Source organism: Pipistrellus hanaki, assembly GCF_964339955.1.
Source record: "Pipistrellus hanaki genome assembly, chromosome: 11".
NCBI classification, from domain to species: Eukaryota; Metazoa; Chordata; class Mammalia; order Chiroptera; family Vespertilionidae; genus Pipistrellus; species Pipistrellus hanaki.
In genome coordinates, this window is record NC_140513.1 from 69,118,249 (window position 1) to 69,255,847 (window position 137,599).

Below are 137,599 nucleotides of genomic sequence, written 5' to 3' on the forward strand. Positions count from 1 at the left end.
CCGGCAGGGTCTTCTCCTCCGATAAGGCCTGTGTCCTGCTCTCTGGTCCCCTGCCTCATCTTTCAGACATGTCCTCACTCTGTCCTGCGGGTTCCTGGGCGGAGTCCCACTGAGACCTGGGCTGGGGGTGGTGGGCTCTCACTGACCTGCACGGAGGGGAGCGTGCGCTCACAGTGCCCTGTCTGCGGAGGGGAGCGGGCCGTATCCCCCAGCACACAGCCTCAAATGTCAGGAGGAACTGAGGGAGGGAGCCGGCTGGCCCAGCTGCTGTGAGCCTCACTCAGGGTGTGGGGGGACAGGGGCCCAGGGAGTTGGCAGCAAGTGAAGGAACCTGGGGGGCCCTTAGACCAGCTGTCACTCAGTTCCCTGTGTTGGGCGCTGTCCCCGGGGGACCTCACGTGACCTGTGTGACAGTGAGGAAGCCAATGCCCAGGAAATGACTGTTTTGTAAAAAGCTGATAAGGCTGGATGAAGAAACACCATTAAACTGGTCGGAGTGGAGTCTGTGAGCTCAGCCTCGCAGGACCGTGTCCTTATGTACTCATCCACCTTCTCCGGAAGGTCAGGGCGCTCTCCCGGTGGGGGCAGGCGGGGAGTCTGGCTGGAGGGCTGGTGTCAGCCCTGGAAATAACCCATTTTCAGGGGCCTCTCCTTTCCCCACCCCTCTGTGCCCCTCCCACTGCTCCTGCCCAAGAGGGCTCCAGGCCCGAGTGCCCGCGGCCTTGCTAGGAAACGCCTCGGAGGGGGCGGTGGGCCTCCGGCCTGCACCTCTGGGCCGCCCGGGTGTGACGGTGCGGAAATGCACCCCTGTCCCTGTGACGCACCGGAAGCACAGAGGAAGTGCGCTCCGCCCACCCGAGGCCAGAGAAGCCGCCGGGCAGGTGAGTGGTGGGGCTTGGGGCCTGAGGGTGCTTCCGGGGGCACTGGGATCAGGAGGGGGACACGCCTCGAGGCAGCGAGGCCCCTGATGAGCTGTGTCCACAGTGGAAGCTGTGTCTGGCCAGGCTTGGGGGCTGACCTCCACCTCATGGTCACTCTGCTGCTCTGGGAATGTCCCGTCTCAGCCACCCACCAACTCCCAGCTCCACCAGCACTGGGCCCGCCCGGGAGGCACCGGTGTCTGGTTGTGTCGTCTCCCCGGGGCCTCTGCGCTTGTTGACAGTCGGTTGCCGTGCAGAGCAAGTGTGCGGGTCCCTGGAGAGGAGAGCAGGGGCAGCGCTGGGTGGTCGGTGTCTCCGTCCCCAGGAAAGATGACCCTGAGCGCAGGAGTGGCCGGGCCTGGCGGCCGACTGGTGGAGGGGGACCCCACTCCAGCCAGCTACTGGACTCTTCCAGGCCGAGCCGGGAGGGGCGGGTGGGCCCAGACACAGTTGGGGACTGGCCCTCCAACACCCTCGGCCTGGAGCCTGCAGCTCTGATCGCCTGCGCCAGCCCCTGTCTAGATGGTGCCTTGGGAAGAGGGCGAGCCCAGGCCTCCGGGGACCACGGCGAGCAGACATGGAGACGTGGAGCGGGCAGCAGGCCAGCGAGCAGCCAGCTCCGGGAGGGGCCGGGGGCCAGCCTGCGGTGAGCCAGGGCCAGGCCGGCGCTCAGACGCGGTTCTTGCAGGAGAGAACGGGCACACGCAGCACCGGCTGCCTGCACCTGACCCCCACTCCAAGCCTCCGGAGCCTGACAGCGGGGGGCTGGGTGGGGCGGGCGCAGAGGAAGTGGTTTGTCCCCAGCCGGGGAGTTGCAGAGGCCCAGGTCCCTGGTTCCGCTCCTGGAGGAGGCGGGGGCGGGGAAGGGGCAGAGGCAGGGCTGACCACAACCTGCCCCCCCTGACGCAGCGGCTCCTCAAGCTGCCAGGCTGCGCCGGCGCCCGGGCCTGGGTCTCCGGTCCTTCCCGGTCAGAGCGGAGGCAGAGCTCCGTGCGTCCCAGGGCCAGGCGGGCCTGGCTGCCTGCCCGCTGTGAGCCAGCCCCGCTGCCCACGGGCAGAAGTGGCCCCCGCCGGGCGCAGCCGCCTCGCTGCAGCTCCCCGCCTCCCGGTGGGCTCTGGCGGCCACTGTGTGGCATTGGAAGGGCAGAGGCTCTGACATAAGGAGGATGAGCTTGGGGCAGCCCTGACCACAGGCAGGGACCAGACCTGCCTCTGCGTCTGAGTGAAATGTCACTCAGCTCCCGTCCTGTCTGCCTGGGACCCGTTGCCTCTCCTGGGACAAGGTCCCTTGGGCGGTGTATGTGCACACACGCGTGCTGTGGAGGGGTGTGCATGTGGGAGTCCACATGTGAGTGCCCTTCCCAAGGCCCACTGCCCCGGAGCTGTGGGGGAGGCCGGGGTGGCCTGCCCTGCCGGTGCTCCCTTTGACCTGGGGAAGCCGGGAAGTCAGCCCTTAGAGAGCGAGGCCGTGGCTGCCTCCCTCAGCTCCCCATTGATCAGCTGGTCGCGCCGATCCGCACCAGGACCACCAGGACCTCGCTCTGTCCCGCCCCAGCCGGCCGCCAGGCTCCCGCTCCCCCCTGCGCTCTGCCCAGAGGGTGTGTGCCCCTCCCGGCTGCGGGGGAGGTCTGCGCCCGAGGTGCCCCCCCTGTGAGGGGTGGTCAGAGGGGCAGAGAGGGCCCGCACCCTGGGTGAGCTCTGCACTCTCCCGGAACACGGCCCCCGGCAGGCGCCCCCGGGGGCCAGGGGCCGGCTCAGCTCTGGCCTGAGTGTCCCGCTGGCCGGGGCTGCCCCCGCGGGGGACGCTGCTGGGGCTCCTGCCCCTCCCTGCGGGCCTCGGGACCTGCCCCCGCCCCCGCCCCCGCCCGGCTCCTCCCGGGGCCCTGGCCTTGGTCTGTCTTGGCTTCATTGAGCGGCAGGTGCTCTCCTGCGGGGTTTCTCCCGCACCCCCCCCCCCCTCCCCGCCCCTCGCCTCCTTCCTCCGGCTCCGCAGAGACTTTGCGGTCTGCCATCGCCCAGCGCCCGAGGCCGCCCGGAGGCACCCGGCCCTGCTGGCACTGACCACCCTGTCTCCTCCAGGTGCCGCCGCCAGCCCCTCACCGAGCCCGGCCCGAGGATGGAGCTCGCAGGAGGGGTCCCCGCAGCGCCCGCCCTCCGCGCCGGCCCGGCCCCGAGGAGCCCCTCCGGGGAGCCTGCCGCCAAGCCGGACCGGGACAGCGGCATCGACAGCCCGCCCCTTGGCGCGCCCGCCGGGCCCTTCTCCTGCCCGGGCGGCCCCGCGCTCCCGGCCCCGCACCCCGAGGTGGCCCCCGGCGGCCAGGAGCCCGCCCCGGAGCGCGGCCCCCAGGGGGCCCGAGCGGACCGGGCCGAGGTGGGTGCCCTCCTGCCCGGTCTGGGGGGCGGCCTCGCTCCTCTGGGTGCCGAGAGGTGGGTGCCGGGAGGTGGGTGCCCGGAGGTGGGGGCCTGCTCAGCCTCCACATGGCAGAGGCCCCTGGACGGGCGGGAGCACCCAGCCGCCCTGCCCCGAGCCGAGCCGGCGGCCTGCTCAGCGGCCAGGACCCCCGCCCGCCCGGGCTTCTGCCCTCGCAGCGCCTGCGGGAGGCGCGCACACATTCACACACACACACACACACACACACACACACGCGCGCGCGCGCTCTCACACACACTCACACACACACTCACGCACACACACGCACACACTCACAAACATGCACACTCACACACATGCACACACTCACACACACATAAGCACATGCACACACACTCACGTGCACATACACACACACAATTCACACGCACATATACACACTCACACGCACACACACTCACGCGCACACACACTCACACACGCATACACACACGTGCGCACACACGGGCCACCAGGATGGGAGGGGGTGCACAGAGCAGCGGCCTGGGAGCCGCTGTGTCCGGCAGGGAGCCGGGCTCCTCCCAGAAAGCGGTGCTGCTGGTGCGGCCGCCGGAGGACAGACACCCTGCGAGCCAGGCCGCGCTGGGAGGGGGCCAGCCACCCCCCTAGAGAAGGGGTGTCTGAGGGCAGGGCCGGCCTGGCTGTGTGCGGGTGCTCCCGGGCAGGGCTTTGTGTCTGTGACATGAAGATGGCATGTGACTTTGCCACGGCGTGGAACGGGTCTATGTTCTTCATCACGGGATTTTGATTTGTGTCTCGTCGGCCCAACCCTCAGGCCAGGGCTCTGGACCAGGGGGACGAGGGGGGGCTGGCCTGGGGAGGCCGCCCAGGTGTGCATACGTGTCAAATTGGTCTGTGTTGTGTGCAATTAGGTTTCTTCTTCTAGTCCTAATTTGTTAATTGATCTTGTCACAAAAGGATGTTGCATCTTGTCAAATGGTTTTTCTGTGCCAATTTCCCTTCCTTCTGTATTACACTGACTGACTTTCACCTAGTGAACCGTTCTTGTATTCCAGAAATAAATTCCACTTGCTCATGGCATATGATCCTTTCACTTTTCATTTTTTTTTTTTTTTTTTTTTTTTTTACTGATTTCAGAGAGGAAGAGAGAGAAAAAGAGATATAGAAACATCAACAATGAGAGAATCATCAATCGGCTGCCTCCTGCAGGCCCCACACTGGTGATCCAGCCCACAACCTGAGCATGTTCCCTGACTGGGACTCGAACCATGACCTCCTGTTCATGGGTTGATGGTCAACCATTGAGCCACATTGGCCAGGCTGATCCTTTTAATATGATACTGAGTTCAATTTGCTAATATTTTGTTGAGGATTTTTGCATCAATGTTCATTAGGGATATTGATGGATACGGTAGTTTTCTTGTAACATTTGTGTCTGGCTTTGGTATAAGGTATTGTCTCACAGAATAAACTTAGAAATGTCTCCTCAACTTTTTGGAAGTATCTGAGATAGATGATTCTCCAGTGTTATTAATTCTCTAGTGAAGCCATTGGTGTTTTTTTGTTGTTGTTGGAAAGTCTTTAATTGCTTATCCAATCTCTTTTCTCATTACTGGTCTGTTCAGATTCTCAGTTTCTTTGTGATTCAGTCTTGGTAGGTTTTGTGTTCCAAAGAATTTTTCCATTTCTTCTATGGTATCCAATTATTCATAGTATTCTCTATAGTCTTTTTTATTTCGGTGGTATCAATGGTCATGTTTTCTCTTTCAATTTCTGATATTAGTTATTTGAGTCTTCTCTTTTCTTCTTAATTAATTTAACTAAGGGTTTGTCAATTTAATTGATTCTTAAAAAAATTCTTACTTTTGTTGATTTGTTTCAGTTTTTCTATTCTGTTTTCCTCATATTCTAGTCTCTGCTGTTTTCTTCTTTGGACTGCTTTGGCTTAGTTCTCGCTCTTCCAGCTTCTGGAGGTGTGGGATGGGCTGCTGGCTGATCCCTCTCCTTCTGCACGTGTGCACTTGCAGTTCTGCACTGCCCTCTTGGTTGCTCAGCGGCCGTCCACACAAGTGGGATGCTGTGCTCTTACTCTCACTTTCCTCAGGGGTTTTCTAGTTTCCTTAGTGACTTTTTGTTTGTTTGTTAATCCTCACTTGAGGATAATTTTACAGAGAGTGAAAAGAAGGAAGAGAGCAAGATAGACAGAAAGAGAAAGAGAGAGAGAGAGAGAGAGAGAGAGAGATTAATGTGAGAGAGCCACATTGATTGGTTGCCTCTCATATGTGCCCCGAGTGGAACTGGGGATCGAACTACAACACAGAAATGTGCCCTTGACTGAGACTCAAACCTGTGCCCCTGTGGTGAGCCAACACTCTAACCACTGATCCACACCAGCCAGGGCTACTGATTTCATTTTATTCTATTATGATTAACAAAGATATTTTAGTTTTAAAATTAATTATTATATTTTTTCAATTATAGTTGACAGACAATATTATATTAGTTTTATGTTTATTCCCCAGTGATTAGACATAAATTTATTTTTAATTTTTTATTTTTTAATTTAATAAATCTTTATTGCTCAGATTATTACAATTGTTTCTCCCTTTTCCCCCCATAGCTCCCTTCCACCCAGTTCCCGCCCCACCCTCTGCCCTTACCTCCCCGCCCCATTGTCCCCATCCATAAATGTACGATTTTAGTCCAGTCTCTTCCTGCATCCCCACACCCCTTTCCCCCTGATAATTATCAATCTACTCCTTTTCTTTGCCCCTGATTCTATTATATTCAACAGTTTATTCTGGTCCTCAGAATTTTAATTATCTTGATTTTTAGATTCACTTGTTGATAGATATGTATTTGTTGATCATAATTTTTATCTTTACTTTTTTCTTCTTCAAGAATACCTTTCAACATTTCATATAATACTGGTTTGGTGGTGATGAACTCCTTTAGCTTTCTCTGATCTGTGAAGCTCTTTATCTGCCCTTCTATTCTGAATGATAACTTTGCTGGGTAGAGTAATCTTGGTTGTAGGTTCTTGCTATTCATCACTTTGAATATTTCTTGCCAATCCCTTCTGGCCTGCACAGTTCCTGTTGAGAAATCAGCTGACAATCATATGGGTGCTCCCTTATAGGTAACTAACTGTTTTTCTCTTGCTGCATGTAAGATTCTTTCTTTGTCTTTTACCCTTGGCATTTTAATTATGATGTGTCTTGGTGTGGTCCTCTTTGGATTACTTTTGTTTGGGGTTCTGTGTGCTTCCTGGATTTATAAGTTTATTTCTTTCCCCAGGTGGGGGAAGTTTTCTGACATTATTCCTTCAAATAGGTTTTCAGTATCTTGCTCTCTCTCTTCTTCTGGCACCCCCATAATTCTGATGTTGGTACGCTTGAAGTTGTCCCAGAGATTTCTTACTCTATCTTCAACTTTCTGAATTCTCTTTTCTTGCTTCTCAGGAGGAGTGTTCTTTGTCTCTTTGTATTTCAAATCTTTGACTTGATTCTTGCGTTTCTCTAGTCTGCTGTTGGGTCTCTGTATAATATTTTTTATTTCAGTCAGTGTATGTTTAATTTCTACTTGGTCCTTTTTCATCAATGACTGTCTCATTAAATTTATCAGCCTTTTCTAGGAAATTCTTGAAAAACCTTATAACAGTGGTTTTGAACTCTATATCCAGTCATTTGTTCTCCTCCACCTCTTTTGTTTGAGATCTATTTCCTTGTCTCGGCATTTTGCTGCATCCCAGAGTTGCTAGGATAGCTTTGTGTGCTTGGTGTCCTATATGGCCCGGTGGGTCAGCCTCCCCAGTTACCTGAGGTAGACACTCTTGGTGCTCCCCTTTGTGGACTGTGTGTACAGCCTTGTTGTAGTTAAGTCTTGATTGTTGTTGGTATCACTGGGAGGAATTTGCCTCCAGGCCAATTGGAGTATCAGCTGTGTCTATGCTGGGATACCTTCTGTATTGGAGACAGTCTTATAGGATCAGATTTGCAAAATTGCAAAAGCCTCTGTGCTCAGCTTGGATGGGCTGGAGTCTCAGAGCTGAGCTGCCAGTCTTGGCTTCCCATCAGTCCAGCCCTTGTGCATATGCCTCAGACCTCTTCCTTCCGCACTCCCTTGAGTTTCCGCTTTAAAGTCCAGATTCCCTGTGCAAGAACATGAGTGCTCCAGGGCTTGCCTGGAACTGGGTTTCAGTGCTCAGTGCAGTTGGAATTGGAGTTCAGTGCAGTTAGGAGCTTCTGATTCCTTCTGCTAGGGAAAGCCTGCACACAACCTCTGTATGCACACTCACTCGCAAGTGACTCTAGACCCTGCCCACTACAGCTCCTGGCTCCCCCAAGTTTCCCAGTCTCTGAATCTCCATGTGCCTTTCTCTACAGTCCATATTCCATCCATATGAGCCTGGGCCCATGGGGTTTTGGCCGGGGCTGGGGTTCAGTGCAGTTGAAACTGGGGTTCAGTGCAGTCAGGGGCTTCCTTTCCCCTCCCACCAGCTAGGCACTCAGTCACCCTTCCTCTCTGCTTGCGTGCATGTTTCCCTACCTGAGGAGTTACAGTTGCTCTGATCCGTGAGCCTCTCTCCTTCTTTCTAGTTGTAGATTTCCCACTCCGCCAGCTTTCCTGTGATTTTGTATGATGTCTGTTCTGTCTTTTAGTTGTTTTGAGATTGTTGTGCGAGGTGGCAGTGTAGGCGCTTACCTAGGCCGCCATCTTGGTTCCCCCCCATAAATTTAAAAAGAAATTATATTATATATATATATACTACTGATTTCAGAGAGGAAGGGAGAGGGAGAGATAAAAACAACAATGATGTGAGAGAATCATTGATTGGCTGCCTCTTGCACACCCCCTACTGGGATTCGAGCTCGCTAACCAGGCATGTGCTGGAATCGAATTGGGACCTTTCGGTCCCCAGGCTGATGCTCTCTCCATTGAGTCAACTTGGCTAGGGCTAGACATAAACTTTATTAAATGATCATTCCTATAAATATCATACCCTTCTAACACCATCCACAGTGATTTGGAACTAGAGGCCCAGTGCACAAATTCATGCACAGGTGGGATCCAGCTGGCCTGTCTTAGGGCTGATTAGGCTGGGTGGTCTGAGGGGGAGGGGCCACAGGTGGTTGGCAAACCAGTCGAGGGGACCGTTTGCATATTAGCCTTTTATTATATAGGATTGCCATTTTATTGTTTACATATACATACATATGTTTAAATCTTTATTGTTGAAAGTATTACATGTCTCCTCTTTTCCACCATTGACCCCCTCCAGCCCACTCCCACCCCTCCCCAGGCCGTCAGCACCCCACTGTCTCTCCATGGGCCATGCATAGATGCACAAAGCTCTTCGGTGGATTATCTCCCACCCAGACACCCTCCCCCTCTGAGATTCTGCACTCTTGCTTCCATGTCTCTGGATCCACTCTGTTCACTTTATTTTGTTCATTAGATTCCACATATGAGGGAGATTATGGGATACATGTCTTTCTCTGACAGACCCATTTCTCTTAGCATGATACTCTCCAGGTCCCTCCAAGCTGTCTCAAAGGGTAAGAGATTCTTCTTTTTACTGCTGCATAGTGTTCCCTGGTGTAAATGTACCACAGCTTTCTATCCACTCGTCTGCTGATGGGCACTTGGGCTGTTTCCAGATCTTAGCTATTGTAAACTGCTATGAACATAGGGATCATACATTCTTTATAATTGGTGCTTCAGGTTTCTTGGGATATATTCCTAGAAGTGGGGTCAATGGGTCAAATGGCAATTCCATATTTAATTTTTTGAGAAATCTCCATACTGTTTCCTACAGTCGTTGCACCAATTTGCATTTCCACCAGCAGTACATGAGGGTTCCCTTTTCTCCCCATCCTCATCAGCACTTGTCATTTGTTGATTTGTTGATGGTAGCCATTCTGACAGGTATGAGGTGATACCTTATTGTCATTTTAATTTGCATCCATCTGATGATCAGTGATTTTGAGCATGTTTTTTATCTGTCTCTTCGGCCATCTGCATGTCCACTTTGGACAAGTGTCTATTTAGGTCCTTTGCCCATTTTAAATTGGATTGTTAAGTTGTATAAGCTCCCTAATATTTTGGATATTAACCCTTGTGTATCATTGCCAAATATGTTCTCCCATACAGTGGGCTTCCTTTTCATTTTGTTTCATTCTGCTGTGCAGAACCTTTTGTTTTGATGTAGTCCCATTTGTTTATTTTCTCCTTAGTTTCCTTTACCCTAGGACAGCGGTTAGCAACTGGTGGTCCGTGGACCACAGGTGGTCTGTGAAGTCTGAAAGATTGGCGACTACTGCCTGAGGAGATGTAGCTGTAAACATATTGCTACAAAAGATGTTTGAGAGATTTTGCTGCTTATGGTTTCTTCTAGGATTTTTATGGTTTCATGACTTACATTTAGGTCCTTTATCCATTTTGAGTTTATTTTTGTATATGGTATAAGTTGGTGGTCTAGTTTCACTTTTTTTTCTTTCTTTTTATTTTTAATTTTTAATTAATATTTTGATTTTTTAAAAATAAATCTTTACTGTTCAGATTATTACCAATGTTCCTCTTTCCCTCCCCCCCCCCAATTGCTCCCCTCCACCAGGTTCCCACCCCACCCTCTGCCCTTTCCCTACCCCCCATTGTCCTCATCCATAGGTGCACAGTTTTTGTTCAGGCTCTTCCCACACCCCCCCACTCCCCTTTTCCCCGAGAATCATCAGTCCACTCCCCTTCCATACCTCTGATTCTATTACATTCACCAGTTAATATTGTTCATCAGGTTTTTTATTCCCTTGGCTTTTAGTTTCACTTGTTGATAGTTACGTATTTGTTGATCATAATTTTTATCTTTATCTTCTTCCTCTTCTTTCAACAATTCATCTAATTCTGGTTTGGTGGTGATGAATTCCTTTAGCTTTTTTTTAAATTTTTAATTTGTGAAGCTCTTTATCTGGCCTTGGATTCTGAGTGATAGCTTTGCTGAGTAGAGTATTTTTGGCTGTAGGTTCTTGCTATTCATCACCTTGAATATTTCTTGCCATTCCCGTCTGGCCTGCATGGTTTCTGTTGAGAAATCAGCTGACAATCATATGGGTGCTCCTTTATAGGTAACTATCTGCTTTTCTCTTGTTGCTTTTAATATTCTTTCTTTGTCTTTTGCTCTTGGAATTTTAATTATGATGTGTCTTGGTGTGGTCCTCTTTGGATTCTTTTTGTTTGGGGTTCTGTGTGCTTCCTGGACTTGTAAGTCTATTTCTTTCCCCAGGTGGGGGAAATTTTCTGTCACTATTTCTTCCAGTATTCTTTTGGTATCTTGCTCTCTCTCTTCTTCTGGCACCCCCATAATTCTGATGTTGGTTTGCTTGAAGTTGTCTCAGAGGTTTCTTACACTATCTTCAACTTTCTGGATTCTCTTATCTTCTTGCTTCTGTGGAGGAGTGTCCTCTGGCTTTTTGTGTTCCAAATCTTTGACTTGATTCTTGCGATCTTCCATTCTGTTTTTAGGACTCAGTATAATATTTTTTTATTTCAGACAATGTATTCTTTATTTCTAGTTGGTCTCTTTTCATATCCTCATAGGTCTTGTTTATTTTATCGGGCTTTTCTAGTAAATTCTTGAAAAACCTTATAAGCGTGGTTTTGAACTCTATATCCAGTCGCTTCTTGTACTCCATTTCTTTTGTTTGTGATCTGTTTCCTTGTCTCATCTCGGCATTTTCACAGCTTCCCTGAGTTGGTAGGGTGGTGTCCTATATGGTTCAGTGGGTCAGCCTCTCAGATACCTGAGGTGGACAGTCTTGGTGTAGCCCTTTGTGGGCTGTGTGTGAAGTCTTGTTGTTAAGCCTTGCTTGTTGTTGGTATCACTGGGAAGCGTTGATCTCCAAGCCAATTGGCTATGAGGATCAGAAGTGTCTCAGCTAGAAGGGTTTCTGTATTCTTCTTGGATGGGGCGGAGTCTCGAGGTGGCACAGACAAGCCTTGGTGAATCCCACAAGATTGGTTGCAGGTGCTTGCACCTCTCTGGTATAGGCGCAGACAAGCTTTGGATTCCTGTCTGTTTCTCCCTAGGAAAGTCCTATTCGCAGCGAACGAGAAAGCTAGCCACTGAAAGGTCTTCTGTGCTCCGCTTGGATGGGGCGGAGTCTTGGGGTGGTGCAGACAAGCTTTGGTCAGCCCCTCCCTACAAGGGTCTGGTTTCTGAGTCCCGCAATAATGGCCTCTGGCTTCACACACCTCCGAGAGATCTCTGCCCACTGCCTGAAAGTCTGGCCTCTCCCTGTCTGGGGCTGTCTATCAGAGCAATAGGGTGGTTCTATTTTCCTCCCGAACAAGAAAGCTAGCCGCGCGTTAGCTGTCTGCCCTCTCCGCGCTCCACAAGCAAGCCAGCAGTGAAGTTGGGTGGTCACCTTTTCGCGCACGCAATTCACCGCACCTTCACAGTTCCTGAGGTTCAGCGTGCCTTCTCTCTCCTTCCCAGATGGCAGAGCCTCCTCTCAGCCAGCCGTCTGGTGCTTCAGGGTGATGTTTCCCCTGTTTTTCAGTTCTAAATTCAAGTTTGTTGTGGTAGGCTGTATTCAGGAGTCTACCCTATGCCGCCATCTTGGTTTCTCCCTAGTTTCTTTTCTTTCTTTCTTTCTTTTTTTTTCTTTTTGCATGTATCTGTCCAATTATTCCAACACTATATATTAAAGAGACTTTCCCCATCAGCTCTGGCTCCTCTCTCCGCAGCGCTCCAGGGCCCAGGAGCTGCTCCACATCGCCCAGGAGCTCCTGCACACCGAGGAGACCTACGTGAGGCGGCTGCACCTGCTCGACCAGGTAGCCTCTGACGGGGGCACGTCTTGTCTACGTTCAGAGTGTCGTGGGCAGTTTCACAGGCAAACTCCCCATCTTCACAGTGTCTGGGCCTTATCTTTGGAATACAAATGACTATACTAAAACTCAGACAAGTTTAAGGACCCTCCAGAAACTTATACTTCTCACTTTTAGAGCTTGTGGCCGAGGGGCAAAGGTCCTGCCTGGCCCCTTTGCGGGATTTTACTCCTTATTCCCGGCAGTCTCATCACATGAGCATGTGCACGGCCCCTGGACATCTTTCTGAATAAACAGTGGGACTGTGGGTGGCGCTTTCTCTGTCCATGTGACAACATGGGATTGATGAGCCAGGCAGTAACTTCAAAGGAAGCCAGGGTGTAACAGGTGTTGCTTCTGTCTGTGGCTCACAGTGGAGAGGGAAGCTGGGACCTGCCATTTCCCTCGGAGGTGGTTGGAGGAAGGGCGGCCTGTCCCCAACCGCCTCATCCCCATCCTTAGGGCTATTGTGTAAGACCCAGGTCATTGGAGCGCGTGCGGGATGGAGGTTTACTAAGGAAAGAAGAGGCGTCAGCCTCCCCTGGGCACCCACCCGCAGAAGCGGCGTGGCGGCACCACGGTGACCTCTCAGTGACCTCTGTGTGCCCAGGTCTTCTGCGCCCAGCTGACGGCAGCAGGGGTCCCCCCGGAGGTCACCACCGGCGTCTTCTCCAACATCTCCTCCATCTACCGCTTCCACGGGCAGTTCCTCCTGCCCGCACTGCGGACGAGGATCACGGAGGAGTGGTGAGTTCCTCACGGCGCCTGGGGACGGGCCAGCCTCTCCGGGAGCTGGCTCTACCCGGCTGGCAGCTGACGGTCCTGGTGATGGCGTCTCAGTGCTGCTGTTTCTTAACTCTCTTTGCCAAGCGGCTTCTAAGTCTGGGCGTTTTATGTCTTAAAAAGCCAGGGCACTTGGGCCTGCTTCCCAGCCCTGACCTCGGCGACCCACGCCGTGAGGCCTCCCAGCCTTCCCTTCTTCACTGGAAAGCAAGGGGACCTGCCTAGGCTCCGGGACTAAGTGGGGTCAGAGGGCTGCAAGCACCAAACAGCCAGCGCACCGAGCCTTTTCCTCTGGGCGACTCCTCCTCCGGGGCGTGTTCCTTCTGCTCACGCGCTGCGGTCACACTCACGGGCCCTCCCGCCCGCCCGCCCACCCGCCGGCCTGCTCTGGGCCAGGCCCTCAGCTTCGGGCTGTGGTGTCCGCCGCTCCCCTTCGCTGCCCGCAGAGCCTCCGTGTCGGGCCCCTCCCCACCAGCACTGGCTGGACACCGGGTCTGTGTGTCCATCTTCAGAGGGACAGGCCCCTACGGAGCAGGCGCCCAGGCCTTTGGGTCCAAGCTCAGGGCTGGGCTGGGTTCTGGCTTACAGTCCTCTGGGCAGGAGGTTTTCTCCTCCAGGCGGGAGGGCCGTCCTGCGCCGCGGCTGCTGGGCGGGAGCAGTGCAGGGGCAGTGCCTGCCGCCCCGGCTGGGCCTTGCTGGAGCCCCGGGCACATTTCCGGCGAGGCCACGGTGGCTGGCTTTGTCTGTGTGCCTTTTTCCTTCTTTACTATGAGTTATTTAGTGCCAATCCCCCACAGCTCTAAGATCAAAGAATATTAATTTACATTGGTGCGTCTTGTGGCTTATTTCTCGCCCCTGACCCAGACAGCGTCGGGATGCGCAGTTCCGCCCCCACCCGTGCTCACCGCTGCTCAGTGGGAGGGTGCCGTGGGTGCTCGCTTCTCTCTGATGCCCCGCTCCCCACGCGGCCTGGTGTGGCCCGGCTCTGTGCCTGCCTTTGCCATCCGGCATCTGCTATTTGCTTCTTTCTCCCTGTGAGTTGGGGAAGCAGATACCGCCTCCTCCTCACCCCGTACAGCCCCTCTCACCTGCCCCCTCACCGGTGGCCTCTCTGACGATCTCGATCTCGCTCCCCACACAGGGACGGGAACCCGCGGTTCGGGGACATCCTGCAGAAGCTGGCCCCGTTCCTCAAGATGTACGGCGAGTACGTCAAGAACTTCGACCGGGCAGTGGAGCTGGTGAACGCCTGGAGCCAGCGCTCACCCCTCTTCCGGGACGTGGTGCAGGGCATCCAGGTAGGCCTGGCATCCAGGTAGGGCCTGGCATTCAGGTAGGCCTGGCATCCAGGTAGGCCTGGCATCCATGTAGGGCCTGAGAGGCGACGAGGGGCTGGGCTCCACGTGGGACTGGGGCCAGGCAGGCCGTGGCCAGACGTGCTGTGGACGCTTTGAGTCACAAACTAACTCCCAGGGACAAACCATCCTTCCGGTGTCACCGGTGGGGAAACCGTGGCTCTGAGCCGCGCGATCTGTGTCCCAGGCTGAGGGCCGGCGCAGGCGCCTGGGACGATGCCACTGAGTGCTTCCCGTTTCTGCAGTCATGGCTGCTGCTGTCTCCGCTGTGTCGCCCTTTTCTGTGTTGATTCCTGAGGTTTTTATGTTAAGAATGTTAACTGCCATCTGTCACGTGTGTTACTAATGATTTTTCGATGTTTTCTATACAAAATTTTTGGTTTTTAATTAGCCATATTTGCCAAAGCAATGCTTTAAAAAGTCTTTAAAGTAACACTTATAAATGCACGTCCACAGGGGAACCGCTCAGCCAGAAGCCGGCTCGTGGCTGGCAGCCCAGGGCGGTGGTGGGAGCCTCTCCTGCCTCCGCGGCAGCGCTAAGGATGTCCGACCGAGGGCTTAGGCCGGGCCCTGGGCCCCGGACTGAGAGAGGGCACAGCCGGTCCCTGGGGCCCCGGACTGAGAGAGGGCACAGCCGGTCCCTGGGGCTCTGGACTGAGAGAGGGCACAGGCCGGGCCCTGGGGCTCCGGACTGAGAGAGGGCACAGCCGGTCCCTGGGGCTCCGGACTGAGAGAGGGCACAGCCGGTCCCTGGGGCTCCGGACTGAGAGAGGGCACAGCCGGTCCCTGGGGCCCTGGACTGAGAGAGGGCACAGGCCGGGCCCTGGGGCTCCGGACTGAGAGAGGGCACAGCCGGTCCCTGGGACTCCGGACTGAGAGAGGGCACAGCCGGTCCCTGGGGCTCCGGACTGAGAGAGGGCACAGCCGGTCCCTGGGGCCCCGGACTGAGAGAGGGCACAGCCGGTCCCTGGGGCTCCGGACTGAGAGAGGGCACAGGCCGGGCTCTGGGGCTCCGGACTGAGAGAGGGCACAGCCGGTCCCTGGGGCCCTGGACTGAGAGAGGGCACAGGCCGGGCCCTGGGGCTCCGGACTAAGAGATGGCACAGGCCGGGCCCTGGGGCTCCGGACTGAGAGAGGGCACAGCCGGTCCCTGGGGCTCCGGACTGAGAGAGGGCACAGCCGGTCCCTGGGGCTCCGGACTGAGAGAGGGCACAGCCGGTCCCTGGGGCCCCGGACTGAGAGAGGGCACAGCCGGTCCCTGGGGCCCTGGACTGAGAGAGGGCACAGGCCGGGCCCTGGGGCTCCGGACTGAGAGAGGGCACAGGCCGGGCTCTGGGGCTCCGGACTGAGAGAGGGCACAGCCGGTCCCTGGGGCCCTGGACTGAGAGAGGGCACAGGCCGGGCCCTGGGGGCTCCGGACTGAGAGAGGGCACAGGCCGGGCCCTGCCTGCGGGCTCCTGACTGAGAGAGGGCACAGGCCGGGCCCTGGGGGCTCCGGACTGAGAGAGGGCATAGGCCGGGCCCTGGGGGCTCCGGACTGAGAGAGGGCACAGGCCGGGCCCTGGGGCTCCGGACTGAGAGAGGGCACAGGCCGGGCCCTGGGGCTCCGGACTGAGAGATGGCACAGGCCGGGCCCTGGGGCTCCGGACTAAGAGATGGCACAGGCCGGGCCCTGGGGCTCCGGACTGAGAGAGGGCACAGGCCGGTCCCTGCCTGCGGGCTCCTGACTGAGAGAGGGCACAGGCCGGGCCCTGGGGGCTCCGGACTGAGAGAGGGCACAGGCCGGCTGACGGGCCCCCCCACCCCCGCCACCGCCCAGTGCACACACTTTTTGTGCATCGGGCCTCTAGTAATAGTAATACAGCTGTAGCGGAGGAAGTTGGACTCTGACTAACGTTCACTGGGCCGTGGTGTCTGACGCTGTCCTGAGGAAGAAGAGAGAAAAGGCAGCACGGGCTCCCTCTGGGCTGTGGGCCAGGCCCGGGCGGTACCGAGGGCGCCTCCTGGTGGGGGCAGCTGTCTTCGCTGCACACGGGGGTGGGTGACCAATGTGTTGTCACAGGCAGACATGGTCCGGGTCCAGCCGGGCTGGACACAGCTTCCCACACCCCGGACAGACTGGGCCGTGGGTGGTGCGTGGTGGGGGCTCCGTCCCGGGGCAGCACGGTCTGCGGCCGTCAGAGGCCGCCCACCCCAGGCCCTGCGGCGTGGCACCTTCGTGGGTGAGGCTGGGGTGTTGTGGGTGCCTGGGCACAGGGACCCCCGCCCCCCACTAGCTGAGGTCCCCGTGTAGACAAGCCAGGGATGATGTGGCCTTTGGAGGGCCCCAAGGTTCCATCCGAAGCATGGCCTGAACTTTTATTTTGAAATAATTTCACATCTTAAATGGGGAACTGTTCACATTCTGTTTACAGTCTTTCCAACCACACACACGGGTCATTAGTTTTGAACCTTTAGATGAAGTAACAGCTGTGCAGCCACTGCGAGTCCTGCTCCCCTGCCACCTGGCACCAAGCTGTCCCCTGCCCTGCAGACGCACCTGCTGTCCAGTGTGCTTCATCCTCTGGTCCACATGCCAGCCAGGACCCCGTCCCATCCCCGTCCCGTCCCCGTCCCGTCCCCGTCCCGTCCCCGTCCCCGTCCCATCCCCGTCCCGTCCCCATCCCCGTCCCGTCCCCGTCCCCGTCCCCGTCCCGTCCCCGTCCCCGTCCCGTCCCGTCCCCGTCCCCGTCCCCGTCCCATCCCCGTCCCCGTCCCGTCCCGTCCCCGTCCCCGTCCCCGTCCCATCCCCGTCCCCGTCCCCGTCCCCGTCCCCGTCCCCGTCCCCGTCCCGTCCCCGTCCCCGTCCCCGTCCCATCCCCGTCCCGTCCCCATCCCCGTCCCCGTCCCCGTCCCCGTCCCCGTCCCCGTTCCGTCCCCGTCCCCGTCCCCGTCCCATCCCCGTCCCATCCCCGTCCCCGTCCCATCCCCGTCCCGTCCCCATCCCCGTCCCCGTCCCGTCCCATCCCGTCCCCGTCCCGTCCCCGTCCCCGTCCCCGTCCCATCCCCGTCCCGTCCCCATCCCCGTCCCCGTCCCCGTCCCCGTCCCCGTCCCCGTCCCCGTCCCGTCCCCGTCCCCGTCCCCCGTCCCCGTCCCCGTCCCCGTCCCCGTCCCCGTCCCATCCCCGTCCCCGTCCCCGTCCCCGTCCCCGTCCCCGTCCCCGTCCCCGTCCCCGTCCCCGTCCCATCCCCGTCCCCGTCCCATCCCCGTCCCCGTCCCGTCCCCGTCCCATCCCCGTCCCCGTCCCCGTCCCCGTCCCCGTCCCCGTCCCCGTCCCCGTCCCGTCCCCGTCCCCGTCCCCGTCCCCGTCCCCGTCCCATCCCCGTCCCGTCCCCATCCCCGTCCCCGTCCCCGTCCCCGTCCCCGTCCCCGTCCCCGTCCCCGTCCCCGTCCCATCCCCGTCCCCGTCCCGTCCCCGTCCCATCCCCGTCCCCGTCCCCGTCCCCGTCCCGTCCCCGTCCCCGTCCCCGTCCCCGTTCCGTCCCCGTCCCCGTCCCCGTCCCATCCCCGTCCCCGTCCCCGTCCCCGTCCCGTCCCCGTCCCGTCCCCGTCCCCGTCCCCGTCCCGTCCCCGTCCCCGTCCCATCCCCGTCCCCGTCCCGTCCCCGTCCCATCCCCGTCCCCGTCCCGTCCCCGTCCCCGTCCCGTCCCCGTCCCGTCCCGTCCCCGTCCCCGTCCCCGTCCCCGTCCCGTCCCCGTCCCCGTCCCCGTCCCCGTTCCGTCCCCGTCCCCGTCCCCGTCCCATCCCCGTCCCCGTCCCCGTCCCCGTCCCCGTTCCGTCCCCGTCCCATCCCCATCCCCGTCCCGTCCCCGTCCCCGTCCCATCCCCGTCCCCGTCCCCGTCCCGTCCCCGTCCCGTCCCCGTCCCGTCCCCGTCCCCGTCCCCGTCCCATCCCCGTCCCATCCCCGTCCCCGTCCCCGTCCCATCCCCGTTCCGTCCCGTCCCCGTCCCCGTCCCCGTCCCATCCCCGTCCCGTCCCGTCCCGTCCCCGTTCCGTCCCGTCCCCGTCCCCGTCCCGTCCCCGTCCCCGTCCCGTCCCCGTCCCCGTCCCGTCCCCGTCCCCGTCCCCGTCTTTATCTCCATCTGTGTCTCCGTCTCCGTCTCGGCCTTGCCCCTGTCACTCCTGCAGGAGACAGCAGGCACCATCTGGGTTTGTCCGTGTCCTCTCTGGGGGACAATCTCCGATAGCCCGCTGCTGGGGTGCTCCTGCGATTCAGGGTGCTGCCAGCCCCCAGGGAGCCGGCCTCCGAGCTCCTTTCCACGTGTGAGGGTGTGGGTGAGGGGGGCGGCCGGACAGCCAGGGGGCAGCTCGGCACCCGTGGTTGGTCCGGGCCGGTGCTGGGGCCAGGAGGCTGTGCTGAGGGAAGAGAGTGGGAGCCTGGGTGCCTCGCCCACCCACACGCTGTCCGTGGGGAGGAGGCAGGCGGGCCAGGGCTTCCTTGGGGGGAAGCTCCTGACCTCCTGGGGGCAGGGCTGTCAGGAATGTGGCAGGGACAGCACCCCTGAGGGAGGGCGGGGTCTCTGTCCAGGCGCCTGTGCGAGAGCCAGCAGCGCCGGGCTGTCCTGGCGCCTCGGGCTCCGGAGGGCGGCGGGGCCCAGGCCACGGCCTGTGTCTGTCCCGCAGAAGCAGGAGGCGTGCGGGAGCCTGACGCTGCAGCACCACATGCTGGAGCCCGTGCAGAGGGTGCCCCGCTACGAGCTGCTGCTCAAGGACTACCTGAAGCGGCTGCCGGCAGACGCCCCGGACCGGCAGGACGCCGAGAGTGAGAAGCCGAGGCCGCGGCTCCTGGGCGGCGGGAGACGGCCTCAGGGACACGGACGCCTGGGAGGGAGAGGCAGACAGGGAGGGAGGGAGCTCCAAGGGCCAGAAATTTTGGGAGGCGACTGAGGGTCTGTGAGAGGGAGGAGGCCTGCGGTGCAGTGAGGGGAGACCCAGCCCTGGGAGGCCCTCAGTGCCTGGGCTCAGGGAGGGCCTCCTGGGGGCCGGGGTCACTCCTGGCCCAGCACAGCTGCCGGCACACACACAGGGCAGGGCATGCCCCTGGAATGAGGTGCGAGCCCCAGGGCCCGCAAGCCAGTATGTCTGCAGCCACACCCCTGCCCCCCAGCCAGCCAGGCCTGGAGCAGCCCCCGGGACCGGCAGGCGGGGCACGTCCGGGGGTGGAGGCGCGGGCGCCCTGAGCCACGCTTCCCCCTGCAGAGTCCTTGGAACTCATCTCCACGGCCGCCAGCCACTCCAACGCCGCCATCCGCAAAACGGTGAGTGGGCAGCGACCGGAGGGGGTGAGGGCCCCTCAGTGCGGGGCAGGGAGAAGTGGGGGGCAGGTGCCTTCAGCGGGCTCACACACATCTGTCCCGGTGGGCTCTATCAGTGCACACACACACTCACACACACACATACACTCTCTCTCTCTCTCTCACACACACTCACACACACACACTCTCTCTCTCTCACACACACACACACACCTTTCCCCAGGTGGGCTCCATCAGTGAGCTACATCAGGTGGACTCCATCATCCCTCCCAACCTACCCTCAACCTTGGCTACCAGACCTCCCAACACTGCCCAAGCCACCAGCCGGCCCCTGGCCTCTGACCCGCCCTTCTCCACTCAGATTTCCCAGGGGCACCTATGCTGTCATTCTGTGTTCAGAACCCTCCTGCCTGCAACTGCCTTCCCAGTAAGCCAGCTCTCCACACACCAGGTGTCTCTGCCTAGCCCATCGGTACACCCAGTGCACACCCAGCCCCCAGTACACCCAGTGCACACCCAGCCCCCAGTACACTCTGTGCACACCCAGCCCCCAGTACGCCCAGTGCACACCCAGCCCCAGTACACCCAGTGCACACCCAGCCCCAGTACACCCAGTGCACACCCAGCCCCAGTACACCCTGTGCACACCCAACCCCCAGTACACCCAGTGCACACCTATCCCCCAGTACACACCCATCGCCCAGTACACCCTGTGCACACCCAGCCCCCAGTACACCCAGTGCACACCTATCCCCCAGTACACACCCATCGCCCAGTACACCCTGTGCACACCCAGCCCCAGTACACCCAGTGCACAACTATCCCCCAGTACACCCAGTGCACACCCAGCCCCAGTACACGCAGTGCACACCCAGCCCCCAGTACACCCAGTGCACACCCAGCCCCCAGTACACCAGTGCACACCCAGCCCCAGTATACCCAGTGCACACCCATCCCCCAGTACACCTAGTGCACACCCAGCCCCCAGTACACCCAGTGCACACCCAGCCCCCAGTACACCCAGTGCATACCCAGCCCCAGTACACCCAGTGCACACCCAGCCCCAGTACGCCCAGTGCACACCCAGCCCCAGTACACCAGTGCACACCCAGCCCCAGTATACCCAGTGCACACCCATCCCCCAGTACACCCAGTGCACACCCAGCCCCCAGTACACCCAGTGCACACCCAGCCCCCAGTACACCCAGTGCATACCCAGCCCCAGTACACCCAGTGCACACCCAGCCCCAGTACACTCAGTGCACACCAGCCCCAGTGCGCCCAGTGCACACCCAGCCCCAGTACACCAGTGCACACCCAGGGCTCGGGTCCATACAAAGCCCTTCAGCCCTCCCCTCCCGGTCCTCCTCGCTCTCAATGCCAGTTCCCTTCTTGTCCCCCACCCACATGGACCATCTGTTTCTGGAGCAAAAGCACAAGGGCTGGCCAGCCAGTCTGCTCCTGTAGTCTCCCGGCTGCGATGACTCAGGCCCACGGGCAGAGGCTGCTGCAGCGTGTGGGCCAGGGTCCCAAGGTCGCCGCTGCCTCCACTGCGCTGCCCCTCCCGCCTGGCGCAGGCCCTTCACCCCTGGCGCAGGCCCCTCACCCCGGGCGCAGGCCCCGTGGGAGTGACAGGCCAGGCCCCGGCCTCTTGGCTCAGAGCTGGGCCACAGTTGCGGACTCTCCCATCGCTCCCCTGGGCACCGGCTGGTCAGGCAGCCACCAGCCCGCCCTGAGGCCAGAGGGAGGAGAGCGGCAGGCGACGGCGGTCTGGGCTCTCCATGGGCTGGGGGAGCGGGAACAAGGCCCGAGGTCCCGCAGCCTCGCCGGCCGCACAGCCCGGGCCTCTGTCCTGCAGGAGAAAATGCACCAGCTCCTGGAAGTGTACGAGCAGCTGGGCGGGGAGGAGGCCGTGGTGAACCCGGCCACCGAGCTGGTCAAGGAGGGCCCCATCCAGAAGCTGTCCGCCAAGACGGGCGCCGCCCAGGATCGCCACCTCTTCCTGGTGAGCCTTTACCCCCCTCTCCTGCCCCCCCCCACCCGCCCCCTCTCCGAGGGCCTGGCAGCAGCCCGCCCTCACGCTGTCCCTCTGGAAGTTCAACAGCTCGGTCCTCTACTGCGTGCCCAGACCGCGGCTCCTGGGCCCGAAGTTCAGTGTCCGGGAGAAGATGGACATTTCCGACCTCCAGGTGGGTGAGCCCGCCCCCTCCCGGGAGGCACAGCAGGCTGGGGCCCGCTGGCCCCGCTGTGAGCCTCTGGCCGTCAGCCACCCAGGCACACGGGGCTGCCCGAGGCGGCCGGGCTGCGTGCTGTGGGCTTGGCCCCTCTGCCAGGCAGGTGCTGTGGGCTCACGCTCCCAGGTGAAGGGTGGCCCAGGACCTTGGCCAGCCCCGGCCCCTGTGCGGTCAGTGCTCAGGGCCCCTGACACCTGCAGGTGAATCGAGGGGTGTCTGGCCGTCCATGCTCGCCTCCTGCCCGCCTCTGGCCGCGGGCTCCGGGCCTGGCCTGAGCTGGCGGCAGTGCGGGGCTGTGGACCAACAGGAGCGCAAACATAACGACCAAATCGAAGTATCAGGTCCGTTCTGGAAAGAGAAGTTTTGCCCTAGTGATACAAAAAAATTCCTACTCTGAACTTCTCTGAATCCAGGTTTAAGAAATACCGTTAAAAGTAACGACTGACTAACAACCACAGTTAGAAGAAACCAGTTTTCTGGTGTTTCCCTGTAAAAAAAAGAAAGAGAAATCAGTGTGTGATCGCTGGGTGTAAGAGCAGCGGTCCCCCTGCTGGACTGCCCTGAGGCCCCGAGCAGCCCACCCTGCCCCCGGGCGCTGCTCTGTCTGCGGTCAGGCCCAGGCCGCCTGCTGCCCGGAGCCAGGCACTCCCACTCCCCGTCCAGCAGGCGTCCTGCTGTGGCTGCTTGGTGGGGACGCTCAGCGGGTCCGGGGCGGGGCGGGCAGGCAGGCAGGCTGGTGGGGAGAGGTCCTGGCCTCCCTCCGCAGACCTGCCAGCGGCCCTCCTGGGCCCTGAGCCGGCTCTCCCAGGGCACAGAAGGCCTCCGTGGGGAGCGCAGGACTGCAGTGCAGGCCGCTCGGGAACTGTTCCCTTCTGTCCTCGGCCGCGTGCCCGTAGGTGCAGGACTCCAGCCAGCCGCCGGCCGCCCCCACGTTCACGCTCTCGGGAAGGAGCCGGGCCCTGGAGCTGCGTGCCCGGTAGGCTCAGCGGTGCAGCCTTCGCTCCGTCTCTGGCCGGGAATCTCAGCCCGCGACTTCTTTCCAAACCAGACGACCTTCTGTGTGTTTCTATGTGTTCCCTTGTTTGTGGTTAAACTGTAACGGAATGAGGGGAGTCCATGAGGGCTAAGCCCCCTCCCCGCCCCTTACATGCCTGCAGGGTCTCTGTGCTCACACGTGTGCATCTGCTTTTAAAGTCACTGATGGCTGCTTACTGCACAGCCTGTTCTGCATCTTGCCTTTTTCACTTAATTTACCAGAAATCATCTTAATCAGAGCACCTTTCCTAAAGCAGTGTAGTTCTTCACGAGGGTCACGGACTGGCTCTCTGGCAGCCCAGGCCGCGGGGTCTGGCCACAGCACCCGCCCCGGGTGTGGTGCAGGGGCACTGGGTCTGCAGGCGGGCTCCGTGCCAGGCCCGTGCTCGGACTGGTGACAGCGCGTGGGAGACCCTCCCTCCTACCCAGGAGGCATTACCTTACCTCCCCTGCAGAGGCCTCTGCATACCACACCCACCACACCAAGCCACAGCTGACCCCACTGACCCCTGTGACCACACCTGCCACACCAGGCCACAGCTGACCCCACTGACCCCTGTGACCACACCTGACCCCTCTGGCCACACCTGGCCCCACTGACCCCTGTGACCACACCTGGCCCCTCTGGCCACACCTGGCCCCCGGGCCAGTGTCCTGGAGCCCTGCGGGCCGTCTTCTGGGCCTGAAACTGCCCGTGCAGACAGCCAGGGTGCGGCTCCGGCAGGGAGGCGTCGGGCGGTTACTCAGGATCCGAGGCTGACATCATAAAACCTGTCTCTGTTTCTCCGAGGACGGAAGAGGAGAAGAAAGAATGGATTCAGGTGAAGCCCTTAAAGCTTTAGTGCAGTGTTTCCCAAACTTTTGACATATGTGTCCCCCTTCTATAATTTTCATAACGCTGAGCACCCCTCGTACTCATGAGAACATAGAATTAGGCGCAGCTAAGCACGGTGCAGTGCATACCCCCACCAAACTCCGGTGCAACGCGCACCCCCACCAAACTCTTCCCGTCCCCCTGGGGGTACGCGTACCACACTTTGGGAAACTGCTTTAGAGGAACCAAATCGCCTAATTCTGAGCAGGGCGGCCATTCCCTGTGGGAACACAGGCTTGAGTGGCCCCAGGCAGGGCCTGCCTCCTGCCTGGACATGGTGGAGTGGCCAAGTTCATAAGTGCCTTAGTCCCCAGGAGCCTTTCAACCTGCTTGCTTGGCCCCACCCACCTTCCCGGTAAATAAAGAGACAAAAGAGCTGGCCAGCATGGCTCAGGGGTTGAACATTGACCTAGGAGCCAGGAAGTCGACCTCTGCTGCCTGCTGGCTCAGGGGGGCCACACTGCCCCTCCACGGCCGGCAGGCAGAGCAGGACGAGGGGTGGGGCTCACAGGATGGAGCCTGTGCTTCCGGGTGCCGGGCGGGGAGGCGGGCAGCACGCGGGCAGCACAGGGAGGCTGGAGGGCCAGGCCAGCCACACACTAACTGTTAGAGACTGGCTTCCAAACGCTTAGGCAGGTCTCTGGGTGGGAGAGAAAGGAATTCGGAGATCAGGTGGAAATGTGATCCAGCAGGAAAGGGAGGCAGGCCTCACACCCACCGAGAGCACCCATGGCCTGGAGCACCCCGGGACGGCGAAGGCCTGGCTGCTGTGGGTCAGGCCCCAGGCCTCACCTCCTCCTGCCGGGGCGCTTCCGTGGGCAGGGTGGGGGTGTGGGCGGCTCTCCGTGGCGCCGCTGAGGCCTGTGCTGCCTGCCCAGGTCATCGAGGCCACCATCTCGAAGCACAGACAGAACAGCCAGACCTTCAGGGCCTTCAGCAGCGCCTTCAGCCCGGACGGGGACCGCCCCCGGACTCCAGAGGCCCCTGTGAGTGCCGGAGCCGGGCTGTGTGGGAGGGGCCTGGGTGGGCACGTGGCTGCTGGATGCTGGGCCTGGCAGCAGCCCGAGACCCAGACACCGGGTGGCACTCTTTTCTGCGGCCAAACTTCGCCTGCAGGCCGCCTCGCCTGGCTGTCTTCCCACCATCTGCGCAGATCGGCCTCTGTCTGCCCTCGGGTTGCCTGGAGAGAAAGGGGCAGGGGCAGAGTTCTCTGCAGGACCACTGCGGGAGGAGGGAGCTGGGGGCAGGCCGCTCTCTGGGGCGGCGATGGTCAGGGGCACGTCTGGGCTGATCCAACGCTGCCCGGCTGTGGCGTGTGGCCGGAGTCTCCTCATGCCAACCGTGTCCGTCCTTTCAGACAACGAGCGCCAGCTCCCAGGAGCCTGCGGTGGCCACCGACGGCACAGGGGGTGCCGCAGGGGTGAGTGACCCCCAGCAGAGGCAGGAGGTGAGCAGGTGCCCAGTGATGACCCTGGTCTGCTGGTGGAGGGTGGGGGCCCCTGGGACCTGCAGTGCGCCCTCCGTGCGTGGAGGCCCAGCTGCGTCTGGAGACCTGGCTGGCCGCCTCGGTCTACGTGCGGAGTGAGTGTGAGCCGAGGCAGCCGGCCCTGCAGGGCTCCGCCGTGCAGAGGAAAGGCCGTCCGTGGCTGGGAGTTCTGGCAGCAGGGCCCTGTCAGGAGGGCCTGTGGGTGTATCAGGGAAGGCTGCTTGGAGGTGACATCGGGCCAGTCTGTGGGCCCAGGAGGATGGGCCGAGGGAGGCGCGTGCCCAAGACGCCTATCCCTGCCTGCTCGCCGCCCTCAGCCCGGGCGGGGCGGGCGGAGGCGCCGCCAGGCTCCTTTCTGGAACGGCTGCTCACACACCCACGCGTCAGGCACGCAGCGGCCGAACAAACCACAGAGGGGCCCGCACCTCAGGGCAGCCTTCCCTACTCGCTCCTGTCCTTGCCAGGGCACGTCCCCGTCCCCGACAGCCTCCACGACCCCCTGGCAGGGGCGCTGGCACGCCCTCCCCACCGGCCCTCCAGGGCCAAGAGACCGTCCTCTGCGGTGCAGACTTCCAGGGCGGGTCCGCCGCGCTGCACAGGGCTGATCCCCGGACGCGGAGCTGGGCAGCCCGTGGGCTGCGTGTCAGCGGGACCCGACTGGAGGCAGGGAGAGAGGAGCAAGAGGTGGACGGGTGTGGGCCCCCCAGAGAACGTTCTAGGTGGGAGGGACCCCTGCTGCTGAGTGAGCCCCTCCCCTCCATCCCAAACAGCCTGGCTGCCTCCACCCCTGCGGGCGGAGCGTGGGCGCCCGGAGGCCCCGAGGACCCTGAGGGACCGTCCTCAGGCGGTGCCCGGGCTGCCCGTGGGGACCTGGTGCTTCCGGGACCTTCCTCCCGCTCCCTGCTGCTGAAGAGGGAGGCTGGCGAAATGCCTGGCTTCGCCCTCGGCCTCCGGCCTCCGCAGGGACCTCTCCAGCCCACACTGGCGTCCTCCAGGAGCCTGCAGCGCCTGAGGGGAGGGGAGGAGGTGGGGGAGAGGGGCTGGGACCCAGGAGCTGGTGCCCCTGCACTTCACTGAGAAGACTTGCCAGGCCTGGCCCTGTCGGACACCCGAACAGAAAACACGCGTGGCTCCTTGGCCAGCTGCTCAGAGAGCCTGGTCCACACAGCGTAGCTGACCAGTGAGGCCGTGCGGAGACTCGGGGGGCTCCTGCCCACAGCCACGTGGTCCCCAGCCTGCCACCAATCCTGCCTGACCTCGTGCGAGGAGCTGCCCGCAGGAAGTGCCTCCAGGTCTGCAGCGGTGGGCAGGTGCTGGGCAGCACACAGCCGGCTCAGGTCGGACCGGCCCAGCGCGTGGCTGGCTCTGTTGCCGTCCATTGGCCCGTGGCAAAGGACAGCAGGGCCTCCTCCCCGCCCTGCCAGCACTCTGCGCCCGGAGCTGCCCCTACTTCCAGCCAGGACGGGTCTCTGCTGGCCACCAGGGGCCATGCTGCTGGCTGCACACCCGCCCACCACCGCTTCTCCTCCCTCGGGGGGCTGGCCCTACACCCCGTCCATCCCCTTGGCGACACCCTGCTGGCCGGTGGCCTCTCCATTCTCAGCAGCCGTGCGTGCTGCCCACCAGGCCAAGCGCTGTGGTTGTGCCTTTGGACCACGTCTGGGCTCACTTCCCGCCCTTCGTGCTCTCACCTGGAAAACAGGGGCTTTAGCCACTGCAGAGCCCCTGGGCGGCTCTGCTCCCCTTCCTTCTCTGGGCTCACCCCGCCCTCCTCACCGCAGGCCCCAGCATCCTGAGAAAGGTCTCCAGGGAAGAAGCCCCATGGGGGAGGGCTTAGGGTGGCTGGCAGCCAAGGCCAGATGTGGCCTCGGGGAGGACACCTGGCTGTGGGAAGCTTAGTTGTTTTTGCTATTGTTGTTTTATTTTTATTTTTTTAAAATCTTTATTGTTGAGAGTATTACAGATGTCCCTCTTTTTTCTCCTATTGCCCCCCTCTACCTGGTTCCCACCCCAGGCCTTCACCACCCTATTGTTTGTGTCTGTAGGTAATGTACATATGCATATAAAATCTTTGTTTAGCCAAAACCGGTTTGGCTCAGTGGTAGAGTGTTGGTCTGCGGACTGAAAGGTCCCAGGTTCGATTCTGGTCAAGGGCATGTACATTGGTTGTGGGCACATCCCCAGTAGGCGGTGTGCAAGAGGCAGCTGGTCGATGTTTCTCTCTCATCAACGTTTCTAGCTCTCTATCTCTCTCTCCCTTCCTCTCTGTAAAAAAATCAAAAAAATATATATGTTAAAATCTTTGTTTAATCTCTTCCTGCCCCACCCCACCCTCTACCCTTTGAGAAGCATCAGTCTGTTCTATTTCCATGCCTCTGATTCTATTTTATTCACCAGTTTATTCTGTTCATTAGATTTCTTATTTATTTTGATTTTTAGATTCAATTATTGATAGATAAGTATCAATATTGCCTTTTTATTGTTCATATTTTTTTTTATCTTTTTCTTCTCCTTCTTCCTTTTCTTAAAGAATACCCATCTACATTTCATGTAATAGTGGTTGGTGGTGATGAACTGCTTTAGCTTTTTCTTGTCTGTGAAGCTCTTTATCTGACCCTCAATTCTAAATAGGAGCTTTGCTGGGTATAGCAATCTTGGTTGTAGGTCCTTGCCATTCATCACTTTGAATATTTCTTGCCACTCCCGGCATAGTTTCTGTTGAGAAATTAGCTGACAGTCATATGGGTACTCCCTTGTAGGTACCTAACTGCTTTTCTCTTGCTGCTTGTAAGATTCTTTATCTTTAGCCCTTGGGATTTTAATTATGATGTGTCTTGGTGTGGTCCTTTTTGGATTCCTCTTGTTTGGGACTCTATGCTTTCGCCAGGTAGGGGACAGTTCCTGTCATTATTTCTTCAAGTGAGTTTTCAATATCTTGCTCTCTCTCTTCTCCTTCTGGTACCTCCATAATGTGAATGTTGGTACACTTGAAGTTTTCCCAGAAGCTCCTCACATTTTCTTCAGATTTTTTAATTCTTTTTTCTTTTTGTTCTTCTGATTATATGTTTTTTGCTTTCTCATATTTCAAATGGTTGATTTCATTCTCAGAATCCTCTACTCTACTGTTGAATCCATGTACATTATTCTTTATTTCAGTCAGTGTATGCTTAATTTCTGACGGTCCTTTTTCTTTAATTTTTTGGCATTCTCACTAAGATCCTTGAAAGTCTCACTAAGTCCCTTGAAACTCTCATTAAGATCCTTGAAACCTTATAACTATAGCTTTTGAATTCTCTAGTAGTTTGCTTTCTTGCATTTCTTTTGTGACATGTTTCTTAGTCTCCACATTTTGGCTACTTCCCTGTGTTTGTTTCTATGTGTTAGGTAGAGTTGCTATGTCTCCTGGAGTTGGTAGAGTGGCCTTGTGTGGTAGGTGTCCTATAGGGCCCAGTGGCCCTGCCTCCCCAGTCACCTGAGCTGGAAACTCTAAGTGCACCCTAGTGTTGGCTGTGTGCACAATCTTGTTGTAGTTGAGCCTTGATTGCTGTTGGTGTCACTGGGGGGAATTGACCTTCAGGCCCACTGGCTGTGAGGACCAGCTGGGAATACAGTGGAAGAGCTGCTGTGCATGAGACACCTCTTTGGAGCAGGACTTGCTTCAGTGGGGCTTTGGTGCTCACTGAGTCTGCCCCTTGAGTGTGTCACTTATGGATGTGTAAAATTGTAATCTGGTGTGGCCTGAAGCTGCCCACTGGGTGCACTGGCTCTTGAATCTCCAGGGAGGTGCAAAGTCAGCCACTGCCTGGGGCCACCTGGCAGGAGCTACTCAGGGATCTGAAGATGGCTGCTATTTGCTATTTGTATTAGGCTTGGAGGTGCCCAGGTGAGGCCTGGCTGTGAACCAAAGCAGGCTGGTGCTAATGCCAGGTCTTGGACCTTTTATTGATACGTCTGGGGCATGCTGTCACCAGCTGCAGCTTGTTTGAGAGATTTTAGCAAAGTCTGAAGCATGAGCAAGGACAGATGATTAATATCAAAAAGCCACTGCAAACACTGCAAACAGCTTGGATGGGGCTGCTAATTGGATGGGGCAGGGTCTCAGGGAATCCCCAGGACAGAGTGAACTGTGTGTTCCAGGCTGGTGGAGACTCAGATATGGCTGCCAGTCGCTCTGTGACACAGGAGGTCCCAGCACAGGAACAATGACCCTGTGAGCACCCTTGTCTGGGAGAAAGCCACCCCCAAGTTCCTGCCCTGATGCCACCTCATATGTATCTGGGTCCCCCAGAGCTTTGCCCTGGTGTTGGAGCTCAGAGGAAGAGATATCTTGTCAGTTCAGTTCATGCACTATCCCTTTAAGAGGAACACCTGGGTCTTCAGCAGCCTCTGTGTCACTGAACCTCGATCCCCATTGGTTTTTACAGTCTGAAGTTATGGGGCTTCTCTTCTCAGCTCTGGAACCTGGGGCTGGGGTCTGGGACCCCTGGCTCCTCATGGGGGCGGGGAGCTCCGCAGATATGATCTCCCTCTCTATTAAAAAAGTGGCACACGTGGGTGCTGGCCAGCTTGTTCCACACTCCACCCTCCTACCAGCCTCAGGTGCTTTCTTCTTTGCTTCTCTATTGTAGGACTTCCATTCAGCCCGCTTTCAGGAGGTTCTGGATGACGGTTTTCTGTATTTTAGTTGTAATTTGATGTGGTTGTGGGAGGTGGTGAGCAACCTACACTGCCATCTTGGTTATTCTGAGAAGTGTTGGTTTTGCTTACAGTGTTTGTGATGCCCATTCTCCCCTTAGCAGGGCCTCTGTGGGATGGAGTGAGAGGGGCCCAGGGCTGTCTGCACCCAGTGTCTGTGGGATAGGGCATCATGACGTGGAGGGGAGCTGAGCCTCGGAGGAGGCTGTGCAGGCATCACAGGGTGGGGCCCACAGGGGCTGGGAGGATGATGAGTGGGGACCACACAGCTGGGAAGTACAGTCAAAATTTGCACCCAGGTCTTAGTATCAGTCAGCTTGAACTTCTATAACAAAATACCACAGACAGTGACCTGGAGAGGCATTCATTCTCTCAGCTCTGGAGGCTGGAAGTCCGCTTGCCAGTCCCAGGGGCCGCACCACCATGCATGTGCCATGAGGAGCGTGTGCCAAGCTCAGGGCCCCGAGAAGGACAGAGCGGGTGTGAGGGCGCGTAGCCGATGCTCAGGACAGACACCCGGTCCTTGACTCGGACCTCTGCAGACAGCACCGTCTCCGGGGGCTGAGTCCCTGGCCCCAGGCAGGGCCAGCATCCCAGCATGGAGTCTGACCCCTGAGAGCCTCACTGTGTGATGGGGAGAGGGGAGCAGCCATGGCCACACTCCTGCTGCCTTCCCTTGTCTACTTCGGGGTTTCCCCTGCGGGTGCTGCCCAGGCTTCACACAGCCGCCCCCACGGTGCCGGGCTGACTGCCACCCTGTGTCTCCCACAGCTCGAGCCCAGGAGGGGGTCCTCCAAGACCAGGCGGGACAAGGAGAAGCAGAGCTGCAGGGGCTGTGGCGAGACCTTCAACTCAATCACCAAGAGGAGGCACCACTGCAAGCTGTGTGGGGTGGTGAGCTGGGCAGTGGGGCTAGCCAGCCATTCTCACGCCTCCTCCCAGCCCTCCTCCCAGCCCTCCTCCCAGCCCTCCTCCCAGCCCTCCTTCCAGCCCTCCTCCCAGCCCTCCTCCCAGCCCTCTTCCCAGCCCTCCTCCCAGCCCTTCTCCCAGCGCTCCTCCCAGCCCTCCTCCCAGCCCTCCTCCCAGCCCTCCTCTGTGATGCAGACGCCCGGGGCCCCAGCCTTGATCTCTGCCCTCCCCTGGCTTCTGGCCCCAGGCTCACAGAGCACCCCCCCCCCTCACCCACCGTGTCTGTCTCTGGCTGTGGCACTTCCTGCCTCTCCCAGGGCAAGCTCTGTCTATGGGAGGGGGGGTCACGGTCCTCTGTCTGGCAGGTCATCTGTGGGAAGTGCTCCGAGTTCAAGGCAGAGAGCGGCCGGCAGAGCCGGGTCTGTGGAGAGTGTTTCCTGACGCCCCCAGTTGCCCCCATGAGCTCCAGCCCGGGGGGGCCTGCTGAGCCCCAGGAGAGCGTGGAGGTGGGTCCCTGAGTGCGAGCTGCCGCCCGCAGCCTGGCAGCCAGCTTCCCGGGACCAGGGCCGAGGGCTCCGGGGCTGCGGTGGCTGAGCAGCGGCTCTGGGAGGCGGCGTCCTGCCTGTGTGCCACTGGGAGCCTGGGGCCCACACCGGCTGTGAGCCAGCGGCTGGGCAGACCTCAGGCAGAGGCCTCGGCTGGAAGCCCAAGGCCAGGTGTGGGCGGGTCTCCTGCGGCCTCCCCGGCTGGCTCGCAGACACCTCTTCTCTGTCCTCATCTCCGCGTGAGAACCAGTCACATCGAGGGGCAGTTACCTCCCTCAAGACCCATTTCCAAGTACAGTCACACTGAGGGGTTGGGGTGCAGCACCTGCATTTGGGGGCTCACAATTAGCGGAAGCAGATGGGAGCCGGCGGCACCTTCGTTCACGATCACCGTGATTGGAAACCTGGAGGGGAGATTTGCTGTGGCCCCAAAGCCATTGAGGGCCCACCCTCCTCCCCAGCCGTTCTGAGGTGCCACGCCCCTGCGGCTCCCTTCAAGGACAGGCCTGAGTACGGAGTGAGGGAAGACAGAGAGAAATGGGCACTTTCCCGCTCTCTGCACTGAACGGTCTGTGGCTCTAAAGCCAGGTTCCTCTGGGGAAGCTGCTTAAGAGGCTGGGGTCCCTCCCTTGATATGCAGGCACAGCCGATGGGCCCGCTGTGTCTATCACAGACGTCTAACGGGATGGATATCAGAACCATGTGTAGAAGGCGTGAGCGAATATATGTGTGCCTGAGTGTGTATGCATGCGCACATGTGTCAGTGTGTGTATGTGCATATCTGTTAATGTGCATGTGAGTATGTATGTAAGTGTGTGCACATGTGTATGTGAGTGGGTATGTGTGTGAGCATGTGTTTGTAAGTGTATGCAGGTATGTGTGTATGTGTGTGACTATGTATGTGTATGTGTATATATCAGTGTGTGTGTGTGTGTGTGTGCGTTGTGTGAGGAGGTATGTGTGTGTGCATCTGTGTGTAGGAGTGTGTATGGGTGAGTTTGTATGTGCATACTATGTGTGCATGTATGTCGGGTGCACTTGAGTGTGTGTGTGTGTGGTCAACCAATGGTCATTGTAACCAATTCAATGCCAACAGGAGTCCCCAGTTGGGGCTCACTGAAGAAGCAAACGTGAGTGCAAACAGCCCAGTGTGGCACCGCAGGACTGTAACACAGTGTGAGCGTGTAACCGCTCCGGATGCAGAAGAGCTCAGCTCAGGGGCTCTGTCTCGGTGGGAAGGCCAAGTGCGCTCCCAGAACCCCGGAGCTGCTTACACAGACCTGGTCCCTGATTGGTCTGTCCTCAGGCAAAGGAGAGCACCAAATCCTTGCAGCCTGATTGGTCCAAAAGCCACTGTCCTCATTGGTCAGAGGAGAGCCACTGGTGGGCCAGAGCTGCAGCTCTGACTGGATGGGGAGAGCCTCAATCCTACTGGTTGAAATAGGATTCTAGGCCCTCCTTTATAAGGGCCAGCTCAGGGGGCAGAAACACAGCGGGAAGAGTGGAGTGGGGTTCCGAGCAGCTTCTCCCCGTGCAGAATGGCTGCTGGGCTCTGTGCTGGCTTTGTTTTCTAATGGGAGCCCAGGGAGCCACCAGGAGCCCTTCTTAGGCGTCTTCTTTCTCAGCACCCACAGTGTGAGAGTGTGTGAGAGTGTGTGTGAGAGTGTGTGTATGTGAGAGTGTGTGTGTGTGTGAGAGTGTGTGTGAGAGTGTGTGTGTGTGTGAGTGTATGTGAGTGTGTCAGCGTGTGTCAGCGTGTGAGTTGGTGTGTGTGTGTGTATCAGTGTGTGTCAGTGTGTGTTTGGTGTGTGTGGGTGTGTATTGGTGTGTGTGAGTGACTGTGTGTATGTGCATGTGAGTGTGTGCCTGTGTCAGAGTGTGTTGTGTGTATGAGTGTATGAGTGTGTGACTGTATCAGTGTGTGTGTTTGTGTGAGTGTGTATGTGTGAGTTGCTGTGTGTGTTGGTGTGTGTAAGAGTGTGTGTGTGTGTGAGTTGGTGTGTGTGTGAGTTGGTGTGTGTGCAAGTGTGAATGTGTGTGTGAATTGCTGTGTGTGTTTATGTGTAAGTTGGTGTGTGTGAGTGTGTGTGAGAATTGCTGTGTGTGTGAGTTTATGTGTTGGTGTGTGTGTGCGCGAGTTGTGTATGAGTATGGGTGTACGAGTGTGTGTATGACTGTATGAGTGTGTGTGTGTGTGTGTGTGTGTGAGTGTGAGTGTTTGTAGGTGCATGTGGGTGAGCGTGTGGTGTGTGTGTGTGAGTGTGTGTGTTGTGTGTATGTGTTGTGTGTATGTGCGAGTGTGTGTGCATGGGTGTATAAGTGTGTGTGTGTATGAGTGTGAGTGTGTGTGATTGTGAGTGTGTGTGTGAGTGTGTGTGCATGTGTATTAGTGTGTGTGTTTGTGTGTGAGTGTGTGTGTGATTGTGAGTGTGTGTGTGTGAGTGTGTGTGTGTGCATGTATATGAGTGTGTGTGTTTGTGTGTGAATGTGTGTGTGAGTGTGTGTGTGAGTGTGTGTGATTGTGAGTGTGTGTGAGTGTGTGTGTGTGAGATGAGAGAACAGCTGACTCACTCCCAGCCCTTCCTTGCTGAGCTCTTCTGTTTCACTTTTCCTGTGTTATATCTGCCCTGACCACACGGTGGCGTCATTCCCGAGGGGGTATGCTCCATCCAATAGGAGTGTCAGCGGGCCCAGCCTTGCCTTGGTCCCCTAGCCCTTAGGCCCCCAGGCAGCCCCGGCCTCCCCATGAGCACAGCACCGCAGGCAGGGCAGCCCTCGGCCCAGCCTCTGTGGCCCCCGCTGCCTGCCATGCGGCCCTCTGTGGATACAGATGGAGCCATGGCCTGGAGCAAGGTACCGGCTGCTACTCCCACATCCACCCTCTCAAACCTGCCCAGCCAGGAGTCTGCCACATGGCAGCCCCAGCCTCAGACCCTGCCGCCTGGGGCCAACCCCTCACGGCCCAGAGTCACTCTGCTCCCTGCTGGGGCGATGGCAGGTGGTGCTGCCTGACTCTGGAGGCGGTGCTGACTCTCCCCTCTCCTCCCCTTCCCTTCCCTCTTGTCCTCTCCCCTCTCCTCCCCACCCCTCCTCTCCTTTCTCCTCCTCTATCCTCCCTTCCTTCCCCTCCCTCTGCTGCAGGACAGTGGGCCACCGCCCACCAGGCCCCCGCTGGCTGCACAGTGAGTGCCGGACCTGTGGAGACGCTGCCGCCTGGCACCGGACTGTGAGGCAGGCCCCGCAGGCCTGTGCCTGAGCGTCCCAGCCTCTGAGCTGCAGCCGAGGTGGTGAGAGCCCTGAGTGTGGTCACCATGGGGACCTGGCCCGGCCAGCCCGGGCCCGAAGCCCAGCCTGGGGACCGGGAGCTGAGTCTTGGCCGTGGCCCCTGCTCTGAAGCCGTCACAGCAGGGCCTGTGCTGGCCTGAAGGTGCCCGGAGATGAAGTGTGCCCGCTGCCGAGGGGCTGGCCGGCCGCGGAGGGTGGCCGCTGTCCAGAGCCACCCGGCCTCCTCCCGCAGGCAGCGGCGAGGCCCCGGGAGGGCCACGGGCAGCTGTGAGCGAGGCTCCCGAGGAGGACGGTCTGGGCCGCCTGGGACACTGGTGGATGCGCAGTTGTGCATCCTCCAGCCACTGCCTGCCATCTGCACCGTCTGCACCGCCTGCACCGACTGTACCGCCTGCACCGACTGTACCGCCTGCACCGTCTGCACCGTCTGCACCGCCTGCACCGTCTGCACGTGGAGCTGAGCTGCCCCAGTCCCGCCTCCCCCGCCACCGCTGGCACCGGCTCCTGGTGCCCTCCCAGCCAGGAGGGTGTGCTCCCTGTGCCACACAGGGCCTGGGAGTGCTCCCTGGAGGGTGGGCGGGCTTGTCTGCGGGAATAAATGCGGCCGCCAGCAGGTGAGCAGTCTTGGTTCAGTCCCCTGGGTGGGCCTCTGGTGGTTGGGCGGGCGAGGATGGTGACAGAAGGCGCAGTGACCCAGGCTGTGGGCCATAAGCTCTCTGGCCCTGCCAAGCAGGAGAGGCGGACAGGTCCGTGTCGGGGGGGGGGGGGGGGGCCTATCTGAGAAGGGCGTCTGATCACTCATCCTGCACCCTCGGTGGGTGAGGTGGGGCAGGGCATAGGTGAGGGCACACAGCTGGAGTGGGAGTGGGTCCAGGGCAGGTGGGTGGGCCCAGATGCAGGGCACAGGGTGCGAGTGAGGTTGGCACAGACACCACCAGGGGGCACACAGGAGGTGGGTGAAGGCTCCTGCTCGGTGGGACACGGCGAAGCAGGGCCCAGCGCGGCTGGCCGGGCACAGGTGAGCGTGGGCATGAGCCGGTGCCCCCATGCGGGCCACCCAGCTGTCTGGATGCTGTGCCTCGGTCCCGAGTCCCTGGGAGGTGAGGCCGCCTCCCCCAGCCCTGGCCAGGCCCCTGCAAACGCAGGAGACAGAAGCCCCCCAGCCCCCGGCCAGTCTCACCACAACCCCAGGGTGCTCCCCCGTGACAGCTGGGGAAACTGAGTCAGAGTCCTACAGCTTCAGACCGAGTGGGAAGCCCGCAGCACAATGAGGGGTCTTCCAGGGAAGACTGGGCACCCCACCGAGCCCACATCCGGGCTCCCGGGCTCCGGACCATGGGGGCCCTGGCCTCTCCTGTCTGCCCAGCCCCCCCCCGCCCCCCGCACACGCGCACTGCTCGCAGGGCCCCTGCCCGCCGGCCTGGGGTGGGGGACGGGAGGCCGGGCTGTGGGCGGCGGGAGGAGGAGACACCCTCCTGCTGGTTCGGACAGTCTGGCCGGGCTGCCCTTCTTCGAGGGGACAGACCTGGCTGAGCGGCCTCAGGACAGTGCCTCGGCCGGGGGGACAGGAACGGGGTGGGTGGGCGTGCAAGGACAGGTCTCTGGGACCCCCCCCCCCCAGGAGGCCAGCCAGGGGCACCAGGCCCCGAAGGGCAGTGGGGCCGCTGCTTTGGCGTTGGGTGGGGAGCAGGGTGGCATGAAGCACCGGCCCCCCCAGGCCCCCATCACTGGGCGGCCTGGGCTGCAGTGAGTGGAGAGGGGACAGGCCGCATCCTCAGCAGGCGGACACAGACCCTCAACAGGCACCCAGAGGCGGCTATCAAGTCTTCCCTTCCCCGCAACCTCCCTCCCCTCCCCTCCACCTGTGTGCTGGAGCTTCAGAGACAGAGAGACTGGCCAGAGCTGCTCAGTGCTTAGAGCAGGGGTCCTCAAACTTTTTAAAGTGGGGGCTAGATCATGGTCCCTCAGAGAGCTGGAGGGCCGGACTATATGAACTACTAATTCCTACTGTAACACCTCGGCTGCGCTCACTGCCCAAAAAACCTGGCGGGCCGGATCAGACTCCTCTGCGGGCCGCATGTGGCCCGCGGGCCGTAGTTTGAAGACCCCTGGCTTAGAGTGTCGGCCTGTGCACCGAAGGGTCTCGGGTTGGATTCCGGTCAAGAGCCCATCCCTCGGTTGCAGGCTGGATCTCTGGCTCCGGTCTGGGCATTTGTGGGAGGCAATCAACTGATGTGTCTCTTTCACATCGATGTTTCTCTCTCTGTCTTTCCCCCTCCCGTTCACTGTCTCTCTCTCAAAAAAAAGAAGTCAATGGGAAAAATATCCTTACTTGAGGATTAACAGAGAGGGGGCCGGGGGGGGGGGGGGAGAAACTCAGTTGTTCTTACGAAATATCCTGAAGATATCAGCGACTATTGCAGAGTCTGGGCCCAGAGTCCCTGCCCACGGACAGCACAGGGGTGAGCTCTCCGCGCCCGCAGGTGGCTGCAGGGCGCCCACTTGACGCCGCCTCCTTCCTCTCCCAGGGCTGTGGAGGGCACAGCCAGCGCCCGCTCTGGGCCTAGAGGGATGTGTGCCCTGCAGGGTGGTCAGCAGCCCCTGGAGCCCATGACGGGAGGCTGGGCTCCGACCCCAACAGGGACTTGGCCGCCTCGCTTTCTCCGTCCTCTGTCTCTACCTCGCTCCACCCTCTGCTCCTGGCCTGAGAAGACCCCTGCCTCATGCCCCGACTCCTGGGGGCGGGGTGAGTGAGAGCCGTGGGGGTGGGCGGGTGCAGCTGGGCAGGACGGGGCGGGAGGGGCAGAGGCCTCGGGCGAGAGGTCCCTGGGGCTCGGGAAGGCGGCAGCACGGGCTCTGGTGGCCGCCCTGAGGCCTCAGCCGCTGCCTCCACTCCTGGGAAAGTGGGGACAACAGTCTGCGGCCCAATGAGCTCCCATCTGGGCTCAGCACTGGAGGCACCCAGCACTGGAGGCACCCAGCGCTGGAGGCACCCAGCGTGTGATCTGAGGCCGGAGAGGGGGACACACTCGCCTGAGCTCACACAGCGACGTGGGGGCAGCAGGTCACTTGTCCGTCCGTCCGTCCGTCCGTCCGTCCCCGGCAGCACTGCGGCACACCTCCACGTGCTCGGCGCTGGGACGGGCTCAGGTGACGCCGGGGGCCTCCGGCCCTGCCGCCTTCCTCGCGCGTGTTCTGCTGCTCGCTCCCCAGGCCCCCGGTCGGGCCACAGCTCCTCGCACGGGGCCCTCGGTGTGCTGTTCTTTGGCTCTTCCTGTAGGTCTTTGCGAGACTGCTTGGTGCCACCTCCACAGAGAGCCCTCTGCCCTCGGCGGTGCGGGCTGTGCCCTCTTGTTTGCCCTCCCCCGAGGGCGGCAGCAGCACCTGCACAGGCCTGCCAGCGGAGGAGCTGTTCCCTACCATGAGACCCAGGGAGCCACCCCGAGCAGGAGCGGAGGCGCAGGGACCAGGCAGGCTTGATGTGCAGCTGTGCCCGCCCACCACCCTCCCAGGGCACAGCAGGCCACCCCTGTGCCCAGGGGCTGCGTCAGCCCTAAAGCCCCAGCACCCAGGCCTGGGGGACTTGAGCTCTCGTCGGAGGGTGCCTGCAGGCGTGCTTCCCCTGTGACCCCTGGGCCGCTGCAGCTGAGTCCCCAGGGCTCCGGTGCTTCCCCAGGGCCGTGGTCAGCAAACTCTAGTCCGCAGAGCCAAACATCAACAGCACAACGCCTGAAATTTCTTTTGAGAGCCACATTTTTTAAACTTAAACTTCTTCTAACGCCACTTCTTCAAAATAGTCTTGCCCAGGCCGTGGTATTTTGTGGAAGAGCCACACTCAAGGGGCCAAAGAGCCTCATGTAGCTCGCCAGCCACAGTTTGCCGGCCATGGCCAGGGGCTCCGGGTGGACCCGAGGGGCTCCGGGTGGTACCGGGGGTTCCGGGTGGTACCGGGGGTCCCGGGTGGTGGCTGTGTGATCCCCAGGGCCTCCGGGTGGTACCGGGGGTTCCGGGTGGTACCGGGGGTTCCGGGTGGTGGCTGTGTGATCGCCAGGGCCTCCGGGTGGTACCGGGGGTTCTGGGTGGTGGCTGTGTGATCCCCAGGGCCTCCGGGTGCCCCTGTGACCAAGGCGGCCCGGCCACGGGGAGGAGCTGCGCGCTGTGCCTTGGAGCCGAGCGAGCTTCTCTGGGGTCAGATTCCTGGTCCCCGCGGTCCTGCCACCCCCACTCCCCACAATCAGCCTGCACCCCCAAACGCCCCGCCTGGATCCAGGCTGGCAGTGCCTCTGAGAGAACAACACCCGCCCTTCTGCTGTCAGGGCCAGGCTGGCCTGGGCGCCCAATCTTCAGGGCTCCCCAAAACCTCCGAGGAAGGGGCCACCGTCCTCCCTGTCATAGGGGGGCTGCTGGGGGCCGACCCAAACACCTTAGAGGGGGGGTGCCTGAGGGGGGTCCCCAGGAGCTAAGGGTGGGCAGCTTTTATCAGTGTGTCCCCGGTGTTCAAAAAGGGCCTGCGCCTCAGCCAGGTCCCCACAGTGCGGGCGAGCGCGTCACAGCCTCAGCTCCCACGGGCCACGTAGACAAGGTGTGAGTGTATGTGGCCGCAAGAAACAAAAGCTTCCGTTTTCATAGAAACGTAGGTTTATTCCGATAGAGACGTGCTGATTACAAAGGGCTGAAATAAAGGAGTCATCCTTAACATAACTGAACATTTTAATAACAATTAAAATTTTTCTTGAACATTCACTTACCAGACACTGAACAACTGCACAAATTATAAGTGTAACACAAATAAACCTATTTTTCTTGCTCTCCAAAGCAAAATGTATCCTGTTTCGCACACCAAACAAGTCAGTCCCAGACTAATGACGTGGCCATCGGCTGCTAAAATATCCGCTGCTGGTGTTAGTGGAGGAAATGGTGCGCCTGCGTGTAAGGGAAATGAGTGTGACAGGATTTGAGTAATCACTCATTAGCGAACGTTGTACAGTAGTTCGTTATTAGTAACTAGAGGCCCGATGCACAAATTCGTGCATGGGTGGGGTCTGGCCGCCCCGCCCCAATCTGATGATCAGGGGCAGGGCTGGTGGGGGGTGGAGGGAAGGGCCACAGGTCAAACTCCCAGTGGAACTCCTGGTTGAGGGGCCAATTCCAATATTAGCCTTTTATTATATAGGATTATGTATAACGGGATATTGTAAAAATTAAGTTATGAAATTTTTATTAAAATGTTTCTTACATACCGTTATATTGGCTGGGCCACAAAAATATTCATTCTGGGCCTTGAGCTTGACATGCGTGGTGTAGAGGGAAGGACTCATGTCTTAATTAGGGCTCAGGTAGCTCAGAACATGTGGGTCCCAGGGCTCAGAGCAGGGGTGCACTCAGGGGCCCCCAGGAGCTCGGCGTAGATGGCCCACGTGGAGGTGGTTCCCAAAGCTCAGGAGGGTGGTGTCTGAGGGCGGTCCCAGACGCAGAGAGGCGGGAGTGTTTGGGTGTTTCCCCAGTACCCAGAGCGGGAGGTCTGTGTCTGAGGTGGTCCCAGCAGCTCCGAGGGCCGGCCCTGTGTCGGGGGGGAGCAGCTGCGTGCAGGGGTCTGTGCTCAAGGGCTCTCCTGGCTGCGGGGCTCAGCGGGCGGCTGCGTTCAGGTGTGGAAGGGGAGGCGGTGACCAGTGACAGAGGGGAGAGCGAGCCAGAGGAGGGCAGAACGCCAGTGCCGGCGTCCTGGGTTGAATGGTGTCACCCCAGGCTCATGTCCACCCCGAACCTTAGTACGTCAGGTTATTGGGAAGTCAGGTCTTTGCTGAGGAGAGTGCGGGTCCTAAAGCTGCTGGCCAGGGGAGGATGCATGGGGAAGGCCGGGCGATGGCGGAGGCGGAGACTGGCACCCAGGGTCATGGAGCGTGCAGGCCGGAGTGAAGGGAGGCGTGCTCCCCGGGGCTCACAGAGGGAGCACTCCTGCTGAACCCTGGCCTCTGGCTGCAGCCCGGAACCAGGAGAGAGGAAGCCCGCTGTGTGTGCAGCCATGGAGCTGTGGCCGTCATTGAGCAGCCGCAGCAAGCAGCGCAGCCCTGGTACAAGCGGGAGGTCCCCGAAGCTGGCAGTGCCATGGCTGGGCGTGCAGACACTGAGGGGCCGAGGCTTCAATGAAAAAACCTAGATTCCACTGGAGCGGGGAATGGTGAGGAGAGGACACACAGAGGAGGTGGAGGAGCAGGGCCTGGTGAGGAGAGGACGCACAGAGGAAGTGGAGGAGCAGGGCCTGGTGAGGAGAGGACACACAGAGGAGGTGGAGGAGGGGGGCCTGGTGAGGAGAGGACACACAGAGAAGGTGGAGGAGCAGTGGGGCCTGGTGAGGAGAGGACACACAGAGAAGGTGGAGGAGCAGGGCCTGGTGAGGAGAGGACACACAGAGAAGGTGGAGGAGCAGGGCCTGGTGAGGAGAGGACGCACAGAGGAGGTGGAGGAGCAGGGCCTGGTGAGGAGAGGACGCACAGAGGAGGTGGAGGAGCAGGGCCTGGTGAGGAGAGGACGCACAGAGAAGGTGGAGCAGCAGGGGGGAGGCTGCAGCTGGCAAGGAAGAGCAGCCACTCAGATTCCCAGGCCTAGGAGGCTCTGGTCTAGCTCGTCTGTCATCACCTGCCCTGTGCCCACAGGTGATGGTGCTGGTGACCTTGTCTGATCTGGGATGGTTCTCTTTAACAAGAGCCCCACGGCCCAGCACCCGCCCTGCAGAGCCCTCTGTCCCAGGAGAGGGAGCGGCCGCAGCCACAGGGGCTCCAGGCTCTGGTCTGGGGGGCCCGCTGTGGGGTCTCAGGTGCCAGGAGGAGGGTGGGTGGAGAACAGAGACACAGAAGTGAGCACGGGCACAGCCTGGAGCTGTGGCAGCTTCCCCTCCGCCTTCTGTCTCTTGGATGTTTGTTCCCAGAAGCCAGCGGCTGTGGTAAGGAGGCCCAAACTCCTTCCCCATAGGAGAGGGCGGCTGTCCAGCCGGGAGAGCCTCCCCAGGCTCCTGGGGACCAGGAGGCTGAGCAGGCTGCGGCCTTGCCTGGGGCTCTCTGTCGCCACTCCTGGAGGGCTCAGAGGCGCGTGGCCCTGGCCTCCTGCTCGGGGACCGGGGACCATGGGCACGGGCCTCCCTCAGAACTGAAGCTGCCAGCGGCCATCATCCCCACCAGAGGCGGCCCCTGGGAGGCAGGCCTGAGCCACCTCCAGTGTGGGAGGACACTCCCTGGGCTCCCGGTCATCAGGAAAGTGTAGCTGCGGTGCAGGACGGAGGGGCCAGCGGCAGGGGTCTGTGCTGAGCAGGGGGAGGCCAGCAGGGAGCACGGAGGGAGAGGAGTTGGAGAGCACACTTGGGAGTGGTGTCAAGTGCCCTCCTCCCCTGGGCATGCTCTGGGCGGGCTCACTAAGCCTCCGGATGCCTGACCAGCAGGCACTGCTTCCTGCTGCTTCCCCAGCAGCGGGGCTGTGGGCACACGCCCTGCCCCCGGCAGCCCGGGCCCTCTCATTACAAGGGAGCCCTCAGCCCAGCCGGTGCCAGGCTCCCAGCACGCACGTGCCTCTGCCAGGACAGTCCGCTCTCTGCCTCGGGCTCCCACTCTGAGGGAGGCGTCCACCACGTGTGTCCTGGGGATGGCATTCAGAACTGTCCTGTCCTGTCCGTGTGGACACCGCACCGCCTTAGCCGGTGTTACTTCCTGCTTTCTGCTCAGACGCAGGCCCAGCCCACAGAGAAGAAGTCAGGGTGCAGCACGGCATCACCCCGGTCTGGGGTGGAGACCAGGGGCATGTCCCAGCTCGGAGGCTCACGCACAGGCCGCATGCCCACATGCACCTATGGCCAGGGGCTCGCTGGCATCTGAAGGCCAGGGTTCAGATCAGGGGTGAGTGGGCTCCAGGCAAGGGCAGCGGCTCTTGCTGTGGGATGCCGGGGCCTGTGAGTGGAGGGTGACAAGCAGCCTGGCAGAAAACGTCGCAGGGGGGAGGGGGCGTTCTATTTTTAATTTTTATTTTTAACTGACTTCAGAGAGGAAGGGAGAGGGGGACAGAGACATCAATGATGAGAGAGAATCATTGATCGGCTGCCTCCTGCACACCCTCTCCTGGGGACTGAGCCTGAACCTTGACTGGAATCAAACCTGGGACCCCTCAGTCCGCAGGCTGATTCTCTGGGGGAAATTCTTTTCTCCCAAAATACCTAGCTCTTTGCAGCTACAAGCTCGGATTACTTTTATTTTTAAAATGCTTTTAATTTTAAAAGCTTAAAAGAAGAGGCAAAGCCCAGGAGGCCACCTGCTATGTGACTCTTAACTTGCAATGGAACTCCTTGGACTTGGAGTTGAAGTAAAAATGAAGAATATTTATTTAGAGAAAAACAGAGGCATTTTACAATTCTAGGTATTATTGAATTTGAGGGAAACACACCAATAACCACCTCCCCTACCAGGCTGCTGCCCGGCTCCCTCAGGCCACCAGTGCTGTGGGTGATGTGCCAGGGCTGCGGGCTGAGGCAGCAGCCTCAGCTAAACTGGTGGGAAGAAAAGACCACCAGACTAGACCCTAACACCCCCCCGCCCCAATATCTCTGGCAGCATGTGGAAGCCCATTTTACAGAGCACAACACTGAGGCCCGGGCTTTCAGACTCCTCCCCCTGCACCAGCCTCCTTGGTTCCTTACCCCAGACTGTGTGCTCCCAGCTGCAAACCTGGACAGGGAGTAAGTAATGGGGTGGAGCAGAGAGGCCAAGGCTATTGTCAGTTCCTGAGCATCAGTGCTGGGCTCCCCTTGCCTTCTGGCCAGCTGCCCGCCCGTTGTCTCCACCAAGGAAGCCCGGTGTTCTCTCCGACTCGCAGACATGGCACAGGCTTTAAGGTCAGAGAAGGCCTGTGCTAGGCAGGCATCCGGGAAGGCTCCCTGAGGAGGTGGCTGAGCCTGAGGGCTGGAGACCCCCACCAGATCCGCCCAGGCCCTGCCCCACTCTGCCCCGCCCTGCCCCGCCCCGCCCAGGCCACCCCGCCCAGGCTGCCCGGGTCTGGGCTGGGAAGCAGAGAGTCTGGGAGCTGGCAGAGCCAGGAGCAGCGGCAGGTGCCCAAGCGCTAGCGCCATGTAGGAGCGGGTCACCGCTCCCTGGCCTCAGGAGGTGACAGCCTCCTCTCCCGCAGACGAGGCCCGCCAGGTGGGGAGTGTGGCTGGCTCTGTGCCTGGCTAGCGCCTGGCCTCAGGCACCAGAAGGCCCGGGAAAGGTGCCCGGGGCAGCCAGTGCCTCCGAGCGGGGCCCGGTGTGGCACCATACGTGGTTTCCTTGGCACAGCAGGGGGCCTCGGGCCACCCAGCCCCAGCTGGCACAGACGGAAGCTGGCCACACGCTTGAACAGCAGAACGTGTATCGGAGCCACGGAGGGCCCAGAAGACGTGTCTGTGTGGACTGAACCCCCTCCCCCGGGCACGCCCCTTCCGGAGGCAGGTGCAGTCTGTCAGGGCGAGTGACTGGGCCGGATCGACAGCGCTGTGCCCGCGGGGGGCGTTCGGACAGACTCCGTGGGCCGCCAGCCCTGTGGGGCCACCGGGGGCTGAAGGGCCTGGGACCGACCCTTCCGGGTACAGCCCGGTGGGCGCGGCTGCCGGCACCCTTAGCTCAGACTTCCGGCCTCCAGCCCCCAGCAGTGCATCCTGGTGCCCAGGCCCGGGAGCAGTCCCTCCAGGCCAGGCTGGGTCGGCAGTGGGCTCCTGGGGGCCTGGGTCAGCGAGGCGCTGCGGCAGCCCTCACAGCTCCAGCCTGCACTTCGGGGTCACCGGCCCCCAGCCTGGCCGGCCTAAGGCAGCGCCCGCCGCGCAGCCCTGTGCCGGTCCGGCCACTCAGCAGGGAATTCTGGGTTCCAGGCCCCCGGGTGTGGTCTGGGCGGGGGCGGGGTGGGATTTGAGGTCGCTGCAGCCCCAGACGCCCTGGCTTCCCGAGGTGGCAGAGGAGCTGGGTGCACAGAGGGACTGCAGAGGTCTGAAGTGGGAACCACCGGCTGAGCCAGCCTCTCCCTGTCCTCCGGCCTCAGCGCCTTGACTCAGCGAGCAGGTGCCCCCGCACCGCTGTGCCCGGGAGCCCCCTGTGCCCGCCGCCGCCCGGGCGCCTCCCGCACCGCTGTGCCCGGGAGCCCTCTGTTCCCGCCGCTGTCCGGGTGCCTCCCGCACCTCCTGTGCCAGGGAGCCCCCTGTGCCCGCCGCCGCCCGGGCGCCTCCCGCACCGCCTGTGCCCGCCGCCCAGCACCTCCCACACCTCTTGTGCCCGCCGCCCGGCGCCTCCCACACCTCCTGTGCCCGCCGCCCGGCGCCTCCCGCACCGCCTGTGCCTCCGGCTGCCAGCGCCCTCACACGTCGGGCCTTGTTAGGCGCCAGGATCGCCCGGTCACTCGGCCCGCAGGTCTCCCGCGCCCTCCGCGGTGCCCTGGGCGGGCCGGGCGGGCCGGGCGGGCAGCGGGTGCGCACCTGGCGCGCTGGCCAGACCCCAAGGCCTGGTCCTGCCCACGCCCGGTGCCGAGCGAGGCCGCACCCACCGCCTCGAGGGCGGCCAGACACGGCGGGTCCGCGGGCACTGGGCCCACGGGGGAGGCGGGCAGAGGCCAGCCTGCCGCCGAGGAGACCGTTGCTTTGGACACCGCCGCGCTGGGCTCCGGGGCGGTCCGGTCCCCGCGGGGAGGAGGGGCTGGGGGGGCGGTCTCCGGGGGGAGGAGGGGCTCCGGGAGGGGGCAGTGCCCGCGGGGAGGAGGGGCTGGGGAAGTGGTTCCCGGGGGGAGGGGGGCCTGGGGGGCGGTGCCCGCGGGGAGGAGGGGCTGGGGGGAGTGGTCCCCGCGGGAGGAGGGGCAGGGGGAGTGGTTCCCGGGGGGAGGAGGGGCTGGGGGAAGGAGGGGCTGGGGGGAGTGGTCCTCGCGGGGAGGAGGGGCTGGGGGAGTGGTTCCCGGGGGGAGGAGGGGCTGTCCCGGGGGGGGGGGGGAGGGAGGAGGGGCTGGGGAGCCGGTTCCCGCGAGGAGGAGGGGCTCCGGGTGGGCGGTCCCCGCGGGGAGGAGGGGCTCCGGGTGGGCGGTGCCCGCGGGGAGGAGGGCCTGGGGGGCGGTGCCCAAGGAGGAGGAGGGGCTTGGGGGAGTGGTCCCCGCGGGGAGGAGTGGCTCCGGGGGGGCGGTGCCCGCGGGGAGGAGGGGCTGGGGGAGTGGTTCCCGGGGGGAGGAGGGGCTGGGGGGGCGGTCCCCGAGGGGAGGAGGGGCTGGGGGGGTGGTCCCTGCGGGGAGGGGGGCCTGGGGGGCGGTGCCCAAGGAGGAGGAGGGGCTGGGGGGAGTGGTTCCCGGGGGGAGGAGGGGCTGGGGGGGCGGTGCCCGCTGGAGGAGGGGCTGGGGGGCGGTCCCCGGGGGGAGGAGGGGCGGGAGGGCGGTGCCCGCGGGGAGGAGGGGCTCCGGGTGGGCGGTGCCCGCGGGGAGGAGGGGCGGGAGGGCGGTCCCCGCGGGGAGGAGGGGCTGGGGGCGGTGCCCGCGGGGAGGAGGGGCTCCGGGTGGGCGGTGCCCGCGGGAGGAGGGGCTGGGGGGCGGTGCCCGCGGGAGGAGGCGGGCGCCGGGGCGGGGCCGGTGCTCGGGGTCGGTGCTGGAGGCTGGTGCGGGCCGTCGGGCGGGCGGACCGGCCGGAGCGCGCAGGGATGTGTCCGCTGTCCGCCACCCTCCGTGGCCGGGCGAGGCCGGGGGGCCATTCGGGGGACGCCACCACCGCCCCCGGGAACCGGACAGGTGAGGCCAGGGCCGGGCGCCGTCGCTCTCCGCGCCCTCTCCCCAGACGGGCCCCTCCGGACACCGGGAGGCGGGTGGCTCTGCTGCCGGGGAGACTCGGCACCGCTGGGGGCGCTGCCGAGGGGGGCTCTGCCGAGGGGGCGCTGCCGAGGGGGGCGCTGCCGAGGGGGCGCTGCCGAGGGGGGCGCTGCTTAGAGGGGGTGGGCACAGCGAGGGAGACTAGCTGAGAGCGCACCTCCCCAGCCCTCTCCATCCATCCGGCGGGCGTCCGGGACGAGGGCTGGCGGCGGGCTGCGTGAAACCCGGTGAGGCCAGCCTCCTCGGTGCCCAGGTGGGCGCCGCCTCGGAGCCGGGGAGTCAGCAATGTGAGGAGATGGGACCGGCCTCGCTCGCCTTGCGGGGAGGCGCCTGGTTCCTGTCCAGCCCCAGGCCCCTTCCCTGGGACCGGAGCCTGGGAGGCCCCACGGCCGCGGCCGGGCTGCTCGGGTCCCTGACGGACCGAGGTGGCCTTTGGCGTGTGTTTGGTTTGGAGAATGCCCTGAAGAGGGTCCACCTCCATGCCCGGGCCTGGGGAGGAACGCCCCTGAGGCCCCGAGGCCGGCTTTGGCCATGAGCGCACCTCAGACCGGACCCTTAGGATCAGGTCAGGCCCGGGCCTGCGCCTCGCTGCCAGGCTCACAGTGGACGGAGGGCGGCACCGTGCGGGCAGGCCCGGGCCAGGTGGAGGCTGGCCCCACCGAGACAATGGCACCTGCCGCCAGGAGGCGGGCGGGTTCCTCTCAGATGGGGAAACGGAGGCCCAGGGTGTTAGGTCACCAACGGGAACTCAGACCTGCCCTGCCTGGTGGGGTATTTTGTTTGTCTGACCCCAGGGCGGTGATGCCCAGACCTGCCCCGGGGAGCACGGTGCGTGCTGAGGCGGGAGGGGTGTGGACAAGGGCAGCAGCACAGGGCGGCCTGCGGGGGTTGCGCCCAGAAGGCTGTTTGCAGAGGATGCTCCTGGGGCAGAGACACCGGCGTCCTGCCCGCTGGCCGCCAGCCCGGCCTACCCTGCCCTGGCCGCTGCCGTGCAGCCTCCTGCCCAAGGAAGTCCGGGTCCCGCCCCATGACCCTCCCCTGAGATTGGCGGTGGAGCCCCCCTTTATCTTGGGGTGCCTCAGTTCCCGGGTGCTAAGTGGTGGGCACTGTCCCCCGCCGCCCGGTGCCCGGTCCCCTGCGCTGTGAAACGGGCACCTTCCCCGCGGGCTGCGGAGGAGGGTCTTTGGAGCTCGTGGCACGCTAACACAGCAACCGGCGCGTGTTTCCCGCCATCTGCAAGCTCCTCCTGGACGTGCAGCCGGACGGTCCGCTGTCCTGGGTCTGGGTCCGCCCTCGCGGGCGGGAGCGCAGAGCAGGGCTGTCAGTGTGCGGCCTGGCTGACTGGTGCCAGCCTGGTACAGACCACCCTCCACTGCCCGCAGGCCCGGGCACTCCCTGCGGGCCACGCTGTCCCGAGTGGGCCCGGGAGGAGGAGCACAGGGTTCCAGCAGCAGGGAGGTCCCCTCACCGGCTCCTGGAGGGCCTGGGGGGTGGGGGGTGCGTCGGGAGAGGCTGAGGGGGCGGGGAGGGCCGTCCGGGAAGGGCCGTCGGGGGAGGGCCGTGCAGGGAGGGCCTTCGGGGAAGGGCGGTGGGGAGGGAGGGCCCTGGGGGCGAGCCCGGAAAGGAGGCAGCTGCAGGTGAGGGAGGTGAGGGAGCTCTGGGCTCCCCTTGGCTTCTCTCCGGCAGCCCTGCCCTCAGACCCCGCTCAGGGGGAGCATTGGGAGTCCAGAGCAAGGGCGCTCTCCCCGGAGGTGGGGCGCTCTCCCCGGAGGTGGGGTCCCTCTCCCCGGAGGTGGGGGCGCTCTCCCTGGAGGTGGGGTCCCTGTCCCCGGAGGTGGGGGCGCTGTCCCCGGAGGTGGGGCGCTCTCCCCGGAGGTGGGGCGCTCTCCCCGGAGGTGGGGGCGCTCTCCCCGGAGGTGGGGTCCCTCTCCCCAGAGGTGGGGTGCTCTCCCCGGAGGTGGGGTCCCTGTCCCCGGAGGTGGGGTGCTCTCCCCGGAGGTGGGGGCGCTCTCCCCGGAGGTGGGGTCCCTCTCCCCGGAGGTGGGGTGCTCTCCCCGGAGGTGGGGTCCCTGTCCCCGGAGGTGGGGGCGCTCTCCCCGGAGGTGGGGCGCTCTCCCCGGAGGTGGGGGTCCCTCTCCCCGGAGGTGGGGGCGCTCTCCCCGGAGGTGGGGGCGCTCTCCCCGGAGGTGGGGGCGCTCTCCCCGGAGGTGGGGCGCTCTCCCCGGAGGTGGGGTGCTCTCCCCGGAGGTGGGGGTCCCTGTCCCCGGAGGTGGGGTGCTCTCCCCGGAGGTGAGGAGCTGGCTGGGGGGCGGTCTCTGGGCACGGTTGGGCCTGGCGCCCGCTCTCTGCAGAGCCCGGTGTGCCTGGCTCGCTCTCCCCCGGAGCCCCTCTGAGGGCTCCTCTCCCGGGAGCACTCAGACACTCGGGAGGACGGGCTCTCCTGGCAGCACGAGGCGCCCGGCCCGGGGCGGCCAGGCCTCCCTCCCGCGGGGCCGGCGGGAAAGGTGGCTCCTGAGTGACGGTGCCCAGCGGCGAGGGCAGGTCTGGGACTGTGGGCTCCAGGGGCGCAGGAGGTCCCAGGGGCCTGGCCCCGGGTTCCAGGTAAGAGACTAACAGGCCGGCTTGGTGCTGACCCCATGGCCAGGCGGGCGGGGAGGCTGGCTGGGTGCAGGGGGGTCCTGGTGGCGGGCGCCCTGACGGGCATGTCTCCTCTCTCCACCGCTCAGTGGCCCACCGGGCTGCTCTGGTTTGTCTCTTGTTTGTGTCAAATTCACTCCGTCTCCTCGCGTGCGTCTATTATGGCACAGAACCAAAGGGGTCACAAAGGGCCCGGGACAAACACAGCGAGGCCGAGGGGGCGCTGCTCCAGCGGGGGGGGGGGGGGGGGCTGCTGCCTGGGGTGGGGTGGATGGCCTGGCGCCCGCAGGAGGGGCCGGGCAGGGGACCAGGGGCGTCCCGGACAGTGGCTCTGGGAGGGTCTCAGCAGGGAAGGGGGAGATGGCCTTTGCTTCTTAGGTGCCAAGTGTGGGAGGAGCTGTTGGGGTCAGTGAGGGTGTGTAGGGGTCCAGGGTCCCCAGGCTGAGGAGGCGGTGCAGTGAGGGGTCGGGGTTCAGCAGGTGATGGGCTGGGGTCCTTGGGCTGGGGAACCAGCAAGGGGCTCAGGACTGCAGGCGGGAGGGGGCAGTGAGGGTGTCCCCAGGTCTCCGGGAAGCCCCCGAGGTGCCGGGCACAGGCCCCCTCGCCGCCCTGGTGGCCCGTGAGTCCTGCGGAGCGGTGGGGGTGCTGTCAGGGCACAGTCTGGGTGTCTGAAGCTCTTATTTGGAAAACGGACTCAGCCCAGAGGAGTGCCGCTGAGCTTCCCGGCCCCGGGAGGGGGTGCAGGAGACCCCAGGGGCCGGGGTGGGGGGAGCGGGGTAGGGAGGTCTGGGTGCCGTGGACTGGGGACTGTGGTGTGGCCTGAAGCGCCCTCCTAGGGAGCATTTCTGTGCTCCTGACTCTGCTGTAAGTTCTCCAGGGGGTGGTCCCATTCGTCCCATGACCCCCATTTTGCAGATGGGAAAATCAAGTCTGAGCAAGGTGAGGGCTGGGTCCCGGACTTCCGGCCAGGAGGCGGTCGAACCGGGGTCAGACTGAGGGGGTTTTCTGAGCAGACCCACCCCCACACAGTCAGCCGGCCTCCCAGGAGGGGAGGTGCCAGGAGGTGCCCCATGGGTGGCCCTGGTTGAGGCTCCCCGCCCTCCCCCTCCTCGCAGGTCCTGTCCTTTTCCTGGGAAGACTGGTTCCCACAGCTCACTCTCAGGAGCAGGTGCCGCCTCTGTGGAGCGCAGAGAGGGGGGCCACCCTGCAGTGCCCTCCCCCCACACCTCTGAGAGGCCCCGCCCCAGCTCCCGAGGGGCAAGGGGAGGGACTCGGTGGGTGGGCACCGCCTGCAGCCACCCCGCGCCGGCCCTCTCCCCACGCCTCACACTCCCGCCCTTTCTAAGGTCCTCGCTGGGCCGGCTCAGCTCCCATCCAGCTGCTGGGCTCCTGCCTCTGCTGCCATTTGTGACTTAGGTGCCATGGACTGGGGGTTCAGGGCGGGCGGTCAGCTGGCACCGGCTCAGCAGAGGTTGGAGGAGTCCGGGGGAGGGGCAGGACAGCCATCACCTGGGACAGGGGAGCGTGGCACAGTAGGTGATCAGGGAGGGGCTTTCGCCAACGTTTAGTAACCCCCCCACTCCCCACCCCCGTGTCTCCAGGCCTGTTCACCACACCTCCTGCCGCTCTGTGTTCCTCCCTCAAGCTTCTTACTTTTCTGACCAAGTGCCAGTTGTGCAGGATCCATCCCTGCCTCCTGTCCTCACCAGGGCTGGTGTGGGCCTGGCTGACGGCCACACTCCCGGGCTCTCACTTGCTGACCTCCCTCCCCCGGCCGCCCCAAGGGCCACGTGGGGCTGGGAAGAAGGAAGAAGGTGCTTGCAGCTAAAAACCTTCAACCAAACAGAAAGGCAACCATTGAATGGGAAAATACATTTGCAAACGATACATTTGATGAGGGGATAATATCCAAAATATACAAGAAACTTGTACTACTCAGTAACAATAATCAATCTGACAAATGGGCAAAGGACCTGAATAGACACCTCTCTAAAGAGGACATGCGGACGGCAGCAGCCATGGTAATCGGAGATGCAAATCAAAAGCACAATGAGACATGCCAGGGTGGCTCCATCAACAAATCAAACAAGAGCCGGCGAGGATGTGAGGAAAGGGAACTTGTGTGTTGTTGGTGGGATGGTAAATTGGTGAAGCCACTATGGAAAACAGGATATTCCTCAAAAACTAAAAATGGATATACCATACAACCCACCCAGCAATTCTTCTGAGTATTTATCTAAAGAAAATGAAAACACTAATTCAAAAGGCTCTCTGCACCTCTGTGCTCACCGCAGCATCATTTATGACGGCCAAGTTGTAGAAGCAACCTAGGTTGTCATCGATAGGTGAATGGATGAAGAGGAGGTGGAATGTACATACAATGGAATATTTTATAGCAATAAAAAAGATTGAAATCTTGCCATTGGCAACAACATGGATGGATCTAGAGGGCAATATGCTAAATGGAATAAGTCAGAAAGACAAACACCATGTGAAAACTTATATGTGGGATCTAAAAACCAAGCAGAAACAGAAAGAAGGGGGGAAGGAAGGGGGAGGGGACTATGGTCAATCATACTGTGATAAGATGGCACAGTGACGTGATCAGTGGAATTAGTGGGTGATCGATTGTATCAAAATGCTAAATCACATACCATCCATCTGGAACTAATGTAACCAACATAAGGGGGTACCAACTGTACTTAAATGTTTTTAAATGTACACCAAAGGGGACTAGGTACTTAGTTACGGAAAAATAGAAGTCACAGCTCTGGATGGAGGACTGGGAAGAGGTGCCTGCCGGCGGTCCTGGGATAGGGCCACGTGCCTGCCTGTGGCCGCCCTGCCCACCTGGCCGGAAGGACACGCATGTCCCAGCCCACGGATCGTGGGAAAGAAGGAGGGTGTGCTGGTGAGGTCGCTCACCCGCTTTGGCCCTTGTGGAGACACTGTGGTCATCTCAGAGCCCAGACACTGGGCTGCCATGGCCACTGCACCTCTCAGCGCGGGGCATAGCCGGCGAGGGTCCGGGGGTCCTGGACATGTCTAGAGGGGGCCCCTGCCCTCCGCCCAGGGGTACCCCTCCCCCTCATCCAGCACCAATCTGGGGAGCTGTTTGTCTTTTTAATCTTGACCAAGCTAAGAGGCCAAAACTGTATTTTTGGTTTCAAATGTGCATTTCTTTGACATCTATATTCACCTTGAGTGTTTGTAATAACTTACGAAGGTATAAATTACCATGTGATTCACCCATTTAAACGGTACATTTAATGTGTACAGCTCAGTGGCTTTAGAATATTCACAATTTCAGGACATTGTCATCACCCCGGAAAACAGACCCATATCCCTTAGCACAGTCAGTTCCCACACACACACCCCTGCCCTGCAACTGCTAATCTACTTCCTGTCTGTGGATTTGCCTTTTCTGGACATTTCCCAGAAACGGCCGTACAGTTTGGTGACTGGCTTCATGCTGATCATAATGTTTTGAAGGTTCCTCCACTTTGTAGCATGTCAGTGCTTCATTCCTTTTTAGTGTAAATAATACTCCATTGTATGATGGTTGTACTTTAGTCGGGTTATTTCTCCTCTTGGCTACTGGGAACAGTGCTGCTGAGAGCCTGTGCACAGGTGTGTGTGGGCGTGTGTTTCTTCTGCTCAAGTTTCTAGGAGGGCGTCACTGTGACCTGTGGTGTGCTCCGTGTAACCGCTGGAGAAATTGTCCCTGCAGCCCCCAGCCCCGCCCCTGCAGCCCGCCCCTGCAGCCCACTCCTGCAGCCCGCCCCTGCAACCCCGCCCCTGCAGCCCCGCCCCTGCAACCCCGCCCCTGCAGCCCGCCCCTGCAGCCCCGCCCCTGCAACCCCGCCCCTGCAGCCCGCCCCTGCAACCCCGCCCCTGCAGCCCCGCCCCTGCAACCCCGCCCCTGCAGCCCCGCCCCTGCAACCTCGCCCCTGCAGCCCGCCCCTGCAACCCCGCCCCTGCAGCCCGCCCCTGCAACCCCGCCCCTGCAGCCCGCCCCTGCAGCCCCGCCCTTGCAGCCCCGCCCTTGCAGCCCCGCCCCTGCAAACCCGCCCCTGCAACCTCGCCCCTGCAGCCCGCCCCTGCAGCCCGCCCCTGCAACCCCGCCCCTGCAGCCCGCCCCTGCAACCCCGCCCCTGCAGCCCGCCCCTGCAGCCCCGCCCCTGCAGCCCCGCCCCTGCAGTCCCGCCCCTGCAGCCCGCCCCTGCAGCCCACTCCTGCAGCCCGCCCCTGCAGCCCCGCCCCTGCAACCCGCCCCTGCACCCCCGCCCCTGCACCTCCGCCCCTGCAGCCCCGCCCCTGCAGCCCTGCCCCATGCAGCCCCGCCCCTGCAGCCTGCCCCTGCAACCCCGCCCCTGCAGCCCTGCCCCTGCAGCCTGCCCCTGCAGCCCGCCCCTGCAACCCCGCCCCTGCAGCCCGCCCCTGCAGCCCCGCCCCTGCAGCGCTCCCGCTCTGGGCCCGCATGTCCCTGGTACACCTGTCTTCCGTGGGCAGCCGCTGGCGGGGCTCCCTGCGGCTTTGTCTGCCTGTCTCTGAAGCTAACAATGCTGGCTTCTTTTTATGGGTATTGGCGGTCCTCAGTAAACCTGTAGAGAAATGTCTATTCAGAGCTTTGGCCATTTTACAATTGGGTGATTTGTGTTTTTATAATTTGGTTGTAATGATTTATACATTCCAGAGACAAGTCCTTTGTCAGCTACATGATTTGCAAATATTTTGTGCCACTCTGTAAACCTTTTCATTTTCTTGGTTATGTCCTTTGAAGTACAAATATTTTTAACTTTGCTGAAGTCCAGTTTATTTTTTCTTTTGTTGTTTGGCTATTGTCATCATACCTGAGAAACCATCGCCGAATCCAAGGTCAGGAGGACTTATCCCTATGCTTTCGTCTAAGAGTTTTAAGCTTTTGGCTTTTATATTTATGTCTTTGATTCATTTTCAGTTAATTTCTGTGAGGACAGGCCCAACTTTATTCTTTTGCATGTGGGTGTCGTCCCACACGATTGTTGGGGACCGACCCTGCCCATCGCATCGTCTTGGCACCCTGTCCGAGGCCGAGGGCCTGGAGGTGGCGTCTGTCCCACCCGCCATGTGCCTGTCTGCAGGACCTGTTTCCAGCCCCATAGCTCTGTGTGAGTTCTGAAACAGGGAAGTGTGAGTCTTGCAGCTTTGTTCTTTTCCGGTCTGGTTTTGTGCGGCTATTCTGAGACTTTGCGTTCATTTCCTTGTGAATTTTAGGAGCAGCTTGTCAGTTTCTGCAGAGGCAGCCGTGGGGCCTCTGCTCCCGTGTGGACTCAGCAGAGCCAGCTCTGCCCTCTTCACAGCCAAGGCTTCTGACCCCAAACACGTGGCAGTTCCATTTATTCCTTATCAATGTTTTGTAGTTTTAAGAGTTTACGTCTTGTGCTGCTTTTCTTAAGTTTATTTCTACAAATATAAGAAATACCAGAGGCCCATTGGATGAAAAGATTCATGCAATAGGCCTTCCTTCCCTTGACTTTCAACACCGGGTTTCCTCTGGCACCCAGGACCCAGGCCTTCGCTCCGGCTGGAGGCTGCAGTCTTGTCTTCGCTGCGGCCGAGTGCCGCTGCTATAGATCTCTCTGCCCCCCTCCCCCCGCCCTCCCTCTCATAGGAGGGATCTCATCCTGCCCCCAGCCAGTCCACGCCTGGAGCAGCTATTCAGCTGCCATCTTTGTCCTCCTAATTTGCATATTTCTTCCTACTTGGCTAGTGGACGTAGCAGAGTGATGGTCAATTTGCATGTTTCTCTTTTATTAGTGTAGATATTTTTCTTGATGCTCTTGTAAATGGGATTGTTTTTTAAATTTTGTTTTCAGTGAGTTCCTGGCCACTGCACTAAAAATGCCTTGGGTTTCATATATTGATCTTGTATCTTGATACCTTGCTGGGCTCATTTATTAGTTCCCATAGATTTTTAGCAGATTCCTGGGGATTTTTCTGGACACAAGACCATGTTATGTAATAGAGAAGTTTTGCTTCTTTCTTTCTGATTTGGAGGCTATTCATTTAATTTTCTTAACCTGTTAACCGAGCGGAACCTATAAATACATCAAACATAAGCACTATGAGGAACAGGTAGGACATATGAATACATCCTTGAAATATATGTTGCGCCCTGAGAGGGATGGTATATATTTTTTGTAATCTTTATAATTGTTTGTAAAATTTATAATTTTTTAAAAAAATATATTTTATTGATTTTTTACAGAGAGGAAGGGAGAGAGATAGAGAGCCAGAAACGTCGATGAGAGAGAAACATCGACCAGCCACCTCCTGCGACACCCCCTACTGGGGATGTGCCCGCAGCCAACGTACATGCCCTTGACCGGAATCGAACCCGGGACCTTTCAGTCCGCAGACCGACGTTCTATCCACTGAGCCAAACCGGTTTCGGCAAATTTATAATTTTTTAATTCAATGTTTCCATTTTTTTGTTGGTATTCTTTTCTATTTGTTTGTAATTTTGAATTTTCCTTTGTGCTTTATATATAAACAAAAATATATATATATTATTTATTTTAATTAAGTATAAATAAAAAATAATAATATAAAATTACGTCCACTGGCGTGATGTACTGACACGTCCTAGTGAAAGAGCATGTGCCCGTTGTACGCTGCGTAATTAAAAAGGGAGCTCCCCGTTTAACAGGCTAATTATCCTACACCCCTGTTTGGGGCTCTTTGTCTTTTCTTTTTCTAACTTGACCTTTTTTGTTGCTGTGATTGTTTTTTATCCTCACCTGAGATGTGCTTATTGTTTTAGAGCACATGTGTCAAACACACGGCCCGCGGGCCAAATCCAGCCCTCCAGGCCTTGCAATGTGGCCCGCACTGCGCTGTCATCACTGCACTCCGCTGTCAGTTTATGACATTGTCAGTTTATGACTGTTCAGTAAACCATTCGGCCCGCGATTTAGGCTGGATTTTAGATTTTGGCCCCTTCTCTGATTGAGTTCGACACCCCTATTTTAGAGTGAGAGGGCTGTGAGAGAGGGAGAACACCGATGTGAGAGAGGAACATCAATCAGGTGCCTCCTGTGAGCGTCAGGCTGGGGTCGAGCCTGCGGCCGAGGCCTTGCCCCGAAGGGACAACCGCAGCCTGTGCACAGGGTGAGCCCAGCCCACGGAGCGCTGGCCACTGTTGTCACTGTCCTCACGTCTTAGGAAGTGAAGTGCTGGTCTTGTCGCAAGTGCCGCCCTCCGTGGCAGGCGGCATGCCCGAGTCTGCCCTTGCTCTGCTGTGGGAACCGTGGATGCTGCACTGCCCGGCGCTGCTCCCCTGCCTCGGCACCGGCGTGCCAGCCCCTCTGTGCCGGGCCTCCCGCATTAAAGCGGGGAGTGCCGCTGCCCGGCCTCGTGGGCGAGCCCCGCGGGCCGGGTGCCCTGCGGCGGCTGCCGATGGGTCAGCACGCAGAGGAGGCTGCTGCCCGCACCTGCCGCTGGCGCCTCCGCCTTCATCCAGCCTTGCCGTGGCTCAGTTTCCCCGTCCTAAGGTGGAGATGGCACCTTCCTCATAGGCTGCAACCCATCAAACTCCCATCAGGTTCCTAGTGCTGTTTGTGGGCTCCAGAAGCCAGCCCCGCTGACACAGCCCGGCTCCTGGGCAGGGCGGGGGGGGGCTCAGGCTGCTGGCCGAGCCCGGCCTCCTTGTCACCGGGGGCGTGGGCAGCACGGCCCCCTGAGCCCGGGCCTGCGGGAGAGCTGGCCGCGGTGTGGCCCCACACCCGTGCGGAAGGGGCCTGTGCCACAGTGGAGCCGCCCTGGCTGCTGCCAGGTGGCCGGATTGGGGCCCTCCACCCCTCCAGATGGCCGGTGTGCACTCTGTCGGGAAAGCAAGTGCGCTGATAGGCTGGTGGTAGATTGAGAAAGAGTGCAGTTCAATTCTAAGATTTGGGGCCAAAGCCAGTAGAGAATAGAGGGTTTGTGGACATGGGGGCGGCCACAGGCAAGCTGGCAGGGAGCACGAGAGCGGGGCGGGGTGTGTCGGGCCGGGCGGCAGCAGGAGCTGTGCCTGTGTGTGTGCAGGGCGGCCCAGCGAGCATCACCGGGACAGGCCGCCTCGGCCGGGGGGGAGGGGGACTGGCCTCTGTCCCGCCCCTGCTCCGGCCTGGCCACGGGCCCGCAGACGCCTCCCGCTCAGTGTCCACGGCAGCCTCCGATCTCCGAGACGAACCACTCTACCTTTCTGCCCAAGACGGGAGTCAGTGCTCGAAATCGGAACATTCTGGAAAAGCAGAGGAAGAGCCTCTTGCACGCGGGCTGGGAGGCCTGTGGGGCGCCCACAGCAGCTTCTCTCCGCGCGGGACACAGCCCTCGCCCTCCGCCGGGAGCAGGGCAGGCGGCACACGGGCTGCCCCAGTGTTTTTCTTTATAAAAAAGGCTGAGACGCCACTCCATCGATCTCTGTCCTGTAAGGATGGCTTTGCTGCCATTGTCAGACGCACCTCTCCGCGGCACGGTCCCCACGGCCCCGCACTGGGAGACGCACCGGTGCAGAGGCCGGGCGGCGGGTTGGCGGCGTGTCCTCGGGCGGCGTCCTCGGCTGCACACACAGCATAAGGCCCTTCACCGTCCGCCACAACTCTGTCCAGGGCCGGGGTCTGTCCCTTCAGCGAGGCCCAGAGGAGTGGCCTTCTCCTGGAACTGCTGCCGAGCTGAGAAACGATCGGCACCCATTACGTTAGTTCTTTGGTTCCTGCAGGCAAGCTTTCTGTTATGGGGTCGAACCCTGGGTTCAAAATAAGACCACCGGAGGCTGATGATTTATTTTAAAAAAGCAGGCAATGATTAATTGAAATATCTGGCCAGGGAAGCCGCAAGAGTACCGCACTGTGCCGTTTTAGGGGCAGGCAGTTATTTTTAAAGGTTCTGAGAAGGAAAACCCCCATTCTGCAACAAACTGTTGTTTGGAATTTCCTGCTGTTCTTCCTAGATAAAATGTTGCTTTCTAGTTTGCTTTAGCCTGTTTGAAGAATGATGAAGATAAACTCAGCTGTCTGACCTTGCAGGCCAGAGACCAGACATGCCCACAATCTCAATACCATGCCAGGTGCACCTTCTCAATTGGATAGAACAGCACTGTTTTTCAAGGCCAGCATCGAGATAACCACCAAGTGTACATAGGGCTGGCTCTTTAATAAAAAAAGGAAGTTCTGCCTGTAACCTTGCTTAGAATTTGAGTTCATCCTATTTCACTTTCTACAGCGCATCGGCCGGCTCTCTCTGAGAAGTGCAAGCCCACACAGCAAGCACTTTTTATTTGGATGCTTCACATTCATCGATGTGTGAGATCTCTATGAATAAGGGTGCTGAACCTTTGTCCTGTATTCTCCAAATACCTTTTCCTAATTTTTATTTTTAAAAAATATTTTATTGATTTTTTTACAGAGAGGAAGGGAGAGGGATAGAGAGTTAGAAACATCGATGAGAGAGAAACATCAATCAGCTGCCTCCTGCAAGTCCCCTACTGGGGATGTGCCCGCAACCAAGGTACATGCCCTTGACCGGAATAGAACCTGGGACCCTTGAGTCCACAGGCCGATGCTCTGCCCACTGAGCCAGACTGGCTAGGGTTTTTCCTAATTTTTAAATCTGAGTTTATGTTTGTTTTTCAGTTTTTAGGGAGTAACCAAAGATTGTATTGTTTCTGTTGCTCTTCATGCTGCCCCTCCTCCCCGCCCAGCCTGCCTCTGGAGCTGTGCTCGTGCTGAGACCCCTGGGTGGGTCAGCTGTCTGTTTGTCAAGGTCGTTACTCTCAGCGTGGGGGAGCTGGTCCACTCCCAAAGCCGTTTGCAGGGGAGAGGCTGAGTCGCCACTGCTAGCATACACTGTTCGCTAATGACTCTTCCTTCGCAGTTGGCTACACTTTTCTCGTTGGGCTCCTGCCAAGGTCACCCTGTTTACAGCTGGCCTGCAGATACTGTGCTACATTCTAACGTGTAGCGAGAACAGCATTCAGTGAGGACGCCCACACCCTGGGAGCCTTGGCCCGTAGCACGTGGATAATCCTTGTGTCATTGCTTTCACTGTCCTCTGATGCGTGTTCTTTCTTTTCTTTTCTCTGTGTGCCAAGCTTTGCACATGCGTTTTATTTTTTAATTTTTCCCTATAACTATAAAATCTACCCTTTTTTTAATCCGCAGCTGTGTATTACATCTCTCTTTTTAAAGAAGCCCCCTGCTCAGAATTTTTTTTAATCATCGGGTTGTCTCCTTTAAAAAAAAAAAAAAAATGTTTTACCCATCCCCCATCTCCATGACCACCACCAGCCTGTATGTAAAGGTCTGTTTCTGGTTTTTGTTTTATTTTTTAAAAATATATTTTATTCGTTTATTTATTTATTTATTTATTTATTTATTTATTTTTGTTTGTTTGTTTTACAGAGAGGAAGGGAGAGGGATAGAGAGTTAGAAACATCGATGAGAGAGAAACATTGATCAGCTGCCTTCTGCACACCCCCCACTGGGGATGTGCTCACAACCCAGGTCCATGCCCTTGACCAGAATCAAACCTGGGACCCTTCAGTCTGCAGGCCGATGCTCTATCCACTGAGCCAACCTGGCTAGGGCAGTTGGTTTTATTTTTTAAATTTCACATATAAGTGAAATCACATAGTATTTGTCTTCTTCTATCTGCCATATCACTTAGCATAATCCTCTCTAGACCCATCGGTGTTGTTGCAAGTGGCAAGATTGTATTGTTTCTGTTGCTGAGCGAGGTCCCAGCATGCGTCTTCCCCAGCCCTGGGCCTCAGAACGCGGAGCGTGTGCCTCAGGTGGGCCAGCTCCGCGTCGGCTCCCGGCCCCGCTCTGCCTGCACTCCTGTCCGGGCTGGGTGACCAGGGCTTCCCGTGCCGCCGGGCAGCCACGCCCGGCCCAGCCGCGGCTCCTGCAGAGCCCGCCTCCGGAGCGGGGCTCATGCTGTCCCTCTCTCCCCAGGCGCGTGTCCCCGCCTGCAGCCGCCCCCGAGGGGCGCCCTCCAGGTGCTCCGCGGCGACGGGGCCTCCGTGGGGACTGTCGTGGTGTTCCACTGCCCCTCAGGACACCAGATGGCGGGCTCCGGCCTCCTCACCTGCGCCTGGAAGGGGAGCGTCGCCGAGTGGTCTCCAGGGACCCCTGTGTGCACAGGTGAGGCCCCTCCCTCGGCGGCCCGGACCCTGCGCCCCGGAGGGCCTGGTGCTGTCATGTGGACGGCGTGGTGCCCGCAGAGAAGGTGCCGTGATGCCACGTCCCGGCTGGGCCTCTGCGTGGGCTCCTGGTGCTGGTGACCCTGGTGGCTTCATGTCCACGGAGTGGATTCAGGTCCCAGGAGCTGCTCCAGGGCCTAGGCCTGCATGTCGAGGGCACCTTGCCGTCTGAGCGAGCACGTACTGTCCTGCATTTGTTCGCGGATTTGGGCTCTGAGCATGCACGTGGCAAGCCCTAATGGAAGACTCCGCGTGCCAAGAATCCTAGAACGGACTCGAGGGCAGGATGCCTCTGGCCCTGGAGCCCGGGGGGGCGGGGGGGCTGTATTTGTAGTGAGGGTGATGCCTGCACAGCAGTCTTCAAGGAGGCCACGTGTGTGTGTGTGATACAAAGGGCTCAGTAGTCAGGACAGTTTGGAAAGGGCCGAGGGACTCCTCAGAGCCTTTAAAATGCTCTGTGTTGGGTGAATTTCGAGAAGGAGGGTTTCTGTTAGGATTAGAGTTACAAACCCAAGGAAACGGAGCCTTCTCCTGCCATGGCCCTCAGAGAGGCAGTCCCAGGCTCACCTGTGCCCTCAGTGGGGCCCCTCTGAGCTGTGGCTCTGCTGGGGTTGGCCTTGAGCCCAGGCTGCAGTGGGTGAGAACCAGAGGGCCTCCTGGCACCCATGTGCCCCCACGAACTCCTACACACGCTCCAAAGCCCTGCTCCACCCTCCCCTACTTGGGAGCCATCTTCCCTGACAGCCTCACTCCTGTAGGGTTTGCACAGACCTCCCCTTGGCAGCAGCTGCCCTGCCCGCCTGTGGCACGGGCTCCTGAGGGCAGGCGCCTGCTGGCCTCCGGGGCCTGCCGGAGCTGGTCGTGTCTCTTCCAGCTGTGACTGCCCCCGAGACCTTCGGCTTCCGGGTGGCCGTGATCGCCTCCATCGTCAGCTGCGCCGTCATCCTGCTCACGTCCATGGCCTTCCTCACCTGCTGCCTCCTGAAGTGCGTGAAGAGGACCGAGCAGAGGCGCTGCCACAGGCACGGTGGCCAGCACCCCGGGGAGGGAGGCTGGGGCCCTGACCACCCCGGAGCCAGGAGCCGGCCGGCACCGCGCCAGGGGTGCAGCACCCACGGCCATCGGGGCCTCCTGAGGGTGCCCGGGCCTGAGGAGCGGGCCACCGACCGCGGCTGCCCTCACGGTGGGTCAGGTCTGTGCTGGGCTGGCGCGGGGCACCGCGGTTGTGAGCGCCTGGGCTGGCGGCGTGGGGCCGGCGGTGAGCTGTGAGTGCTCCGGGGTGGGGGTGGGGGGGGGGCTGAGGCCTGCGGTGTCTGATCCTCCTGGCGGCCGTCCCCGTGCAGCTCCCCGGTGACCGTCCTGTGGGCGAACGGGCCCTCGGCTCCCGGAGGGCTGCTCGGGAGCGATGCTTGTAAACGAATGGTTTTCCGGTAGAATAGTGTCCAGTGAATTTTTCTGCTCCAGACCCCCTCCCATTCCTCTCAGCCTCCTCAGTTGCCTGTGGGCACTGCTTCTTCCACACCCTTTGCCACAGCAGCTCTTCTGGGGCCGCTTTATGTTTTAAAATTGTGCTAGTCATTGATTTCGCCACGACATACTCAGTAGCCAGATCAGACGTGCAAACACTTCTACCCTACTCTGCAATTATTTCTCTTTTAAGCTCTAATGTTTTTATAGAAACTTTCCTTTTCACTTTGTCACTAACCTTAGGACCTGTGGTGACTTACTGTCATATTAATAATAATAAGTAGCAACAAAAGCAGAAAAACACGGAGCTATTCACAGCACAATTTCCTGAGATGTTAATAATGCGAGGGTTAGCAGTAAACTGATTCATACTGGAGTCTTTTCTTTGTTTGTCATGTGAGAGTCACATGACTGGCCATGCAGGTATCAGCATGGAAGGGTTGTGGCATCGAGAATGAAGTATTATTTAACAACAGAGATGTTTTAAAATATATTTTTATTGATTTCAGACAGGAAAGGAGAGGGAGAGGAAGAGAAACATCAATGATGAGAGAGAATCACTGATCAGCTGCCTCCTGCATGCCCCCTTCTGGGGATCGAGCCCTCAACCCAGATATATGCCTTGACTGGAATCGAACCCAGGACTCTTCAATCCTCAGGCTGGCCCTCCATCCACTGACCAAACCAGCTAGGAAGACAGCTGAGATAATTTTCGTGAACAGCGGGCAGAGGTCTGAGTTGTTTGCGGAGGGAGATGTGTGAGAACTGAGTTTGCCTGTAGTTCTCAGCATGGAGGTGAAGTGTGTGTAGCATAAGAGCTGCCACTGCACCTCTTTGCGGGAGAGTTCAGGCGCTGGTCCGTTCACTGCACTGAGCCAGGTCCCTGACGCCTGTCCCAGCCCGTCCTGGCCTCCTGGCAGGCTGTGGTCTGGGTGTCCCGATGGCCCGAGCCCGCGCCTCACCCGCCCCCACAGAGCTGAGGGGTCACAGGCCTCGGGGCCCCGCGGGGGGCGGGCACTGGCAGAGGCAGAGGCTGGGGTGGGGTGGCGGGCACTGGCAGAGGCAGAGGCTGGGGTGGGGGCCGGGCACTGGCAGAGGCTGGGGCGGGGGGCGGGCACTGGCAGAGGCTGGGGCGGGGGGCGGGCACTGGCAGAGGCTGGGGCGGGGGCCGGGCACTGGCAGAGGCTGGGGCGGGGGGCGGGCACTGGCAGAGGCTGGGGTGGGGGGCTGGGCACTGGCAGAGGCTGGGGCGGGGGGCGGGCACTGGCAGAGGCAGAGGCTGGGGTGGGGGCTGGGCACTGGCAGAGGCTGGGGTGGGGGGGCTGGGCACTGGCAGAGGCTGGGGCGGGGGGCGGGCACTGGCAGAGGCTGGGGCGGGGGCCGGGCACTGGCAGAGGCAGAGGCTGGGGTGGGGGCTGGGCACTGGCAGAGGCTGGGGTGGGGGGGCTGGGCACTGGCAGAGGCTGGGGCGGGGGGCGGGCACTGGCAGAGGCTGGGGCGGGGGCCGGGCACTGGCAGAGGCAGAGGCTGGGGTGGGGGCTGGGCACTGGCAGAGGCTGGGGTGGGGGGGCTGGGCACTGGCAGAGGCTGGGGCGGGGGGTGGGCACTGGCAGAGGCTGGGGTGGGGGGCCGGGCACTGGCAGAGGCTGGGGTGGGGGGCGGGCACTGGCAGAGGCTGGGGCGGGGGGCGGGCACTGGCAGAGGCAGAGGCTGGGGCGGGGGGCGGGCACTGGCAGAGGCTAGGGCGGGGCTGGGCACTGGCGGAGGCTGGGGCGGGGGGCGGGCACTGGCGGAGGCTGGGGCGGGGGGCGGGCACTGGCGGAGGCTGGGGCGGGGGGCGGGCACTGGCGGAGGCTGGGGCGGGGCCAAGCACTGGCAGAGGCTGGGGCGGGGGCTGGGCACTGGCAGAGGCTGGGGCGGGGGCCGGGCACTGGCAGAGGAGGCTGGGGCGGAGCCAGGCACTGACCGCCTCCGTCTGCTCCACAGGGCGGCCCCGCTGTGGCTGCGCGGCGAGGACTTGGAGACGCTGCAGGCCGCCTACCTGGGCCTCCCGGGCGGGAAGAGCAGTGCGGGGCCCGGAGGCCAGCCTGGCCAGGAGCGGGAGCACCGCAGCCTCACCACGTGGGCACCGGCCGGGCAGTGGGCAGGGCAGGGCGGGCAGGTTGGTCGGTCAGGGCTGGCGAGCGGGACCGCGGCGCGGGCTGCCCCTCCCGCTGTGCGGCTCCGGCCTCACGGCGGCGGAGACAGGCTGCTGCGGCTCCCCGGGCTGTACCTGCAGAGCCCGCGCTTACCGAGAGGGCGCTCCCGAGCCCGTCCATTCGCCAGCCCCGCAGGCCGGCCGTGCCCTGTGGGCTCGCTCTGTCCTCCCTTCCCTGTCTCCCTTCCAGTGCGCACATGCACGCACACACACATGCACACTCGCGCACATACACACGCGCGCGCACATACACACGTGCGTATACACACGCACACACACATGCGTACAGGCGCGCACACAGGCACACATGCGCGCACATGCACGCACACACAGGGCTCAGGGTTCTCTCACGCCCTCTGTGACTCGGGGAGTCGGCCTGGTGAATGTGGGCACGCTCTGCCACCCTCAGGCCCACGTGGCCCGGCGGCAGGCTCCCGGCTTCGTCTTGGAGCCGCGGTCCCTGAAGAGCCCGAGCACACACACACGCACATGCACACGCACACGCACACGCACACGCACACGCACACGCAGACGGGCTCCGTGGGCCGCTGGTGAGAAAGGGCTCTGCAAGGGGCCAGGTCTGGCCGGGCCGCTTCCCCCCTCAGCTCCCCCGCGGCCTTATGAAGCGTGATTAGTCCCGTGTTGTTCTGTCTTTCTATTCCTGCGAGGAATGAGGATGGGTCTGTTTTTCCTTCTCGTTTTATCTTGTGTCCCCACGACCTCGAGGCTCTCCTCTCTAAAGCTTTATTTTGGGGAAATGTCACAAAGGCAGGCGGAGACAAGGCGTGGGTCTCCTGTCCAGGCTGCTGTCCTCAGCAGTCCCGTCCCCACCCGCAGGGCTGGCTCCGCCCCTTCCCTGGGAGTCCGCCCGCTGCGCCCTGCGGGGAGTCCCCCGCCCCCGGGCGCCCGAGGCGTCTCCCGTAGTGCGGCCCTGCGGGCGCTGCTCTGTCCCACCGCACAGATGAGGAAGCAGGCGGGTGGGCCGGCTGGCTGCCCTGGGTTGCGAGGACCCTGGGCCTGCCCCACGGAGGGTCCCAGACCTGGGCCACCGGGCTGGTGGCCAGGCCACCGGGCTGCCTCTGCGGCTGTGGTTGTGCGGCCGGTGGGCCCCGAGTTCCACTCCGATGGTCAGTGTTCGCGAGACCCCCTCACCGCTCAGGTTTGGGTCAATGTTGCTGCTTAGAGCTGTTTCTCTTTTTTGAGATGACATTTTGGGGTGATCCTAGAAATAGGCTGTTTAGGCCAAAGAATCTCAATAGTCTTATCACCAAACTAGAGGCCCGGTGCATGAAATTCATGTGTGTGGGGGAGTGTCCCTCAGCCCAGCCTGCACCCTCTCCAATCTGGGACCCCTCCCGGGATGTCCTAAGCCGGCAGTCAGACATCCTCCTCACAATATGGGACTGCTGGCTCCTAACCACTCATCTGCCTGCCTGCCTGATTGATACCTAACTGCTCCCCTGCTGGCATGATAATCCCCAACTGCCTCCCCCTGGCAGCCCTAAAGCCCCAACTGCCTCCCCTGCGGGGTTGAGGGGGCTGGGGACTCTAGCTGGATGAAGCTTGGGGCACTTGCTACCCCCCAGTGGGACTGAGGGGAAGGGGGGGACTGAGGCTGGATGAGGCCGGGCTGAAGGGACTGGGTGCCTTCATCTTATGGCTGTGGGCACTGCCATCTTGTGAGGGTGTGGCAGTCATTTAGCATATTCCCTCTTTGTTGGCTGTGGTGCCGCCATCTTGTGAGGACAGGATGGTCAATTACATACTCCCTCTTTACTAGCTATGGGTACTGCCATCTTGTGAGGTCACAATGGTCAATTAGCATATCCCCTCTGTGTTAGTTGTGGGTGCCGCCATCTTGTGAGGGCATGGTGGAAAATTAGCATATCCACTATTTATTACATAGGATTCTTCAGGGATCCAGCACAGGTGGGTGGAGACATTTTCCCTGGTGGACTGGCAGGGACCCTCGAAGGATCCCCTCCCAACAGTCAAATTTCCTCATTGACCACGAGAAAGGGCAATCCTCTGGCCCTTGCTTGCCAGCTGCATCCCTGGTGCGGTCATCTTCTTTTGCTTTGCTGACAGGCCTGCTGGTGTTTTCCTGTGTGTGTGTGCTGGGAGCACTGTGCATGTGTGTGCTGGGAGCACTATGCATGTGTGTGCTGGGAGCACTGTGCATGTGTGTGCTGGGAGCACTATGCATGTGTGTGCTGGGAGCACTGCGTGTGTGTATGTGTGCTGGGAGCACTGTGTGTGTGTGCTGGGAGCTCTGTGTGTGTGCTGGGAGCACTGTGTGTGTGCTGGGAGCTCTGTGTGTGTGTGCTGGGAGCACTGTGTGTGTGTGCTGGGAGCTCTGTGTGTGTGTGCTGGGAGCACTGTGTGTGTGTGCTGGGAGCACTGTGTGTGTGTTGCTGGGAGCTCTGTGTGTGTGCTGGGAGCACTGTGTGTGTGTGTGCTGGGAGCACTGTGTGTGTACTGGGAGCTCTGTGTGTGTGTGCTGGGAGCTCTGTGTGTGTGCTGGGAGCACTGTGTGTGTGTGCTGGGAGCTCTGTGTGTGTGTGCTGGGAGCACTATGTGTGTGTGCTGGGAGCACTGTGTGTGTGTGTGCTGGGAGCACTGTGTGTGTGTGCTGAGAGCACTGTGTGTGCTGGGAGCACTGTGTGTGTGAGTGTGCTGAGAGCACTGTGTGTGCTGGGAGCACTGTGTGTGTGTGCTGAGAGCACTGTGTGTGCTGGGAACACAGTGTGTGTGTGCTGGGAGCACTGTGTGTGCTGGGAGCGCTGTGTGTCTGTTTGCTGGGAGCACTGTGTGTGTGTGTGTGCTGGGAGCACAGTGTGTGTGTGTGCTGGGAGCACAGTGTGTGTGTGTGCTGGGAGCACAGTGTGGGTGTGTGCTGGGAGCACAGTGTGTGTGTGCTGGGAGCACAGTGTGTGTGTGCTGGGAGCACTGTGTGTGCTGGGAGCGCTGTGTGTGTGTGTGTGTGTGTGCTGGGAGCACTGTGTGTGTGTGCTGAGAGCACTGTGTGTGCTGGGAGCACTGTGTGTGTGAGTGTGCTGAGAGCACTGTGTGTGCTGGGAGCACTGTGTGTGTGTGCTGAGAGCACTGTGTGTGCTGGGAACACAGTGTGTGTGTGCTGGGAGCACTGTGTGTGCTGGGAGCGCTGTGTGTCTGTTTGCTGGGAGCACTGTGTGTGTGTGTGTGCTGGGAGCACAGTGTGTGTGTGTGCTGGGAGCACAGTGTGGGTGTGTGCTGGGAGCACAGTGTGTGTGTGCTGGGAGCACAAGATGTGTGTGTGCTGGGAGCACTGTGTGTGCTGGGAGCACTGTGTGTGCTTGGAGCACAAGATGTGTGTGTGCTGGGAGCACTGTGTGTGCTGAAAGTACTGTGTGTGTGTGTGTGCTGGGAGCACTGTGTGTGCTGGGAGCACAAGATGTGTGTGTGCTGGGAGCACTGTGTGTGCTGGGAGCACTGTGTGTGCTTGGAGCACAGATGTGTGTGTGCTGGGAGCACTGTGTGTGCTGGGAGCACTGTGTGTGCTGGGAGCACAGTGTGTGTGTGTGCTGGGAGCACAGTGTGGGTGAGTTCCGGGAGCGCTGTGTGTGTGCTGGGAGCGCTGTGTGTGTGAGTGCCAGGAGCACTGTGTGTGTGCTGGGAGCACTGTGTGTGTGCGCGTGTGCTGGGAGCACTGTGTGTGCTGGGACCTCTGTGTGTTTGTGCTGGGAGCACTGTGTGTGTGTGCTGAGAGCACTGTGTTTGTGTGCTGGGAGCACAGTGTGTGCTGGGAGCGCTGTGTGTGTGTGCTGGGAGCATTGTGTGTGTGTGTGTGTGTGTGTGTGTGCTGGGAGCACTGTGTGTGCTGGGAGCACTGTGTGTGTGTGTGTGCTGGGAGCACTGTGTGTGTGTGCTGGGAGCACTGTGTGTGTGTGTGCTGGGAGCACTGTGTGTGCTGGGAGCACTGTGTGTGTGTGGTGGGAGCACTGTGTGTGTGTGTGTGCTGGGAGCACTGTGTGTGTGTGTGTGCTGGGAGCACTGTGTGTGTTTGCTGGGAGCACTGTGTGTGTGTGTGCTGGGAGCACTGTGTGTGCTGGGAGCACTGTGTGTGTGTGGTGGGAGCACTGTGTGTGTGTGCTGGGATCATTGTGTGTGCTGGGAGCACAGTGTGTGCTGGGAATACTGTGTGTGTGTGTGTGCTGGGAGCACTTTGTTTGTGAGTGTGCTGAGAGCACTGTGTGTGCTGGGAGCACTGTGTGTGTGAGTGTGCTGAGAGCACTGTGTGTGCTGAGAGCACTGTGTGTGCTGGGAGCACTGTGTGTGCTGGGAGCACTGTGTGTGTGTGCTGGGAGCACTGTGTGTGTGTTGCTGGGAGCTCTGTGTGTGTGCTGGGAGCACTGTGTGTGTGTGTGTGCTGGGAGCACTGTGTGTGTGTGTGCTGGGAGCACAGTGTGTGCTGGGAGCACTGTGTGTGTGTGTGCTGGGAGCTCTGTGTGTGTGCTGGGAGCACTGTGTGTGTGTGCTGGGAGCTCTGTGTGTTTGTGCTGGGAGCACTGTGTGTGTGTTGCTGGGAGCACTGTGTGTGCTGGGAGCACTGTGTGTGTGAGTGTGCTGAGAGCACTGTGTGTGCTGGGAGCACTGTGTGTGTGAGTGTGCTGAGAGCACTGTGTGTGCTGGGAGCACTGTGTGTGTGTGCTGAGAGCACTGTGTGTGCTGGGAGCACAGTGTGTGTGTGCTGGGAGCACTGTGTGTGCTGGGAGCGCTGTGTGTCTGTTTGCTGGGAGCACTCTGTGTGTGTGTGTGCTGGGAGCACAGTGTGTGTGTGCTAGGAGCACAGTGTGGGTGTGTGCTGGGAGCACAGTGTGTGTGTGTGCTTGGAGCACAGTGTGGGTGTGTGCTGGGAGCACAGTGTGTGTGTGTGCTGGGAGCACAGTGTGGGTGTGTGCTGGGAGCACAGTGTGTGTGTGCTGGGAGCACAGTGTGTGTGTGCTGGGAGCACTGTGTGTGCTGGGAGCGCTGTGTGTGTGTGTGTGTGTGTGTGTGCTGGGAGCGCTGTGTGTGTGTGCTGGGAGCACTGTGTGTGCTGGGAGCGCTGTGTGTCTGTGTGCTGGGAGCACTGTGTGTGTGTGTGTGTGCTGGGAGCACTGTGTGTGCTGGGAGCACTATGTGTGTGTGTGTGCTGGGAGCACTGTGTGTGCTGGGAGCACTGTGTGTGTGAGTGTGCTGAGAGCACTGTGTGTGCTGGGAGCACTGTGTGTGTGAGTGTGCTGAGAGCACTGTGTGTGCTGGGAGCGCTGTGTGTGTGCTGGGAGCACTGTGTGTTTGTGTGCTGGGAGCACTGTGTGTGTGTGTCCTGGGAGCACTGTGTGTGTGTCCTGGGAGCACTGTGTGTGTGTGCTGGGAGCACTGTGTGGGCTGGGAGCTGTGCGTGTGTGTGTGCTGGGAGCTCTCTGTGTGTGTGTGTGCTGGGAGCACTGTGTGTGTGTGCTGAAAGTACTGTGTGTGTGTGTGTGCTGGGAGCACTGTGTGTGCTGGGACCTCTGTGTGTGTGTGTGCTGGGAGCGCTGTGTGTGTGTGTGCTAGGAGCGCTGTGTGTGTGTGCTGGGAGCGATGTGTGTGTGTGCGCTGGGAGCACTGTGTGTGCTGGGAGCACTGTGTGTGCTGGGAGCACAAGATGTGTGTGTGCTGGGAGCACTGTGTGTGCTGGGAGCACTGTGTGTGCTGGGAGCACAAGATGTGTGTGTGCTGGGAGCACTGTGTGTGCTGGGAGCACAAGATGTGTGTGTGCTGGGAGCACTGTGTGTGCTGGGAGCACTGTGTGTGCTGGGAGCACAGTGTGTGTGTGTGCTGGGAGCACAGTGTGGGTGAGTTCCGGGAGCGCTGTGTGTGTGCTGGGAGCGCTGTGTGTGTGAGTGCCAGGAGCACTGTGTGTGTGCTGGGAGCACTGTGTGTGTGCGCGTGTGCTGGGAGCACTGTGTGTGCTGGGACCTCTGTGTGTGTGTGCTGGGAGCACTGTGTGTGTGTGTGTGTGCTGGGAGCACTGTGTGTGCTGGGAGCACTGTGTGTGTGTGCTGAGAGCACTGTGTTTGTGTGCTGGGAGCACAGTGTGTGCTGGGAGCGCTGTGTGTGTGTGCTGGGAGCATTGTGTGTGTGTGTGTGTGTGCTGGGAGCACTGTGTGTGCTGGGAGCACTGTGTGTGTGTGTGTGCTGGGAGCACTGTGTGTGCTGGGACCTCTGTGTGTGTGTGCTGGGAGCACAGTGTGTGTGTGTGTGCTGGGAGCACTGTGTGTGCTGGGAGCACTGTGTGTGTGTGTGTGCTGGGAGTGCTGTGTGTGTGAGTGCTGGGAGCACTGTGTGTGCTGGGAGCGCTGTGTGTGTGAGTGCTGGGAGCGCTGTGTGTGTGCTGGGAGCACTGTGTGTGTGTGTGTGCTGGGAGCACTGTGTGTGTGTGCTGGGAGCACTGTGTGTGTGTGCTGGGAGTGCTGTGTGTCTGTGCTGGGAGAACTGTGTGTCTGTGTTTGCTGGGAGCATTGTGTGTGTGTGCTGGGAGCATTGTGTGTGCTGGGAGCACTTTGTGTTTGTGCTGGGAGCACTGTGTGTGTGTGTGTGTGCTGGGAGCACTGTGTGTGTGTGCTGGGAGCACTGTGTGTGTGTGCTGGGAGCACAGTGTGTGCTGGGAGCGCTGTGTGTGTGTGCTGGGAGCACTGGGTGTGTGTGCTGGGAGTGCTGTGTGTCTGTGCTGGGAGAACTGTGTGTCTGTGTTTGCTGGGAGCACTGTGTGTGTGTGCTGGGAGCACTGTATGTGCTGGGAGCACTATGTGTGCTGGGAGCACTTTGTGTTTGTGCTGGGAGCACTCTGTGTGTGTGCTGGGAGCTCTGTGTGTGTGTGCTGGGAGCACTGTGTGTGTGTGGTGGGAGCATTGTGTGTGCTGGGAGCACTTTGTGTTTGTGCTGTGTGTGTGTGTGTGTGTGTGCTGGGAGCTCTCTGTGTGTGTGTGTGTGTGTATGTGTGCTGGGAACTCTGTGTGTGCTGGGAGCACTGTGTGTGCTGGGAGCACTGTCTGCTGGGAGCTCTGTGTGTGTCTGCTGAGAGCACTGTGTGTGTGTGCTGGGAGCACTGTGTGTGTGTGCTGAGAGCACTGTGTGTGTGTGCTGGGAGCACTGTGTGTGTGTGCTGGGAGCACTGTGTGTGTGTGCTGGGAGCACTGTGTGTGCTGGGAGCACTGTGTGCTGAGAGCTCTGTGTGTGTGTGCTGAGAGCACTGTGTGTGCTGGGAGCACTGTGTGTGTGTGCTGAGAGCACTGTGTGTGCTGGGAGCACTGTGTGTGCTGGGAGCGCTGTGTGTGTGTGCTGGGAGCACTGGGTGTGTGTGCTGGGAGTGCTGTGTGTCTGTGCTGGGAGAACTGTGTGTCTGTGTTTGCTGGGAGCACTGTGTGTGTGTGCTGGGAGCACTGTATGTGCTGGGAGCACTATGTGTGCTGGGAGCACTTTGTGTTTGTGCTGGGAGCACTGTGTGTGTGTGCTGGGAGCTCTGTGTGTGTGTGCTGGGAGCACTGTGTGTGTGTGGTGGGAGCATTGTGTGTGCTGGGAGCACTATGTGTGCTGGGAGCACTTTGTGTTTGTGCTGTGTGTGTGTGTGTGTGTGCTGGGAGCTCTCTGTGTGTGTGTGTGTGTGTGTGTGTGCTGGGAACTCTGTGTGTGCTGGGAGCACTGTGTGTGCTGGGAGCACTGTCTGCTGGGAGCTCTGTGTGTGTCTGCTGAGAGCACTGTGTGTGTGTGCTGGGAGCACTGTGTGTGTGTGCTGAGAGCACTGTGTGTGTGTGCTGGGAGCACTGTGTGTGTGTGCTGGGAGCACTGTGTGTGTGTGCTGGGAGCACTGTGTGTGCTGGGAGCACTGTGTGCTGAGAGCTCTGTGTGTGTGTGCTGAGAGCACTGTGTGTGCTGGGAGCACTGTGTGTGTGTGCTGGGAGCACTGTTTGTGCTAGGAGCACTGTGTGTGCTGGGAGCACTGCGTGTGTGTGCTCGGAGCGCTCTGTGTGTGTGCTGGGAGCACTGTGTGTGCTAGGAGCACTGTGTGTGCTGGGAGCACTGCGTGTGTGTGTGCTGGGAGCACTGTGTGTGCTAGGAGCACTGTGTGTGCTGGGAGCATTGAGTGTGAGTGCTCGGAGCGCTCTGTGTGTGTGTCTGGGAGCACTGTGTTTGTGTGTGCTGAGAGCACTGTGTGTGCTAGGAGCACTGTGGGTGCTGGGAGCATTGAGTGTGAGTGCTGGGAGCTCTGAGTGCTGGGTGGAGGTGGAAGTGAGTCTGACTGGAGCTGGCGCAGTCTTTCCTTTGGTGCCGGCTATAGGGTGGTCCTGCTCATGCCTTTCCTCTCTGTGAGTCAGATTCCCTTCAGGCCCCGCTGCGGCCCCTCGGGGTTCACCGGACTCCTGGTCCTGGCTCAGCTGGGAAGGCTAGCAGAGTGCTGTTGTTCCCTCTCGGGCCCCAGGTGGCAGGCCTCGGGCTGCTGGGTCTCCCTGGGTGGGCGTGCGGGCCGGGGCCTGCCCAGACGCCTGTCCTCAGACCTGGGCCTTGTTCTCGCTCCCTGATGCTGGCTCAGAGCCATGCGGGGACTGTGTGACCACCTCCCCCGAGGGCGACGTGGGGCCACTCAGAATCAGGGCAGCTCAGGCAGGCAGTGAGAAGCGAGGCTGGGGGCGCACTGGGTCAGAGCCCCTCCCCGAGCTCTCCCTGGTCCCCCAGGGCCCGCTCTGAGCCCAGCTCAACGGGACCAGGAAGGCAGCGCCTGCCAGGATGGCACAGACTGATGGAGGACAAGGCCCCGGCCTCTGCTCCCGGCAGGGACCCTGACAGCAGCCCAGGGTCAGGGCCGTCCTAGCCAAGGCCCAGTGCCCTCTCGGCTCTCGCACTAACAGTGGAGCTTGTCATCAGCGAGGCGAGACTTGCCCTGGAGCTGCTTTTACTTCATGAATACGGCCGGGCAGGGGGGAGGGGCGGTGTGGGGACGGCCGCACGGTCTCAGCTCCTCAGCTCCCGGTCCGAACCGCAGGGTACGCACCGCTCTCATCCCATTTCAAGGAACTTGTCCAGAATCACGCACAGCTACTAAGCGTGAAGCTGTTTTAATTCAGCCGTTCTGGCTCCAAAGTCCTCGGATTTGCCCCCAAGCTGTCTTTCCTCTCCACTAATTCATTAATTGATTCATTCATGTATCCACAAAGCCAACAGAGAGTTTTGTAATTCCTACTGCTTCCAAGCGCTTTTCTGAGAATTAGCTGTGGGAGGGAACAGAGAGCCAGGAAGGCTTCTCAGAGGAGGCGGCACATGAAGCGAGCAGGTGGGGAGAGCCTGGGTTTCGGGGAAGGAGGGAGACAGCCCTGGGGGAGGGAGCAGCCTGCAGAGGCCGGTGTTGGGAGAAAGCGGAGCCAGGTGACATCTCGGGCCTGGCTCAGGCCTGGTCAGCCTGGGGACCGGGTGGTTGTGGGTTGGGGAGGAGGGGCCACAGGGAGCAGAAGCTGGAGAAGGAGGTGGCCTGGCCCCAGACCCCGGCCGGGGAGGCAGCCTGACCCTGTGGTCTCACACACTGATAGGTGCCTTCCTGACCCAGCCTTGGGACCCCCGCCCCACACCGCGGAAAAGCCCGGAGGCAAGGTCCCTGAGGCCTGGTCTCTCCTTGCGTCAGTCACTACAGCCGAGGGGCCCGAGGCTCAAGGCAGGACACTAGTGCCAGGGCCTCTCCAGGAGGAGAAATGGGGCTCCCAACCTTGGGGTGATGGTGGGTTCCAGGCCCACTAAAGGCCGGGGCCGGGGACCTGGGAGCCCAGCAGGGGGCAGTGCTGGGCCCACGGAGTCCTGGCTCTCTCTGCAGCTCACTCCTCCTCTCTCTGCAGAGACCTCGGTGAGCGCACCAGGGCGTTGGCTGCCGTGGCCCGCTGCGCGGACAAGGACACCTGGGCCCCCCGCAGTGCCGCCTGCTCACCCCGGGCCCCGGGGACAGGGCACAGCGGGCCCCGGGCAGGCCCCCCGCGGCAGTGCCCGGACAGCCCCGGCCCCCGCCGCCCTCCAGTCCCGGGCCGCCCGGGCCCCCCATCCGCTGGCCACCTGTGTTCCCACGTGTGTCCCGCTCAAGGCGGGCCAGTGAAGGGGGGTCTGGTTTCGGGGTCCCCAGGCCTGGGCTGAGCTGGGAGTGCCTGTGCCTGCAGCTCAGCCGGGCTCCTGGGCGTCGCCTGAGGCAGCAGAGAGCTGGGCCCCAGCCAGGCTGGACGGGAGGCTGGACGGGAGGACAGGGCTCCGCGCGGCCCGGGAGCGCAGTCCCAGCGCAGCTGCCCGCGGGCGCTCCTCCGGGGATGTCAGGGGCGGGAGCGTGTGTAGTAAATGTTCTCCCTCTGAAACCGTCCAAGCTGCTCAGTTCCTCCGCAAACCTACACGCAGCCTTCGTCCCGCCCGCAGCGCCCAGCAGGCCGGCTCGGGCCTCTCCTGGGAGCCCTCTGCCCCCGCCCCGCGGGGCCGTCCGCGGAGGGAGGCGCGGGCGTGTCCGGTGTGCGGGTGTTGGCAGGTCCGGGGCGGTGGCACTTCCAGTGCCGGCTCCTCACACGGGCAGTGGGCCTCTCGGGGAGAGGCGGCCAAGGCCAGGAGGCCTGCTGGTCACTGCTGTCAACACAGGCAGAGCCCACCGCCCGGCAGAACCCTCAGTCCCTGACCCATCCTGTGGAAGCGACTGGATACAGAGATGCACGTCTCTTGCCCCCGGCCCTGCTCCCAAAGGGGGTGGCTGGAGGGATGACCCCCCTCAACCAGAGCACACAGGCCTGTTCTAGGGTCCCTGCGGCTCCGCTCCGGCGTGTCCTGAGTGGCCAGCAAGGCCCCTCAGCCGCGGGCGCCGGTCCGGGCGGACAGCGGCGGGCGGCCCCTTCTCGGCCCACCGGGGGACCTGAGCGGGGTCCCGGCTCCTCACAGCTCAGCAGCAGCCAAGGTCGCACCGCAAGAAAGGCTCCCAGGTGCCTCGTCCTCAGAGCTGAACGGGAGCAAGCCCAGCAGCCCCCGCCTCCCTGCCTGCCCCCTCCCCCCCCACCTCGGCCTGCCCAGCCCTCGTGGGAGGACCTGGGGCAGGAGGCTGGGGAGGGCTCGGGGAGGCAGGTGTGGGGAGGCGGGTGTTTGGCCCCCGGGTGCCTGAGCCTGGGCAGCTGGGCAGAGGCCAGGAGGAGTGGGGTGAAGTGGCAAAAGAGGGAGGCCGATTCCCTCAAGCTCCCGGAGCTGAGAGGCTCCGGACGCCCACAGGGCTGCAGGGGCAGAGGTGGGGGGTGGGGGGGCGCAGATCAGCCGCAGGGTGCCGCCTGGATGCAGCCACTGCCGGAGGCCTGGGCAGGCAGCGCAGCGGTGCGGTGCTGGGCCCTGTGGTCTTGGGCCTCACTGGGTTGGGAGGGGCCCCACCAGGAGCAGGGGGCTGCTTCCTACAAACACTCCCGAGCACAGCAGCCTCACCAGCCATGGGGGCGACGTGGGGCGGGGTGCAGCTGAGGACACACACTGGATAGCTATTAGAACTGCTGGGGGCGGGGCTCACCCAGGCCCTCTGGGACCTGTGAGCATGCGGGGCTGGGGGGGGGGGGGGGGGGGGGCGGGGCTCACCCAGGTCCTCTGGGACGTGTGAGCATGTGGGGCTGGGGGTGTGGGCTCACCCAGGCCCTCTGGGACGTGTGAGCATGCGGGGCTGGGGGGGGAGGGGCTCACCCAGGCCCTCTGGGACGTGTGAGCATGCGGGGCTGGGGGTGTGGGCTCACCAAGGCCCTCTGGGACGTGTGAGCATGTGGGGCTGGGGGGCGGGGGGGGCTCACCCAGGCCCTCTGGGACGTGTGAGCATGCGAGGCTGCGGGGGGAGGGGGGGCTCACCCAGGCCCTCTAGGACGTGTGAGCATGCGAGGCTGCGGGGGGGGGGGAGGGGAGGGGCTCACCCAGGCCCTCTGGGATGTGTGAGCATGCGGGGCTTTTGGGGGGGCCTCACCCAGGCCCTCTGGGACGTGTGAGCATGCGGGGCTGGGGCGGGGGGGGGGCCTCACCCAGGCCCTCTGGGACCTGTGAGCATGCGGGGCTTTTGGGGGGGCCTCACCCAGGCCCTCTGGGACGTGTGAGCATGCGAGGCTGGGGGTGGGGGGCTCACCCAGGCCCTCTGGGACGTGTGAGCATGCAGGGCTGGGGGGAGGGGGGGCTCACCCAGGCCCTCTGGGACGTGTGAGCATGCAGGGCTGAGGGGAGGGGGGGCTCACCCAGGCCCTCTGGCTTGTGTGAGCATGCAGGGCTCGGGGGGGGGGGGGGCTCACCCAGGCCCTCTGGGACGTGTGAGCATGTGGGGCTGGGGGGGGGGGGGCCTCACCCGGGCCCTCTGGGACGTGTGAGCATGCGGGGCTGGGGGTGTGGGCTCACCAAGGCCCTCTGGGACCTGTGAGCATGCGGGGCTGGGGGTGTGGGCTCACCAAGGCCCTCTGGGACGTGTGAACATGCGGGGCTGGGGGTGGGGCTCACCCAGGCCCTCTGGGACGTGTGAACATGCGGGGCTGGGGGTGGGGCTCACCCAGGCCCTCTGGGACCTGTGAGCATGTGGGGCTGGGGGGGGGGGGTCACCCAGGCCTTTTATGAGAGATTCAGCAACTGGAAAGCAAACAAATGGAACGGAGCATCTCTGCCACACCATTCCACGTGGAACCCTTGATGTGCCTACAGCACTCAGCTGCAAAGCGATGATGAGCTGAGAGCGAAGTACAATGGCCCCCACTGCTTGAGTTCTATAAACGTCACCTAAGCAAAGAGGAATTTCCCATCTGTGTCCCCAGTTTACTGCAGTGAGCAGTTCTTTCTTTTTTTTAAATGAACTCTTTATTGTTGGAAGTATTAGATATGCCCCCTCTCCCCTCTGACCCCTTCTAGCCCGCCCACCCACCCCAGGCCTCGCCACCCTATTCTGTCTGTGTCCACGGCATATGCAGATATGTATCCAAGTTGTTCGGTTGATCACTTCCACCCTGCCCTGCCTTCCCATTGAACAGATTCCTCATCTTTCCCTGTTTCCATGTCTCTGGATCTATTTATTAATAGTTCATCAGTTTATTTTGTTCATTAGATTCCACAGGTGAGTGAGATCATGTGATACTGGTCTTTCTCTGACTGACTTATTTCGCTTAAATAATGCTCTCCATGTCCCTCCGCTGTCTCAAAGGGTAAGAGATCCCTCTTATTTACAGCTGCACAGTGTTCTGAGGTGTAAATGTACCACAGCTTTTTATCCACTCGTCACTGATGGGCTGTTTCCAGATCTCAGCTATTGTAAACTGTGCTGCATGAACATAGGGTCATACACTCTTTACAATTGGTGTTTTGGGTCTCTTAGGATATAGTCCTAGAAGTTGAATTGCTGTGTCAAATGGCAGTTCCATTTTTAATTTTTTGATAAAACGCCATACTGTATTTTTTTTCTCTCTCTCTCTCTCTTTCTCTCCCTTCCTTCTTTCCTTCCTTCCTTCCTTCCTTCCTTCCTTCCTTCCTTCCTTCCTTCCTTCCTTCCTTCCTTCCTTCCTTCCAGTTCAGCAGCAGGGAGACTGTTTGACCAGTACTTCTTAAAAGATATGTTTTTATTGATTTTAGAAAAGAATGGAGAGGGAGACAGAGATAGAAACATCAGTGATGAGAGAGAATCATTAATTGGCCACCTCCTGCACGCCCCCTACTGGCAATCAAGCCAGACATGTGCTATTGAGTGAAATCAAACCCAGGACTCTGGTCCCCAGGCCAACACTCTATCTACTGAGCCAAACTGGCTGCACCAGTCTGCATTCCCACCAGCAGTGCACGAGGGTTCCCCTTCCTCCACATCCTCACCAGCATTTGCCATTTGCTGATTTGTTGGTGGTAGCCATTCTGGCAGGTGTGAGGTGGTACCTCATTGTAGTTTTGATTTGCATCTCTCTGATGATCAGTGACTCTGAGCATCTTACCTAATAAAAGGGAAACATGCAAATTAACCATCACTCCGCTATGCCCACAGCCAGAGTGAGTATGCAAATTAACCTAACAAAGATGGAGGTTAATTTGCATATGCAGGTGAGGAGCGGCCAGAGGGTCGTGATGCCTGCTATGAAGGGAGGAGGGCGGCAGATGGAGCTATAGGAGTGGTGCTCTGGCCAGAAGCAAGGACTTGCCAGCTCCTAGGCGGCCAGGGAGTGGGGATGTGCTGGCTCCTGGGTGGCTGGGGAGAGGGGACTTGCCAGCACCTGGGTGGCTGGGAGTGAAGCCAGGGGAAGGAAGGCCTATTCTTGCACGAATATCATGCAACAGGCCTCTAGTTTATATATAAAAGGCTAATGTGCAAAGTGTCCCCTTGGGAGTTTGACCAGGAGACCAGGATTTTGATTGGTAAGCTATGATATGCACTGACCACTAGGGGGCGGTGTGGAACAAAGAAAGGCCAGGGCTGGCAGCTGGAAGGAAGGCCCCAGTCAGCCCTGATTGCCTGCCAGGCCTAGGGACCCTACCTGTGCATCGGGCCTCTAGTTTTTTCATATGCCTCTTGGCCATTGTATGTCCAATTTGGAGAAATGTCCATTAGATCATTTGCTCATTTGTTAATAGGATTATTTGTCTTCCTTTTGTTAAATTGTATAAGTTCTTTATATATTTTGGATATTAACCCTTTATCAGAGGTATGTATCATTGCCAAATATGTTCTCCCATACAGTGGGCTCCCTTGTCATTTTGTTGAGTGTTTATTTTGCTGTGCAGAAGCTTTTTATTTGGATGTAGTCCCATTTGTTTATTTTCTCCTTAGTTTCCTTTGCCCTAGGATCCATAACTATACTGTATCCATAACCATACTGCTATGAGAGCTGTCTGAGATTTTGCTGCCTGTGGTTTCTTCTAGGATTTTTATGGTGTCACGACTTATGTTTAAGTTTTTTATCCATTTTGAGTTTATTCTTGTGTATGGTATAAGTTGGTGGTCTAGTTTCATTTGTTTTTTTGTTTTTTTTGCATGTATCTGTCCAGTTATTCCCAACACCATTTGTTGAAGAGACTGTCTTGACTCCATTGTATGCTCTTGCCTCCTCTGTCAGATAGTAACTGAGTGTAATGGCTTGGGTTGGTTTCTGGGGCCTCTGTTCTGGTCCATTGGTCTCTCTGTTCTTGTTCCAGAACCAGGCTGTTTTGAGTACAGTGGCTTTGTAGGATAACTTGATATCTGGTATTGCGATCCTCCAACTTTGCTCTCCTTTCTCAAGATCGCTTCAGCTTTTCGGGAATTTCTTAGTTCCCTATAAATTTTTGGAGTATTTGTTGTAGATCTGTGAAATATCCATTGGTAGTTTAATAGGGATTGCATTGAATCTATAGGTTACTTTGGGTAGTAAAGACATTAATGAGGTTAATTCTACCAATCCATGAACATGGTATATTTTGCCACTTGTTTCTTCCTCTATCTCTTTTTCAAATGCCCTGTAGTTTTCTGAGTACAAGTCTTTTACCCCCTTGGTTAAGTTTATTCCTAGGTGTCTTGATTTTGTTGTTGTTGTTGCAATGGTAAATGGTCTTGTTCCTATTCTTAAGGGAAACATTTTTAATTTTTGGACATTGAGTATGATGTTGGCTATAGGTTTGTCACATATGACCTTTATTATGTTGAGGTATGATCCCTTTATTCCCACTTTTCTGAGAGTTTAATAAAAAAAAATGGTTGATGAATTTTATCAAATGCTATTTCTGCATCTATTGCTATGATCATGTGATTTTTTTTATTTTGTTTATGTGATGTATCACATTTATTGATTTGTAAATATTGCACTAGCCTTGCATCCCTGGAATAAATCCTGCATGGTCATCATATGTGACCTTTTTAATATATCCGTGGGAGCCTGGCCAGCCCTTTTGCTTCTCTGCCCTTCCTCCCAGTCTCTGTGTGGCCTCCACTTTCCTTGTTTATCAGGGTTCTCTCCAGCTAGTCTTCAGTTGACTATTCAGGATGGGGTTTTGTTTTTGGTTTTTGTATTTTAATTTTAATTTCAGTTTGTTCCTGGGAGTGCTTCTGTGTAGCATCCACTTACTCCCCTGCCATTTTTAATCTGTGCAAGCAGTACTTTCCAAAACGTACCATCGCAGAGTCCACTGTATTCCAGACTGACAAGCAAACCCGGATAAGCGGCTGCGAGTAGCAATATCATCAATACCAGCTAACATCACAAGCCTCACCAGAGAGAAGCAGTTCTAGCCATCACATCAGGGGGGATTTCATTCAATGTTTGACCAAATATAGCAAGCTAATTTTTAAGTTGATAATTTTTATGGCCCATGATGATGCTGTAAATATCCAGTGACTCTGAGCAGAAAAAGGATTGCCCAACCCTGTTCTCGAGGGTGAAATGAACTAAATGGTAAATGCTAGGAGCCATGACACAGGGTGACAGACATGGGTAACCGAGTTCGGGCTGGGTCCTACTGTGCGCCAGAGGACCGCCCCCAAGGTCCCTGCCAGGACTGTGCAGGGCTTTCCGAGGAGAGCAGGCTCAGGCTGGGCCTTTGGTGGAAGCCGGGCCGGGGCACCCTCAGTATTTGGAGGCCAAGCGTTTGGGGTGTCCAGCAGATAACTGCACCCCATTCTCTGGATACCCCAACTGCACAAACCTACTCCTGCTTTACAGAGGGCAGCTGAGGCATAGACATGGAGGGGGACATGTGGGTGTGGGAACCTGAGCATCTGTGCTGTCCAAGAAGTAAATACTGAGCTTGAGCCCCCTCCAAGTCCAGTCCCAGCATCCCAAATGAGAGCACGCTAATGGGGGACAGCCAGCACGGGCAGAGAAGGAACCAGGTATAAAACCAAATGGCTGTGGGAGGCCCTGCTTTCCTTTCCCCACAGCTCTCCATTCTGTGGAGGGAGCCCTGTGCGTTCGCAGTCTGTCGGCCTGGGGGCTTCCTGGGGCGGGCACAGAGCTGGAAAGGCCAGGTCTGTCACAGAAAGGGAGTGGACTCTGGGGAAGGAGATACTTGTCCAAGGACACCCATTTTACAGACTGGAAAACTGAGGTTCAGGCAACTTAAATGACCTCCCAGTCAGGGTCACACTGATAGACTGGTGGCCCCCTTTTGCAGATGGGGGCCCACTCAAGTCCACCTTCAGCCTCGGATGCAGGCACTGCCCTCTTTGGCTGATCCCTTTAGGGCGCTAGACATTCACTGACCTTTTGCTTCCAGTTGGTACCCCCATGACCTGACCTTCTACATGACCTTAAGTTAAGGTGACTGGATTTTAACATTGGTAAAGCAGGACACCATTGATGGGGGTGGGGGGTTCTTGATTAAAAATTTGGTCTATATGGAGAAACAAAAATTTTCATAGAATGCAAAAATAGTATTGTAATATATTTATTTAAATTTCAACATAAGTACAATTTACAAATATAATAAAAAATTATGTATAGTATTATTTTATTCTTTGGCACATCTCATTTGAGTGAAATTTTTTTAGTAGATTGCTGTCGTTTAAAAGGTCATGACATTTTTCACAAGAATTTGTTAAATTATATTTCACACATAAAATGGCTTTCAAAGTCTTAACACTTAATTTAACATAAGTAGTGTCACTTTCAAGGCCAGCACTAGACTTTTTTCCGCCAATATAAAATATAAATAATACGAGTACTGTCTGCTAAATTCAAAAAAATTATGTATTTATGAAATAAATAAATAACTTACCTAATTATCTGAATAGCTGATTTGTATGACATCACTTGTTTAACTAGCTTACTAGCATGTAGTACGCAGTACGATGTGTATCACGTGTATCGTCTGAGATACAGTTACAAAATGTTTTCATCGTTGCGAACTTTGATAAGCAGTTCTCAATAATCAGTTCTCAACAATTATTTGTTATTATTAATGTTTAGCATTATGCTGAAACCGGTTTGGCTCAGTGGCTCATGGGTCCCGGGTTCGATTCCAGTCAAGGGCATGTACCTTGGTTGCGGGCACATCCCTAGTGGGGGGTGTGCAGGAGGCAGCTGATGGATGTTTCTCACATTGATGTTTCTAACTCTCTGTCTCTCTCTCTCTCCCTTCCTCTCTGTAAAACATCAATAAAATATATTTAAAAATAAATAAAAATATTTAAAAAAAATAAAGTTTAACATGATAAAAATAACAAAAATAATATAAAACTCATATCCTGGCTAAATAGCCACATAGCCGCCGAAAACCGTATATTCCCTTCCCTTTCTCCTGCCATTCCCTAGCCCAGTGTTTCCCAACCTTCTCTCATGATGAGAATCACCTGGTGGAGTTGTTAAAACACAGATTCCTGAATCCCAACTAAGAAGTGCTAAACTAGAATTTTTGGGAACATATAGGTAAAATTGCATACCTAACTTAGTGCTCTGTATATAACATCTGTCTTAGAGCACTAGTTAAGTATACAATTTTACCTATATGTTCCCAAAAATTCTAGTTTAGCACTTCTTAGTTGGGATTCAGGAATCTGTGTTTTAACAACTCCACCAGGTGATTCTCATCATGAGAGAAGGTTGGGAAACACTGCCCTAGCCTATCATGCATTCTTTCCAAAAATCGAGACTTTTTAAAACACCATGGGACAAATTGTTAAAAATCCGGGGTCCCTCCAAAAGCGGGACGTCTGGTCACCTTACCTTAAGTCACTTCCTCTCTTAAAGCCTCAGTTTAAAAAAAAAAAAATATATATATATATATATATATATATATATATATATATATATATATATATATATATATATATAGGTTTAAATTGACTTTTAGAGAGAGGGAGAGAGGAGGAGGAAAACACTGAGGTGAGAGTAACATCCATCAGGCCTCCTGAACGGCCCTGCAGCCCAGGAGCCCAGGCTGCCAGGAGGGACCAGTGCGGAGGGAGCCCTGGAGGGTGCGGCAGGCCGGGAGGGAGCCCGGGAGGGTGCGCGGGCTGGGGAGGGTGCGCGGGCCTGGGAGCGGCGCCCGCGCGCCCAGAGGCGGCCTCGGGCTGGGGGCGTGGCTAAAGCAAGGGGCGGGGCCTAGGGCTGGAGAATCCGTGCCTGCGGGCGGGGCCCGTGAGGACAGTTCAGGGCGTGGGCGGGACGTCGCCGTGGGGGCGGGGCTTGGAGGGGAGGGCGGGGCTTGGAGCTTTGGGCGGGACGCGGCCTAGAATGCCCTGTCAGCTGGGGGCGGGGCTAAGGCTCCGGCGGCCTCTTAGCTGGCGCTAAGGCGGGTGAGGGGCGGGGTTAGGGGCCAGGGGCGGGCCTAAGGGGAATGCCGGGCCTCATGAGGGCGGGGTTAGGGTTGTGCGAGCGACGTCGCGACGCTGGGGCGGGGCTGTCTGGAGGGCAGGCCTCCGGGGGCGGTGGGCGGAGGTCAGCGGGGGTGAGGGCGGCCGCGGCGCGGAAGAACGGGGCTGCGGGGGACAGGTCGGTGCCGCCGGGCACCGGTGCGGCCAGCATGACAGGTGAGCGTGGGCTGCGGTCGTGCCTGCAGCCCGGGACGGGCACGCGACGCCGGTGGTCTCCCTGGCCCGCTGCCCCCGGTCGCCCTGGGGGCCGCTCCACGCCTCGCCCCCGTGACCTTGTCCGTGACGTGACCGCGAGCCTGTGACCACCTTCCCGCTCGGCGGCGCTACGGGGGCCGAGGGCGTGGTCAGGCCTGGAGGGCTCGGCCGGCCAGGGCTCTCCTGGGGCGAGGCGGCGCTGGTGAGGATGCCCCCACCGGAGGGAGGTGAGCTCTGGGTCCTGCTGTGCTTCCAGGGGCGTGGCGGGCTCCCCGGCCTGCCACCTGGGCCGCGCGGCGCGGCGCTCCGGCTGTGGGACCAGAGACTGGCACCCCCTGCGCTGTCCTCCTAGCAGCGCAGGGACAGGGTGAGCAATTGGGGCTAAGCCTCTAGCAACTACCCCCTCCTCCCGTACCTCTGAACTGGAGCTCTCAACTCACTCCGGACCTAGCAAGCAGGGCCACACTGCTCTGTGGACCCTCCCAGGTGGAGAAGCCCCAAGGGGCCATGCAGTCCCATGCAGAGAGGTCAGGGAATGTGGGGCTCCCAGGAGTGACACCTCATCCCTGAGGGTCCATCTTCTGCCTCATGGGACAGCAGTCACCTGGGGGTGCGCCAGGGGGTCAGGCAGGCCCAGAAGTCCCCTTCCTTTCCCCCCAGAACTCCCTGGAGTCTCAGAATGGATCCTGCATACACAGGACTTCCTGGGCTGGAACCTGGTGACTTCCGGGATGCCATGCCCCATTCTAGGCCGGAAGGGACCAGCTGTCACCTGCTCCTCCCCATCATTCCTCTGAACCCTGTTACTTGTGGGCTGCCGTTTCTGAGCACCCAACATGCTCTTGGCCCTGCAGTGGGCCCTCGCCATCGGCAGCACTGTGGGGACATGTGGGCTGTGTCTGTGTGGGTTCAGATTAGGCAGAGACCAAGTGCCCGCGGCAGAACTGGGACTAGAGCCGGGCCCTCCCCTCACCCCTCTCCCTCCATCTCTGTGTGCTGGACTTGGCCCTCTCCACCCCGCCCTTCTGTCTGGGGTGGGGAACTGCGAGCGCAGCCTGGAGCATCCGATGGGCAGCCCCGCCTGGCTGTGGCCTGTCCTCCGTGGCCCACGCCCTGTGCGCTGACCGGCCTGCCTGCTGGTCCCGGCCTCCGGGAGGGCTGTGGAGTGAGTGTGGGACTGCGGTGTGCCTTGGCTGGTGCCGGTGCCGTCCGGTGGCTGTGGGGTCAGCCCTGCCCTGTGGTGTGCTAGAGAGTGAGCAATCTCAGCTCAGCTCTTTGGTGCCCAAGGCCAGGTGGGACCCTGAGACAGGAGGGAAATCTGGAAGATTCCATTCGGGAGGGGAGGCTGAAGCCCCAGCATCTGCAGTGTGTGGGGCAAGGCCTGGGGGCGGGGGCGGGGGCAGGGTTCCGGGCCGTGTGTGCGGTGTGTGCAGCGGGGGCTGCCATGCGGGGAGGCGCGGGGGAAGGGGCCAGGTGAGAGCAGGGGGCGGGCTCCCGCCAGGCCACTGGTACAGGCGGTGTAACGGGTCTGTAGTTCTGGTGCCCGCGGGGCACGGAGGTGGGGCTTGGCAGAGGGTGCTGGCAAAACCTGGTGGGTTTTGTACCAGAGCATTTTCCTCCTTTATCCTGTAAACCACCTGGCGGTGTGTCAGGACCCAACCACAGTGGTTTCCTGTTCCGAGGCCGCCTGGTGTGGTGTGCGTGCAGTGTACAGCGGCCACAGGGAGCAGCAGAGCCTGCGGCCCCTCCCACGCCGGGCCCTGTGCGGCCCCTCCCACGCCGGCCCTGTGCGGCCCCTCCCACGCCGGCCCTGTGCGGCCCCTCCCACGCCGGCCCTGTGCCGGTGGTCCCCGGGCAGCGGCCCACCTGGCTGTTGGCCCGGGGCTAGAGGAGCTACTGCTGGTCCGGCCTTGGTGACCCACCCGCGTCCGTTCACCGGGTTCTGGTGGGTGGCTGCCGGGCGGCGCGCACAGGTGCACAGGCTGGGCAGGAGGCTGGGCCTGCCCTGTGGGCCGCTGAGCAGCAGACAAGACACAGCTGAGGGCACGGCTCGTTTGCAGTCACTTAATGGGCAGAGACTCTGGATGTGGAGAGGTGGTGGGTCCACCTGATCCATCACTCCCTCGCTGGCTGAGTTGTCCTTGCTGTGCCTCGGTTTCCCTGGCTGACATCAGGGGAGGGTGTGCTCGCACTGCCCCAAGGACCAGACGGCCTGTCCGTAGAACGCGCACTCGGAGCCGCGGGCCTGGCGATGGAGCCCCGCAGCCTGTGCCGCTGGCTCACTGCGATGGGGCTGCTGGCGTCTGTGTTCAGGCAGATTTCGGGGCTGGGAGAATTTAGAAGCTAGGACTTGTTTTCTAGGGTAAAAAGACCCAGTGAAAGCGGGCACTGGGAGAGCAAGATGAGGAAGACAAATGGTCTGCTTGTCAGCCCCAGAGGGAAATGGGGAGGAGACCCACTTGTTCCAACGTGGTGACCCCGTTTTTATTTTTATTTTTTATTTTTTAAATATATTTTGTTGATTTTTTACAGAGAGGAAAGGAGAGAGATAGAAAGTTAGAAACATTGATGAGAGAGTGACATCGATCAGCTGCCTCCTGCACACCTCCTACTGGGGATGTGTCTGCAACCAAGGTACGTGCCCTTGGCCGGAATCGAACCTGGGACCCTTCAGTCCGCAGGCCGACGCTCTATCCACTGAGCCAAACCGGTTTTGGCGTGACCCCGTTTTAAAAACCTCCTTTACTGGGTATAAATTTCTTATAAGGAAATGATCGTTTTTAGTGAATAATTGACACGTTTGGACAAGTGTGTGCACATGGGACGACCGTGCGGCCCGTCACACCTCCCTCATCTCCGTCACACCGCCGGTGTGCGTGCTCCGTCCGCATCCCCCGCCGGGCACCTGCCTGCTTTAAATTCAGCATTTCCCACTGGGGTTTCTCTTAATTACTAGCTTTGTTTCGGAGCAGTTTTAGTTCATAGAAAACTGAGCAGATAGTACAGAGGCTCCGCCCCACCCCTTCAGCTCCCAGGATTGTTGACATCCTGCACCAGTCTGTGCATTTCTGGCGCTTGGTAAACCAATTTCATAGATCAGTGCTAACTGTAGTCTACGTGAGGGTTCACTTCTGTGCCTCACATACTACGAGTTTTGAACAATGTCAGATGTCCTATGTTCACCATTATTGTCACACCGAGCAGCCCCCCTGCCCTGAAACCCTTGGCTCATCCCGTCCGCCACTCCCTTCCCCTGACCTCTGGCAGCCGCCAAATTTCCCTGTCTCCATGGCTTTGCATTTTCTGTTGGAATCGTGCAGCATGCAGTCTTTTCAATTAGCGTCTTTCACTTTTAGAAATATGCATTTGTTCCTCCTCATCTTTTCATGACTCCATAGGTATTTTATCACCAAGTTATAACCACAGTTTAAATAACCATTCACTTTTTTTTGTTATACCACTTTAACAGCATTTCAGTGGCATTATATATTCACACTGTTATGAAACCATCACCGCTGTCCATTTCTAGAACTTTTTTATCAAGCAGAAACTCTCTCCCCAATAAACAGTAACACCCCTTTCTTCCATGCCCGGCTCCTGAGGTTACATTCTCATTCTAGAGTTTGCCTGTTCCGGATATGTCACATACATGAAGTCACACATGTTTGCCCTTCGGTGTCTGACTTATTTAGACTTAGCATAATGTTCTAGTGTCCACCCACAGCAGGCACCAGCGTCTCCTTCCTTCTGAGGCCACATTCTGTTTACCCATTCCTCCATTAGCTGTTGCACCTTTTGGCTATTGTGAATAATGCTACTCTGAACATGGATGTTTATTCAAGTAGCTGTTTGAGTTTTCTGCTTTTAATTATCTTTTTCCTTTTTATTCATTTGTTGATTTTAGAGAGAGAAAGGGAGAGGGAAAGAGAGAGAGAGACATCAATTGGTAGTTCTACTTTTTTATGTAATCATTGGTTGACTCTTGTGTGTGCCTGATTTGGTGTATCGCGATGGCACTCTACCCAACTGAGCTGCCTGGCCAGGGCTAATTCTTTTAGTATATACCTAGAAGTGGAATTGCTCAATTATATGAAAATTCTGTGTTTAGCTTTTTGAGGAACTATCATACTCTTTTCCCACAGTGGCTGCCCCATTTTACATGCCCACCAGCAATGCATGAGAATTCCAATTTTTATATCTTCATTCTCCACGTGTATATATCACACTGAATTCAGCAGCACATTAAAGGAGAATGCAAGGATAGTCACCCTAATAATAGGAACTTATATCTCATTGTGGTTTGATTTGCATTTCTCTAATGACTAATGATAGAGCAACTTTTCATGTGATAAGTACCCACTTGTAGATATATCTTTGGAGAAATTCCTATTCAAATACTATGCCTATTTTTTAATTGTATTGTTTATGTTTTGGTTGTCGTTGGGTTTTAGAAGTTCTTTATATGTTCTGAATATCATTCCCTTATTAGATATATGCTTTACAGATATTTTCCTCCGATTCTGTGGGTTATTTTTTTCACTCTCTGCTTTTTTCCACTCAAAATACTATTTATTTCTGGACTCTTTATTCTAGTCTATTGGTCTATATGTCTGTCTTTATGCCACCAACACGCTGTTTTGACTCTTGTAGCTTTTAAGTAAGTTTTGAAATTAGGAAGTGTGAGTCCTTCTACTTTGTTATTTTCGGTATTGTTTTTGATATGAAGGTTTCTTGATATATGAATTCTAGGATGCTTTTTCCATTTCCGCAAAAATCATCATTGGGATTTAGATTGGGATTATATTGAATTTGCAGATCACTTTGGGTAGTGTCGTCATCTTCACAATATTAAGTCTTCTAATCTATGAACATGGAATATATTTTCATTTATTTATGTCTTATTTCACTTCATTCAGCAATTCTTTTTGTAATTTTCAGTGTACCAGTCTTTCACCTCATTGGTTAAACTTATTCCTTAGTATTTTATTCTTTTTTATACTACTATAAATTGAATTGTGTTATTTTTTATTTTTCACTATTAGTGTATAAAAAAGCTCAACTGGTTTTGTGTGTGTTGATTTTATATCTTGCACCTTTGCTGTGAATATATTAGTTCTAAGAGGTGTCTTTTTAAAAAAAACATTGGGGTTTTCTATATATAAGATCATGTCATCTGCAAACAGAGATAATTTTACTTCTTCCTTTCCAAATGAATGCTTCCCCCCCCCCCTTTCTTGCCTAATTTCTCTGATGAGGACTTCTAGTACTATGTTGAATAAAAAATAGTGAGAGTGGGTATCCTTTCTTATCCTAGAGGAAAAGCTTTAGTCTTTCATGATGCTCTAGACTTTTCCTATATGACCTTTATTATGTTGAGAAACTTCTATTTCTAATGTATTGATTTTTTTTTAAATCAAGAAAGTGTATTAAATTTTGTCAAATTGTTTTTTGCATCACTTGAGATGATCTTTGGTTTTTCTTCTATTAATGTGATCTATTATAGTAATGGTTTTCATATGTTGAACCATCCTTGCATTCTTGGAATAAAATTTTTTTTCAAATACATATATTTTTATTGATTTCAGAGAGGACAGGAGAGGGAGAGAGAGATAGGAACATCAATGATGAGAGAGAATCATTGATTGGCTGCCCCCTGCACACCACCTCCTGGGGATCGACCTTCTGGTTCATAGGTTGACGCTCAACCACCGAGCCGCCATGCCACTGCGCCTGGAATAAATTCCTTTAACATGCTGCTGAATTAAATTGGCTGGTATTTTGCGGAGGCTTTTACATCAGCATTCATAAGCAATCTTAGTCTGTAGCTTCCTTGTAGTGTCTTTGTCTGGCTTTGGTATCAGAGTAAGGCTGGACTTTGCTACCAAAGCCAGAGTGGAGAGTTCCTTCCGCTCCAGTTGTTTGGGAGTTTGAGAGGGATTGGTGCTAGTTCTTTAAATGTTGGTGGAATTCATCAGTGAAGCCGTCTGCTCCTGGGCTTTTACTTGCTGGAACAATTTTGATTACTGATTTAGTCTCCTTACCTGTTACACATCTATTCAGACTTTCTGTTTTTTCATGAGTTAGCTTTGGTAGATTGTGTGTTTTTAGGAATTTGTTCATTTCATCTAGGTTGTCCAATTTGTTGTCATTCAGATGTTTATAGCGCTCTGTTATAAGCTGTCCCCCCGCCCCACCTCCTGTAAAATTGGTAGTAAATTCTGCTGTTAGTAATTTGAATCTTTTTTTTGTTGTTGTTGTTAGTTTGGCTAAAGGTCTATCAATTTTGTTGATTTTTTTTTTTTTACTATTTTTTTCTCTATTTAATTTACCCTAACTAATATTTTTTAAATATTTTTTTTTATTGATTTCAGAGAGAGGAAGGGAGAGGGAGAGAGAGAAAGAAACATCACAAGAGAAAATCATTTATCAGCTGCCTCCTGCACCATTTGGGGATTGAGTCCAAAACCAGGCATGCACCTTGACTGGAATCGAACTGTGATCTCCTGGCTCATAGGTCGTTGCTCAAACAACTGAGCCGCACTGGCTGGCTGCACCCTAATCTTCATTATTTCCTTCCTCCTGCCTCTCTGGGTTTAGTTTGCTTTTTTTTTTTTTTTTTTTTTTAGTTTCCTGAAGCTTTAGGTTAGGGAGTTAAGATATTTCTTCTATAAACTCCCCTCTCAGCACTGCTTTCACTGCATCCCTAAAGTTTTGATAAGCTGTGGGGGGTTTTCATTTGTTTCAAGGTATTTTCTAGTTTCCCTTGAGACTTCTTTGATTTGTTGGTTATTTTATTTTCACATACTTGTGAATTTTTCAGTGTTCCTTCTGTTATTGATTTCTAGCTTTATTCCCTGTGATCAGAAAGATCCTTTGTATAATTTCAATATTTTTAAATCAATTAAGACTTGTTTTGTGGCCAAACTTGTTTTGATGTCTACCTTGGAGAATGTGCATGTGCACTCGAAGAGAACATATATTCCGTTGTTGTGTGTTGGAGTGCTGTTTGTATGTGTAAGGACTTTCTGCCTGGACGGTTTTGCTCAGTAGTCAGAGCAGAAGGGTCGTGGGTTCGGTCAGGGCACATACTTCGGTTGCAGGTTCTCCAGCCCCGGAGACAACCAATCCATGTGTCTCTCTCATGTCTATGCCATCCCCCCCCCCCCCCCACCTCCCCTCGCCTTTCACTCTCTAGAAATCAATGGAAAAAAATATCCTTGGGTGATGATTAAAGAAAAAGAAAAATTTCAGGGTTTCAGGAACTGTGTGCCAGGAAGCGGGACAAAGACCAAATATATATTTCTTTTTTTTTTTTTTAATATATTTTATTGATTTTTGTACAGAGAGGAAGGGAGAGAGATAGAATGTTAGAAATATCAATGAGAGAGAGTCATAAATCAGCTGCCTCTTGCACACCCCCTACTTGGGATATGCCCGCAACCAAGGTACATGCCCTTGACCAGAATCGAACCCGGGGCCCTTCAGTCCCCAAGCTCTATCCATTGAGCCAAACTGGTCCCGGCCAAATATATATTTCTTATAAATCATAACATTACAATCCACTTTGCCAGTCTCTGCTTTGATTGGACAATTTAATATTTAGATGTAAAGCAATTACTGATGTAAATAACTGCTTCTGCCTCTGCTATTTCTTTTCTGTGTGTCTTGTAGCTCTTTTGTCCTTCAACGGCTGCCATCTTTGTGTCTAGTTGGCTTTTGTAGTGACAATACAGTGTGGCTGTTTTCTTTGTGGTTACCATGAGATCATACATACCCTCCTAAACTTACAACAGTCTGATTTGAATTGGTACCAACTTCACTCCAATCACATACAAAAACTCTCCTGTCCAGCTCTGTCCGCCCCCAGCCCGTGCCCACCGGGGAGCGGGACCAGCTGGCACAGGCCGGTAAGTGAGGTGGTGCGTCTGTCCAGGCAGCTGGCGCTCAGGGACTCAGCATCCTTCCTGGGAGACCCTGTGCCCCCCGCCAGCCTGTGCCCCACCTTCGTCTTTAAAGGCTGTCATTGAGAAGAATGTCTCTCTTTTTTTTTTAATTATTATCTGTGTACATATTTTACATTGCCCCCCCCCCCCCCCCCCGAGAAGAATGTTCTTATGGAGAGAAGGTGCAGCACTGATGTTTGCATGGTGATTCTGGAAGAAGAGACAAAAGCAGCAGCCTTCCCTGGCACCGGGGCAGCACGCGGCCCCTGCGGCAGGCTGGGGCGATGCCGGCTTCCTGTGACTCGGGGTCCTGCGGCCCTGCCACAGCCCCGAGCCTGCGCTCTGCCCGGCACATGGAACTGTGAGCTGTGGGTCGGGCCTCGCCCAGGCTGCCCGAGGCCTTCCCAGGCCTGGCTGTCTCCGGCGGGCTTGGTGGGGGCTCTTAGCCCTGAGTTTGTTTTCCGAAGAAGAGAGGGCAGAGGCTCCGTCCCACACTCCGGACAGCCCTCACTGCCCATGGCGAGCAGGACAGGGAGGGCTGGCTGTCTGAGGCCACGCAGCCGGGAGTCAGGCCGGGAGTCAGCGTGGTCCCGGTGCTTCCAGCGGCGTGCCTCCCTGGCCGGGGCCGGCTGGGGTTCGCGCCGAGGCTGCACTCGGTGGTGGGCCCGCTGGCTGAGGCCCTGCCTGCTCTCTGCCTGCTTCAGAGCAGACCTACTGTGACCGGCTGGTGCAGGACACGCCTTTCCTGCTGGGCCCCGGGCGCCTGAGCGAGCAGCAGGTGGACAGGATCATCCTGCAGCTGAACCGCTACTGCCCCCAGATCCTCAGCAACAAGGACGCGGAAAAGGTGAGGGCGGGCCGGCCTCTTTGGGGTGACCTTGGACCCGGGGCTGGAAGTGTCCATAGGAGACATGTGACAACACGCCACAACGTGACATCCCTGGGAGCGGGGTCGTACGGGAAGCATGTTAGATGTCCCCTGGCCCAGCTGTTTGTGGACACTGGTGAGAGTGGGTGATCTTGCCCGCTATCCCTGCTTCTCTGCTCCCGCGTGGGGCTGGGGTGTGTCAGGGACCAGCCAGGGCGTTGGGGTGCAGAGCCGCCGCCCGCTGGGTGACGGGGCTGAGCCTCGGCACAGGCACACGGGCCTCTCCTGGCAGGGACTGGCCTGGCTGCTTCCTCCAGTCGGGGACGTAGCACAGGACATGAAAACGGAGGAGCCCACCTCTGCATTGTGCTGCCGAAATGAAAACTCTGATGCACATTCACTGTAAAACCGTCTGAACAGTTTCCCATGTCTGTTCAGGAAAAGGGACACTCAGGCCTGCACTTACCTCCCCATCGTGTCCATGTAGAAAGGTATTTCGCCACTAGGTGGCAGCACCAGGCCACCGCCTCCCGCTCCTGGAGGTCACTGCCACGTTCCTGTCCACTGCCTTCAGACACACACATTTCTCCATCAGACACATCAGAGGAGCCGATTCTTTTCTCCTTACGCCTTTTTAAAGGCTCGCATCGGGTTCCTGTAGACAACGAACCGCTGAAGTTGTGCTGTCACCACAGCCCTGCAGGGGGCTCCGCACTCCTGTCCCTGCCGCCTTCCGTGGGGGCTGGCCTCCCGGTCCGGGAGTGCGGGGACCAGCGTGCTGATGGGGGGCCGTGGTTCCCTCACTGTCTCCGCCGGGTGTTCGGAGGCACCTCCCAGGAGAGAGGGGAGCCAGTGGGGAGGGCGGGCACAGCCCCGTGACCACCCTCTGTGCCCTCTGCCAGTTCCGGAACCCCAAGGCGTCCCTGCGCGTCCGGCTCTGTGACCTGCTGGGCCACCTGCAGCGGAGCAGCGAGCTGGACTGCCAGGAGTTCTACCGCGCCCTCTACATCCACGCGCAGCCCCTGCACCGCAGCCTGCCCAGCCGGCACAGCGGGCGTGAGTGCACCGCGGCCTCGCCAGGCCCTCCTGCCCATCTCCTCCCTGGTCCCAGCCCTCCCACCATCTCTTCCCTGGTCCCAGCCCTCCCACCATCTCCTCCCTGGTCCCAGCCCTCCCACCATCTCCTCCCTGGTCCCAGCCCTCCCGCCCACCTCCTCCCTGGTCCCAGCCCTCCTGCCCACCTCCTCCCTGGTCCCAGCCCTCCTGCCCATCTCCTCCCTGGTCCCAGCCCTCCCACCATCTCCTCCCTGGTCCCAGCCCTTCTGCCCATCTCCTCCCTGGTCCCAGCCCTCCCACCATCTCTTCCCTGGTCCCAGCCCTCCCGCCCACCTCCTCCCTGCTCCCAGCCCTCCCACCATCTCCTCCCTGGTCCCAGCCCTCCCACCATCTCCTCCCTGGTCCCAGCCCTCCCGCCCACCTCCTCCCTGGTCCCAGCCCTCCCGCCCATCTCCTCCCTGGTCCCAGCCCTCCCGCCCATCTCCTCCCTGGTCCCAGGCCCTCCTGCCCAACTTCTCCCTGGTCCCAGCCCTCCCGCCCACCTCCTCCCTGGTCCCAGGCCCTCCCTCCCACCTCCTCCCTGGTCCCAGGCCCTCCCTCCCACCTCCTCCCTGGTCCCAGCCCTCCCACCATCTCCTCCCTGGTCCCAGCCCTCCAACCCATCTCCTCCCTGGTCCCAGCCCTCCCGCCCACCTCCTCCCTGGTCCCAGGCCCTCCCTCCCACCTCCTCCCTGGTCCCAGGCCCTCCTGCCAATCTCCTCCCTGGTCCCAGCCCTCCCGCCCATCTCCTCCCTGGTCCCAGGCCCTCCCTCCCACCTCCTCCCTGGTCCCAGGCCCTCCCGCCCATCTCCTCCCTGGTCCCAGCCCTCCCGCCCATCTCCTCCCTGGTCCCAGGCCCTCCCGCCCATCTCCTCCCTGGTCCCAGGCGGAGGGAGGGTGAAAGCCACACAGATGTCTGTCTTCCTGTTTCTGCCTCTGTCTCTTTCTTTTGTGCCAGTTTTTACACAAAAGGCAGCACCTGCCTCCTCCACCTGTAACCCTGTGGGCACCCTCCCCTTTCTGCGGGAGCTGGCCAGTGCCGTGCTGGGTCCCTGTGGCCGCCGGGCACAGGCGGGGAGCACAGGCGGACCCCGCCCAGGCCTGAGTCCTCCGCACCAGGCCCAGGAGGGGGGGCCACTGTCCTTGCTTAGGAGTCAGAGGCCCGGGGATGGGGTGGCATCTACCCACGGCGGACCCGCAGCACCCACAGTGCCGCCCGCCAGCCGTGGCACCCCCGGCCCCGCGGCCCGGCTCACGGGTGCCCTCAGGGTGTCTGGCAGGTGGCCACCTGGGGCGGCCCGGGAGAGAGCACCTGCTGGCGTGGGCCTCGTCAGACCTTTGACAGGCACCTCAAGGTCACGGGGAACGGTGACCCCCTCCTGACCCCCAGGACCCCAGGAATGGACAGAGGAGACCCCCAACTATGCAGGGTCCCTTCCCCGGCGCCACTCCACCAAGCGGGCCGAGGTCCAGCAGCAGCACACCTGGTCCGGCTCCGCGGGCCGGGCCCGGGGGCGAGGGACCTCGGCAGCCCCTTAGCCTCCTGCGGCTGGTGAGCCCTTTCCTCTCTGCCCCACCAACCGCGCCCTCTGCTTCCGTTTCCAGAGAACTCCGACCTGGACTTGGACACCGCCAGCCACGCACTCAGCGACAGGGGTAACCGCCCCCTCCCCAGGGCTCCCCCCACCGGGTCCCCCCCCCCCCCGAGGCTCCCCCCACCAGGGCTCTCTCCCCCAGGGCTCCCCCCACCGGGCTCCCCCCCCCGAGGCTCCCTCCCCCGAGGCTCCCCCAAAGGGCTCCCCCCCCCGAGCTCCCCCACCGGGCTCCCCCCACCGGGCTCCCCCCCCGGGCTCCCCCACCGGGCTCCCCCCACCGGGCTCCCCCCCCCCCGGGCTCCCTCCACCGGGCTCCCCCCCCGCGGGCTCCCTCCACCGGGCTCCCCCCCCCGGGCTCCCCCACCGGGCTCCCCCCCCCCGGGCTCCCCCACCGGGCTCCCCCCCCCCCGGGCTCCCTCTATCGGGCTCCCCCCACAAGGCTCCCCCCCGAGGCTCCCTCCACCGGGCTCCCCCACTGGGCTCCCCTCCGCGGTGGGCTCTGGCCAAGTTGAGATTGATCCCCGTGGGCAGGTCCCCCAGGATGTCCCCTGCGTGTCCGCACCAGCTGACCAGGTGTGGGTACTAGCTTGTCCCTCGGGCCAAGAACTGCGCCCGCCTTAGAGGTGCGAGAGCCGCTCCCCTTGCTCCCCCAGGACCCATGGCCTTCCTGGCCTGCCTCGGGCTGGCCGCCGGGCTGGCCCTCCTCGTCTACTGCTGCCCTCCAGGTGGGTGCCCTCCAGGTGGGTGCCCGCTCAGCCTGCAGGAGGGCCGGCTGGCCCTCCGTGCCTCTGTTCCCCCGCAGCGGGACAGTGGCCGGCTGAGGGGGACGGGTGGGGGCCCCAGTCCCTACACTTGGCCCTCAGTGACCCCTCCAGGGTCAGAGAATGAGGCCCCTTTGGGAGGAGGGGTGCCTGAAGCAGGGTCAGGGGTCAGAAAGCCCTGTCTGCGGGGGCCCGGGGGCCCCTCCAGTGTCATGGCCGTGACGGTGGGCAGAGGCCCCCGCGGCGTCCCTGCCGCTGCCTGTGGCATTGGAGACTGCCGGCCTCTCGGCGCTGCGACCAGCATCCGGGTGCGGCCGGCAGTGCCGAGAGGCCCTGAGAGCCCGTGTGCTCCAGACCCCAAGGTGCCGCCCGCGGCCCGGCGCGTCCTGGGCTTCTCGCCGCTCATCATGGACAGACACGTCAGCCGCTTCCTGCTGGCCTTCCTGGCGGCCGAGCAGGGCGGCCTCTGAGGACCAGCCTCCGCCGCCTCCGCCGCCGACCTCCCTCCCCTGAAGACCGCACCGCTCTCCGGTCCCTGCGAAGGCACCTGCTCTGGCCAGGGCCTGGTGATTAAACGTGGGAGTCCCCTCCCTTCTCAGGAGTGCTTCCGGGTGATCCTGACTGAGGCCCGCTTCCTCGCCCGCCCAGACACCCACTGCCCAGCCACGTGCCCTGCGCAGCCCCCACCCACCCTCCTCCCGCTGCTCCCCTAGCTCCACGCCCACGCCCACGCCTCTCACCGCCGCCTGCACCGCCCAGCCCGGGCTAGGAGCACTCCCCGCGGCCCGTGCCCCAGCCTGGGCGGTGGGCCCTGCGGCCTGTGCCACGGTGCGGAGCGAGGCCGAGGTGGAGGCTGGTCAGCCACGAAAGGACCCGACACGTGGCGTGCAGGCTGAGCCACATTTCTGCGCCCCTCCTCCCGCCCCTGCCTGTCCCCAGGAGACCCGCTGCCTCCGGGGCCTGCTGCCCCACAGGCACCGAGGGACAGCGCCCTTCATCCCCACCACACGGGAGGGGACGGAGGTAGCAGTGGCTCGGAGCCTGGAAACAAACACCACGTCTTGTCCGGATCCCAGGAGAAAGAGAATCCAGACTGCAAACAGCCCAAGGAACATTCTAGAAGTTTTAGAGATGAAAACCACCATTGTGCTTCCCCAGGTCCTGAGCTCTGGCTCCTTAAGCCCTGGATCAGCTGCTGCGGTTTGGCACTGCTGTTCCTCTTGCTCCTCAGTGCGTGGCCCCTGCCCAGGTGCTGCCGCACCCCCCTCCTCCCCCCCCCGCCCCCCGCCCCGCCACCCCCTCCCCGCCTCCTCTGGCTCACGCTGTGGGAGCAGCGCATGCTGAGGGTGAGCAGCACGTGGGGCCCAGCGCTGCTCCCGGCACTCACTGCTGCCGGCGCGCTGGCTCCCCGCGGGCCTGATGGGCGCCCCTTCTGACAAGTGGGGGTCGGAGCCAAGCACCACACCGAAGCCAGAATGGGGCTCCAGGGCCCTCCCGGGCGTGCAGGGCACAGACACAGGCAGTCACACATGCAGGCCACCCGCAAACACATGCACAGCTCTTCTGTACACGTGCACACACATGGAGAGCAGGCCTTGGCCTTGGCCTTGGCCTGACCTGATGGGTCCTCCTGTGATTGTCTCCCCCTTGCCTCCCCCCCCCCCCCCTTCCCCACCCAACTGGGGAAACAGAAGCATATTTGTCAACTCAGGAATCATGGGTTTGTGTTTTCCACGGACGTTTCCGGAGGCACGAGGCACAGAGGAACCAGCTCCAGGACACGGGGTCTGCCCTCAGGAAGTGGGTGCAGGAGCCCTCCCCGTGCCGGGCGGCAGGACAGCGGCTGGCCACTCGCTCCACCGCTCGGGGCTGCAGAACGGGACACCTGGACGTGGGCACCTCGGCACACTGGGTCGCACTGCCCGGCCAAGCTGTCCCTGCGCGTCCCCTCCCGTGGCGCCTCGCTGGGCACGTGGCCCAGGCAGGTTTCTGTGGCAGCGAGAGCAGTTATTGCCCCCAGTGGGCAGGTGGGCGAGGGGACGCCTCGGCCTGGCTCAGGGTCAGGGTGAAGGCCGCAGTGAGCCTGCCGCCCCTCCCCAATGGGAAGGTGTGTGGCGCTCCAGGCCCCGTGAGCCGTCTCCCATGGCCCCAGAGGCCCAGAGCGAGACGGGACTAGTGCCTGTGCCACTTCCGGGTGAGCTGGGCGGGGGCTGCGCAGGTCCTCAGGCCAGCAGACCCCTGCGCTCAGCCTGGCACAGCCTGTCCACCTGCAGCTTCTCCCACCATGGCCCAAAAGGTCCTGGTTCCTGGGTGAAGGTCTGCGGGCAGAAGGGGGGTGATGGACAGACAGCTGGGGAAGGTGACAGACAGCTGGGGAAGGTGACGGGCAGACAGCTGGGGAAGGTGACAGGCAGACAGTTGGGGAAGGAGACGGGCAGACAGCTGGGGAAGGTGACGGGCGGACAGCTGGGGAAGGTGACAGAAAGCTAGGGAAGGTGACGGGCAGACAGCTGGGGAAGGTGATGGGCGGACGGCTGGGAAAGGTGACGGACAGCTGGAGAAGGTGACAGACAGCTAGGGAAGGTGACGGGCAGACAGCTGGGGAAGGTGACAGACAAACAGCTAGGGAAGGTGACGGGCAGACAGTTGGGGAAGGAGACGGGCAGACAGCTGGGGAAGGTGATGGGCAAACAGCTGGGGAAGGTGACAGACAGCTGGGGAAGGTGACAGACAGCTAGGGAAGGTGACGGGCAGACAGCTGGGGAAGGTGATGGACAGACAGCTGGGGAAGGTGACGGGCAGACAGCTGGGGAAGGTGATGGACAGACAGCTGGGGAAGGTGACGGACAGACAGCTGGGGAAGGTGACGGACAGACAGCTGGGGAAGGTGACGGGCAGACAGCTGGGGAAGGTGACGGGCAGACAGCTGGGGAAGGTGACTGGCAGACAGCTGGGGAAGGAGACGGGCAGACAGCTGGGGAAGGAGACGGGCAGACAGCTGGGGAAGGTGACAGAAAGCTAGGGAAGGTGACGGGCAGACAGCTGGGGAAGGTGACAGACAGCTGGGGAAGGTGACGGGCGGACGGCTGGGGAAGGTGACGGACAGCTGGAGAAGGTGACAGACAGCTAGGGAAGGTGACGGGCAGACAGTTGGGGAAGGAGACGGGCAGACAGCTGGGGAAGGTGATGGGCAAACAGCTGGGGAAGGTGACAGACAGCTGGGGAAGGTGACAGACAGCTGGGGAAGGTGACGGGCAGACAGCTGGGGAAGGTGACGGACAGACAGCTGGGGAAGGTGACGGGCAGACAGCTGGGGAAGGTGACGGACAGACAGCTGGGGAAGGTGACGGGCAGACAGCTGGGGAAGGTGACGGACAGACAGCTGGGGAAGGTGACGGACAGACAGCTGGGGAAGGTGACGGACAGACAGCTGGGGAAGGTGACGGACAGACAGCTGGGGAAGGTGACGGACAGACAGCTGGGGAAGGTGACGGACAGACAGCTGGGGAAGGTGACGGACAGACAGCTGGGGAAGGTGACGGACAGACAGCTGGGGAAGGTGACGGACAGACAGCTGGGGAAGGTGACGGACAGACAGCTGGGGAAGGTGACGGGCAGACAGCTGGGGAAGGTGACGGGCAGACAGCTGGGGAAGGTGACGGGCAGACAGCTGGGGAAGGTGATGGGCAGACAGCTGGGGAAGGTGATGGACAGACAGCTGGGGAAGGTGATGGGCAGACAGCTGGGGAAGGTGACTGGCAGACAGCTGGGGAAGGTGACAGACAGCTGGGGAAGGTGATGGGCAGACAGCTGGGGAAGGTGATGGGCAGACAGCTGGGGAAGGTGACGGACAGACAGCTGGGGAAGGTGATGGGCAGACAGCTGGGGAAGGTGATGGACAGACAGCTGGGGAAGGTGACAGACAGCTGGGGAAGGTGACAGACAGCTGGGGAAGGTGACGGACAGCTGGGGAAGGTGACGGGCAGACAGCTGGGGAAGGTGATGGGCAGACAGCTGGGGAAGGTGACAGACAGCTGGGGAAGGTGACGGGCAGAGAGCTGGGGAAGGTGATGGGCAGACAGCTGGGGAAGGTGACAGACAGCTGGGGAAGGTGACGGGCAGAGAGCTGGGGAAGGTGACAGTGATGCGATGTCCATGTGAAGGTGACTGACAGAGATGGCAAGGGGAAGGGGCAGAGGCCCCAGGGGGCAGGGGCAGAGGGCAGAGGCTGCAGGGGGCAGGGGGCCGAGCCCCCAGGTGTCAAAGGGGAGAGGGCAGGGGGCAGAGGCTGCAGGGGGCATGGGGCAGACACCTGTCTGCAGGCTGCAGACTGAGAAATGAGAACCTAGGTCTAAGCTGCCCAGGCTGTGGACTCCATCACAGCAGCCTGGACGGACAGAGGCAGGTCTGACAGACAAGGGGCTCAGCTGCCCCTCACCTCAGGCCCACGAGGCCCACGGGTTCCTTCCTGTGTGAGGCGTGCTCAGTGCTGTCCCAGGGCTGGACTGCCTGGGAGCTGTGAGGCCAGGTGCTTGTCTCTGGCTGGGCTGGACCACTTCCTATGACTCCTGACTTTTCCTTTTATCCAGGGCCCCAGCCCTGCCCTCGAGGCCCCAGCCCACCCTGGAGCCCAGGCGCCTTGGAGCTTCCTCAGTTCTCGGCCCGACGGCCCTTCCCCAGCGGGCCTGCCCGCTGCCCGGAGCTGATGGAACAACGGCCAGGCCCCCGGGCTGGGGCCCAGGGAGGGAGAGGGGCAGCCGTGCCAGGCCCCCTGCCCGCCCTCCTGTCACTCAGCGCTCGTGACCGGGGTGAGTGAGGCCGTCCGGCTCGGAGACCGCAGGCCAGCCCTTCCTGTTGACACTCCCGCACGACCTCACTATGTCCCCACTTCCCAGCCACACGCTGGTGACGGACAGGCTCGTGACCGCACCTCTGCGCCTGTGGACGAGCTGCCGCCTTGCCTGGAGCACTCCCTACTGTTCCCCAGCCCCCCTACTCCCACTCCGGCCCCGGCAAAGTGCCTCCTCCTCCAGGAAGCCCTGCCCACTGTCCATGTGCCGCACGGCGTTCACTGCACAGACCACACGTGCAACGGCCATCGATCTGACCGGAGCCTCAAGTTCCTCTCGCCTGGAGCGTCGCAGGTGGGCATCACTCACGGGCCGGCTGCGGGTCACAGAACACGTGCAGCACATGCAGCTGTGCACAGGATGTAGTCTCTGATAATAATGTAACTGTTACTGCGTGTATGTTCACTATTCATACATCTTCTCAGAGGCCTGGCGCACGAAATTCTGTGTGGGTGACCATCCCTAGGCCCGGCCTGCTGTCAGCCCATCTCCCCCCACTGCCTACAGCCGCCCCGCCCCCCACTGCCACCCACCCCTGGCTCCCCCTTCGCCATCAGCGATCAGAGCCTGCCGGCCAGGGGAGAGGGACTGAGAGGTGGTCAGTGCACCTCCTAGTGACTGGCCAAATGGTCGTTCTGCCATTCGGGTCAATTTGCATATTACCTTTTATTATATAGGGTTGTAGCGGACCTCTGCCCTGTTCCTACTCATAAAAGAAAAAGGTTGCTGTAAACAATAAGCCAAGCTAAGCCGGCCACAGCCTCGTGCATCTCGTTTACCGCGTCTCGAGCGCATCATTTTCTCTGGAGCTCGATTTATTCTCATGTTTTGTTCATTGTGGCCGCTCAGCAAGCAGGTCCGCCGCCGAAGCAGTGAGGGACACTGAGTGACACCTGGGAGGAAGGTTAAGATGACGAGCAAGGATGCAAAGGTCGAGAGCCAGGCCACTGCTCGCCAGGTGGCGGCGCCTCAGCCTGGATCTGGAACGCGAGCAGAGACAGAGCTTCCAAGCATCTGCTCCCTGATGTGGCGGGCCCACGGGACCCACTCGGGAGTCGGCACTCACTCCCCAGGAGCGGGAGTGAGAGCGAGGGGTGCGCTGCGAGGCGCTGGCGTCGGGGAGCTGGTGAAGAGAAGGGAGCTGCAGAGAAGCTGATGGTGAAGGAAGGACCAGAGCACTGCCCTGTGGACGGAGCCGCCCCCCTGGAGGCGCCGGGAGCACTGGACGCGGGAGGCCGCAGCGCCAGGCCCGGCTTCTGGGAGCAGAGAACAGTCTGCTGGGGCCACGGCGGGGCCCCAAAGGAGACCGTGTGTCTGGCACCGTGAGACCCGCCTTCACGCGTGTCAGCGACACGCACGCCCGTGCCCCGCAGAGCAGTGAGCCTCCTGTGGCCGGCTCCCCCCAGAGGCCCCTCACATCCAGGCGGCGCCGTGGGGGGCTGGTGGGGACACCCCGTCAGGATGTGCTCACTGTGGTCGGTGCCCTCCATCCGGACATCCACGGGTGGGCACCCATACTATATAAGGAGAGTGAGGGAAGAAGTGAGAAAGAAAAGGAAGGACAAGCAACACAAAAGAAAGACTGGAAGGAGCCTGTAAACCCGTTGTCACAAATAGGGAATACAGTCAATGTGTTGTAATGATGGTATGATGCCAGGTGGGTCCTGGAAATATCGGGGAACACTGTAAAGTATACGATTGTCTAACCACTATTCTGTAAGTAATATAAACCTGAAACAAATCCAAAGTGATATTGAATGTAAAGCAATGAAAATTGGAGTGAAATTTTTATAAATTTCAAAGTTTAAATAAAGGCTGTAAAGGAAGGAAGGGGGAGAATAAAATATAGTGTTTTTCATTTTATCACTTATTTCAGTACATGAAAAAGACAGCTGTCTTTATATGGTGCTTTTATACTTTTCTAAGTCATTTTCATTTTAACTTCAGGGCAACTTAAAGACAAGATAATTATTCCCTCCACTATTCAAAGAAAGGAAATCTTGGTGTCTGGTCCCAATGATTCAATCCTCAAGTCCTTATTGTAAAGCAGGGTTAGTAAAATTTTCTGTGCAGGGTCATATCTATACTAATAAAAGCCTTGGGGGTGACCAGGCTGGCAGAGGAGCAGTTAGGGGGCAATCAGGCAGGCAGCCAAGCGGTTAGGAGTCAGCGGTCCTGGATTGTGAGTGGGATGTCCGACAGGATTGGGCCTAAACCTTCAGTCTGACATCCCCTGAGGGGTCCCAGATTGGGAGGGTGCAGGCTAGGCTGATTTTATGCCCCGGGCCTCTAGTAATAATAATAATAATAATAATAATAATAATAATAAAACAAACTGTGCAAACCGCCACTGACACAGTTCTGAACTGAGGGGCAGAGTTGGGTCCCAGTGGCTCTGGCCCAAGCTAGTACAAGCTGTATGACAAGCCCTTGTTTCAGAGCCCGAAATGCAGCTGCGTCTTGCACAACACGGGGTTCCCCTTGGTGAGGGGGCCGGAGGCTGCGGGCACCGGCCTCGCAGGGCGCTGACGCTGCTGGAATGGCTTGTTTACGCTCCCACTGACTCAGCTCAGAGGCAGTGCTCCAAGGGAGCCCGCCATGCTTCCTTGTACCCCCCAAACTTCTGCATGAACCCCAGGCCATACTAGGCCCTGGGTCAGGACCCTGCCAGATGGGCCCTGGACCCACAGTCTCACAGACAGAGCCTGGCTTGCAGGGCTCAGGATGAAGGGCTGGTGGGCCTGTTCTGCCCTAGGCCTGCCCCCAGAGCCTGGGTTGGCTCCCCTGAATTGCAGGGGCAAGAAGGGGACCCCTCTAGGGACTGGGGCCCTCCGTCAGCACTGGCCAGGGGGCAGCTGGGCCCCTCATCTCCTGCTGAGAGGGCCCCAAGGGCAGGCTGCTGGGCCAGGGAGGCCCCTTCTCGGTCCCCTAGCCCCACCCTGTCTGCTGTCACCTCCCGGGGGCGAGAGGGCCTGCCCTGGCCTCCCTCTCCGTCTCTCCTTCATGTGGGCTGGCGTCTTGAGTGCGGAAGGTGAGGGTGAAGAGCCCAGAGAGGGAGGCCTGCAGCGGGAGCCAGGCCTAGACACCATGGGTCAGCCGGGCGTGAGTGGATACCGTGCGCTGGGGTGGCCCCACCCCGCCCTGAGCGAGGAGATGCCTGCAGGGCGCCCTGGCACAGAGGCCCGCCCAGCTCTCTCCGAAAGGACGGAGCTGCTCCGCCACCCCACATCTGTCCGTCTTCTCCGGTCTGGCATTTATGTCTGTTGATCTTTCACCTATCACCTATCACTCATGTATCCACTTCTCTTTTCTCGGTTGATCAAGTATTCAATTATCTTCTGTATCTATCCACCTATCACCTACCAATCAGTTCACCTGTCATCTCTTGTCCACCGCCATCTTTTGCAGAAAGGTTAAGCATACAGGCCCCTGCCCTGTCCCACTCAGAGTCCTCCACACGCAGTTTCCCTCCCCAAACCGCTCCAGGCTCCCCAAGGCCAGTGCAGCCGCAGGCAGGGCTCGTCCCTCTACAAGGGTCCCCTAGGAGGACCGGGCAGAGCTTCAGGGAGAGGTGGGTAGGAGTGGGGTGTGAGGTCCAGGAGCCCAGAGTTGGCTCTGTTCTGCCCCTGCTCTGGGCCGCAGCACCCATGGATGAGTGAGAATGCCGTAGACACCTACTGAGGACCTACTGTGTGCCAGACACAGTCCATGGGTGGTGGCACCCGTGGGGAGACCCAGACCGACCAAGGTCCCTAAATAGCACAGGCGTGAATGGGGCCACTTCACCCTCTGCAGAACTCCACGTGGGGACGGTGGGCAAGATGGGTTGCAGCCTGGTCTTAGACCGGCATGGCGAGGGTGGGCCCCTGCAGCTGCCTGCCACTCTTCCCAGCCCGAGGCTCCAGGCGAGGCTTCTGACCCCAAATGCCCCCAAAGTTGATGTGGGACCAGCCATGCATCCCCAGGCCGTTGCCTTACAAATGCACCACGGGCCCTGGCCCTGAGAAGTGCTGGTGGCCTGAGCAGGAGGGCGGGGTCAGGCGGGGCGGGTGTGTGTGTGTGTGTGTGCGTGTGTGCAGGGCAGGGGGTGGCTCGGCCGGGACAGCAGCCAGTGCACCTGAAGTTCCTTTAGTTTTCCAGTCTCACCAGAGGATGCGTGCTTATGGGTTTCAGAGAGGAAGACAGAGGGAGAACATCAGTTGCCTCCCGTACTCGTCCAACTGGGGATTGAATCTGCAACCGGGGCAGTGCCCTGGCCAGTCCAGCCGCAGCTCGGCCTATGGGACGCGCTCTCCACCCGAGCGCCGGTGGCTGCAGTGGGCGGTGGGCCAGCTTCTCACAGCCGCCCGCTGGCCACACCTGCGGGGCCCCATAGAGTGGACGGTGGCCGCAGCGACCTGGCCACAGCCTTGGGCCTGGCTGCGGGCTCCTCGCCGTTCTGTGAAAATGACACGGCACTGGGGACCGGGCTCTGGCCTCCGCCTGGAAACCGCCTGGATGCCAGGCCCGGGTGTGAGCCAGCAGGCTGCGGGGCAGAGGGGAGGCGGACACAGGCCACTGGGCAGGAGGGAGAGGGCTGGGAGCCTCAGGGGAGGAGCAATCGTTTATTGGTCATTTGTGCTTAGAAAAGCAGGGCTGGGGTGGGCCCGGGGAAGCTGCTGGTCGGGGTGCCAGGCAGGAAGGGCGGGGCCAGGACCCGGGTGGTGTGCTGGCCGGCAGCCATCTCCTTGTCCTTTTGGAAATGTCCCAAGACTCGGGCCGGCCCTGGCCTGGCCGCCCTCCTCAGCCTGCCGCGTGTCTGTGGCCACGGCCCTCCTTGGGGTCGTTCCGCCTCTGGCCTTGCTGTCCCTGCTTCAGGGGGAGGAGCCGCGGGTGGAACAGGATTCACTGGCGAGTGTCCTCCAGTCCGGTCCTGGCTCTGGCGTTCTCAGGGTGCAGCGCCCAGCGGGGCCTACGGCAGAGGCCGCTCCTGGGGTCCGCGTGGCTGGGCGGCGGCGGCCGGGCACCTGTAAAGGGCAGAGTGGTGAGGCTGCCAGGCGGGGCCCGGCCATCCTGGGACCCTGCTTAGTGGTGTCCAGTGTCGGGGCCACTCCGAATCCAGAAAGGCCCCATTCTGACCTGGGCAAGCCTCAGTTTCCCCTCTGGAGCCCCTGAGGGCTGGAGGGCCTGGCCTCGCACACACTGACGGGGCCCGGAGAATAGGGCCGGAGGGCGCCAGCCTTGGGACTGAGGCTCGGGGAGAGTCGGGGTCATGTTTGAGGTCACACTGGCCATTGGTCCCTGGCCCGGCCATCGTGCCGTGAACAGGGAGCACGCTGGCGGCCAGTGCTCTGTGGGTCCCCACGTGGCCATGGGCGTCCCTGCTGGACAGACAGCTGCCCGTCAGCCGTCCACCCTTCCTCTGGCAGCAGGCCCCCCGCCCTGTGGTGTGCAGCCCGGCGGGGTCCCGGGTGCAGGACCCCTGCGCCCTGCGTGTGGGTGGGAACGCTCAGCTGCAGGCGCCACCCGAGAGGCCGGGGTCCCAGCTCCGGTGAGGGCCGGAGGGCCGGAGGCCCAGCTTTGGTGAGGGCCGGAGGGCCTGGGGGCCGAGCCGGGGAGGGCCAGAGGGCCGGGGGCCGAGCCGGGGAGGGCCGGGGGGCCGGGGGCCGAGCCGAGGAGGGCCGTGTCCTCACTCACCGGCCTACTGCCGCGGTGCCAGGTCCGCCGCGGGCCTCTGCACGCCGAAGGCCGTGATGAAGATGTTGACCACCACGATGATGAAGACCAGGCCGGTGGCCAGGTTGTTGAGGAAGTCCAGCTTGGCGTGCTTGGCTGGGTTGTTGAGGTCGTACCTGACTGTGGGGAGAGGGTGTGAACACTGCCCAGGCCGCCCGCCGGGCCCGCACGGCCACCTCCGTCCATCAGACGCCTGCTTCATGCACGACTGACCGGGGCCTGGCCGGCCGGAAGCCCAAAGGGGCCTGCACCCTCCTGAGTGTCCTGTGAGGGGTCCTCCCTCGAGCCTCACCTTCACGTGACAGGCAAGGCAACTGAGGCAGGAGGTCCCACAGCAGCCAGAAGGCGGGAGGCACCCCGGAGCCTGCTGCCCAGGCCTGACTGCCCGGGGGGCGGGGCCCTCCCGTGCGTGGGCAGAGGGATAGAGCCACGAGGGCTCTCTGGGGCACACCTTGCACTGCAGGCCAGGGGAGCCCCACCCCAGGGCAGCCCCACCCACAGGGCCTGGGGGCTCCCCGCTCACACTCACAGGGCCCGGGGCTCCCCGCTCACACTCACAGGGCCCGAGGGCTCCCCGCTCACACTCACAGGGCCCGGGGGCTCCCCGCTCACACTCACAGGGCCCGGGGGCTCCCCGCTCACACTCACAGGGCCCGGGGGCTCCCCGCTCACACTCACAGGGCCCGGGGGCTCCCCGCTCACACTCACAGGGCCCGGGGGCTTCCCGCTCACACTCACAGGGCCCGGGGGCTCCCCGCTCACACTCACAGGGCCCGGGGCTCCCCGCTCACACTCACAGGGCCCGGGGCTCCCCGCTCACACTCACAGGGCCCGGGGGCTCCCCGCTCACACTCACAGGGCCCGGGGGCTCCCCGCTCACACTCACAGGGCCCAGGGGCTCACAGGGCCCGGGGGCTCCCTGCCGGGCAGGCACCGGGGGCTCGTACCCAGGAAGATGAGCAGCACGCCCACGCTGATCTGCAGCACCAGGGAGATGGAGATGAGGGCCACGAGGGGCGCGAAGAAGCCGAAGCTGGGGCCCTGGTCGATGACGGCCTTGAGCTGCGAGGCGTTGGCCATGAGCAGGGCGATGTCCAGCATGCTCTCGGCTGCGCTCTTCTTGTTGGCGTAGTGGTTCACGTTGATGGGCCCGCTGCGGCCCCAGCGCGAGGGCTGCGGGGGGAGGGGGGGTGTCAGAGGGCGCCCTGGGGGCTCTTCCCGGGACTGGCAGGGAAGGGGGGCCCCCGGGGAGGTTTGAGAAGGAAGCCTCACAGAACAAGAGGCTGGAGAGGGCCAGGAGCCCCGCCAGACCCCCTCAGAACCCGTCCCGGAGGAGAAAGGAGCGGCGCCTCCGCACCCCGGGGACTGCCTGCGCACCCCGCTTCCTGGCCTGCCCCGCCCGGCACCCCTCCTCCCCTCCTCCGGGTCTGGGGGGGGGGGTCCAGGGCAGAGGTGGCTTTGGGGTGGGAGCCAGATCCCTTCACAGAGCACCCCCACCCCCACCCCCACCCCGGCCGAGCAGGGGAGCAGCAGACTCCAGAGCAGCCTGGCGTTCTCTGCTGCACAGAACCTTCCTCAACTTCATTTAAAAAGTGTTAGCCACATAACTGCACCATGGCGGACAGGCCAAAAGCTGCACGTTTCACGCCGACGGTGCAGGCAGAGGCGAGTGCCCGCCCAGCCTCCACACCGGCCGCCGTGTGCACAGGTGTGTGAGCGCTCGCCGAGGCCATGCAGGCAGCACCGTGACCGCTGCACAGAAGCCTGCCCCTCCCCTCCAGGCAGACCCCCGGCCTCTGCTGAGAACGGCCCCGCCACTCCCCATGTCTCCCCCTCCAGGTGACCCCGAACTGCCCCACTTCCCCCCTCCCCCCGCCCTGGCCCTTTGTCCCCAGGCAGCTGCTGCCAAGCTGGACGGGCCTCCTGGGGCCACAGGAGATCCTGTTTCTGGACTCAGGAGAGGGGGGATGGGCGGCGGGGCGGGAGGGCCGGGCTCAGCCCCCTCCACCTGGCGCCTCGGAGGGCGGCTCCCGTCCAGAGCACCTTCACGTTCACATTGAGTCCAGAACGACCTGCCGGAGGCTCTGCTGCCGCCCCACTTCCCTCCGTGGTGGCTCTGAAGCAGTGAATCCACTCGGTTTAAATTCCACCCGCAGGCGTGGCCCCGCCCGCCTGCTGGACGCTCGCTCGGCCGGCCTGGGCCCCCCTGCCCCCACGCCAGGTCTCCGGCCGCGCTCACGGCGGTGGCCGGCCTCACGCCCAGCCTCGGGCTGCTCCCTGGCCAGGGTCTGGGGCTGTGCCCCCTCGGCATGAGGCCACCCCTCGCCCCATACCCAGCACTGGTGCCTCTGCGCTTCCTAAAGCAAGAGGGCCAGGCTGGTCTCACTGGGAGCACCAATGCTCACCCAGGCTCCACCCGAGGAAAGCCGGCTGCACACACAAAGGGCTCCACCTCCCGTGGGCCAAGTATGTACACACGAGCTTATGCACACACACCCACTCATTCATACACACAAACACAACATGCACACACACACAAAACCAAGCCAACACATAAACATAACACGCACACACGCAGACACACATGTATTGACATGCACATACCAACATGCACACATATATTGTACATACACAATACAGGTGTGTGTGCACATGCATAGATACTCACACATATGTACACGCCCACAGGAACCGCTGCCTGCCTCCCCAGCTGCCAGGAGCCTCCCTGGAACCTCCTACCAAGACCTGGGCAGTGCAGGGGACAAACGCCCTGTCAGTGTGCTCCTGGCCCCAGGACCCCAGCCCCACCGGGCCCAGGCTGTGGACTGCTGCCCCTGAAGGCCGGGGCCGGGGCAGGAGCTGTGCGCAGGACAGACCTCTTGCGCACAGCTCCTGCGGCAGGGCCTCGGGCACCTCTCCATAGAACACACTGCTGTGCGCCCTCCGTCCAGCAGGAGGGGGACAGGGACTTGATTCGAACCCAGGATTTGAGCCCAGGTCTGAGGCTGCCCAATTCTGGTCACAGTATGGGGGATACTCCAGCCCACTCAGGCTCCAGTGGGGAGAGACGGAGGGGGCTTCCCCAGCCTCCAGCCCCCACCCCGGCGCTCCCGGAGACCAGGCAGGAACCTGAGGGCTGGTCACTGACCTGCCCCCTGGGCCTGGCTCCACTCTGCCATGGACCCAGTCCGCCCAGAGCCCACTTCACCTCTGCTGGGCGGCAGCCCGAGGACCCAGCAATCCGAGGCTCAGCACCTGGCCTCCCCCCGCATCCCTGCCGGTGCCAGTTCTCCGTCTGTAAACGGGGTCTGAGTGGCGGCCCACAGCAGAGGGCTGTCCGGGAACGGAGCCCTAACTGGCCTGGCCATGCGGGCACTGCCTGGGGCCACACAGGCCACACCATCCCCAACTCCCATCGGCCGGCAAGAGGTCTTGACCTGCTCCAGGCAGGAAGTCTGGTGGAGGACAGAGGGGGTGTTTCCGGTGGCAGCTGGCTGTGGGCTGGGCACACCCACTTCCTGTGGGCTCAGCACTGGCCTCTGGTGACCCTGTGGCCACGTCACCTTTTAGAGGTGGCGAGGACCCTGTGAGCCTGGAATCTGCCGGGAAAGCAGAAAGGAGAGGCAAAGTCCCGCTCCTTGGGCTGGGCTGGCCCAGAGCCGGAGCCTCGCCACCCCGTCCACCCCCTGCTGTCCTCGCTGGCGCCGCCCAGGACCTGCTGCCCTGTCCCCAGACGCCAGCCAGGCCTCCAGGCAGCACGCAGGCGTAAACAGCCCAGTTACGCTTTCACAACAGCCCCACACGCACCGGCCCTCCCGCCTTGGCGGAGACGCGCCGCCTTAAGAAAACACCTCCGGCGGCCGGGCAGACGGGCCTGCGTGCCCAGCACAGCCAGGGCATCTCGGATCTCCCCTGCCCTGGCCCAGCGGCGTCTGCCCACAGGCCCCAGGTCTGACTCCTCCAGGCCTGGCCACCTGGGCTGAGCCACCCACCCCTCACGGACAGAGCGCTGAGCTGGTGGGCTCTGCCTGCCCCCGGCGCAGCACCGCCAGGCCCCCGTCTGTCCTCCGTGGCCAGGGGCACGCTGGGCACTCAGCCCCCTCGCCCCGGAGAGGCCCTGCAGCCGCCCCGTGTGCCCCTCCTCCGGCAAACCTTTCTGCCCGCCCTCAGCAGCGCCTGAGGCTGCCCTGGGCCGGGAAGGGGGGGAGCAGGAGAGAAGGGAGGCAGCGTGTCCCCAGGAGAGGGCGTGGCAGGCGGGGGCCGCGCTCCACACACAGCTCCTCCCGGTCCTCACCGTGACCCTGAGGAGTGCACTGCTGCCCCCATGTCATAGACGAGAGACAGAGGCCGGCCCTGGGGGGAGGGGAGGGGAGGCTGGGAGCTCCTGGGGGTGGAGCCTCAGGGCCCCTGCCCTCTTCACCCGACCCTGCACCGGCCTCCAGGCCAGGGGCCAGGCCTGCGGAGGAGTCAGACAAGCAGGGCGGCCGGCCGGAGGGCCTTGCTCTCCCCATGCCCTCTGCCTCGGGCCCTCTCCACATCGGGTGGGGGCACCTGCACCCATCCATCCTCCAGGCCCCGCTGCCGGCACGCCAGCCCTGGGCTTCTGTCTGCTCACTGATGCAGAGCCGCCCCCTCCAGAGCCGGGCAGTGCCCCTCCCCCTCCAGACCCAATGCAGTGCCCTCCCCCCCAAACCCAATGCAGTGTCCCCCCTCCAGACCCAGGCAGTTCCCCTCCTCCAGACCCAATGCAGTGCCCTCCCCCTCCAGACCCAATGCAGTGCCCTCCCCCTCCAGACCCAATGCAGTGCCCTCCCCCTCCAGATCCAATGCAGTGCCCTCCCCCTCCAGACCCAATGCAGTGCCCTCCCCCTCCAGACCCAATGCAGTGCCCTCCCCCTCCAGACCCAATGCAGTGCCCTCCCCCTCCAGACCCAATGCAGTGCCCTCCCCCTCCAGACCCAATGCAGTGCCCTCCCCCTCCAGACCCAATGCAGTGCCCTCCCCCTCCAGACCCAATGCAGTGCCCTACCCCCCCAACCCAACGCAGTGCCCTCCCCCCACCCAACCCAGTGCTCCCTTCCCTTCCAGACCCAATGCACTGCCCCTCCCCCCAGACCCAACCCAGTGCCCCCTCCCCTTCCAGACCCAATGCAGTGCCCTCCCCCTCCAGACCCAATGCAGTGTCCCTCCCCACAGACAGCAGGTCTGCTGGGAAGTGTGCAGCCAAGGCTGGGAGGTGAGCAGGACCCCTCCCTTCAAACCGACTTCCACCCGAGGGCCTGGGGTTACTTGCTGTACCCCCCAGCCCCAGGCCAGGGCAGAGCCCAGGGGGGAGCGGTTCCCCCCCACACACACACACAGCCCAGGCTGTAAGGTTCCTCCAGGGCAGGGCCACTGCGCTCCTCCTCACCTCTAACCAGGACAGCCCCGCCCCGGCTGCCTGGTGTGAGGGAGGTTAGCTGTGGGAGGAGGAGGGAAATGCCGGTTGTGTGGGACTCCACGCCACCTGGTGTCCTATCATCCCCCCCAGGCCTTACCCCAGGGGCAGAAGCGGAAAGAATGTCAACCAGCCCCCCAGGCGATGCCAGGGCAGCTCACACCCCTGGGCAGTGCTGACCCCAAGGGGCCCTGCCCAGCGCAGAGGGACCAGGGCAGGAGGGCGCCGGCCCGGATGGGGGCTCCCCCTGCGCCCCAGGCCGGGCAGGGCAGGCTGCAGGGCCGCGGGGTGGGTGCGGGGAGAGTGTCCCCAGAGGCTCCAAGTTCCCCGGGGACACAAGTGGCGCCAAGTTCCCGCGGTCCAGAGCCCGGTTCCCCGTGGAGGCCGAGCGGGCTGTGCGGTGCTGTGCCGCCGGTGTCGGTGCCGCCGGTGCCGGTGCCGCTGGCCCGGGGCCCGGAGGCTGCGTCCCCCCGCCCCCGCCGGGCGCACCGGGCCGATAGGCGGCTGGAGCTGAGGCTGCGGGAGGGGAGGCTCCGGCACCCCAGCCCGCGCCCCGCTCACCTGCGGGCCGGCGGACGGCGGGGGGAGAGGGGGGACCCCGCGGGGCTCACGGTGCCCGAGCCCAGGGAGGCGGCCCTTGGAGGCCGCGGGGGGCGGGGAGGGCTTACCCGGGCGTCCTGGGCGCCGGGCGAGTCCGGCCGCAGGTCACCGTTGAGCTCGTACCCCTCCAGGGCCGAGTCCATGGTGCGCCCGGCCGCCGCCGCTCCGCTGCGAGCCTGAGGCGCCCGCTCCCCGCCGCCGAGTCCCCGCCGCCGAGTCCCGCGCGCGCCGCGGGCTCCGGACCAGACCGCCAGCCCCGCCCGCCCAGGCCCCGCCCCGTCTGGGCCCGCCCCTCGCCTGGCCCCGCCTCCGTATGGCCCCGCCCTACCAGGCCCCGCCTCCAGACTGACCCCGCCCCCGCCCGGCCCGGCCCTCCGCGCCGGGGACGCTGGGGCTCCTCCCTTCCCAGGCCGGAGGTGTGGGAGGCCCGCCTCCTCTGCCCCCGGGTCCGGGCAATTTTAATCCGTAAAACCAGGCCCGGAGCCTGGCCCTCCGCCCACGCCGGGAGCCCGCTGTGCGCCCCAGGCCAGCCTCCACCCGCTGAGCCCTGCCTCCGCCGGGGCAGCGGGACGCCCGCCTCCCACGCCCCCGCCCCCCCCAGGGGACGGCGCGGCTCCCGGCGGGAGGCAGGCCCTGCCCCGGCGGCACCGGGTGGAGTGGGTCCGGCCCTGGCTCCTGCCCCCTAACTGGACCCGAACCTGCGCCTCCCAGGTGCCTAGCGGGCTCCGGGCACAGCTGCCTTCCCCCTCCGGGCGGGGACCCACTCTGCCTTTCCCCCTCTGCTGATTTCCGCTCTGAAACGCCTCTCCCCCGCCCTGAGCAGAGCCACCCCGCCCCGGTGCTCCTGCCGCCGCCTGGGGCGGGCCTCCGGCCCTGAGCCCTGCCGGCCTGTGGCCTGGGCCGGCGGCTGGGCTCTCCGCGGTCAGCTTCCTGTGGGGGGAAGGGGCCTCTTAGCCGCGGCCGGGCATGGTCCCCGCAGGCTGGCTGAGAGCCGTTAGCGGCGGAGCCGGGAGCCGGGTGGTTGAGCCCGCCTGGCTGCGGGAAGCGCAGTGGTGGGAGCGGGAGGCACAGTGGTGGGAGCCCGTGGGAGCCAGCCCCGGCCGCTGCGCTGTGCTCTGGGCGGCCCTGCTGGGCCCAGGGCGCCGCTTCTCTCCCTGGGAGCCGGTGCCCCGAAGCCGCGGAGGAAACTGAGGCACAGCTGGCTGAGCGGTGGCCTGTGGCCGGCCTGCCGGCCTGCCTGCCTGCAGAGGGGCACCTGTGGGGCTGGAACCCCAGGGGCCATGCCAGGCCCTGCTCTCCACGCCCCCCTCTGCCCCCCTGTGGCGGCTGGTGTTTGTGTGTGAAACTGAAGGCATGGAAAATGCGAGTCACCGGGGATTTCCAGGAGAGGAGTCACCCACTCGGCCCAGTTAGGCCGCCCTGTGGCTAGGGCACGTCCGTGCCACCGGCCGCCCGCCGGGCCCTGCTGCTGTAGGACTGCCCGTCCCGTCTGCTCACCCAGGCATTTGGACCCGGGACCCGGCCCCTCAGGGCTGTGCTCCTCTGGGGCCTGCGGTCAGGGGGTGTGAGCTGCGCCCTCAGCGCAGACGCCAGCTGGGGGAGGGGGACAGGGTCCTCCGTGGCAGCGGTCCCTCACTGTCCAGGCCTGAGCCCCGCCTGGCTGCGGGAGGTCCAGGCGGCCGGTGGTGGGAACCTGCTGTGTCCTGCACCACCAGTGTCTTGGGGCTCAGCGGGGAGTTTGGGTGCCTGGCCTCCCACCCTGAAGATGCTGTCCTGTGGGCTCCCGACAGCTCTGCGTGCAGGAGGCAAGCGCCAGGAAAAGGCGCGGTGGGCAGTGGGCCGCCGGGCACTCAGATCTGGGTATGTCACCCTACTCTGAAGGAGACACGTGTGCGGCTAGCACATGCATGCAGACACGCACAAACGGCTGCACACGCCGCGCTGGGCTGATGCGCTCGCCCCTCTGAGCGGTGTGACTGGCCGTGCCTCCGGTGTGTAGAGGGGGTGCCGTGAAGAGGCGCCCCCTGCACTCTGGTACTTTGAGCAGGCAGCCTTGAACCCCGGGCGGACCCAGGGGTGCAGCCTCGCTCTTCTCAGGCACCCTCACCGCCCCTCTCAGTGGCCCCTGGAGAAGCGTGGGTGTGGGGAGGAGGTGTGCTGAGACACCCTGCTTGTGAACGGGGCGGCTTCCGGTCCCTCTCCATCTCCGAGAGGCGGGAGTGGGGCGGGGATGAGAACGCTGGCGGTGGTGAGGCAGGCCTGGCACTGGGTGGAGGGAGGCAGGCCTGTGCAAGGTCCTGGCCAGAGGCTGGCTCTGCAGCTGCAGCTCTGCCCTCCGGGGCCGGGGCCCGGGCCCACCCACACATGCCCACCGCCAGGGAGCAGCGGGCCTGGGGCAGCGGGCACTCCCACGGGGCGCCCCGGGCACCGTTACCTGGCAGCGGGTGGGGCCCAGTGCTCTTCGCTGTCAGGTGCGGTGGGGAAGCACAGCCCGCCAGGCGGTGAAGGTGGGGGGCGGCCCGGGGGAGGCGCCCTGCAGTCACCCCATGGGAGGCGGGAGAGGAAGCCGTGCCACAGGCGGCCGGCCGAGCCCGGTAACGGGCCGGGGGTGCGGCGGGCACTGCAGGCGCTTCGCCCCCTCGGCCCTTGCAGGACTTGACATGCCAGGGCCACATGGAAAGGAGCAGCTGGCCCGCGAAGGCTCTGAACCCCAGAAACAAAGCGGGTGCTGAGCTCCTTGCAGCCATCAGCAGAGCAGGCGCGGCAGCGGCTGGCTCCGGCAAGGGGTCTGGATCCACAGGCCGTCTGCTCGCCTTGTGCCCATCTCCCCCCGCGTGTGCCCCCACCGTCTCGGAGCGGGTAAGAAAGAAACCTGTCTTGTTTGGAGGGCGCTGTAATTTTTTCCTGATGTCCACAGCTGACCTCAATCCTATTTTTCACGTTATATTTTCATTAATAACTCAGTTTTCTTTAAGCACAAGACACAGTTCAGAGTAAACCCTTCCCCTACCCCTCAGTCCTGTGTGAAACACACATCCACCGGCCAGCTCGAGCCCCTCCGAAGTCTGTGCTCCCCTCCCGCCGCCTGCTCTCGCCCATGGCCGCCTGCTTACCTCGGCCCTGCCTGGCCTCCCCTGGTCCCGGACTGCAGCCCCTGTCTGCCTCCGCCCGGCCCGGCCCTCACCGTGCCCGGGGAGCACCGGTCTTGTTCCTGTGGGGCTGACCGTGCCCTCCTGGGGCCGGACACGAAGCCCAGGCACTGCTGACCCGTGCGCACCTGGCCCTCTGCCCGGGGCATGCCTGGCCAGGTCTCTGCTCAGCCGCTACCTCCCTCGCGGTGGCGGGTGCGGCCTGTGCTCCGCAGACACAGCCACGCCGGGGCCAGGCTGACACCGAGAGCGGGCCAGGGGCCCGGGTGAGTGTGGACCCCAGGCGAGGGGGCTTGGTTTGGCGAGAGCGGGCGCTGGCAGGCCAGGCCTAGCCCGTGCCCCTTCCTCCTCCCGAGGCCACTGCGGGCTGTGGCTGTGCGGGCTCCTGGTCCGGGCGGGCGGAGGGCAGCCGGGCGGCCGCGCTGCTCCCTGTAAGCTGGGTCTGAAGCTTCGCCTCGGCCCCTGCTCCGCCGACGGCTGCTCCGTGAGACCGGACGGGCCGGTGCCTCCGCCTCCCCTGTGCAGGGCCGCAGCCTTTGTTCCCAGGCCCGGGTGCTGCCTCCTCCGGGGAGTCCCAGGTGCCCCTGAGGGCGACCTCTCTGTGCCCCAGTGTTTCCTGCCCCCTGGGAGGCCCGGCTCCCTGGGGCTCAGGAGCTGCCTCCTGCACCCACGGGTCCAGGTGCTCCCAGCCGGCTGGGCAATGGCTGAGGCTCCCAGTGCGACCTGACCTCACGGCTGTGGCCAAGTGGGGACACTGCCACCCAGAGGCGGGGCCTCGTGCTGCTCGCTGTGGAGTGTGCTCCTGCTGCAGGCGGGGAGCGGCTCCCAGAGCTGAGACCCAGCACAGCCCTCCTGGAATGGGTGCCGAGAGCCCCCTGGAGGCCACGGAGAGGCTGGAGGGCGCCCAGGCCAGCACTCTCCGGGGCTGCGGGGAGCGAGGCTATAGGCCTGGTGTGCATCCGAGTGGGGAGGGGACGGGGGAGGCCTCACCCAAGGGGGTGCCCTTGTCCTGATCTGGTTGGCCAGTCGCAGCACCCTCTTCCCCTCCCCCCAGCCCCCCTCTGCTTCCGTTTCTGCCAGGCCCAGGAGGGGGTTGCTCTGGGGACCTCCCTCTGTGCCCTGAGGTGGGGACTAGGGTCAAGTCATGGGTTTGACTGGGGACCCACTTCTGGGCACATGCTCCTTCCCACGCTGCCCCCTGCCCCCCGCCCCTCGCCTCGCTGTCCGCATGGCCTGCGTAGCTGCCTCAGAGGCACCGTTTGCAGTTGTTTCACTGGCACAATCCGGGGAGGGCAGAGCTCAGGTGCCCGGGCTCCTGCCCTGTCCCAGCTCACAGCTGAAGGCAAATCGGCGGCAGATGCACGCACTGCGTGCCCGGGAGGGTGGAGGCAGAAAAGCAGCCCGCACCTGGTTTGCTGACACCTGCGGGGCGGCTGCTGGCTTCTGCCTCTCCGTCTGAAATGCTGGCTTCAACCGCCTCGGCTCCCATGTTCCTTCCCCTCCCTCCCTCCCTGTCAGCTAAAGCTGATCAAACAGTCTGGGAGCTGAGCGTCCTGCAGACTAGGGAGCAGGCATGGCCGACTGCAGGGGCTCCGGGGCCGAGCCCCAGGCTCCAGCCTCAGAGTCGAGGCAGGCCCAAAGCTGGCCTCTCGGTGGGGCCAGCTGCCTCGTCGCTCCTGGGTGGTGTCTGCGTCTCTGGGCCGCTCCCTGAGCTCCACACCTCTGTCCGTGGCCCCGATGGCCCTCGGTCGGAGGCTGGTGCTCAGAGCCCAGAGCACGCAGCGGCTCTCACTCAGACATCTCCCGAGCGACAGAACCTGGCAACACAAAGGGGCTTATATCCGCTGGACGGCGGGCCCCCTCTGCACAGGAGGACAGGCAGCATTTCAGGACCGCCCCCCCTCAGGCTGGCCCTCCTGCTCGGCAGCTTTTCCAGCTCCTTCTCCAAGCCATTACTCACTCCGTCCTGGCAGGGCCTCCCTGGTCCCTTTCCTGCAGAAACCGTGAGAGAAGAAAGCGGAGGGGGGGAGAGAAATGGATGAAGAGTGGGAGGTGGTAGAGGGACAAAGAGGGAGAGAGATGGGGGCTGGGGGAGACAGAGAGGGAGAGGTAGGGGACACCCTCTATTAAGGTGAGAGCAGGCTTCTCACTCCAGGACATGGCTTCCTGTCCCTGAAAATGCCTGTCCTTCCCTCCCAGCAGGTACAGCATGGCCGTGCTGCTCCGTCTGCCATAACACCCTCCAAAACGCCCCATTAAGCAATGTTAACCCTACGAGACACCTATAGTAGCTAAACCTTTAAAGTGTTCAAACCAATGTTACTAGTCCTTTGGGAAGGTTAACAAGTAGCTTGATTGCTAGTAATACAGGCCTTCGCTTTCACATCTATACCCTTGTCCGGCCTCCCTCAGTCACTGGGCCTGTCTCTGTGCCCAGCCAATTACAGCCAGGCGGCCTGTGGGATGTCAGAGGCTGGGTCACAAAGGACATGGTGGCTTCGCCTTTCTCTCCCGTCACTCACTCTGGGGAGCCAGCCACCTTGTCGTGAGGAGACCTGGTGTAGGGAGGAGCTGAGGCCCCTGGCCGAGGGCCAGCACTGGCTGGCCATGAGGGAGTGAATCACAGGAAGTGGATCCCCAGCCCCAGTCAAGCCTTCAGATAAGACCTCAGCTTCACAGAGACACCCACTTAGAGTCACTCTGCAGAGTCACTGCTAAACTGGCCCCTAGAAACTGACAGAGACAGTAAATTGCTCCTTTTTAAAGCCACTACGTCTTAGGGTAAGTTGTTTCACAGCCATAGGTAACGAAAACAGTGAATATTTTGGTCAAGAGGCCAAATTCTGCTGTGGTGTCAGATAACCCCGACATGTTATCTGAGGGGCATTTCTCACTCATGCACGTCTGCTGTGCACCCAGGTGGCATCCAGGCACCAGTACATTTCACTCTAGTAGCAAACACTTCCTGTCACTCTCAGAGGGTGAGCTGGGCCATATGATAATAGCAGATGTGTGGAACCAAGAAAGTCATTGAGCAAACTCTGGGCCTTGTTTCTGCCATAGCAATCAAAATCACTATAAATGGCTACTACCTATTTTAAAAATGACCTCAGATCTAAAGACATTCACTTTGAAATTATGAGTCACACTTTTCACTTCCTGTGGAACAAACAAAACCTTTTTCATTTTATTTTTTTAAATATTTTTTAATTGATTTTTTACAGAGAGGAAGAGAGAGGGATAGAGAGCTAGAAACATCGATGAGAGAGAGACATCGATCAGCTGCCTCCTGCACACCTCTCACTGGGTGTGTACATGCCCTTGACTGGAATCTAACCTGGGACCTTTCAGTCCCCAGACCGATGGCCTATCCACTGAGCCAAACCTAAAACCTTTTTAATTTTAAACCTGAGAGTATCCAAACTTCCACAGTTGTTACAAGACACACACTTGAAAACAAAGCAACTCTTTGTCACAAATATTTGATAACTAGAGGCCTGGTACATGAATTACTGCATGGGCCTTTGGGGTGGCCTGTGGAGATTTGGCCCAGTTTGCACCCCCAGCCTTGCAGTCCCACAGCCCTACCTGGCACCCCACCTTGGCCCGGCACCACCTCCTCACCTGCTCCACCATCCCACCTGTGGGGCAATTGATGGAGGCTGGGCCACCTTCCCAGCTCCCTAAGTGCCTGGGAGCCAGGCAGCAGCCCCACCCCCCTCTGCCACCGCTGGTCACCATCTGCCTTGGCCTGGCTCTGCCCACTCACCTGTTCCACTGTCTCGCCGTGGTCCTGCCACGATCCTGCTCTCGTTGGGGCCCATTGGGGCCAGCAGGGCCTCCACTGCTGCCTGCTGACAGCACTGTGTCACTGACCCCTGCCATGTTCCACACCGCCCGCTGGTGGTCAGCACACATCATGGTGAGCAGTTGAACTCCCAGTCTCCTGGTCAAACAACTGCCCGAGGGGACAATTTGCATATTAGGCTTTTATCCACTAGAGGCCCAGCATACAAAATCATGTGGGTAGGATCCCTAGGCCTAGCCTGCAGTCAGGGCCATCTTCTGCCCGTTCGCCAGACCCCAGGCTGAACACCACCTCCGCTGCCAGGGTGAGTAGGTCATGGGCACACTCCACAGCTTCCATCAGCACCTCAAGCCCCAGCAGCAGTGGCAGTGGCAGTGGCAGCAGCAGCAGCGATGGTGGTGGTGCCCATGTGGGCAGCCCCAAACAGGCAGCACGTTCCACCAGTGGCTGGCCTGGCATACGCGCATGGAGGTGAAGTCGCCCGTGCCCAATTTCCCTCCGGCCTGAGCCCCCGAGCAGCTGGGAATGAGCTGGGGATCCCAGTGGCCTGGCAGCCAACCTGGTCCTCCCGCCACCCATCCTGGTTCCCCCGTTCACCATGGTGGTCCATCGGAGCCTGCGGGCAGGGGGAGGGACCAAGAGGTCAGCCACCCACCTGCTTCCCTGTGCTTCCCTGTTCGCCTGTGGGTGAGGGTGAGGGTGAGAGGGCGGGAGGTGGGGGAGGGGAGGGACTGAGAGTGGTCAATGCACCTCATGCTGACTGGTTGAGCGGTCATCTGGTTGTTATGCCTATGGTCCCTGGCCTTTTACTATATAGGATAATAATAGGGGGGAGACAAAATGGCGGAAGAATAGATGGGCAGATTCTGAACCCTGTCCCGAAGCAGAAAGAGAGAGCAGCTGATGGTCTTGAGTTTGAGTGTTTATTAGCAAGCTGGGAGACAGTGATCACCAGAAGAAACTGCTGGGGGGCCACTGGCAGAGGTACCCCTCACAGGGAAGCACCCACGCGGGGCTACGTCCCTTCCCGGAGCTACCTACCAGCTTGGACAGGGAAATCTCGCCATCTTGAGAGGAAGATTGGATCGTATCAGAGGCCTGAATTTCCACAGCCGCAGTGACCACCAAGCAACTGTGACCCCATAACGCGGATCCCAGGCGGCACGAACACTTGGCCTCACAGGAGTGCCCCACTGCACGGCGAAAAGGAGAGAGAACTACACAACCAGACCTCTTAACAAGAGAGATCATGGGGAGACAAAGAAACAGCCCGCATATGAAAGAAAAGCAGGCTTCACCAGAAAAAGAAGTAAACGAGATAGAGGCAAGCAACCTACCAGAGCAAGAATTCAGAGTAATGATCATAAGATGGCTAAAAAGAATGGAAGAAAAATTTGACAATATGAGTAAGAACCAAGAGGAAATGAAGAAGAACTAAGAAGAAATGAAAAATGACATCGCTACTGTAAAGAACTCAATAGACAGCATCAAGAGTACACTAGAAGAAGCAGAGGACCACATCAGAGAGCTAGAAGACAAGATGGAAAAAAATAACCAATTAGAACAGCTTCTGGAAAAAAAAAATTAAAAAGTAGGAGGAAAGTCCAAGGGAACTTTGGGACAATACAAAACAAAACAATATTAGAATAATAGGGGTTCCAGAAGGAAAGGGAACTGAGGAAGACATGGAAAATGTATTTCAAGAAATAATGGCAGAAAACTTTCCTGAGATAGAGAAGAAAAAACCCACACAAATCCAAGATGCTCGCAGAGTCCCAAGCAAAATGAACCGCAGAAAACCGACGCCAAGGCACATTATAATTAAACTGGCAAACACCAATGACAAAAAAAGAATTTTAAAAGCAGCCAGAGAGAGACAGAAAGTTACATATAAAGGAACCCCCATCAGACTAGCAACTGATTTCTCCACAGAAACTTATCAGGCCAGAAGGGAATGGAATGAAATATACAAAGTCATGCAAAGGAAGGGTCTGAATCCAAGAATACTGTACCCAGCAAGGCTATCAATCAAAATTGAAGGTGAAATCAGGAGCTTCACAGACAAAAAAAGACTAAGGGAATTTATCTCCATCAAACCAGCAATGCAAGAAATGCTAAAGGGTCTACTGTAAAATTAAAGAAATTGAAAGCAAAGAAGGAATATGGGGGTATAGAATAAAAATGGTGTCAAATAAGTACCTATCAATAATAACTTTAAATGTAAATGGACTAAATGCTCCAATCAAAAGACATAGGGTAACGGATTGGATAAGAAAAAAAGACCCATATATCTGTTATCTAAAGAAACCCACTTCAGAAAAAATGATGCACACAGACTGAGGGTGAAGGGATGGAAAAAGGTTTTCCAGGCGAATGGAAATGAAAAAAAAGCTGAGGTAGCAATACTTATATCTGACAAATTAGATCTCAGAGTGAAGGACATAACAAGAGATAATGAAGGTCACTCATAATATTAAAGGGAGCAATCCAACAAGAAGAAATAACCCTGGTAAATATATATGCACCCAATATGGGAGCACCCAAATACATTAAAAAAAAAAAAAACTCCTGGAGGACATTAAGGGAGAGATTAATAGCAATACAATCATAGTAGGAGATTTTAATACCTCAGTCACCCTTGGATAAATCATCTAAACAAAAAATCAGCAAAGAAATATCAATCTGAAATGACTCGCTAGACCAGATGGAATTAATTGACATCTTCAGAACATTCCACCTACAGCCACAGAATATACATTCTTCTCAAGTGTACATGGGACATTCTCAAAGATAGACCACATTTTGGGACATAGGCAAAGTCTCTTTAAATTCAAGAAGATAGAAATCATATCAAGCATCTTCTCAGATCATAGTGGCATAAAACTGGAAATTAACTACAATAAAAATAATCCAAAGAAATCAAACACATGGAGACTAAACAGCATGCTATTAAATAAGGACTGGGTTACCAGAGAAATCAAGGAAGAAATTAAAAACATCCTGGAAACAAATTACAATGAAAACACAACTATCCAAAATTTATGGGACACAGCAAAAGCAGTTTTGAGAGGGAAGTTCATATCCCTACAAGCCTATTGCAAAAAACAAGAAAAAATTGTAACAAATTATCTAACTCTATAACTCAAAGAGTTAGAAAAAGAGCAACAAGAAAAGCCCAGGGTAAGCAGAAGGAAGGAAATAATAAAAATCAAAGCGGATGTAAACGACATAGAGACCAAAGAAACAATACATAAGATCAACAAAACCAAGAGCTGGTTCTTTGAAAGGATAAACAAGATAGATGAACCTCTAGCAAGGCTAACCAAGAAACAAAGAGGGAGGACTCAAATAAACAAAATCAGAAACAAAAGAGATGAAATAACAACAGACCCTGCCGAAATACAAAGGATTGTGACAAAATACGATGAACAACTCTATTCCAACAAACTGAACAACCTGGAGGAAATGGACATATTCCTAGAAAAATACAACCTTCCAAAACTCAATCAGGAAGAATCTAAAAATCTCAATAGACCAGTAACTTGGGAAGAAATTGAAACAGTCATCAAACAGCTTCCATCAAACAAAAGCCCAGGGCCAGATGGCTTCACAGGAGAGTTTTACCAAACATTCAAGGAAGAACTAAACCTATCCTCCTCAGACTATTCAAAAAATTTCAAGAGGAAGAAACACTTCCAAACTCCTTCTATGAAGCCAACATCACCCTAATACCAAAATCAGATAAAGACAACTCAATGAAGGAGAATTACAGGCCAATATCCCTCATGAACATAGATGCCAAAATCCTCAACAAAATTCTAGCAAATCGGCTCCAGCAGAGCATCACAAAGATCATACACTACGACCAAGTAGGATTTATTCCGGGAATGCAAGGATGGTACAATATCCTCAAATCAATAAACGTGATACATCACATAAACAAACTGAAATATAAAAATCATATAGTCATATCAATTGATGCAGAAAAAAAGCATTTGATAAAATCCAACACCCTTTCCTGATAAAAGCTCTCAACAAGGTGGGAGTACAAGGATCATACCTCAACATAATAAAAGCTATATATGATAAACCCACAGCCAACATCATACTCAATGGGCAAAAACTAAAACCATTCCCTCTAAGAACAGGAACAAGACAGGGATTCCCACTCTCACCACTCCTGTTTGACATAGTACTGGAAGTACTAGCCATTGCAATTAGACAAGAAGAGGAAATAAAAGGCATCCAAATTGGAAAAGAAGAAGTAAAGTTATCCTTATTTGCAGATGACATGATATTGTACATAAAAAACCCAAAAGACTCCATTAAAAAACTACTTGACTTAATAAATGAATTTGGCAATGTAGCAGGATACAAAATTAATGCCAAGAAATCTATGGCATTTCTATACACCAACAGCGAACTTATAGAAACAGAGACTAAAAAAGCAATTCCATTTACCATCACACCAAAAAAATTAAGATACCTAGGAATAAACTTAACTAAGGAAGTAAAGGACCTATATTTGAAAAACTACACGACACTGAAAAAAGAGATAGAGGAAGATGTAAACAGATGGAAGAACATACCATGTTCATGGATTGGTAGAATCAACATCATCAAAATGTCCATACTTCCCAAAGCAATCTATAGGTTCAATGCACTCCCAATTAAAATACCAACGGCATATTTCACTGACCTAGAAAGAACTCTCCAAAAGTTCATTTGGAACAATAAAAGACCCCGAATAGCCACAGCAATCCTGAAAAAGAAGAGTAAAGTAGGAGGGATCTCCATACCAGTTTTCAAGCTGTATTTACAAAGCCACTGTTCTCAAAACAGCCTGGTACTGGCACAATAACAGACATATAGATCGATGGAATAGAATCGAGAACCCAGATATCAGCCCAAATCACTATGCTCAATTAATATTTGACAAAGGAGGCACGAACATACAATGGAGTCAAGACAGTCTCTTCAATAAATGGTGTTGGGAAAATTGGACAGACACAAGCAAAAGAATGAAACTAGATCACCAACTTACACCATACACAAAAATAAACTCAAAATGGATACAGGACTTAAACATAAGACGGGAAACCATAAAAATACTAAAAGCATCCACTGGCAGCAAAATCTCAGACATATGCCAAAAGAACTTCTTCACTGAGACTGCCCCTAGAGCAATGGAAGCTAAAGAGAAAATAAACAAATGGGACTACATCAAAATAAAAAGCTTTTTTACAGCAAAAGAAACCATCAACAAAACAACAAGAAAGCCCACTGTGTGGGAGAACATATTTGCAAATGTTACCACTGATAAAGGTTTAATCTCCAACATCTACAAACAGCTTATACAACTAAATAAAAGGAAGATGAATGATCCAATTAAAAAATGGGCAATGGACCTAAATAGAATATTTTCAAAAGAAGACAGAAGGAAGGCCAGAAGGCACATGGAAATATGCTCAAAATCACTAATTATTCGAGAGATGCAAATCAAAACAACAGTGCGGTACCATCTCACACCTGTCAGAATGGCCAACATCAACAAATCAACAAACAACAAGTGTTGGCCAGGTTGCAGAGAAAAAGGAACCCTCGTGCACTGCTGGTGGGAATGCAGACTGGTGCAACCACTGTGGAGAATAGTGTGGAGTTTCCTTAAAAAACTGAAAATGGAACTCCCATTTGACCCAGTAATCCCACTCCTAGGAATATATCCCAAGAAACAAGAAACACCCATCAGAAAGGATATATGCACCCCTATGTTCATACCAGCACAATCTACAATAGCTAGAATCTGGAAACAACCTAGGTGCCTGTCAGCAGATGATTGGATCCAAAAACTATGGTACATCTACACAATGGAATACTATGCTGCCATAAAAAAGAAGGAATTCTCATTATTTGCAGCAACCTGGATACAACTAGAGAACATCATGCTGAGTGAAATAAGCCAGTCAATGAAAGAGAAATACCACATGATCTCACTCATTTATGGATATTAAAGAACGTTAAAAACTGATGAACCAAAAGTCAGATATAAAGACAGTAAAGCAACAAGCAGACTGTCAAATTACAGCAGGGAGGATAGGGAGATCTGGGGGAGATAAGAGATCAACCGAAGGACTTGTATATATGCATATAAGTACAACCAATGGACACAAAACTCTGGGGAGGGAGGGTATGTATGGGAGGGGTGGCAATGTTAAAATATCTACACAGATAAAAATTTAATAAAAAATATAAAAAAATATAGGATAATAATAAGAGCATAATATGACAGAATGACCATCCGGACGACCACGCTATGACACCCACTGGCTCCAGGCCAGCCAGGGCAGATGTGATGTGATTGGTTGGGGTCCATGTTCGCCCCGCAGAGGGAGGCCCAAGCACTGAGCGGGTCGATTGATCCTGGGGCTCCTGCACTGTGAGAGGGCGCAGGCCGGGCTCAGGGGACACCCTCTCCCCCTGTGCAAGAATTTCATGCTCTGGGCCTCTAGTATAGAATATGTATCAAAAGGCTAAATTATCTATTTTTTCTGATCCAAACAATTTTGCTTCTGGGAATCTAAAGAAGCATTCTTTCTTTACTGTCAGAAGCTTGACATACATTTCTCCATGGTGTTGTGTGAAGTGATGAAAAGTCATAGGCAACTTAAATACAGACGGCAGCACTCCTGTGAGTGCGCCGTGTGACCGTCCGAGCAGTGCTTGAGCAGAGCGCCTTTCGGCAAAGGGCGAAGGTCACAAAGGGAATACGTGCAATGATGCACACACACTTCGCGGGCCAGGAGCACTGGTGCTGTGTCTCCTCTGGGCGATGGGAGGGGTCGCTGCCACTTGAGAAGCTTCCTCCATTGGCACCGTTAAGCCTGCGGGCTCCTTCCATCCATCTGTGTGTAACTCCTTGCGTCATCTCACACCAAGGCAAAAAGGAGAGGAGAGACTGAGACAGAGATGCCGGCATGCAAAAAGGAGAGGAGAGACTGAGACAGAGATGCCGTCCCTCACCAGAGGTGGTGAGGCTGGCTCCCCGTCTTCTCCAGGCAGGCAGCAGCTCCCCCTCTTGGGAGCTTCCCAGCAGCGGGCACAGGGGGTGCAGGGGGCAGCACAGAGGATGCTCAGGAGCAGCACAGGACACTGGTCTTGTATCCATACAAGTGGCGGCTGGTCTTGCCTCCACTCAGGTCCCAGTGACAGCCAGGCCTCCCACTCACTGGCCCCCTATGCCTCCTGACTCACACCGCGTGATGCCAATGACCCTCCAGGTGCACACACCCCTACACGTACACCCATACAATGCCACACCCCCTACACGCCCACCCATACAATGCCCACACCCCTACACGCCCACCCATACAATGCCCACACCCCTACACACCAACCCATACAATGCCCACACCCTACACACCAACCCATACAATGCCACACCCCTACACACCCATCCATACAATGCCCTCCCCCTACACACCCACCCATACAATGCCCACACCCCTACACACCAACCCATACAATGTACACACCCCCTACACACACACCCATACAATGTCCACACCCCTACACGCCCACCCATACAATGCCCACACCCCTACACACCAACCCATACAATGTACACACCCCCTACACACACACCCATACAATGTCCACACCCCTTACACACCCACCCATACAATGCCCACACCCCTACACGCCCACCCATACAATGCCCACACCCCTACACGCCCATCCATACAATGCCCACACCCCTACACACCAACCCATACAATGCCCACCCCCTACATGTCCACCCATACAATGCCCACACCCCTACACACCAACCCATACAATGCCCACCCGCTACATGCCCACCCATACAATGCCCACACCCCTACACACACACCCATACAATGTCCACACCCCCTACACACCCACCCATACAATGCCCACCCCCCTACACACCCACCCATACAATGCCCACACCCCTACACGCCCACCCATACAATACCCACACCCCCTACACGCCCACCCATACAACGCCCACACCCCCTACACACCAACCCAGACAATGCCCACACCCCTACACACCAACCCATACAATGCCCACCCCCTACATGCCCACCCATACAATGCCCACACCCCTACACACCAACCCATACAATGTACACACCCCCTACACACACACCCATACAATGTCCACACCCCCTACACACCCACCCATACAATGCCCACACCCCTACACGCCCACCCATACAATGCCCACCCCTACTCGCCCACCCATACAATGCCCACCCCCCTACACACCAACCCATACAATGCCCACCCCCCTACACACCAACCCATACAATGCCCACCCCCTACACGCCCACCCATACAATGTCCACACCCCCTACACACACACCCATACAATGTCCACACCCCTACACGCCCACCCATACAATACCCACACCCCCTACACGCCCACCCATACAACGCCCACACCCCCTACACACCAACCCAGACAATGCCCACACCCCTACACACCCACCCATACAATGCCCACCCCACTACACACCCACCCATACAATGTCCACACCCCTACACGCCCACCTATACAATGCCCACACCCCCTACACGCCCACCCATACAACGCCCACACCCCCTACACACCAACCCAGACAATGCCCACACCCCTACACACCAACCCATAAAATGTCCACACCCCCTACACACCCACCCATACAATGTCCACACCCCTACACACCCACCCATACAATGTCCACACCCCTACACACCCACCCATACAACACCCACACCCCCTACACACCAACTCAGACAATGCCCACACCCCTACATGCCCATCCATACAATACCCACTCCCTAATGCCCCCACCCCGTGATGCCCACTCTCCATAATGCCCTATTTCTCATGATGCCAACCCCATAATGCCCACATCCCCATGATGTCCACATCACCCATGGTATCCACATCCCCATGATGCCCATATCCCCATGATGTCCACATCCCCATGATGTCCACATGCCCCATTATGCCCACATCCCCCATGATGTCCACATCCCACATGATGCCCACATCCCCCCTGATGTCCACATCCCCCATGATGTCCACATCCCCCATGATGTCCACACCCCCATGATGTCCACATCCCACATGATGCCCACATCCCCCATGATGCCCACACCCCCATGATGCCCATATCCCCATGATGCCACATCCCCATTATGTTCACATCCCCATGATGCCCACACCCCCATGATGCCACATCCCCATGATGCCCACACCCCCATGATGCCACATCCCCATTATGTTCACATCCCCATGATGCCCACATCCCCATGATGCCACATCCCCATGATGCCCACACCCCCATGATGCCACATCCCCATTATGTTCACATCCCCATGATGCCCACATCCCCATGATGCCACATCCCCATGATGCCCACACCCCCATGATGCCACATCCCCATTATGTTCACATCCCCATGATGCCCACATCCCCATGATGCCCACATCCCCATGATGCCCACATCCCCATGATACCCACATCCCCCATGATGCCCACATCCCACATGATGCCCACATTACCCATGATGCCCACACCCCCATGGTGCCCACAGCTTCCATGGTGCCCCAGTTCCTACGCGGTTGGCACCAGTGTCCTGAGTGGGCATCTAGCTGGCCTCTGTTCTTGCCCGCCTCCCGCTGCGTGCTGCCCTGGCGCCTCCCTCTGGAGACCGCCCGGGGCCGCCTGGGCTGAGCCTGGCGGAGGGGCAGGCCGGCCTTTAGAGCGAAGCAACGCCGCCCGTTGGGAAGTGTCCCCTGCACCGACCGAGAGAACCAAGGAGGAACCTGTCTACACGCAGCGCCTGGGCCTCAGGCCACTTTCGCTTCCTTCTACCAGCGCCCTCCATGCAGGCCCTGGTGTCAAACCCTTCCTTCCCCAAACACACCCTTTCTGCTGGAGAGATGCCCAGTCCGTAACATTTTCAGGCGAGGGCAGCCTCCTGGATCCGTGGGCTGGGACCGCCTCCACCCTCCAGCTCATGGGAGGCCCGCCCAGTGCTCTCACCCATGGCTGAGGGTGGCCCTGCTGCAGTGGGCGGTGCCCAGCTCCATGCTGGCTCAGGCCAGGCTCAGGCTCTAACCAAGATCAATGCCACCATCGGAGCTCAGAGTGGGTGGCAGCCCGGGCACTGCTGCAGGCTGGGGCTGGGCTGGGAGGAGGAGGAGGTCGTGGTGGTGGCTGATTTTCCAGTACATCTGTTATGGGCGACCCGCGAATGACAACCACCAGTCAGCCACATTGGAATTTAGGAAGCCTTTATTACGAACTCGGGTCCGGGCTCCCCTCTCAACTGACACAGCAGTGAGCAACGAGAGCCCCGACCCACTCTAAGCACGCTGCTTTTATCCCCGTCTTAGGGATGCCTGGCAGATTATGATTGACTAGAAGTTTTAACAAAGAAACGTCAGTTATAAGTTACAGAAAAATTCCACTAGTACAGTAACATTTCAAGTTTATACAATACTTGGGGTGGGAGTTTATTTTCAGCTTAAGCAGTCTCTGTTTGACCTGGTTTGGTCTGTTTGTCCTGCCTTGCGGCTACTGGAAACAGGACTTGCCTGCCTGGGAGTTGAGCCTTGCAACAGAACTATTTTACGACTAACAGTTATGTTACATTCTTTGTTGTGGGTCTGGTTGCTCCTTGCTTCCCTGGCCTGGAGTCCTGCCTCGATAGGGCCTTGCTGGCCATCTGGAGCTCTGCCTCCACCGGGCCTTGCCGGCCACAACATTCCCCACTGGTCTTATCGGGGAATCAAATCGTTGATTCTGGCTGTTCCCACTCCTCTTCCCGGATCAGCTGATACTGGGTATGTAGGACCATGAGCTTTACTGCCTGAATTCTATTCTGTTTGAAGGTTGTCAGGCTGCAGGGGAGGCAGGGTCCAATGAGTTACGTGAGTAAGAGTAGGGTGAGGGGCCCTGCTATAGCTGTTATTAAGGTCATTAACCAGGGGATCAGGAAAATAAGTTTTCAAACCAATTTCCTTCTTGTCTTCTCTGTTCCTCTTTCTGCTCTCCCATTCCCTTGCACATGTAGGTTTACTTAGCCCCGGACTTTCTCACTGGCTAGCAAAAATGTTCTTACAGTTACCAAAACCTCTAGTACCACAGTTCCCATTAGTACTGTCCTCACTGAAGTCCAATTCCCCTCCTACAGGCATCAAGTCTCCTCCTGGCCTGTGTGGAGCCCAGGCTAGGGATCTCACGGGGGAGGCTGCTGGTTGCCAGGATCCAGGTTATTTTCTGTGCAGGAGCTGGGAGTGGTGTAGCCAGGTCTGAGTGCCATCTACTTCAACAGCCTTGGGCATGCTCAGGATAACAGTGTAGTGTCCCTTTCAGGTTGGGGTGAGTCCTTGAGCAGTGAACTTCTTTACCCACACAGTCTCCAGCTGGATGGGGTGTACAGGGTCCACGGGGGGCACTGGCAGTGCATCTGGAACAAGCTTATACATGGCTCTCTGGGTAAATTGCAGAGCCTGTAAGGACTTGAGCATGGGAATGGTTATGAATTCTAGCTTTCATGTTTCTCCCTGACCCTGGGAAGAATGGAGAGGAGGTCTACCATACATGATCTCAAAAAAAAAAAAAAGGGGGGGGGAGGGAATCTCTCCCGGTAGAGGGTACACCTGGCCCATAAGAGGGCGAAGGGTGGGGGATTGGATCAATTTTCACCGTTTTCCAGGACAAATTTAATTAAAATTTTTAGAGTTCCACTCAGGCCTGTCCTAAGGCTTGAGCTATACTTTGAGATACCTTGCTACAAAGGCTGGGCTATTATCTGATCCTATGATTATTGGCAGCTTGAATCTAAGTATAATCTCCTGGAGTAATTTCTTGACTACTATAGAGGCAGTTTCTGTCCAATGCTTCAACCTAATCTGAGAAGGTGTCTATAAAAACTAGGATGTACTTGTACCTCAATGCTGGTGGCTTAATCTCTGTGAAATCCACCTTCTAATGCTCTCCTAGGGAATTTCCCTGGGGCCCGAATTCCTAGGGGGACCCTCTATTCTTGCTTAGCATTTGCCTGTATACAGACAGTACTTCTAGTGACTGCTTTTACCTTACTTAAGCTTCGTAGTATCTGCCTCACAGAAGTTCAGAAGTCTTGATGCCTAAGTGGGTAACCTGGTGTAACTGGGCAACTAATGTCTGTCCTAGAGCCTCTGGGACCAACAGTCTGTCATCTGGTAGGGTCCACCAACCATCTGGTCCTTTGATGGCTTGCTTCTGTTCAGCCAATTCCTCCTCTTGTTTGGTGTAGGTTGGGGTCTGGCAGGGTTACTAAGACTTGTAAAGGCCCCACTGGTCTTTGGGCATCTTCCTTAGCAGTTTGGTCTGCGGCTCTATTTCCTCTGGCTTCAATTGTCTCCTCTTTCTGATGTCCTTTGCAGTGCACTATTGCAACTGCTTTCAGGAGTCAGATGGACTCAAATAAGCTAAAATCTCTTCCTTATTTTTAATGTTCTTTCTGGCTGAAGTTGGTAATCTTCTTTCCTGGGGGATGGCACTGTGTCCCCATTGAAGGGCTTGGATTAAGGCCAAAAGTTCAGGAATTGTGCCCAAATGGTGTGGTCCAGGGTGACTACTGCTGCCCCTGTATATCAGATCCCATCCCGAACCTGGACAAGCCCCAATCCGTGAACAGTACCTCGTCTGGTGATGACGGCAGGACATCTGTCAGTACTGTGTCTGTTACCTCTATGCCATCGTGAATGGGTTCCTCTGGATCATCTGGAAGCAGGCTGGCAGGGTTGATGGCCAGTGTCTTATGGAACCGGACGCAGGGCTGGTCCAGGAGAAGAGCTTGGCACTGGGTGATTCTGGTGTTTGACATCCATCTCTCTGGAGCACCCAAAGGAGGATCTCAACGGCATGGGGTGTTGTCAGGGCTAGTTCCTGGCCCAGAGTCTGCTTATCTGCCTCCTTCATCAGCAATGCAGTGGTGGCTGCTGCCCAGAGGGTCTAGCCTCTTAGACAAATAGGCCACAGGTCTCTTCTGCTGCCACAGGGTCTAGCCTCTTAGACAAATAGGCCACAGGTCTCTTCCAGGGACCTAGAGTCTGAGTGAGAATCCCTTTGGCAATGCCCCTTACCTCACTCACATAAAGGTGGAAGGGCTTCATGACATCTGGCAAGGCTAGGGCAGGTGCTGAGATGAGAGCCTTCTTTTTTTTTTTCTTTTTTTTTTTTTTTTTATCAATCTTTATTGTTCATATTATTCCAAAGGTTCCTCATTTCTTCCCCCTTCCACCAGGTTCCCACCCCACCCTCCACCCCCTCCCCACCTCCCATTGTCCTCATCCATAGGTGCACAGTTTATGTTCAGTCTCTTCCTCCCTCCCCCCCCCCCCCAGAACAGTCAGTCCACTCCCCTCCCATATCACCGACTCTACTACAATGAACCGCTATTATTGTTCATCAGGTTTTTCAATCTCCTTTTGTTGTTGTTGTTGTTGTTGCTTTTAATTAATAAACTTTTACACTTCTAAGAATAAATTTTAAAATCTAATAATTTTAAACCTTGTTTTTTTTCTGCCCTGGGAATTGAGAGCAAACTTGTTTACATGTAAACTTGCCCTTAGGCTATCAAAAGGTGTAGCCATTCAAGTGTAAATGGACACATTGTTTAAACATAGCTGCTGGTTGGAATTGGATTACCTGTTTTTGGTGGGAAGGGCTTGTCATTCCCTTTCTCCATTAAAATTAAGGTGTTAGCTTTAAAACCTTTTTTTGGCAAGAGACCTTAAACTTTCAGAACTTTAAATTTTTCAGATAGTAAATCAGTTACTTAGCATTTTCTCAAATCAATAATACCTCCACATGCCCAAGGATACACTTCACACAAAAGACATTTCCAAATAGATCAACCAACCTCATCCAGGCCCCACACAAGGCACTCTCAGATCAACACCCCAGCGCTATACTAACTCAACACATCCAGATCTAAACCTTCCTCATTTGATTCAGCAGACCCTCAAGTTCCTCCAAAAGTTTCCAGCCATGTCTGAGAGGCAGCCTTGGGGCGGAGGCAGGTGAGGAGCGAGCTGTTCTGGGCATGGCTGCTCTGGGCCTGGCCTTTGTTGCTCTGGTTCATTCCACAACCAGCTGCTCTGGGTCTGGCCACTACCGCTCCCGACCTTGCTGCTCCGGGCGTGGCTGATGCTGCTCCGGGCCTGGCCACACCCGACCCGGCTGCTCTGGGCCTGGCCGCTTCGGGCCTGGCCGCTTCGGGCCTGGCAGCTGCTGCTCCGGGCCTGGCCACACCCGACCTGGCTGCTGGTCTGGGCCCGGCTGCGAGAGCTTTCTTTAGCTCCTCAAAGGCCTGTTGTTCCACTTTGGTCCAGTTCAGCGGCTGTGTCCCCCAGTACATGTTCCTTCTTAGGTCTACAGTCCTTCTTGATGTCCAAGGAAAACAGGCAGTTTGTCTGGTGGCTCCCTGGACTGATATCTTCCTAGAGGTCCCATCGGCTCTGTCAAGACTGAATAAACTGCCCCAGTGCTCACCAGGAAATTAATAGGTTTGCCTCTCACTTATAAGGTTACCCGTGGGCGCTTAATGGAAAGGAGCCCCGGTCCTGTCAGTCCTCTTCCTCTAAGTTAAATAAAGCCTCGGAGTCTAAGTCTCCCTTCTTGCCTCTCCAGCTAACCTGCCAGGACATACTTCCTCACTGCTGGCTTTCTCTTCCTTTCAATCCTACCTTGTTCCCCTTCTCATCCTTTCTTGTTCCCCTTCTCATCCTTTCTTGTTCCCCTTCTCATCACATGCACAACTTTCACAAAAACCTTCACTATTTCAAATTAGCCCTTAAACCTTCTTTCTATGTCCTTCAAAAATGCACAACTATGCCTCAAACCTCCTTTTATTTTAAAATATTTAGAAAAGGCAGAGGGAGGAGGGAGCAGGCTCAATACCCTGTTCCCAGGCTTCCAGCCGCTTGAAATTTAAACTGCCACATTTTCCCTACAGATAAGGATCTCAGTTTCTGATAAGCCTGAACAGGAGAATTTCAAGCTGCGCCTTTAAGCCCCCTAACAGAACACGGTGAAAAGTGTCCAAGCAGTCACGGGGGGGTTTGGGGTCTCATTGGGGTGCAGGGGGTCACAAAGGAATTTCTCTCCTCACCGCAGTCGCCTCCAGCTACTCAAAACAACCCCTGAAGGTGGGCGGAAGCAGGGAGCGGGCAGGTCCCAGGTGGCGAAGGCGGTGCTTCCACTAGGGCGTTTTCATCAGGCTGTCCGTCTTTTGCCTCTTGCTAGCGAAGGTGCCTTGGGGGAACCGGTGACCCCTACACTGCAATCAGACTCCCTGAACTTTCTGAAAAGCTCCTCTGCATGTGTTTCCATTAATATTACTGATTTTAAAACTATAACTTAAGAGTTGACACACACACAAGGACCAAGTTGCCCTCAAAATATTTTCCTTTTCTTCTAAAGATTTTACAATGTACTGTAATCATTAATCACATTAAACTTAGATGGCCAATTGAAACAAACAATTCTGAGACCGTTCCTCCACCACTGATGAAGACTGGGTGGAGGCAGGTGTCTGAAATAAGTTACATTTAGTTTTTGAGCTTGCTGGGGCAGACTTGGTGACTTTGCCAGCTCAAGCTTCCTTCTTGTAAATAGTTCATTTTAGAATTTGGTCTCTGCTTTTAACCTTTTTGGACCATAACTGTTACAATTTCATACCTTCAAATTAATAAACATATAAATCCTTTATGTGGGCCGATTCCCCTCTGACAGAAAGCAAAGCATTCTTGGGAAAAAGGAATCCCAGTGGCCACTCAGGACGGTTTGCTAGCTGTCATAGCCCTCAGCTTTAAACAAATTAAAAGTTTCTTTCTTTCTCTTTTTCCTTTTCCTTTTCTTTTCTATTTTTTTTTGCAGATTTTCACACTTACATGAACAAATAATTATACCCAAGCAGACAAACACAATATTAAACAAACGTCTGTCCTTATACCCTTTCAGTAAACACGTACTATTACAATGTTTCAGAAAAACAGAAATGGTACTCGTATTGGACAAAGAAAATAAGACTAATACTCTAGGAACTGTGGGGAAAGTTATCCTACAGACTGATGTTGACCTGGGAAAAAGAGTGGTTAAATCAAAAGCATTAACATCAGAGCCGTATTCGTCCGCCCATTTTCAGAAATCCTGAAAATTCTTAAGAAAACATTGCAACGGGGTGGAGGGTCCAGACGGACCCTGCCCCATCCTCACCGTATGAAAAAAAGACACAAACAGCAGACTAACAAAGACAATACAACACAGAGAGACCAGACACACCTGTCGGATCCCACTCCTGACACCACAGACCTGTGAATCCCGAGCGCCGTCGCGGCGGGATTCTGGACCTGGAGGTTACCCTGTGTCCAGCCCTCCCAGGGTCCCCCAGATTGGAACGTTCCCCCGACCAGACCAGGCCTTACCTCAGTCTGAGGCCCAGATGGCTTCAACTACGGGATCGCCATTTAGTGCGGAGGTCACTCTGTCTCCCTGGAACCCGGGACGGAGATCAGAGTGTCCTCCCTGGGGTGTCCATCCACTGACAACGAGGTCAGAGTGGATCTCGCTGGGGGCCTCCAGATGTTGTGGGCGACCCGCGAATGACGACCACCAGTCAGCCAAGTTGGAATTTAGGAAGCCTTTATTACGAACTCGGGTCCGGGCTCCCGTCTCCACTGACACAGCAGCGAGCAACAAGGGCCCCGACCCCCTCTAAGCATGCTACCTTTATCCCCGTCTTAGAGATGCCTGGCAGATTATGATTGGCTAGAAGTTTTAACAAAGAAACGTCAGTTATAAGCTACAGAAAATTCCACTAGTACAGTAACATTTCAAGTTTATACAATACTTGGGGTGGGAGTTTATTTTCAGCTTAAGCAGTCTCTGTTTGACCTGATTTGGTCTGTTTGTCCTGCCTTGCGGCTACTGGAAACAGGACTTGCCTGCCTGGGAGTTGAGCCTTGCAACAGAACTATTTTACGACTAACAGTTATGCTACATTCTTTGTTGTGGGTCTGGTTGCTTGTTCCTTCCCTGGCCTGGAGTCCTGCCTCAATAGGGTCTTGCTGGCCATCTGGAGCCCTGCCTTGACCGGGTCTTGCCGGCCACAACACATCCACCTCTGGTGAGCCCCTCCCCCGCCACCTCAGCGGGAGCTGTGAGGCCTGAAGGGGAGAGGAGAAGGGTGGTGGCCACGGTGTGCCTGATGTTCCCTGGGGCCCTGGGCCGGGCTCGGGGCTCGGGGCTGGGAGCAGGGGCTGCAGGACAAAGAGAAGGGGACGATGGGCAGGAACAGAAGTCTGGGGCTAGAACCGCGAGAAATGCTCGTCCTGCTCTGTGGCCGGGACTGCTTTGTTCTGATCACAGAAGGCGCACGCTCACCAGGCTGCGAGCTGCACCGGGGCGGAGCTCACCTGGACAGGCGGCCGTCCTCCCCGTGGGAGCTCCTGTTACCCGGAAAGTGACCAGCCTCGTTGCAGAAGCCAGAGGCCCAGCCCTTGGAGGACCCCAGCCTTGGCACAGCCACAGGCCTTTGCAAGTCTCCAGCCCCCGGGGCCTGAACACTGCCCATGTGACATCCCATATGGTCTTGTCCTGCCCTATATAAGCAGCTGGCGATGGGGGGAGGGGGAGCACTGTGGGTGACCTGCTGCTCTCCCATGCTGCCAGCAGACTGGGATAAATACTCACCCCCATCTCTCTGAATCGGCTCACGTGGTGAGGGGCAGCACGGGCCCATTGATTGTCCGGCTACAAGATGGCTGCTGGGGCCCAACACTGTGCTGCGACCAGCGAGAACACAGCCTGCAGGCACCCTGAGGGCCCATCTGGCTCCGGTCCACTGATGGGACCTGAGGCTGAGGGGAGGCTTCCCTCAGGGCCCCACAGCCAGGAGGATCCTTCTACGCAGACCACAGCTCTCAACCTAGCATGCCTCAGCCACTGACAGAGGAGAGAGAGAGAGGGAAGGGGAGAGAGGGAAGAGGTGGAGAGGGTTAGAGGGAGAACAACTCAGGGAGCAGGGGTAGGCTGAGACTCCCCACTGTCCCTCAGACCAATGTCCAAGGCCTGGCTGCCCCGGAAGCTGCTGCCACTGCCTCACCGGAGACCGCCGCCCACAGCGGCTGCTTGGGGCACCTGCGATGTGA

The 137,599-nt window shown here is 58.9% G+C and overlaps 5 protein-coding genes across 9 annotated transcripts; 4 read left to right on the plus strand and 1 right to left on the minus strand.

Moving 5' to 3' along the window:
- The first annotated feature begins 767 nt into the window (after nucleotides 1–767).
- FGD3 (FYVE, RhoGEF and PH domain containing 3) lies at nucleotides 768–35,307 on the plus strand. 4 transcript variants are annotated; one of them, XM_084898280.1, is made up of 16 exons: nucleotides 768–881; nucleotides 3,000–3,291; nucleotides 12,055–12,144; nucleotides 12,788–12,924; nucleotides 14,102–14,258; nucleotides 18,980–19,118; nucleotides 19,556–19,614; nucleotides 21,470–21,616; nucleotides 21,708–21,800; nucleotides 22,742–22,821; nucleotides 23,671–23,701; nucleotides 24,633–24,740; nucleotides 25,112–25,174; nucleotides 30,707–30,829; nucleotides 31,210–31,350; nucleotides 34,536–35,307. In XM_084898280.1, the coding sequence occupies exons 2-16, from the start codon at nucleotides 3,037–3,039 to the stop codon at nucleotides 34,617–34,619; spliced, it is 1,707 nt and encodes a 568-aa protein (XP_084754406.1). In that variant the 5' UTR covers nucleotides 768–881; nucleotides 3,000–3,036; the 3' UTR covers nucleotides 34,620–35,307. The 4 variants fall into 4 exon arrangements, with proteins under 4 accessions (XP_084754406.1, XP_084754405.1, XP_084754408.1 ...); XM_084898279.1 differs by having other exon boundaries at nucleotides 25,112–25,201; nucleotides 34,536–35,306; XM_084898282.1 differs by having other exon boundaries at nucleotides 34,531–35,305.
- Nucleotides 19,990–21,357, plus strand: LOC311630233 (uncharacterized protein; the record flags this gene model as incomplete). The annotated part of the gene is made up of 3 exons (XM_084899105.1): nucleotides 19,990–19,994; nucleotides 20,063–20,341; nucleotides 20,441–21,357. 3 exons carry the CDS (start codon nucleotides 19,990–19,992, stop codon nucleotides 21,093–21,095), a joined length of 939 nt encoding a protein of 312 aa, XP_084755231.1. The 3' UTR covers nucleotides 21,096–21,357.
- Nucleotides 35,308–46,300: 10,993 nt separating the features above from the next.
- On the plus strand, nucleotides 46,301–74,396 carry SUSD3 (sushi domain containing 3). The gene is made up of 5 exons (XM_084898688.1): nucleotides 46,301–46,434; nucleotides 60,129–60,317; nucleotides 61,251–61,398; nucleotides 63,830–63,964; nucleotides 73,925–74,396. Exons 1-5 carry the CDS (start codon nucleotides 46,347–46,349, stop codon nucleotides 74,211–74,213), a joined length of 849 nt encoding a protein of 282 aa, XP_084754814.1. The 5' UTR covers nucleotides 46,301–46,346; the 3' UTR covers nucleotides 74,214–74,396.
- Nucleotides 74,397–83,393: 8,997 nt separating this feature from the next.
- Nucleotides 83,394–102,534, plus strand: CARD19 (caspase recruitment domain family member 19). The gene is made up of 11 exons (XM_084899050.1): nucleotides 83,394–83,520; nucleotides 83,816–83,926; nucleotides 92,207–92,349; nucleotides 93,273–93,426; nucleotides 95,071–95,121; nucleotides 95,714–95,785; nucleotides 96,176–98,316; nucleotides 98,525–99,092; nucleotides 99,597–99,640; nucleotides 99,737–100,048; nucleotides 100,109–102,534. The coding sequence occupies exons 1-7, from the start codon at nucleotides 83,514–83,516 to the stop codon at nucleotides 96,289–96,291; spliced, it is 654 nt and encodes a 217-aa protein (XP_084755176.1). The 5' UTR covers nucleotides 83,394–83,513; the 3' UTR covers nucleotides 96,292–98,316; nucleotides 98,525–99,092; nucleotides 99,597–99,640; nucleotides 99,737–100,048; nucleotides 100,109–102,534.
- Nucleotides 102,535–105,261: 2,727 nt separating this feature from the next.
- NINJ1 (ninjurin 1) lies at nucleotides 105,262–112,676 on the minus strand. 2 transcript variants are annotated; one of them, XM_084899042.1, is made up of 6 exons: nucleotides 110,681–110,732; nucleotides 109,824–109,985; nucleotides 109,055–109,131; nucleotides 107,334–107,559; nucleotides 106,348–106,506; nucleotides 105,262–105,677 (listed from the first exon to the last, which is right to left on the minus strand). In XM_084899042.1, exons 1-5 carry the CDS (start codon nucleotides 110,715–110,717, stop codon nucleotides 106,352–106,354), a joined length of 657 nt encoding a protein of 218 aa, XP_084755168.1. In that variant the 5' UTR covers nucleotides 110,718–110,732; the 3' UTR covers nucleotides 105,262–105,677; nucleotides 106,348–106,351. The 2 variants fall into 2 exon arrangements, with proteins under 2 accessions (XP_084755168.1, XP_084755169.1); XM_084899043.1 differs by lacking the exons at nucleotides 109,055–109,131; nucleotides 109,824–109,985; nucleotides 110,681–110,732 and adding an exon at nucleotides 112,492–112,676.
- Between the last annotated feature and the right edge of the window lie 24,923 nt (nucleotides 112,677–137,599).

Excerpts from the sequence above, each read along its gene's own strand:
- SUSD3 (XM_084898688.1), top strand. The coding sequence starts at position 46,347 with ATGTGTCCGCTGTCCGCCACCCTCCGTGGCCGGGCGAGGCCGGGGGGC. Across the intron at positions 46,435-60,128 it reads CGCCCCCGGGAACCGGACAG|GCGCGTGTCCCCGCCTGCAG; the intron begins GTGAGGCCAGGG and ends CTCTCTCCCCAG. Across the intron at positions 60,318-61,250 it reads AGGGACCCCTGTGTGCACAG|CTGTGACTGCCCCCGAGACC; the intron begins GTGAGGCCCCTC and ends TGTCTCTTCCAG.
- FGD3 (XM_084898279.1), top strand. The coding sequence starts at position 3,037 with ATGGAGCTCGCAGGAGGGGTCCCCGCAGCGCCCGCCCTCCGCGCCGGC. Across the intron at positions 12,925-14,101 it reads ACGAGGATCACGGAGGAGTG|GGACGGGAACCCGCGGTTCG; the intron begins GTGAGTTCCTCA and ends CTCCCCACACAG. Across the intron at positions 21,801-22,741 it reads TGGACATTTCCGACCTCCAG|GTGCAGGACTCCAGCCAGCC; the intron begins GTGGGTGAGCCC and ends GCGTGCCCGTAG.
- CARD19 (XM_084899050.1), top strand. Across the intron at positions 93,427-95,070 it reads GCCCAGCCGGCACAGCGGGC|AGAACTCCGACCTGGACTTG; the intron begins GTGAGTGCACCG and ends TTCCGTTTCCAG. Across the intron at positions 95,786-96,175 it reads CGTCTACTGCTGCCCTCCAG|ACCCCAAGGTGCCGCCCGCG; the intron begins GTGGGTGCCCTC and ends CGTGTGCTCCAG.
- NINJ1 (XM_084899042.1), bottom strand. The coding sequence starts at position 110,717 with ATGACATGGGGGCAGCAGTGCACTCCTCAGGGTCACG. Across the intron at positions 109,986-110,680 it reads GTGCACTCCTCAGGGTCACG|ATTCCAGGCTCACAGGGTCC; the intron begins GTGAGGACCGGG and ends CTTTCCCGGCAG. Across the intron at positions 109,132-109,823 it reads AGACTTCCTGCCTGGAGCAG|GTCTTGGTAGGAGGTTCCAG; the intron begins GTCAAGACCTCT and ends TGCACTGCCCAG.